Raw genomic sequence first — 121,896 nt, 5'->3', positions numbered from 1 at the left:
AGTCCAAGGGCAGATGAAGAAGGAAGAGGCAGTAATTACTCCTCAAACAACACAAAAGGAGGGATTCAAAGTCCTGCAGGAACAAAAGTTACTGCGCTGGAAGATTGAACTTGGAGAGTGCTGGGATGGGTTTGAAGTAAATGAAGCTCTCAACTCTAGAGGGACTATGAAACAGGTGAATAACTATCTTTTGGAGAAATATTTTTTGGACTACAAAGATGACAGGGAGTGGGACTGGGGGGAAGGGGCCAGTCTGACAGAGGAAAAGGGAAACTATTACTGGATGGAAACCTCCGGAGACCCACTCCCTAAGAAATCAACAACAGACAAAGAAGTGTGTAAGCGCAAACAAGGACAAGAAATCGTGCAGAAGGGGCCTAGAAGAGACTTAAGGGCCTCGGATATTAGAACACCAGATTGATGGACTGGAAGTAATGGACTGAAAGGACTGACATGACCCGAAACCAGGAAGAAGGGACGTTGGATAAAAATTAGAGATATCAAGGAAAATTCTTTTGTTAATTTTGGAATCAGTGTAACATTAATGAAACACCAAATATGCCGGAAAGGAATTAAATTGGCTTTAGTAGAAATCATTTAAGGAGATGTGAATGAATATGACGTAAACTTTGAAATTTTAAGATTTTTAAGATAAGATAAGGTTAAAGAGATTAAGGTAAATTGAACTACAGATTAAATTAAAAGAAGGAAAGGTTATGTTAAATTAATAAACAAGATAGATCGTGAAGATTAATTATTTAAATTAAAATTGAGAAACATGGGAAGAATTTGCTGGAATAATGAATTAAACTAGAATACAAAAAGGGAGGTGTGAGGAAGTTCAAGAAATAAGCAAATGAAAAGTTGTAAATTTGAGATTTGTATTTTTCTTTTTTCTTTTTTGGTTTTTTTTCTTTTTGTTTTATTTTTTGCTTTTTTAAAAAAAAAAGATATTTATTGGGATTTTACAAAAAACAAAAATTTACAAAATGAAAAAACCAACAGAGAAAAGTAAAAAATAGGAAAGGAATACAAAAAATACAAAAATTCATAGAAGAATAAGCAAGAAAAAGAAAAATACAAAATACAGAAAACAAGTAGATAGGAAAAAATTAAAAAGCAAATCCATTTTTTGATATCTTTAAGTTCATTTGCTTGTTTCCTTGACCTCCTCACACCTCCCCCTTTTGTATTCCCATTTACATAATCAATTCAGCAAATCCTTACCCTTTTTCATTTATCTTAACTCTATATCATAGCATATTATAACTCAATATTTTCGTCCATTTGTCAGTTCATTTTTTACATATTCTTATTAACTTTTGTTGCTAATTACCACTTATTGCCAATCCAAACATAATTTTAACATTCATTAATTTTACAATATTTCTGAAGATAAACTTTAAATTTCTTCCAGTCTTCCTCCACCGCCTCTTCTCCCAGGTCTCGGATTCTGCCAGTCATTTCCGCCAGTTCCATATAGTCCATCGTCTTCATCTGCCACTCTTCCAGGGTGGGTAGCTCTTGTGTCTTCCAGTACTTTGCAATAAGTATTCTTGCTGCTGTTGTTGCGTACATAAAGAAAGTTCTGTCCTTCTTTAGTACCAATTGGCCGACTATGCCCAAGAGAAAGGCCTCCGGCTTCTTCAGGAAGGTATATTTAAATACTTTTTTTCATTTCATTATATATCATTTCCCAGAAAGCCTTAATCTTTGGGCATTTTTTGCTGTATTTTTCTGTTTTTCTTGTTTTTGTTTATGTATTGATGAAATTTTGAATAAATATCCTTTTAAAAAAAACAACAACAAAGGGGAGGGGTTAACCTTGGCAAAGATGTCCAGACAAGTCCTTGGTATAAGATTAGCATAAGGAAACATGTCAGGGCAAGACTCAGGTATAAGATGAGCATAGGCAAAGACCTCTGAAGTCCCAGCACACAAAGTACAACAGAACTTCCTTTGCATGTCTGGACCTCTAGGCAAGTCTGGGGATGGGATGAGGCTTTCCAATAATCAGCTCAGCAATTGTCACCTCTGGGTACTTTCTGGAGTCCCTATTCCAAGGGCAAAATAGCATTGGAATGGAGGAAACTGGCAAAGGAGTTGATCTGATGATTTATAAAGTTAGATATCTTCCCTGAGCTGTCAAGGCAAAAGGATACATTCAGGCATAATATTTGTAACATTTAACAATTTAAAGGTGTGCCCCCCCCGGTCATTTCTGTAACAGCTCCCCCCTTTGGAGATAAATTTGCTTAGGTTCCGTAGGAACCGCAAATATTTTCTCCACATTTAACTACAGTTCACACAGAGACATATTTCCCACCCCCATTTGGTCCTGTATGTTATATAGATATGCACTAAATAATAACCTGCTATTCCCCTCCCAGATGTGTGGGTTTTTGTAATCGGAAAGGGACTTGCATGTCACGCCTCTTAAGGCCATTTGCAAGTGTAGCAGTGCACATAGTTGGACATCATTCTGCCCGGACGCTGAGGTCCAGCGCCGAGGGCCTTCTGGTGGTTCCCTCATTGCGAGAAGCAAAGCTACAGGGAACCAGGCAGAGGGCCTTCTCGGTAGTGGCGCCCGCCCTGTGGAACGCCCTCCCAGCAGATGTCAAAGCGATAAACAACTACCTGACATTCAGAAGACATCTTAAGGCAGCCCTGTTCAGGGAAGTTTTTAACATGTGATATTTTACTGTATTTTTGGTTTTTATGGAAGCCGCCCAGAGTGGCTGGGGAGGCCCAGCCAGATGGGCGGGGTATAAATAATAAATTATTATTATTATTATTATTATTATTATTATTATTACCGCTCTTAACCACCACACCACACTGATATCACTTCGCCTGTCTTCCCAAGTGATGTATAAAAATTCTTCAGAGACACCAATGATGGAATCTTTCGAGGAGTTGGAGATGGCGGTTCTAAGTGGTCCATGTTTCACAAGCGTACAGTAAGGTTGGTAGTACAGTAGCTTTGTAAACAAACATTTTGGTTTCCCTGCCAATCTCCCAGTCCTCAAACACTCTGCACTTCAACTGGGAGAAAGCCACACTCTCAGAGCTCAGGTGACGCTGGATTTCGGCATCATTGTTGACCCTTGTGGAAAGATAACTGCCCAGGTAGAGGTGATTGACATTTTCCACTGTTACACCATTGAGTTGGATTTGTGGTATTGCAGAGGGGTTATTTTGTACTTGGTGCAGCACTTTGTTTTTTTGGATGTTGAGTGATAGGCCAAGCTTCTCGTAAGCTTCTGTGAAGATATTTAGGATGGTCTGGAGGTCATCCTCTGAGCGTGCGCACACTACGTTGTCATCAGCATACTGAAGCTCTAGGACGGAAGTTACGGTAACCTTACTCTTTGCTTTCAGCCTGCTCAGATTGAAGAGCTTTCCTTCTGTTCGATATATGATTTTTACTCCGGTGGTGAGTTTCCCTTCGACAACGTGTAGGATCATGGCAATGAAAACAATGAATAGAGCTGGGGCAATAACACAACCCTGTTTAACACCTGAAGGGGTAAAAAGCCAAAGAGGGGAGAATATCATAAGGGAAGCTGTAAACGATTAAAAAAAACCTTAGAGTTCAGCATTTTATTCATTTAAATATTATCACCTTTACATATAATTACTACTGTTATTTTCTGCTCAGTCTAATTTCCTTCACTTAGTTTGGCTGTGGTAGAAATGAAGGGACAAAACCTTTGTTAATTTGGACACAGTCAACAAATTATTAAACATTTTCCTTATGTGGGTTTTGAGTTCTCTTAGAGGTTCACGTATCCTGTTTGAAAGGGAAAATTACCGTATTTTTCGCACGATAAGACACACTTTTTTCCTCTCAAAAGAAAGGGGAAATGTCTGTGTGTCTTACTGAGTGAACATGTGGTCCCTGGAGCCGCCTGGCCCAAGCGCAGGGGCGAGAATCAGATCGCGTGTCAAGGAGGAGGGAAGGCTGCAGGGAGGAGGCTGCTGGGGTTCCTGTATCGGGCATATTTTGTTTTTTTTTTATAATAATTTTTATTACAGATTTTTATAACAACACAAACATATAACAAATACATAAACAAACAAAAAACAAAAACAGAACAAAAAACATGTACCATTTCATATCTTATTTTCTTATACCTTTCTTCCCCGACTTCCTCATGCCTCCCTTTTCTGTATTCCAAGTTCTTATCAATTACTCAGCAAATCTTTCCTTATTTTAATTACAATTAAAACTAATCTTCCTTATTCTCCTTGTCTTAACCATTACTGATAGTAACCATATACTTTCCAGTCCAACATCATTCTAACTTTCATTAATTTTGTAATATTTCTTTAAATAGTCCTTGAACTTTTTCCATTCTTCTTGCGCTGCTTCTCTTCCCTGGTTTCGGATTCTGCTCGTCATTTCTGCCAAGCCCATGTAGTCCATCACCTTCATCTGCCATTCTTCCAGTGTGGGTAGATCTTGCGTCTTCCAGTACTTCGCAATGAGTATTCTAGCTGCTGTTGTAGCATACATAAAGAAAGTTATATCCGTCTTTAACACCCCTTGGCCGACAATACCCAAGAGAAAGGCCTCTGGTTTCTTGGGGAAAGTATATTTAAATACCTTTTTAAGTTCATTATAGATCATTTCCCAGAATGCCTTAATCTTCGGGCACGTCCACCAAAGGTGAAAAAAAGTACCTTCCTTTTCTTTACATTTCCAACATTTATTGTCAGGCAAATGGTAAATCTTTGCAAGCTTGACTGGGGTTATGTACCACCTATATATCATTTTCATAATATTTTCTCTTAAGGCATTACATGCCGTGAATTTCATCCCGGTGGTCCACAACTTTTCCCAATCAGCAAACAAAATATTATGACCAATGTCCTGAGCCCATTTAATCATAGCTGATTTAACCGTTTCATCTTGTGTATTCCATTTCAGCAGCAAGTTATACATTTTTGACAAATTCTTTGTACTGGGTTCTAACAATTCTATCTCCAATTTTGATTTTTCCACCTGGAAGCCAATTTTACTGTCTAATTTAAACGCTTCATTTATTTGATGATAGTGTAGCCAATCTCTCACCTTCCCTTTTAATTTCTCAAAACTCTGCAATCTCAATTTGTCCCCTTCCTTTTCTTCAATTCGAAGAGTTGTTTGGTAATGCAGGTTCAATATTTTATCTCGCTCCTCCTTTGATCTTAGGGTTATTAAACAATCTCTGGGTCGATTCTTCCTCTGCCTTGTTCCCAATCTGAATGCACTTTCTATCTTGAATTCTTCTTTATCCGGCTCCTGCTTCCAAAAGTCAGAAAATTCTTTTGTCAGGTAATCCACCAGGTTGTCTCCTTCCTTTTCCGGCACAAGTCTGATCCTTAAGTTCCTCTCCTTACGTTGCATATCCTGCATAGAGAGTGCCAGCTCATACTCATCTAATTTCTTGTACACTGGTGGAAACTTTTCCTCGGCAGCAGTCGCAATTTCCTTAGCTTCCTCGGCTATCTTTCGTGTTGTTGATGAATCTTCCAATAATTTCCCAATTGCTTCTGCATTTGAGTTCACTTTGTTCCCAAGGTCAGTTATACTTTTTGTGTTTAAGTCAATTTTCCCAGAGATTTCTTCAATTTTTTTATTTGTTTCAGCAACTTGTACTTTGGTTTCTGCGCCTTGCTTTTTTAGTTCCTCCAAAGATTCATTTATCTTCTCCAATACCTTAGCAAATGATTCTTCTGTAGACATTGTTTTCACTTTTGGCTTTGGGACAACTGTAGTTCCAGAGGCTCCTGATACAGAAGCCCTTCTTTGCATGGAGAAGTCAATTTTATATTGTCTGCCAGATCTCAAGGTTGTTTCTTGTGAATCCCCTTTCTCTTTACCATCTGCCATAACAAAGTCTATTGCTCAAGGTCATTCCCACACTCTTGAGCTGACAGACAAGAGTTCTCAAATTTTAAACTCCACTTGTTGCTGAAACAATTTATAAGTCCTCTAGAGGGCGTAAAGTCAATTCTTTACTTTTCAAAATAGTCCCACACTCTCCAAAAGGTAAACAAAAGTTTTCCTAGTCCCTTCCAATTATTCTTTTCTCTTTCTGAGGGATCCCAATCAATAATATCCTGTAAGTAACTTTACTGTGCAACAAAATAAATGTTTCAAGTTGAGAGTAGCCAAAGTCAATTAAAGATACTTTTTTACCTTCTTATAGCAACAGTCCTTAGCCGGTTCCTTTTCTCCGGCAGTCTGATCCCCAGGTATAAGAGCAGCGGTAATTAACTCAATTCTTTTCACTTGGCAGGAAAACACTTTAAAATCTTCTTCCCCCCCCCCTCCTGCCTTCAGGGGAGGAGGTTCTTTGCTTGGTGGTGGATTTCTTAATTCCCACAAGTTTCTTTTCAAGCAGTTACAGCTTAAATGTCTTTCGCTTTGATCTTGCTACAGAACGGAAAGCAGACTTCCTTTTTAGTGCTTGTCCGTCTCGGTGCCCAAATTCTTTACTTTTAATGTCCAATTGTATTTTAGAAGTCAATCCTACTCACGGATAGTTGTTCTTTTTAGTCCAAATTCACCGGAAGAAATCAGCGCTCTCCGCTAATGGCGACGCGGCTTCGCTTCACAGGCTGGGTGAAGACGACTCTCAGCACCGCTCCACACACCCTCCGCTGATCCGCAGCCTTTAAAAAGGCTATTTCACAGCGAAGGGGGGGCGCAAAGGTGCCCACCGAGTCTCCAGTTCACAGGCAACGCGCCTGTGATTTTTAAGGGTGTATCGGGCATATTTTGATGTGTGTGTGGAGGCGTGTGAGTCGTGTTGCTGCACGGGAGAGCGCGTGGTTAAAGGGGGCGTTGGAGTGACCTTGTGTGTGGAGTCTCTCGATCTGTATGGCATCCCAAGACTACCGTCTGTTCATCAGCCCTGTTCCCCTTGCCTAGTTATTGTGGCGCCTTCCTAAGGATTCAGTTGCGACTCCTGCTGCGTATGGTTTTAACTGGGTAGTAAAAGTCAGCTGCTGCTCCCCTCTTCTTGTTCTTGTCCCTTTCTGGCAGGGAGTGCACAGCTGCAGTGAATTCCTTTCCTGCCCTCTGTCTCAGGGTCTTACTGCCCACCCTCTTCTGCTTTCGGTTGCTGTGTTTGCTCAGATCGGGCCAGCAATGGCCCGTTCCCCTTGCTCAGCGTGTCTGCTTGGTGCGAGGTGACGCAGCTAGGAAGGAATCAGCAGGCAGACACGATCCTTTCTCCTTCCGTTGCTCAGCGCAGGCTGCAGCAGCGTCACCTCGCAGCAAGCAGACGTGCTAAGCAAGGAGATTGGTGGCAGACAAACGCAACCAAGAGCAGGGAAATCCCGCGCCCTCCTGGCAAGCAGAGCGGAAAGGATCGCGTCCCTCCTGCTAATTCCTTCCTAGTCACACTGTGCGCAGGCTCCAGCCCACCCAGCTCAGCTTCCGGCGGCTAGGAGCGCAACCAACAGCTGCCTCCTCCTCCTCCTCTCTCTGCTCCGGACACCTGCTGCGTCCAGGGAAGCATTCTAGGGACCCGCAGGCAGCCAGAAAACATGCAGGTGGGGGAGGGGGGCCAGCAGGGGAAGTAGAGGGGCAAATGAATCCCCTGGCAAGGTTGTCATCTAAGTACTCTCGGAGGGCCCCAAGTTCAGGGGCCGACAAGGAATCTCTTCTCCTGGCTGCAGGTCAATAGGACAATCGTAAGTCCGATGGGGTGGCAAAGCCTCAGCCCCCTTTTTCTCAAACACGTCCACCAAATCCTGGTAGGGCTCCAGGATTAGGCCGACATCCGGTAACCCTGCCCCGCCTGGGGCAGTCCCCTGCAAAGCGGAAGAACTGAGGGCCGGCTGGTGAGGCTTCCCAGGTGCCAGCGGCAACACGGGGGTTGGGCACAGACGTCGTGGCAGAAAGACGATGAAAAACACAACATCCGCTGCACCCAGGAAATGGCGGGGCCGAGTTTGTGGGGATGGGGGCACTAGGCACAAAGCCCTCCTGTGGGATTTCAGCACTCCTGGACGCTGTCCCTGATTCGCGCCACTAGTTGCAAGAACTTCAAAAGAAACAATTTGGATGAAGCGAATGCACATATTTCAAGGAAGAAGGGGGAGTAAAGACTGGTAATAGAAGAGATCTCTGACAAAACAAGATAAGAATAAAACATGAGAAGATACGCCAAGACACGGTACGGCAAATGACTGATGGGGGATGGGGAAAAAACTTTCCCTTCTTTTCTTATGTGATTAAACAAGAATCCCCTCCCCTCACGAGTCAGAAATGTCGTTTTAAGGACTTAAGCTGTGGATTTAAGGCTGTGTGGAGATAAACTTTCGAACCAAAGCATGTTTTAAGAAGAGCGTGGAATGTATAAGAGCTCTGGAATGACGCAGTTAAAAATGCCGTCGCCATATTGGGAAGTTCTGTCGGAGGTCTTGAGTCTGGGAGGAGAAAGAGAGAAATAGAGCTGTTTATATATTGTGGGTTAAACTCCTCAGTGGGACTTCAGAGCGACAGTTTTACGAGACTATGATGGAAAGAGTGATGTTATCTATGAAGGAGAAGATATATGGAAACCATCTCGATTTGAGGATTGGAAGAACGGAAAATTCACACAGGATTATTATTATTATTGGTGTTTATCGGCTTAAGGAGACTATCAGAAGAGATCATAAAGAAAAAAGAGAAAATATATGAACAAGATGTGATGTGGAAACAGCAAGATAAGATGGGATAGAATTATGAACTCTGTTTGGACTGATTTGGACTGATCTGGACATTAACGCAGCAGCAAGAAGATGACCAGAATTCCCCTTCAGATCTTGAAATATGGGTCCCCCCAACAAAATTTAAAATTCGGCTTTGTAATTCGGAATTTATGTGATGTGATTTAATTTGGTGTGATTGGCCAGTTAATAAAAATTATTTTTTAAAAAAGGAAGTGGAACCGTCAGGCAGCTGCATAGAGGGTGTCCACAGCCCACCAACGGAGCTCTGTGGCGGACTCGGTAACTGGGCGAGTCCCCTGCCGGAGGTTCTGCAGGGCCATCTCAGCCGCCAGGGCGCGATTCAGCTCCCCAAAGATGCCCTCCAGGGTCGCAAAGAAGTCGTCCAAATTCCCCAGCAGATGGTCGCTGGCCTCAAGGTACGGAGAGACCCAAGAAAGTGCCGGGCCCACGAAGAGGCTGACCATAAAGCACACGCGGCTCCGTGGGGTGGGGAAGTCTGTCTCACAAGTGGGGAACATCAGCCAACACTGGCTGACAAAGCCTTGAAGGGCCCCATGTGTTGGTTTCTATTTCCCTCACTGAGCAGCAACTGCATGTCACAAGACATTGTTTACATTCCACAGTCCAAGTTACTGTTGGGTTCCCATGGGAATGGGAGACTGGATGTGACATACACTGGTTTCCTGTTTTTCAGTGTTCTCTCGGTTTCTTTGTGTCGAGAGTAAGTTTATTCTCTGCTCTCACAGAGGCAAGATGTATGTTTGTGTGTTCTCGGTATAGTTGAGAGATATAGATTAGCATGTAGCACATACTGCTTTATCCTTTCGTCTGCGGACTACGCTCTGCTGGGCTAAAGATAAGACGAGCCAGTACCAGCTCCAGATGGGCCAGAGCTGGACAAATTCCAACACCATGCTCCCCCCTGAACTTCTCTGGGTATGGGACAGGGGAGCACGTCAGGCTGGGGCCGCAGCAGGGGCCGCTCAAAGTGCTTGAGCCTCCCCCTAGAACATAGCTCCCTGGGTGTAGAGGTTCTGCAGCACCGTGGTGAGATCTATAGGCTGGGCTCCGTCCATCTTACACCCTGGCCGGGACATAAGTTGGCCACAGCAAAGTTTTACGGTTTGTGGGCGGTCAAAGTCCTGGTGAAGGACATCAGGACCCGGGGGCAAGACGGTGGGGTGGGAGCAGGAATGGGAATCCGAAAGCCAGGAGTCAAGAAGCCCAAGGAAGGAAACGCTTTGCTGTGGCAAAGAGCCAAAGGGAAATGCTGACCTTATATCCCTTTCCGGCTCTTGCCACCAGGTGCTGTGAGTTACCAAGTGGCTTCCCCTGTGCAGCCGTGTCTTGCCTCTTCAGAACAAACTTAGGAAAGCCCAGTCCTGCAAAGCCCAGGGCCTGGCTCCGGCATGCACTCCTGACAATAACACTACTTCTTTTGGAGTAATATCCTAAAATTATGTATCAATGGAAAGATAATATAATCAAGAATGCAATTACCTGTATTCTATCAAAATTTATAGCCAAATAACTAAAATAAGGAAGCACAACTTGCTTAGGTTGACTTGTTATGTGATTCCTAACAAGTTGGTTGGTTTTTTTGTCTTCTTTCATTTCGTGAGTTTGAAGACCATAATAGAAGAAAAGAAAAATATGTGAGAAGAAGAATCGGAGAAGATTTACATCCCACTTGCATTACACCTACCTTGAAGCACCCAGTTAGTGTGATGATCCGGGGTTGTATGACAGCAAAAGGTGTGGGCAGAATTTGCTGCATTAATGGGCATGTAAAATCCCCAAATACATACATCAAATACTTGAGCCCAAACTGAAGCCTTCCGCATGTGATCTCTTCCGAGATACTGAAGCATTATTTATTTATTTATTTATTCATTTATTTTATATTTCAGCAGGATTCAGCTCCATGTCATGTTGCTCCTTTGTGCAAAAGGCGGTTTCAATATAATCATATTCCATTGCTGGAATGGCCTGGTGGGTTCTGTCCCAGCCGTTCTGTTGGCTGGGACCCCCTCCCCGGCAGCCCTGGCCCTCTCCCCTTGAGAACCAAATACAAACTATACAATAATCCCAGGCCCTGGGAACAGAAGGGGAACAAGGTGGGGGCGGTGGGGTTGAACCACCCCGTGTGCCATCCTGAGGGGGCTGACATTCGTCGTGCCGCCCGCCCGGCACCCTCAACTCCAAGCGTACCCCGAGCCTTCGAGGGAAGGGGGAGCTGCGCTGATTTGTCGCTTTGCCCTCTCCCCTGCCTGCCTGGCTGGCTCTGCGCCATTCAAAGGGAATAAATGCAATTTAGTTACCCTCCGTTGAAAAGAAAACAATAGAGGACACGCAGCAAGCTTTAATTATGATTGCAAGTGAGTAGCAGCAGCAGCAGCAGCAGCCCAGAGCTGGACGGACCCTCGGAGAGGCCAGGGCTGTCTTTACCTGGGGGGTGCAAGGGGTGGGGGCCAGGGGCTGCTACTGAAGCCGCCTAAGCTCTTAACCATCTACCTCTTATGAAGTAATAAATAATTTTGATCGAGCTAAAAAAAAAAATACATATATACCCAGGTATTACTGAAATGTATACCTACTTTTTCTCTAAAGGACTTGAGACTGCGTGTGCTCATTTACCAGCGGCGGCGCTTGTCAAACTGTTGCAGGAATTTATATATAGGCTGGGGGGGTTGCCCCTCCAGCAGACATCATGCACATGCAGCCCACCACCAAAATCAGCACCATCACTTTTGTGAATTGTCCCCACAAAACACTTCCTCACAGTTTCTTCCTATCTGTTCAAAGGGCCTCTGCTGCACGATACCAAATGTAAGAATTCACTGATCAATGTATCTATGTACTGGCTCAGTGGGGAAACTTCAGAAATTCATCTAGACCTGTGAGCTCAGCTACTCAGCAGCCCCTCTGCCTGAGTGATAATCCCTGGCATCCTGATACCTGAGTGCCAGACAGGTAGCCATTCCAGAAATAACAAACCCAGAGGAAGACAAAAGGGTGTGATGAACTTGGCTGGGAAACAGGGAAATGTAAAGATCTCTTTTGTGACACTCGATGGGTGTTTGGTGGAGGGCAAGGGGAACCATGGGGCAGGGTCCAGGGTGCTCAGATTACTGCCACCAGAGCTCCCCTTTCATGATGTAACCATGATGTATTAGTGATGTAGTTGGGGGGGCATTAGCAGCAGCTAATAAAAGTTTGGGTTCTCTTGTTCCACCTGGTGGCAGGTGGGAGTCCTGTCGCCAGAGTCTTCAATCAAGACCAAGCTGTTTTGCTCTGCTATTCCTGGCTGGGCAGATCTTTGCACCCCGGTAGCGCATATGCTAAAGACAGCCCTGGAGGGGGCTTTGACTCCCGAGCGCAGCCAAGCATAGGATCGGGTCTGCACAGAAAGTGAGGGGTGGTGACACCTGCGGGCAAGGAAAGGCAACCAGCGCTGGGCTTCCCTGGGCTTCCCGGCAGCGAGACAACGTCCCCTTGACAAGCGCCTGTGACGAGGCCTCTCCCCGGGAGGAGGGGCGCCATGCAGCGGAGCGGGGGGGGTCGGCAGTCACCCCTCCAGTCCAGCCCTGGGGGTGTTAACGGAAAAATCCGAGGGCTCCCTTGGACAAAAGCAAAGACACCAACCAGGATTACTTGGAGCAAAACAGCAGCCTGTGGGCTTGGCCTTTCTTGAACTGTTGCAACAGGGTGCTCCCCTCACTTGCAGGAGACAGGAGGGACCCAGAAAAATGGTGTGCAAGGCCTTATAAAGACTTTTGAAATTCCCATCCTGTAGATCAAGACCACCCCCAGAAACATCATACATACCTCACAGAAGAGCTGTAACCTAAGACCATCCCTCAGATACATCACACCTACATCACAAAAAAGGCGGTCTTAAAACAGAAATTTGAATGTTGTTTTTCTCCTGTCCTTGTTTATCTCCTGTCTGGCAGGTTACCGTATTTTTCGTCCCATAGGATGCTCCTAGTTTTTTTGGGGGGAAATAATGGAAATTCCCCCCCCTTTATTTCCCCCCCAAAAGCAGGTCGGGGAAACCGAACCAGGTCAAGGAACAGCGGGATGGCGGCGCTGCGCCTCCCTGCTATCCCCCGAGCTTGTGGGGCTGGCCGATGTCTGCCCGGCACAAGGGACGCTCTGCTTCAGGGCGCCCCGCCCGCTGGGTGGCAGTCTGCTATCCGCAGGGTGGGGAGCCCTGCGGGGAACTCCTGCAGGGCTCCCCACGCTGCGGATGTCTGCCCGGCGCGAGGGACGCTCTGCTTCAGGGTGCTATGCATGCCGGGCGGCAGGCTGCTATCCGCAGTGTGGGGAGCCCTGCAGGGAACTCCCGGGGGGGAGGGGGAGGAGGGCCAGGCTGCTCTGTCGCCTTCACACGTGTCCTTTGGGGTGCCCTTTGCTTAGCACTGTTACGGAAATTACGGGGGGGGGCACATCTTTAAAGTTGTTAAAATGTTACAAATATCACGCATAAATGTATCCTTTCGACTTGACAGCTCAGGGAAGTTACCTAGCTTTAAAAATCATATAAAATCATCTCCTTTCCCAGTTTCCTCCACCTCAACACTATTTTGCCCTTGGAAAAAGGACTCTTTTCTCTGCCACCTCCCCAAGCGTGAATACATGTAGACACACCTCCCACCCCAGGAAGTGCCCAGAGGTGACAAGTGCTGAGCTGATTGTTGGCCAAGGAAAGCCTAATCCCATCACCAGACTTGCCAAGGGGTCCAGACACGCAAAGGTAGTTCTATTGTGCTTTGGGTGCTGGGACTTCAGAGGTCTTTGCTAATCTTATACCTGAGTCTTGCCCTGCCATGTCTGCTTATGCTAATCTTGTACCAAGGACTTGTCTGGACATCTTTGCCAAGGCTAACCCCTCCCCTTTGGTGACATGTCAGTGATGGAGCAACGATGCTGTACGAACTGGATTCTGGAATATGGTGGGAAAGTTTTAAAAGTCCTTGTCGCCCCATCCTCGGGGTTCAAAATTCCTCTTTGAACCTGTTGCACCATAAACTTTGGTCTACAGCTATTTCCTCCGGTTGGTGGCTGGACTCCTTCCTTTATTTCGCAGGGACCCGCGGGCTCCGCTCAACCAGCTGGGGGACTGAGCAGCCTCACACCTAGATTTTTCCGTAACAGCAGGAACACCAGCCTGAATGCCAACCCAGCAGAACCCGAGCAATCAATATGTGTGTGTGTGGGGGGGGGGGTGACAAACAAATTCGCACCAGGTACCACCTGACCTTGCTACGCCTCTGCAGGGGAAAGGTCTCCCTTGGGAGGTGGTGGGCTCTCCTTCCTTGGAGGTTTCTCAGCAGAGATCGGAGGGCCATCTGCCATGGATGCTTTCGCTGAGATTCCTGCATTGCAGGGGGTTGGACTAGATGACCCTGGGACCCCATTCTACCCTCCCATTGCTGAATTCTAGGGTGAGTTTCCTTACTTCCTGCAAAGCCCTTTTCCCTGCAAACTGTTCCTCCGGTTTCTGGCCAAGGGAAGGAGATGCTCAGAGCCCAACCGATAGCCTCACCCCCAAAAGGATATCTGGGCATTGAGGTAGCCAGGGGGACAGCTGCCCCCTAAATCCATAGAAAAATAATAATCTGAGGTTTTGCCAAGCAAGAGAGGGCTGAGCTGGGGGATTTGGCTTTGCAAGGGTTAAAGGGATCTGAGCTGCCTTCCTAGAGAGGACAGGAAGGGGGGGCAGGTCCTCCAGAGCCAAGGCCCCTCCCTCCCCAGTCCTTTCCTGCTTGGGTGTCTCTCCTGCAAGGCCTGCCTTGCTGTCCCCTCCTGGGATCTGGTGAGTCTCCTCTCTCTCTGGGATCTGGTGGGGGTCCCAGGGCTGCAGCAGGGGAGGGGGCCTGGGGGGCCTGATCTGCTCCTGCAGGGGGGGACCCCAAGTCAGGGAGGAGAGGGTCCTGCCAGGGAGGGGCCAGGTCTGCCACGCTCTCCTTCCTGGAGATCAGAGGGTCCCAAACTCATTTGGCCTTCCGCCCCCCCCCTTCAGAAAAAATATCCCTTCTTTAAACAAGGAGTCCCTGGGACTTTAACTCTGCGTGACGTCGCTCAGCGTCACTGCAGAACAGAGGGAACATCTGCAAATGGTTTTTGAAAGCTGGACGAGGAGGTGGAGGAAGGAAAAAAAGTTGGGAAAGAGAGGCCAGGAGTAAAGAGAGGGATCCCAGCCCAGAGTCTGGCTGCTGCATTGGGGACCAGTTTCCCATTGTCTCCCAGGGCAGCTCCCCACGGAGGCCACTGCAGCAATCCCCTCGCACCCAGAGCAGGGCATCCCAGGACCACATCCTCTCTGTCCCAAAGGGATTGGTGCTGGCAAAGCAGCCGGAAATGGGCGCTGCTACTCACCGAGCCTCCAGGGACCTGGGAATCAATGGCCCTGCGTGTGTTAAGCCATCTAAGAGAATAATAATAATAAATTTGCTGCCTAAATTCCAAAGGAGATGTATTTGGCCCCACCCACTTGGCCCTCAGGGGGTTGACTAGATACATACCTGGCCCTCAGAGCAAAGAAAAAGGGACCCCACCCCAGGAGTCTGTCTTGAGAGCAGCAGAGAGTCCAAGTGCAAGAAAAGGAGACAGAAGGAGGGGAGAAATGTGCCCTGAAGTGGGGGTGGGGGGAGTGCAACTCCTGAGGACCCCCAGGTGAGGACCCCCACTAGAGCCAAGCATCCATTTTTCAAATGACTCCCTTGTCAGTCAGTTCTGACTTCATGCATTGATTGGAAGGCAGGAGCAACCAGGCTGATTCATCTCCCAGAAACCCCTTCAGTTGCCTCCACATTCTGCATCGCTAGAGGGCTGGAGACTTACCTTCTTCTCCCCTTCCTCCTCCTCTTTCTTTCCAAAAAGGTATCTCATGGTTTGGGCTCTGGTGCCGTCCAGTCCTGATTCCTGGCAAGTCTCATCCATGCTTGTTCAGGGATCTGTTTCTTCTCCTGACCTACAAATTCTGTAACAGAACAATGTATTTGCTTTGTAGGATTTGCTAGAGCTTCTCATTAAGACGGGACAGAACTTGGCAGAAGACCAAAGGGTACCTTCCGATCTCTGAGAGGCTTCCTGAGAGCACAGATGGATGAGCAAGACCCAGCTGGCCCTGAAGAAGGAAGAGGCCATGCTAACCAAACTGGGAGCAGTGGGGGATTCTGGGAAAACTCTGTGCTGAAGATCCTGGGTGAGGAGGACACCCTCCGCTCAGAGGTGCAGAGCCAGCAGGTGAGGCAGTTCTGCTGCCAGGAGGCCAAAGGACCCCGAGAGGTTTGCAGCCGACTCTACCACCTTGACCATCAGTGGCTGAAACCAGAAAGGCACACGAAAGCTGAGATGCTGGACATGGTGATCTTGGAGCAGTTCCTGGCTGTCCTTCCCCCGGAGATGGAGAGCTGGGTGAGGGAGTGTGGAGCGGAGACCAGTTCCCAGGCGGTGGCCCTGGCCGAAGGTTTCCTCCTGAGTCAGGCAGAGGAGAGAAAGCAGGTGAGGGAGACTTTCCTCTGGATACTATCTTGACCAGAGCCAGGGCCTTTTCGGATGTGGCTCCGTCCTGGTGGAACGCTCTCTCACAAGAGACCAGGGCACTGCGGGATTTGACATCTTTCCTCAGAGCATGCAAGACAGTGCTGTTCCGCCAGGCCTTCAGGGTTCAGGGTTCAGTCTGATTCTTTTCTTTCAGTACAAGAATAAGCAATAAAGAGGCTTCCTAGCCCGCTCACACCTCCTTTATAAGGCCGGTGGTAACAGTAGTTGGCCCTAGCGAATATTAAAGGTAAAGGTACCCCTGCCCGTTCGGGCCAGTCTTGCCAGACTCTAGGGTTGTGCGCTCATCTCACTCTATAGGCCGGGAGCCAGCGCTGTCCGCAGACACTTCCGGGTCACGTGGCCAGCGTGACAAGCTGCATCTGGAGAGCCAGCGCAGCACACGGAACGCCATATACCTTCCCGCTGGTAAGGGGTCCCTATTTATCTACTTGCACCCGGGGGTGCTTTCGAACTGCTAGGTTGGCAGGCGCTGGGACCGAACGACGGGAGCGCACCCCGCCGCGGGGATTCGAACCGCCGACAATGCGATCGGCAAGTCCTAGGCGCTGAGGTTTTAACCACTCTCAATTTTACTTGACTTGATCATGGATGGAGGATTTGACCTGGCATGTGTAACAGAGCCTTGGTTGGATGAAGCAGATGGGCCTGTCCTTGCCGCTGCTTGTCCACCAGGTTTCTCTTACGCACAGCAACCCAGGCCTTGTGGGCGGGGGGGGAGGTTGCAGTGATTTTTAGGAAGTCATTAGTTTGCACCAGGCGTCCTATTGGGAAGACCCAGTTTTCCGAGTGCATGTTCTGGAAGTTGGGCAATAGAGTACAGGATTCCTTTTGGTGTACCGACCTCCCCGCTGCACCAAGGATTCCCTGCCCGAGCTGCTTCAGGTCGTGGCGGATGTTCTCCTGGAGATACCTAGTTTGGTTGTCCTAGGGGATTTTAATATTCATGCCGACACGACCTTACAAGGGGCCGCTCGGGACTTCATGGAAAGCATGGCCTCCATGGGGCTGTCCCTGAATAAGTCTGGCCCAACCCATAGCCGCGGACATGCCATGGACCTGGTGTTTACCTCTATGGATGTTGGTGATCTGACACTAAGTAAAAGCGAAACGAAAGAAGTGCCATGGTCAGACCACTTCCTGGTGCAACTGGACTTCTCTGCGACCCATCCCCTCTGCAGCGAGGTGGGACCAATTCAGATGGTCCGCCCCCGCCACTTAATGGATCCAAATGGTTTCCAGAGTGTGGTAGGGGATGCTTTATCCCATGTTGATGGCCTTTCAGCTGATTCCCTGGTGGCCCGCTGGAATGTGGAGTTAACCAGGGCTATTGACTGTTTGGCTCCAAAGCGCCCTCTCCGATTACATGGAGCCCGGACAGCCCCGTGGTTTTCCACGGATCTGAGGGCAATGAAACAATCGTTGAGATGGCTAGAGCGCCGGTGGCGGATGACCCATTCTGAAGCTGACCAGACACAGGTTAGAGCTCAATGTCGAGCCTACCAAGTGGCGGTAGCGACGGCGAAGAAGACTTTCTTCACCGCCTCTATTGCATCTGCAGAAAACAGCAGCAGGAGACTTTTTCAGGTGGTCTGCAATTTAGCGGAACCACCTGCTACATCGGGGCACAGTACGGGCCACATGATCTCCTGCAATGATTTTGCAAAGTTTTTTGCAGATAAAGTCGCTCAGATTCGGGAAGAGGTAGACGCCACCGTGGGATCAGGGCCGGGGTGGGAGAGTGCTAGAGTCCTGTCTAGTCAAATTGCGTGGGATCAATTCCAATCTGTTACCTCCGAGGATGTGGACAGGCTGCTTGGACGAGTGAAACCAACCACCTGTCTCCTTGATCCTTGCCCATCCTGGCTTATAAAAGCTAGCCTGGAAGGGCTGGGCGATGGGCTTCGTGGGGTGGTGAATGCTTCCCTCCGTGAGGGAGCCTTTCCAGACCCGCTGAAAGAGGCGGTTATTAAACCGCTTCTTAAAAAACCATCTTTACATATCTTATATTTCAATTACTCGTTTCCTGACCTCCTCACACCTCCCTTTTTTGTATTCCAGTTCACATAGTTAATTTAGCAAATCCTTTATTATAAATCTTAACATATTGAACATCATATTTTCATCTAATTATCAATCCTTTTTTGCATATTCTTTTAACTTTGTTACTAAAACCATCTCATTTCAATCCTGCATCATTGTAACATTCATTAATTTTACAGTATTTCTGTAGATAGTCTTTAAATTTCTTCCAATTTTCTTCCACCAACTCTTCTCCCTGGTCGCGGATTCTGCCAGTCATTTCCGCCAATTCCATGTAGTCCATCACTTTCATCTGCCATTCTTCCAAGGTGGGTAGATCTTGTGTCTTCCAATACTTCGCGATGAGTATTCTTGCTGCTGTCGTAGCATACATAAAAAAAGTTCTGTCCTTCTTTGGCACCAATTGGCCGACCATGCCCAGGAGAAAGGCCTCTGGTTTCTTCAGGAAGGTATATTTAAATACCTTTTTCATTTCATTATAGATCATTTCCCAGAAAGCCTTAATCTTTGGGCACGTCCACCAAAGGTGAAAGAATGTACCTTCATTTCCCTTACATTTCCAACACTTATTATCGGGCAAGTGATATATTTTTGCAAGCTTGACTGGTGTCATGTACCACCTGTATATCATTTTCATAATATTCTCTCTTAGGGCATTACATGCCGTAAATTTCATACCTGTGGTCCACAACTGCTCCCAGTCAGCAAACATTATGTTATGTCCAACATCTTGTGCCCATTTAATCATAGCAGATTTGACCGTTTTATCCTGTGTGTTCCATTTCAACAGCAAGTTATACATTCTTGATAGTATCTTAGTTTTGGGATCTAGCAGTTCTGTTTCCAATTTTGATTTTTCCACCTGGAAACCAATTTTTTTATCCATATTATAAGCCTCCCTTATTTGATAATAATGAAGCCAGTCTCGCACTTTATCTTTTAATTTCTCAAAACTCTGCAATTTCAATTTGTCACCTTCTTGTTCCAAAATCTCCCAATATTTTGGCCATTTGGCCTCCATATTGAGCTTTTTCTGAGCCTTCGCTTCCATCAGTGATAACCACCTTGGGGTTTTATTTTCAAGTAAATCTTTATATCTTGTCCAGACATTAAACAATGCTCTTCTGACAATATGGTTTTTAAATGCTTTATGAGCTTTAACCTTGTCATACCACAGATATGCATGCCACCCAAAAACATTGTTAAAACCTTCTAGATCCAAAATGTCTGTGTTCTCAAGAAGCAGCCATTCTTTCAACCAGCAAAATGCTGCTGATTCATAGTAAAGTTTAAGGTCTGGCAGGGCAAATCCACCTCTATCCTTGGCATCAGTTAATATTTTAAATTTTATTCTGGGCTTCTTGCCCTGCCAGACAAATCTAGAAATCTCTTTCTGCCACTTCTTGAAACAATCCATTTTGTCCAAAATTTGCAATGATTGAAATAAAAATAACATTCTTGGCAATACATTCATCTTTATAACTGCGATTCGACCCAACAAGGAAAGCTTCAAATTTGACCATATTTCAAGATCCTTTTTCACTTCTGACCAACATTTCTCGTAATTATCTTTGAACAAATTTACCGTATTTTTCGCTCTATAACACGCACCCGACCATAACACGCACGTAGTTTCTAGAGGAGGAAAATCCGTAGGCATGCCACCCGTAGGCATTCCCTCCATAACACGCACAGACATTTCCCCTTACTTTTTAGGAGGAAAAAAGTGAGTGTTATGGTGCAAAAAATACGGTAAGTTCTTAGCAGTCATGTTAACCCCCAGGTATTTTACTTTCTTAACCAATGTTAATCCCGTCTCCTTCTGAAACCTCTCTTTCTCTTTTTTTTTTAAAAAAATGATATTTATTCAGAATTTCATCAATACAAAACAAAAACAAAACAGAAAAAATCAGAAAAATACAACACAAAATAAAACAAAAAGAAAAAACCAAAAAAGGAAAAAGAAAAATACAAATCTCAAATTTACAACTTTCCATTTGCTTATTTCTTGAACCTCCTCACACCTCCCTTTTTGTATTCTAGTTTAATTCGTTATTTCAGCAAATTCTTCCCATGTTTCTCAATTTTAATTTAAATTATTAATCTTCCCAATCTATCTTATCAATTAATTCAACATTGCCCTTCCATCTTTTAATATAATCTGTTATTCAATTTACCTTAATCTTTTTACCCTTATCTTATCTTAAAAATCTTAAAATTTCAAAATTTACATCACATGCATTCATATCTCCTTAAATCTTTTCTGCTAAAGCCAGTTTAGTTCCTTTCCAGCATGTTTCCTAATATTTCATTAATGTTACACTAATTCCAAAATTAACAAAATAATTTCCCTTGATATCTCTAGTTTTTATCCAACGTCCCTTCTTCCTGGTCTCTGGTCATGTCGAGTCCATCAATCTGGTGTTCTTATGTCCGAGGCCCTTAAGTCTCTTCTTGGCCCCCTCTGCACATTTTCTTGTCCTTGTTTGTGCTTGCGCACTTCTTTGTCTATTGTTAGCTTCTTGGGGAGTGGGTCTCCGGAGGGTTCCATCCAGTAATAATTTCCATTTTCCTTCATCAGGCAAGTCCCTTCCCCCCAGTCCCACTCCCTGTTGTCATCTTTGTAATCCAAAAAGTATTTATCCAAAAGATAGTTGTTCGCCTGTTTCATAGTCCCACTAGAGTTAAGAACTTCCTTAACTTCAAACACTTCCCAACACACTCCAAGTTCAATCAGTAACTTTTGTTCCTGCCGGACTCTGGATCTCTCCATTCGTGTTGTTTGAAGGAGAATCACTGCCTCATCCTTCTTCATCTGCCCTTGGACCTGCCTTATCAAACCAGATTCTTGAGTTGGTCGCTGTATGATTTCTTTATCCTTGTTCCCTGTTAAATCATATTCACTAGCCACAGCGCTCATCAAATCCAATTTTTCATGCATCAAATTCATTTTTTCATGCAGCTGCTCCAGCAAGCCAAGGGCAGACACTAAGCCTTCCTTCCAACACATTTCTGCTCAAGGTCAAACGGCAGGTCCCACGATCCAAATCTTGCAGCTGTGAGCTACAACAACAAGCTGACAAGCTCCCTCTAGGGGACACAGTTTCTTTTTGTATCCATTTTTAAAATGTATCCAACAAAAGAAATTACTTTCGATTTCAAATCCTTTCGATTTTCAAATACTTTGTATCTTTAAAATACAGAAATGCAGAAGGTGGCATTGAAGTTAATTTGTTTCTCTTCTTTTTTAATACTATCTGTCAAAGCACTCCACTTTCAATCAATGGACGTCTCAAACAATTTCTGTCCCGACACCCCATCCCCAGGTTTGGGACGATGGAAACTTAAATTCCTTTACTCTCCTCCTGCAGGATTAACCAGTCAAATCCCCCCCCCTTTTCTCCTGCTTTCAAGGGGGGTTTTATTAGTTGTAGATGCAGGAAATTTCCAACTTTAAAGCAGTTTTCCAGGCTATTAGTTTGCAAGGTCTTTGCTTCAGTCTATATACAAAAAACGGGAGGCGGACTTCCTGTTTAAACCTTCCCGCTTGTGCCTAATTCATAAATTTTCTTGATCCAATTCTCCGTTTTTACTCACGGGTACTTGATTTAGAGTCCAAATCTCATCAGGAAAAAGTCAGCGCTCTCCGGAGTTGGCTTCGCGGCTTCCCTCCATGGAAATAGCAATCGGTTCGCAGCACCGCGCTGCTCACCCCACTTCACTCCGGAGCCCCGAAAAGGGGTTTCCTCATGAGTAGGGGAGGCGCTCTTGGTGCTCTGCCGAACCCCACGTTCCCAGGCTTCTCCACCTGGGATTTCTAGCGGGCCCCCGCCTTCGCCGCGGCGGGAAGACCCAATTTCCACGGAGCCCGTTCCTCCAATCGGAGGAACTCCGCCATTCGTCGTTTGCGCTGACCCGGAAGTCCCTGAAACCTCTCTTTCTCAACCGGTGTTAAATTTTTCTCAAGAACCTTAGTCTTTGACTTGTTCAATTTAAATCCTGCCACTTGACCAAATTCCTGAATTAATTCTAATACTCTTTTAGTACTAGATTCTGGCTCCTGTAATGTCAATACTAAGTCATCTGCAAACGCTTTAAGTTTATACTGTTTAGCTCCGACCTGAATACCTTTAATCAAATGGTCCCTTCTAATCATGTTTAGCAAGACTGATTTTTTTTATTTTTTTTTTATTTTTCACATATTCTGTTTTTTTTGTATTTTTGTATCTTTTTTATTTTTATTTTTCTTTTTTTATGTTGTAATTTTCTTTGTAAAATCTCAATAAATATCATTAAAAAATAAAAAAATAAAAACCATCTTTAGATGCGGCCACGATGGCCAACTATCGCCCAGTCTCAAATCTTCCATTCTTGGGCAAGGTGATTGAGCGAGTGGTTGCTGAACAACTCCAGGCACGCCTGGAAGAAGCGGACCATTTGGATCCCTTCTAGTCGGGATTCAGGCCTCATCACGGGACTGAAACTGCCTTGGTCGCACTGGTTGATGATCTCCGGCGGGCTAGGGACAAAGGTGAGAGCTGTTTCCTAGTTCTGCTGGATCTCTCAGTGGTGTTTGATACCATCGACCATAACATCCTTTTGGACCGTCTTGAGGGGCTGGGAGCTGGGGGCACTGTCATACAGTGGTTCCGCTCCTTCCTCCTGGGCAGTGTTCAGAAAGTGGTGGTGGGGGATGAGTGTTCAGACCCCTGGGCTCTCACTTGTGGGGTGCCTCAGGGTTCTGTCCTCTCCCCCATGCTTTTCAACATCTACATGCAGCCGCTGGGAGAGATCATCAGGGGGTTTGGGCTGGGTGTTCATCAGTATGCGGATGATACCCAGCTCTACCTCTCTTTCAAATCAGAACCAGTGAAGGCGGTGACGGTCCTGTGTGAGTGTCTGGAGGCAGTTGGTTGGTGGATGGATGGTGGCTAACAGATTGAGATTGAATCCTGACAAGACAGAAGTACTGTTTTTGGGGGACAGGAGGCGGGCAGGTGTGGAGGATTCCCTGGTCCTGAATGGGGTAACTGTGCCCCTGAAGGACCAGGTGCGCAGCCTGGGAGTCATTTTGAACTCACAGCTGTCCATTGAGGCACAGGTTAAATCCGTGTCCAGGGCAGCTGTGTACCAGCTCCATCTGGTACGCAGGCTGAGACCCTATCTGCCCGCGGACTGTCTCACCAGAGTGGTGCATGCTCTGGTTATCTCCCGCTTGGACTACTGCAATGCACTCTACGTGGGGCTACCTTTGAAGGTGACCCGGAAACTACAACTAATCCAGAATGCAGCAGCCAACTTCCGGTCAGCGCCAGCGGTTTAATGGCGGATTCCCTTCGAGCTGCGGAGGGAATCGGCTCAGCGAGGACAGGGTCTGGCCGCTACGGCGAAGCGGAGACCCGGAAAAATCACAGGCAGTGAAGCCTGTGAGCTCGGAGGCTCGGCGGGCTCCATTTGCGCCCCCCCGCTGCGAAAGAGCCTTTTTAAAGGCTCCGGACCGGAAAGGGGGTGAGCGGCGCGGAGCTGAGAGCCATCTACCTTCTTCGCGGAGCGAAGCCGCAAGCCATAGCCGGAGAGCGCTGATTCCTTCCTGGACAATTGGGAGCTAAAACAACTACCTGTGAGTAGGACTAAGCAAATATTTGAAGAAATTTTTTTAAAATTCGGCCGGATCGGGAAAGGTATAAACAGGAAGTCTGCCTTTCCGGTCTTGTAAATAGATCAAAGCAAAGAGACTGCAAAGCTGTAACTTTGAAAGACGTTATCAAAGACTTAAAATCCAGCACCAAAAAGGAGATCCCCCCCCCTGTTTGCAGTGACAGAGGGGTGAAATTGAGTAACATTTATCCTGCAAGGGGAAAAAAAGGAGAAAAGGTATATCTGCTGTCTTTAAAACCTAGGAACAGACTGCCTATGAGAGGGAAGTCGTTTATTGGGATGAACTGTCAACACTTTAAGGCTAAAAAAATCTGACTTAACTCTGAAAGAAAGTTACAGTGTCTCCAGTACTGAAAGTAACATATTTAGGACATTGAAAGTGTGACTTTTAAGAGATTTTGGAGACTTATAAGGATTATTTGTTTTGAAAGTTACAAAGTGAAATTGGAAGTGTATCCCCCTAGAGGAGACTATGTTGCAATAACAACTAAGCCAACAGTAACTAAGCTGTGGAAAATTCCTCTTCTTGGGCTGTGCTTGAGAGTGTTATGGCAGATGGAAAAGGGAAGATAGAGCTGACACAGGAAAAGATCACCAGGTCCAGTAGACAATACAAGACGGATACTACACATCAGAGAAGGCCTTCAATATCCGGAGCAGCAGGTACAGCTGGAGCTGCTGTTTTGCAAGTAAGGCCAAAAGCTATGTCATCTGAAGAGTTATTAGCTCAAGCACTTGGCAAGATTGATGCATCTTTGGAAAAATTAGCTAATCAGGTTGCAGAGACAAATAAACAAGTAGCTGAGACAAATAAACAAGTAGCTGAGGCCTCAGCAAAAATTGATTTGAACACTACAAGTATTAATGAACTGGGAAAGAAGGTAAATTCCAATACACAATCTATCAAAAAATTACTGGAGGAATCGGCCTCGACTCGAAAGATAGCAGAGGAAGCCAAGGAAATTGCAGTTGTTGTCCAAGAAAAGATACCACCAGTATATAAGAAATTGGAAGAACACGACCTGACATTGTCTATGGTAGAATTACAGAGACGGGAGAGAAATTTGAGAATCAGGGGAGCATCTGAAAGTGAGAAAGACAACCTGATAGATTTCCTTACAAAGGAACTAACAGACTTTTGGCAACAGGACCTGGGGAAAGAAGAATTTAAGATAGTGAGTGCATTTAGACTTGGTAAAAGACAAGGAAAGAATAAGGCAAGAGACTGTTTGATTACCTTAAGAACAAAAGAAGAAAGAGACAAAATTTTAAATCTGCACTACCAAAGAACGCTGGAAATTGAAGGAACATTTGTGGAGATCTTCAAGGATATACCTAAATATATTTTGGATGCAAGGGCCTACTACAGAGACTTGGTGGCTCTATTGAGAAGAAACAAAATACTCTTCAGGTGGGAATTTCCCCAAGGTTTGTCTTTTAAATACAGAGGAAAGAAAATAAGAATAAGGACAGTAAACAATAAAGACAAGTTTTTGAAAGACCACGAGGAAGACCTACAGAAGAAAGTGGAGTCTGGTGAGGAGCTATACGCATCAGGAAAGGGAATTTTAGATATAGCAAACTTATCATTTGGACTCTCTAGTCCAGGGAGAGACAAACCACCAACAGAAGAAGAACAACAACTTGGAGCAGTTGGAGGGAAAACTAAGTAATTTACAACGGCGTTGCAACTCTTAAGTTGGAATTGTAATGGACTTAACTCCCCTTGAAAAAGAAAAAGTGTTTTTCACATTTTAAGAAAAGAGCAATTGGACTTGATATGTTTACAGGAAACACATGTAATGAGGCTTCACAGGAAAATACTTATCAACAAAAGATTGGGACAAGAGTTTATTTCGTCTGACAAGGTAAAAAAGAGAGGAGTGGTGATTTATGCAAAGGAGAAATTTTCACCGAAATCAATCTTTAAAGATGAACAAGGAAGATATTTGGCAATTGAAATTCAACATCAAGGAGAGAAATTTTTGATTGTAGGGGTATATGCACCGAATGAGGGGAAATCTGATTTTTTTAAGAAGTTGCATGAGACTCTTTTGGACTATATGGACTACAATGTAATCCTGATGGGGGATATGAATGGAGTTGTATCTACAAACATGGACAAGGCACAAAAACAGGTAGTTACTAAAGATGGTAGACTACCAAAAACTTTTTTCGAAATGACTGACAATATGGACTTGATTGACATTTGGAGAACCAAGAACCCCCTGGAGAGAGAGGGAACTTTTTTCTCTGAAGCCAAGTTGACATGGACTAGAATTGACCAAATTTGGATTACTAGAGGAATGGCACCAAAGATAAAAAAAAGTGGAAATCTGCCCTAAAACTTGCTCAGACCATAATGCTGTAAAGATGGAGATGAAGCAAACAACAACCGGCACCTTTAGATGGAGGATGAATGACGCTTTGTTTAGAGATGAAGAAGTATACAGGAAGGCCCAAAAAACTTTGAAAGACTATTTTGAAATAAATATGTCAACAGGGACTTCCGGTCGGCGCCAGCGCTCAATGGCGGTCTCCCGCTGAGCTCCGCTCAGGGAGACTACTCCACGAGTTCGGGTCTGACCGCTACGGCGAAGCGGGGACCCCTAAAATCACAGGCGCGGAAGCCTGTGAACACGGAGACTCGGTGGGCACCTTAAGCGCCCCCCTTACTGCAAAGGAGCCTTTTTAAAGGCTCCGGAGTGGCATCGGGTGTGAGCGCGGTGCTGAGAGTCGCTACCCAGCCCGTGGAGTGAAGCCGCATCGCCATGGACGGAGAGCGCCGATTCCTTCCTGACATTTGGAATTTAATCTGATTACCCGTGAGTAGGACTGAACAACAACTTTAAAACAACTTTAGAAATTTGGCCGAAAACGGGGAAGGTAAAAAGTAAGGAAGTCTGCCTTTCCCGGACTGCATGACAGCCAAAGCAACGAAATACAAAGCTGCAATTTGACGGAAAATAATTTTAAAACTGCTTAACTCGGACATTGAACTTGAACCTCCCCCCTAGCAGGCAGGAGCAGGGGGGGAGATTTAACTTGTATTACCTGCATGAAAGAAGTAAAGAAGGGAAACTTTCTGCCATTTTGAATCCTTGGAAAGGACTGCCTTGAAAGTAAGTCACCGAGACTGAGAACTGTCATTTGAGACTTGTTACAAAGTTGGCGCTTTGCCTATTTATTATAAAGTGGGGACTTTATTTGTTACAAGTTTGGGACTTTGCTGAAGTTACTAATTGACAGCTTTACCATCGGAAATATATTGGAAGATTTGTTGCCATTTTTGAGGGGAATCCTTGTTTCTTTGTATTTTGGACTTTGGACTGCTCCCTCTAGAGGGCTGAAGGGAAACAGTTACAAATTAGATTGTAAAGAGCAGGCCTGTGGAGTTTTCCATCTAAAAGCAATTCCCGTGGGAATGACCTTGGGACATGAGTGGCCCAGCAGAAGACATAACAACAAGAGCTAGAAGTAAAATTGCACAAAAGAAAAGGGGCTCTATATCAGGCTCAGTTCCAGCAGGCGCAGCTGGGCAGGAAAAAGTGACAACTATACCTATGGATCCAGTGACACAGGCATTAGTCAAAATAAATGAGGCCCTGGAAGCTTTGACTAAGCAGAGCACAGAAAATTCCAAACAGCTGACAGAACTGTCAACAAAATTAGATTTAAACACCAAAAGTGTCACATCCAATACAGAGACAATAAATAAATTAATTGAAGAAAATGCTACAATTCGAAAGATTGCTGAAGAGGCAAAAATTTCTGCAGAAACTACACAGGAAAAGCTAGTACCAGTCTGCAAAAAGCTGGATGAGCATGAGGCGGCCCTGTCCTTACTGGAACTACAGAGAAAGGAGAGAAATCTGAGACTGAGACTGGTTCCAGAAAGTGAAAAAGATAATCTGGTAGACTTTCTCACAAAAGAGTTTTCGGAATTTTGGCAGGTAAATTTGAAGGAGGAGGAATTCAAGATAGTAACTGCTTTCAGACTGGGCAGGAGACAAAATAGAAAGAATCCGAGGGATTGTCTGATAACTTTAAGATCTAAAGAGGAGAGAGATAGAATACTAAACCTACAATTTCAAAGAACTTTGGAGATTGAAGATTCTTTTGTGCAGATATATAAAGACATCCCTAAATACATCTTGGAGGTGAGAGCTTACTACAAGGACTTGGTCACTCTGCTGAAAAAGAACAATATATTATTTAGATGGGAGTTTCCACAAGGCTTGTCTTTTAACTACAAAGGAAAGAAAATCAAAATAAAAACAGTGCAAGACAAAGAACAATTTCTGGAAAGAAACGAGGAGGACCTCCTGAAGGAAGTGGTGGAACAAACTACAAAAGCAAAGGAAGCAACAGACATTTTGAATTTAACATTCGGGCTCAAAGCACCGACAGAGGAAGAACAACTGCTTGGGGCAGTTGGAGGAACAACCAAGTAAATAACAAGATGGCTCTGCAATTTCTAAGTTGGAATTGTAATGGACTGAATCTTCCCAGAAAAAGACGTGAGGTTTTTCATATTTTAAAAAGAGAACAATTGGACTTGATTTGTTTTTTTTTTTGAAATATATTTTATTAATTTTCCATACATTCATACCACATTAACAATTTACAATAAATTTTTCGATTTTTTGACTTCCTTCAGCTTCTCTGCCAATCATTCAAATTCTAATTTTTTAAATACACATTTCCAAATTTTAATATTGCCTTTATGCTTACCCCCTCTTATATTTTGCTTTTTTGCAATATTTCTTATTCTGTTACAGAGCTTCTTTAAATGCCACTAACGTTATTTCGTTATCACTTATACATTCCCAGTATTCTGCTAATTTTCTCCAGTCCTCGATGAATCTTTGATCTCGTTGATATCTAATCTTCCCAGTCAGTTTGTCAAGTTCTGCATAGTCCATCAGCTTCGTTCTCCATTCCTCCAACGTTGGTATTTGTTCTTGTTTCCAATTCTGAGCCAGTAATATTCTTGCCACTGTCACTGCATATTGGAAAATTTTATAATCCTTTCTATTTATTTCATTACCAACAATTCCTAAGAGAAAGGCCTCTGGTTTCTTAACAAATGTATATTTCAACATTTTTTTCAGCTCATTATATATCAACTCCCAGAAGCTTTTCACTTTCTTACATTCCCACCACATATGAAAAAATGTACCATCTTTTTCTTTACATTTCCAACACTTCTTACATGTTTTGTACATTTTTGCTAGTTTTACTGGTGTGATATACCATCTATATATAATTTTCATAACATTTTCCTTTAATGCAGTGCATGCAGTAAATTTAATACTTTCATTCCATAGTTTTATCCAATCATCAAATTGTATGTTATGACCAATATCTCTGGCCCATTTTATCATAACTGATTTAACTTCTTCATCCTTTGTGTGCCATTCCAACAGTATTTTATACATAGAATCATAGAATCATAGAATCATAGAGTTGGAAGAGACCACAAGGGCCATCGAGTCCAACCCCCTGCCAAGCAGGAAACACCATCAGAGCACTCCTGACATATGGTTGTCAAGCCTCTGCTTAAAGACCTCCAAAGAAGGAGACTCCACCACACTCCTCGGCAGCAAATTCCACTGTCGAACAGCTCTTACTGTCAGGAAGTTCTTCCTAATGTTTAGGTGGAATCTTCTTTCTTGTAGTTTGGATCCATTGCTCCGTGTCCGCTTCTCTGGAGCAGCAGAAAACAACCTTTCTCCCTCCTCTATGTGACATCCTTTTATATATTTGAACATGGCTATCATATCACCCCTTAACCTCCTCTTCTCCAGGCTAAACATGCCCAGCTCCCTTAGCCGTTCCTCATAAGGCATCGTTTCCAGGCCTTTGACCATTTTGGTTGCCCTCCTCTGGACACGTTCCAGTTTGTCAGTGTCCTTCTTGAACTGTGGTGCCCAGAACTGGACACAGTACTCCAGGTGAGGTCTGACCAGAGCAGAATACAGTGGCACTATTACTTCCCTTGATCTAGATGCTATACTCCTATTGATGCAGCCCAGAATTGCATTGGCTTTTTTAGCTGCCGCGTCACACTGTTGGCTCATGTCAAGTTTGTGGTCCACCAAGACTCCTAGATCCTTTTCACATGTAGTGCTCTCAAGCCAGGTGTCACCCATCTTGTATTTGTGCCTCTCATTTTTTTTGCCCAAGTGCAATACTTTACATTTCTCCCTGTTAAAATTCATCTTGTTTGTTTTGGCCCAGTTCTCTAATCTGTCAAGGTCGTTTTGAAGTGTGACCCTGTCCTCTGGGGTGTTAGCCACCCCTCCCAGTTTGGTGTCATCTGAAAATTTGATCAGGATGCCCTTGAGTCCATCATCCAAGTCGTTGATAAAGATGTTGAATAAGACCGGGCCCAAGACAGAACCCTGTGGCACCCCACTAGTCACTTTTCTCCAGGATGAAGAGGAACCATTGATGAGCACCCTTTGGGTTCGGTCAGTCAGCCAGTTACAAATCCACTGAGTGGTAGCATAGTCAAGATACATTCAGGCATAATATTTGTAACATTTAACAATTTAAAGGTGTGCCCCCCGTCATTTCTGTAACAGCTCCCCCCTTTGGAGATAAATTTGCTTAGGTTCCGTAGGAACCGCAAATATTTTCTCCACATTTAACTACAGTTCACACACAGACATATTTCCCACCCCCCTTTGGTCCTGTATGTGATATAGATATGCACTAAATAATAACCTGCTATTCCCCTCCCAGATGTGTGGGTTTTTGTAATCAGAAAGGGACTTGCATGTCACGCCTCTTAAGGCCATTTGCAAGTGTAGCAGTGCACATAGTTGGACATAGGATATCACATAAAAAGAACACATGTTGTGTTTTGTTACTAAATTACTTGTGGCATTCTAGTACTTTGGGAGAAGTAGTGGTCACTAGTGGTCTGTGTTTTACACTTAGTATGAAGTTCTAATAGTGACTGGAAAGTGCAGTTTGTTTGGTTTTGCCTTTTTGTGATCTCAGGTGTCAGCCTCCTGGTCCCGTGGCCTTCAGCATCCCACAGCAACACTCCTCAACATGCTCCCTTGGTATAAGGGCTTGCGCTGAATGACCTAAAGCACTACCCCATGTAGCTAGGTGGTGATGCGAAGCCGGTTCACCAGATTACGAGTCTACCGTAAGGAGGCGGTTGGAGGATGGATGGCGGCCAACAGATTGAGGTTGAATCCTGACAAGACAGAAGTACTGTTTTTGGGGGACAGGAGGCGGGCAGGTGTGGAGGATTCCCTAGTCCTGAATGGGGTAACTGTGCCCCTGAAGGACCAGGTGCGCAGCCTGGGAGTCATTTTGGACTCACAGATGTCCATGGAGGCACAGGTCAAATCTGTGTCCAGGGCAGCTGTTTACCAGCTCCATCTGGTACGTAGGCTGAGACCCTATCTGCCTGCGGACTGTCTCGCCAGAGTGGTGCATGCTCTGGTTATCTCCCGCTTGGACTACTGCAATGCACTCTACGTGGGGCTACCTTTGAAGGTGACTCGGAAACTACAACTAAACCAGAATGCGGCAGCTAGACTGGTGACTGGGGGCGGCCGCCGAGACCATATAACACCAGTCTTGAAAGACCTACATTGGCTCCCAGTACGTTTCCGAGCACAATTCAAAGTGTTGGTGCTGACCTTTAAAGCCCTAAACGGCCTCAGTCCAGTATACCTGAAGGAGCGTCTCCACTGAGTGGTAGCATAGTCAAGACCGCATTTTACCAGCTTCTTTACAAGAATATCATGGAGCACCTTGTCAAATGCCTTGCTGAAATCAAGGTAGGCTACATCCACTGCGTTCCCTTCATCTACCAGGCTTGTAATTCTGTCAAAAAACGAGATCAGGTTAGTCTGACATGACTTATTTTTCAGAAATCCATGCTGACTATTGGTGATCACAGCATTCCTTTCTAGGTGCTCACAGACTGTTTGCTTAATGATCTGCTCCAGAATCTTCCCTGGTATTGATGTCAGACTGACTGGGCGGTAATTATTTGGGTCCTCTCTTTTCCCCTTTTTGAAAATAGGGACAACATTTGCCCTCCTCCAGTCTGCCGGGACTTCGCCTGTTCTCCAGGAATTCTCAAAGATGACTGCTTGACAATTATTTTAGTCTTTTTCTTATTCAATATAAATCCTGCCACTTGACCAAATCTCTCTACCTCCATAAGTATGTTTTTCATACTTTCCAAAGGATCTTCCACCGTTATGACCAGATCATCGGCAAAGGCTTTCACCTTATATTCATTCCGGCCTACTGCAACCCCTTTTATTGCCTCATTTTCTCTTAATGATTTTAGAAAGACCTCTAGTACCATGATGAATAACAATGGTGAGAGTGGACACCCTTGTCGTGTACCTTTAGATATCCCTATTTCCTCTGTAATCACATTATTTACAATTAATTTAGCTTTCTGCTCCGTGTAGATTGCTTTTATTCCATTGAGAAATTCCTTCCCTACCTCCATATGTTCTAAACTTTTTAACATGAAATCCCAAGATATGTTGTTAAAGGCCTTTTCTGCATCAACAAATATTAACATAGCTTGTTTCTCATTTCTGGCAGTCAGATATTCCAAAATATTAATTATATTCCTTACATTGTCTCTCATCTGTCTGCCAGGTAGGAAACCCGCTTGATCCTTGTGTATGATATCCTGCAATATTTTCTTTATCCTTTTCGCCAAAATACTTGCAAAAATTTTATAGTCTGTATTAAGTAGTGAAATAGGCCTATAGTTCTTTACTTGTGTTAAGTCAGAATCTTGTTTCGGAATGAATGTGATAAATGCTTCCTTCCATGTTTCCGGGATTTCTCTTTCTTTAAGAATATTGTCCATAACTTCTTTCAGAGGCAACAACAGGATGTGTTTCATCTCTTTATAATATCTTGCTGTAAATCCATCCGGTCCTGGAGCTTTCCCTTTTTTAAGTTCTTTTATAACTTCTTTTATTTCATCTAATTCAATTGGGGTGTTCAGCCTGTCTCTTTTTTCTGTCGGGATCTTCTGCACCATTTTTTCTTTTAAATATCTTTCTATTTTTCTTATTATTCTTCTCTGTTCTTTTATATAAATGTCTGTAAAAGTCCAAGAATCCTTTTCTGATGCCTTTTGGGCTATCTATTTCTTCTCCCTCCACGATGATTTTGTTAACTGTACTCTGTTCTTTTCTTTTTTTGATTTGCCTAGCTAGCCATTTTCCTGATTTATTCGCCGATTCAAAATTCCTTTGTCTCATTCTTTTTATATTCCATTCAACCTCTTTGTTGATTATCATCGCAAATTGTGTTTGCAACGCCTTTATATTCTGTTTTACTTTCTCATTGTTCGGTTTTTTAACCAGTTTTTGTTCATTGTCCATTATTTGTCTTAAAATTTCCTTCTTTCCTTTCTCTCTATTGTTGTTTTTGATTGAATTCTGCTGGATAAAGAATCCTCTCATGACCGCCTTGCTAGCATCCCAAACCGTATTGATTTTTGTACCTTTATTATAATTATTTGTAAAGTAGTCCATCAGAGATTTTTGAGCTTTCTCCGCAATTTTTTGATCATCTAGGAGGTAATCATTCATTCTCCATCTAAATGTTCTCTCTTCATATCCTTGTAATTCCAATTTTATTGGACTATGATCTGAAATTACTCTTGGTTGGATTTCTATTAGTTTGATTCTTGGAGTTAGCTCATTTGAGACCCAAATTTGATCAATTCTCGACATTGACTGGTTCGGATCCGAATAGAATGTGAATTGTTTTTCCAGTGGATGTCTCAATCTCCAAATATCAATTAAGTTGCAGCTTTTTATCATTGAAAAAAATGTTTTTGGAAGTTTCCCTTCTTTACTAATTCCTGCTGCTCTTAATCTGTCCATTTCCAATGACACCACACCATTCATATCCCCCAATATTATTATCTTTTGGTCTACATATTCGAACAGCTTTTCTATCAAATTTCTAAAAAAGTCAGTCTTGTTTCCATTTGGTGCATAGATCCCGACAATTATTATTTTTTCGCCTTGCCATTTGATCTGGACCGCAATAATTCTTCCTTCTTCATCTTTAAAAATTTGTTGGGCATCAATTTTATTCCTCACGTATATTACCACTCCTCTCTTCTTACTTTTGTCAGAAGAAGTAAATTCGTTCCCTAATCTTCTGTTAATCAAGACTTTTCTATGTTTCTTTGCCACATGAGTTTCTTGTAGGCAGATTATGTCCAAATTTTTCTTTTTTAAACATTGTTCGATTTTATTCCTTTTTCCCCTATCATTCATTCCATTAATATTCCAATTCCAAATTTTTAATGCCATTGTTGCCTCTTAGATTGAATATGATCTTTTTTTTCTTTAAATTTATTGTCCCTTTGCTTTTCCTTCTTCTTCTTCTTCTTCTTCTTCTTCTTCTTCTTCTTCTTCTTCTTCTTCTTCTTCCTCCTCTTCCTCTTCTTCTTCTGGTCCCTTTCCTCTCTCCTCTTTTTCTTCGCCTACCCTTAGGCCCAGTCCTCCTACTCCTGCTCCTCCTACAGCTCCTTTTTCTTCATCTTCTTCTGTTCTTAGTTCTTTATATTTTCTCTGGAACTTGCTTGTCTCTTCTGGGCTGGTCAGTCTGTGTTTCTTGCTTTTATAGAAGAATGAGATTCCTTCAGGGAATTCCCATCTGAATTCTATGTTGTTTCTCTTGAGAATTTGTACAAATGCTTTATATGGTTCTCTTCGTTTCAATAATCTTATTGGAATATCTTTGAAAATGATGATGTAGTTCCCATCGATGTTTAATCTTTTTTCTCTATTCTTTTGTAATATCTGATTCCTCATGTCTCTGTCTTTGAATGTAATTAAACAGTCTCCTGGTACTTTCCGTGTTTTAACTGATTTTACTCTCAATCTGAATGCACTTTGAACTGTCTTTGCAAACTCTTCCTGCTCTATCTCCAACCATTGTGCCAATTCCTTTATCAATTTCTCTTTAATGTTCTCTCCCTGTGTTTCCGGTATTGCTCTCAACCTCAAATTGCCTTCTCTCTGTCTTAATTCATTCATTGCAATCGAATCCAAAACTTCCTCCTGGGTCTTGTTCATCTCTGACATACCTGTTTTCATCTTCTCTTCCTCTCTTTTCATATCTTTCATTTCTAATTTTGTTCTTTTCCACCCTTCCTCTAATTTTTGTGTTCTTTTAGTTACCTCTTTTATTTGCCCTTTAAGTTCATTCACTGTTTCATCGATTTTTTTATCCATTTTACCAATTCTATTGTCCACCTGTTCTAATTTAGTTTCCAATTTTTTTTCACTTTCTTTAATTTCTGCAAACATCCTCAAAATTTCCGCTCTAAATTCTGACTCTTGTTTCGACCCTTTCCTGTCCCCTGGGGTTCCTTCGCCCGATTTCTTTATCTTCTCCTAATAACAATTTATAGCCACTTATAATATACCAAATAAGATGTTCAAATTATTGCAATCAGCCTTTAACTAAAATCACATCAATTATTACAAATAGGTCCTTCCCCCCTGAGAATCGGAAAGGGTATAGTCTGTAAATCCAATTGTTGTTAATAGAGGTAGGATGGTATAACCCTTCTCTTCTCGCCACCACTTAGGCTAATCCTTCTTCCGCCACCAATTAGGCTATTTCCAGTTAGCTAAGAGCAGTAGAGACCAAAATTCAAAGTCCGCAATGTTCCAAACAGAAAAATCAATGAATAAGAAGGTTTAATCAATTGTAGAAATTTTGTAATCCAATTGTAAAAATTTTGTAATCCAATTATGATAATTCCCCTCCGGAGATGATCCAAAAATCCAAAATTTTAAATTAGTCCAAAAATTAAGTCCAAATATACTCAGTAATACTTCTCAAATTGGAGATAGAAACATACCAAAGTCACAATTTCAGGAAAAAAGAAAATTTGAAGTTGCCAGAACAGCAACAAAAATAAAAAAGAGTCAAATAAACAAGAGTCCGATGCCAATAATCAAAAAGAAAAATCTTAATCCAATTCTAAATAGATTCCAGAGTAAGGTAGTTCCAAATAAAGTATTTTAACCAGTTTCTAAGCTTGGGGGAAAATCGTCCCATTTGTTTCCATAAATCCTAAAGCAATCTCTGAATGTAACAAAGCCTAAAAAATGTGAAAAGAAGAATCGAAAGTAGCCAGTTCAGAAAAAAACAAGTTGTAGTTTCCTGTTTGTCCACAGGGTTTCAAACAGCGATTTTTTGGCCAATTTTTACTCAATTTTCCCCCAATACTTAAGAAATAAATAAAAAAACCCCAAATTTATGCTCCTTCCAAAAGAGAAAATACGACAGCAGAAATCCGCAAAAACTGGCAAAACCCGTAGGAACAGCGTTCAGATCTTTCCCTCTTTCTCTGCATTCCCGACAAGAGACATTGTTCTATAAATAGTAACAATGGAGTCTTGAGCTCTGTTGCGCAGATATTAAAAAAAAAAAAAAACAGATCCTAATTATCACAAACACCTCCTGACTCCGTACTTTATTTCTTCGAGGGCTTAAAAGTTCCACCTCCTTCCCCCTTTTTAACTTTGTTATTTTTCACTACTGCTGAAATAGTTACTTTAAAAAGTTTCAAAAGGGGCAAAGAGATCAAAGCCGCTAGCGGCAACTCACTTTCCGTTTCCAGCTCTGCTTGCAGTCCTGCGTCTGAGCTGATTTCAGAGAAAGCCGACCTCCATTGTTTTAACTTTTGGTTCCGAATCCTTCCTTAGACCAAATCAGTCCTTTTTTGTTATAATTGGGTCCGAATTTCTTATAATTTGAGAATTGAGCACTTCCCCTGCGAACTCGGGGCTTCGTTTTCTGAAGGCAGCAATGGCTTCCCTTCAGCCCGCTTCCCTGCCCGCCGTTCTCTTCACCCCGAATAGGAGTTACCTGACGGCCGGCGATTAGCGTTTCGGCATCAGCGGGAACCAGAACTCCTGAACCTCCTCCAGAGAGTATTTTCGGGGGCTACTGTGCCCTGTAGCACCCCTTTTTCCTTCGGAAAACCCGGGATTCTCCCAGCGGAAAAAATCCCCGTTCGCGCTGGTGTCGGGCTCAACCGGAAGTGGACTTGATTTGTTTGCAAGAAACCCACGTGACCAGAGTACATAGAAAACTACTTATTAATAAAAGATTAGGACAGGAATTTATTTCATCAGATAAAGTGAAGAAAAGAGGAGTGGTGATCTACGCAAAGGAAAAGTTGGCCCCTAAGTTAATTTTTAAAGATGAACAAGGAAGATATTTGGCAATTGAAATACAAGTCCAAGGAGAAAAACTATTGATAATAGGGATATATGCTCCAAATGAAGGGAAGTCAGAATTCTTCAAGAAATTGCATGAGACATTAATGGACTATCTGGATTACAATGTAATCATGATGGGAGATATGAATGGAGTGGTCTCTACAAATATGGATAAAGCACAAAGACAGGTGGTTTCCAAGGATGGGAGACTACCAAAGACTTTTTTTGAAATGACAGATAATATGGACTTGATTGACATTTGGAGAACAAGGAACCCTCTTGAGAGGGAGGGAACTTTCTTCTCTGAAGCAAAAATGACCTGGACTAGAATTGACCAAATTTGGGTAACTAGTGGGATGGCACCAAAGATAAAGAAAGTGGAAATCTGCCCAAAGACTTGTTCCGACCATAATGCCGTAAAGATGGAGATGAACTTAACAACAGCTGGTTCCTTCAGATGGAGGATGAATGACTCCCTATTTAGAGATGAAGAGGTGTACAAAAAGGCCCAGAAAACGGTGAAAGATTATTTTGGGATAAATCTGAGGTGGAGAAAAGAGTAATTTGGGACGCAAGCAAAGCCGTCATGCGAGGATTTTTAATACAACAGAATGCCATAAAAAGGAAGAGACAGAATGAGAAGAAGGATAAGATCTTGGAAAAGATAAAAGAAGGAGAAAAAAGATTGAGATCTAAACCAAAGTCACATGAAATTTTGAGAGAAATTAAGTTCTACCAGAGACAATATATGGAACTGATGAATCAAGAGATAGAATGGAAAATAAAACAAATGAGACAAAAGACATTTGAATCGGCAGACAAATGTGGGAAACTTCTGGCATGGCAATTGAAGAAGAGACAAAAACTGAATATGGTTACAAGCTTAGAAGTTGAAGGAAGGAATATTTATAGACCAAATGAGATTAGAAACTGTTTTCAGAGTTATTTCAGGAGACTTTATGCACAAGGGCCGGTGAATGAAAAAGAGAAGAATTTCTTAAAAAACATGGATTACAAAAAATTTCTGAACAAAGCAAAGTGATTTTGAACCAGAAGATAACTGAGCAAGAAATAGAGGGAGCCATTCAAAATATGCAATTGGGAAAACCTCCAGGACCAGATGGATTGACTTCCAGATACTACAAAGCTCTGAATGAATGGTTGGTACAACCGCTGAAGGAAGTCTGCAATGAAATTCTAGAGGGGAAGAAGGCACCCGAATCGTGGAAAGAAGCGTATATTACACTTATACCAAAATCTGAGACTGAGAAGAACCAGATTAAGAACTACCGCCCTATATCATTACTTAATGTGGATTACAAAATTTTTGCAGACATTTTGGCAAAAAGACTGAAGACAGTTTTGGTGGAAGAGATTCACAAAGACCAGGCTGGCTTTCTTCCAGGAAGACATTTATCTGACAATGTGAGAAACATAATAGATATTATGGAATTATTAGAAGCCAATATTAATACTAAGGCAGTATTAATATTTGTGGACGCGGAGAAAGCCTTTGACAATATCTCTTGGAGCTTTATGAAAAAGAATCTTGAAGGGATGGGGGTAGGCCAAGGTTTTGAGAATGGTATAGGTGCAATTTATTCTGAACAAAAAGCAAAATTAATTGTAAATAATGTGGTTACTGAAGAATTTGCTATTGAAAAAGGGACACGACGGGTGCCCAATATCCCCATTACTTTTTATATCTGTCTTGGAGGTTTTATTAAACATGATCAGAGGGGACCAGCTGGTCAAAGGGATTCAGGTCGGAGCTAAACAATATAAACTGAGAGCGTTTGCAGATGACCTAGTATTAACTTTACAAGAGCCAGACACTAGTACGAAAAGAGTTTTAGAGCTAATACAAGTATTTGGTCAAGTAGCAGGTTTTAAGCTGAATAAACAGAAAACGAAAGTACTGGAGAAAAATCTAACAGTTGCTGAAAGAGAGAGGTTTCATAGTGAAACCAGATTAATGGTAGCAAAGAAAGTGAAATACCTGGGGATTATTTTGACATCTAAGAATGTGAACTTATTTAAAGACAATTATGAGAAATGTTGGACAGAAGTTAAGAAAGACTTAGAAATATGGTCAAATTTGAGACTCTCCTTGTTAGGCCGAATTGCTGTTATTAAGATGAATGTTTTGCCGAGAATGTTGTTTTTGTTTCAAACATTGCAGATTGTGGATAAAATGGACTGTTTCAAGAGGTGGCAGAAAGATATATCTAGATTTGTCTGGCAGGGCAAAAAGCCCAGAATAAAATTTAAGATATTAACTGATGCAAAAGAAAGAGGGGGGTTTGCCCTGCCAGACTTAAAACTGTATTATGAATCAGCGGCTTTTTGCTGGCTGAAAAACTGGCTACTTCTTGAGAACACAGACATTTTGGATCTGGAAGGGTTTAATAACAGGTTTGGTTGGCATGCATATATATGGTATGACAAGGTAAAAATTCACAAAGGTTTCAAAAACCATATTGTTAGGAAAGCACTATATAATGTTTGGATTCGGTATAAAGATCTGTTGGAAAACAAAACCCCTAGGTGGCTGTCACCAATGGAAGCTAAGGAAGTGAAAAAACTTAATATGGAATCTAAATGGCCAAAATACTGGGAAATTATAGAACAAGAGGAGGGAAAAGTGAAACTACAGAGTTATGAGAAATTGAAGTCTAAAGTAAGAGACTGGCTTCATTATTACCAGATAAATGAAGTATTCAAACAGGACAGGAAAATTGGTTTTCAGGTGGAGAGATCAAAACTAGAAACAGAATTGTTAGAACCCAATACTAAGAATTTGTCAAGAATGTACAACTTGCTGTTGAAATGGAATACACAGGATGAGACAGTTAAATCAGCTATGATTAAATGGGCACAAGACATTGGTCATGACATCATGTTTGCTGACTGGGAACAGTTATGGACCACCGGTATAAAGTTTACGGCATGTAATGCCTTAAGAGAGAATATTATGAAAATGATTTATAGGTGGTACATGACCCCAGTCAAGCTTGCAAAAATCTATCATTTGCCCTATAATAAATGCTGGAAATGTAATGAAACCGAAGGTACTTTCTACCACCTTTGGTGGACGTGCCCAAGGATTAAGGTCTTCTGGGAAATGATCTATAATGAAATTAAGAAGGTCCTTAAGTGTACCTTTCATAAGAAACCAGAGGCCTTTCTCCTGGGCATGGTAGGCCAATTGGTGTCAAGGAAAGATAGGACGTTCTTTATGTATGCTACAACAGCAGCAAGAGTTCTTTTAGCAAAGTATTGGAAGACACAAGAACTACCCACGCTGGAAGAGTGGCAGACAAAGGTGATAGACTATATGGGACTGGCTGAGATGACTGGCAGAATCCGCGACCAAGGAAAAGAGACGGTGGAAGAAGATTGGAAAAAAATTAAAGTTTATCTTAAGAACTGTTGTAAAATCAATGAGTGCTAAAATGTTATGGGTAATGTAAAACAGAATTGCAGCGATAAATGATTGGGTAAGAGAAAAAGGATTAAAGAAAGTGAATCATAAGTAATTGAAATTAGGGGTTGCTGAAAAAGTCTAAAACAGGGATGCAGAAAAGGGAGGTATGGGGAAGTCGTTGAAATAAGGTTTAAGAAAAAGAGGTTATGAAATTATACGTGTTTATATGTTTGTTTGTCTGTGTATTGTTAGTTGTAATGTGTTTTATTTCATGTTGGAAAATCAATAAAAATTTATAAAAAAAATAAATAAATATGTCAACAGATGTTGAAAAAAGAGTAATCTGGGATGCAAGTAAAGCTGTGATGAGAGGGTTTTTGATACAACAGAATGCAATAAAGAAGAGAAGTCGAAATGAGAAAAAAGATAAAATTCTGGAAAAAAATAAAAGAAGGGGAGAAAAAATTGAGAGTAAAGCCAAAGTCGCAGGAGATTTTGAGAGAAATAAAACTTTACCAAGTACAATATATGGAATTAATGAACCAGGAAATAGAATGGAAAATTAAACAAATGAAACAGAAGACATTTGAATCAGCGAACAAATGTGGGAAACTTTTGGCCTGGCAACTGAAAAAAAGACAAAAACTAAACACCATCATAAATTTGGAAGTAGAAGGAAAAGATATACATAATCCAAATGAGATTAATAATTGCTTCCAGAAGTACCTCAAACAACTATATGCACAAGGGCCACAGAATGAAATGGACATTGACTGTTTTTTGAAAACAAATGGATTACAAAAAATTTCGCAAGAAAGTAAAATAATGTTGAACTGTAAAATATCAGACCAGGAGATAGAAGGCACCATTCAAAATATGCAACTAGGCAAGTCTCCAGGGCCGGATGGGCTGACCTCCAGATACTATAGATCTTTGAAAGAGTGGCTATTGCAACCATTGAAGGAAGTCTGTAATGAGATTTTGGAAGGAAAAAGGGCACCAGAATCGTGGAAAGAGGCTTATATTACACTAATACCGAAAACAGAAACTGAAAAGACTCAGCTTAAGAACTACCGTCCGATATCTTTATTAAATGTGGATTACAAAATTTTTGCTGATATTTTGGCCAAGAGATTGAAAAAAGTTTTGATGAAAGAGATTCACAAGGACAAAGCGGGCTTTCTCCCAGGAAGACACTTGTCAGACAACTTGAGGAACGTTATTGATATTTTGGAAAAATTAGAAGTGAATATAAACACCCAAGCAGTTCTGATATTTGTGGATGCGGAGAAAGCCTTTGACAATATTTCTTGGAGTTTTATGAAAAACAATTTACAGGGTATGGGGGTAGGCCAAGGTTTTGAGAATGGTATAGGTGCAATATATTCTGAACAAAAGGCTAAACTAATTGTAAATAATGTGGTTACGGAACAATTTAAGATAGAGAAAGGGACCCGACAGGGATGCCCAATTTCCCCATTGCTTTTTATTTCGGTCCTGGAGGTCCTGCTGAACATGATTAGAAGGGACCGGTTGGTTAAAGGTATACAGGTCGGAGCTAAACAGTGTAAGCTGAGAGCATTTGCAGATGACCTAGTTTTGACCTTACAGGAGCCTGAATCTAATACGAAAAGAATTTTGGAACTAACTCAAGAATTTGGCCAAGTGGCAGGATTTAAATTGAATAAGTCAAAAACTAAGGTTTTAGAGAAAAACCTAACACCGATTGAAAGAGAGAAGTATCAGAATGAAACAGGTTTAACAGTTGTGAATAAAGTGAAATACCTGGGGATTAATATGACAGCTAAAAATGGGAATTTATTTAAAGATAATTATGAAAAATGTTGGATGGAAGTGAAAAAAGATGTAGAAATTTGGTCAAATTTGAAGCTTTCCTTGTTGAGTCGAATTGCAGTTATAAAGATGAATGTATTGCCTAGAATGTTATTTTTGTTTCAAACATTGCAAATTGTGGACAAGATGGATTGTTTCAAGAAGTGGCAGAGAGACATTTCTAAATTTGTCTGGCAGGGCAAGAAACCAAGAATAAAATTTAAGATATTAACTGATGCAAAAGAAAGGGGTGGATTTGCCCTGCCAGACCTCAAACTTTATTATGAAGCAGCAGCTTTTTGCTGGCTGAAAGATTGGCTACTTCTTGAGAACACAGACACCTTGGATTTAGAAGGTTTTAACAATGTCTTTGGGTGGCATGCATATTTGTGGTATGACAAGGTTAAAGCACATAAAGCATTTAAAAACCATATCGTCAGGAGAGCATTGTTCAATGTTTGGATAAGATACAAAGATTTACTGGAAAATAAAACCCCAAGGTGGTTGTCGCCAATGGAAGCGAAAGCTCAGAAAAAGCTCAATATGGAGGCCAAATGGCTGAAATATTGGGAGATTTTGGAACAAGAAGGAGATAGATGGAAACTTCAGAGATTTGAGAAATTAAAAAATAAAGTGCGAGACTGGTTACATTATTTTCAGATAATGGAGGCTTTTAATTTTGACAAGAAAATTGGCTTCCAGGTGGAAAAATCAAAATTAGAAACAGAACTGTTAGAACCCAAAACTAAGATTATGTCAAAGATGTATAACTTGCTGTTGAAATGGAATACTCAGGATGAAACGGTGAAATCTGCTATGATTAAATGGGCACAAGATGTTGGACATAACATTATGTTTGCTGACTGGGAACAGTTGTGGACCACAGGTATGAAATTTATGGCATGTAATGCCTTAAGAGAAAATATTATGAAAATGATATACAGGTGGTACATGACCCCAGTCAAGCTTGCAAAAATCTATCATTTGCCCGATAACAAATGTTGGAAATGTAAAGAAAATGAAGGCACATTTTTTCACCTTTGGTGGACGTGCCCTAGGATTAAGGCTTTCTGGGAAATGATTTATAATGAATTGAAAAAGGTGTTTAAATATACCTTTGTGAAGAAACCAGAGGCCTTTCTCCTGGGCATGGTCGGCCAATTGGTGTTAAAAAAGGATAGAACTTTCTTTATGTACGCTACAACAGCAGCAAGAATACACATCGCAAAGTATTGGAAGACGCAAGATCTACCCACTCTGGAAGAATGGCAAACGAAGTTGATTGACTTTATGGGATTGGCAGAAATGACTGGCAGAATCCGTGACCAGGGAAAAGAGTCGGCAGAAGAAGAATGGAAGAAATTCAAGGACTATTTACAAAAATATTGCAATATTAATGAATGTTGAATGATGCAGGATTGAAATTAATTGGTTTCTAGCTGTAATGGCACACAAGACTATGAAAAAATGGTCCCTTTTTTCTTTGTATATAACTAAGTGTTTAAGTTACAATAATATAAGAAGATGGATAGAAAATAAGGGGTTTAATTGTAATGCTGGGAGATAAGGATTTGCTGGATAAACAATTCGAAATAGAATACAAGAAGGGGAGGTATGAGGAGGTCAGTGAAATATGTTATTGAAAAATAAGCTTTGAACTTTATGTGTTTTTATTATTTTTTCTTTTTAATCTTTTTTTGGTGTTTGTATAAAATGGAAAATGCTAATAAATATCTTATAAAAAACACACACAAAAAACCAGAATGCAGCAGCCAGACTGGTGACTGGGAGCGGCCGCCGAGACCATATAACACTGGTCTTGAAAGACCTACATTGGCTCCCAGTACGTTTCCGAGCACAATTCAAAGTGTTGGTGCTGACCTTTAAAACCCTAAAGGGCCTCGGTCCAGTATACCTGAAGGAGCGTCTCCACCCCCATCGTTCTACCCGGACACTGAGGTCCAGCACCGAGGGCCTTCTGGCGGTTCCCTCACTGCGAGAAGCCAAGTTACAGGGAACCAGGCAGAGGGCCTTCTCAGTAGTGGTGCCCTCCCTGTGGAACGCCCTCCCACCAGATGTCAAAGAGAACAACAACTACCAGACTTTTAGAAGACATCTGAAGGCAGCCCTGTTTAGGGAAGTTTTTAATGTTTGATGTATCACAGTATTTTAATATTCTTTTGGAAGCCGCCCAGAGTGGCTGGGGAAACCCAGCCAGATGGGCGGGGTATAAATCATAAATTATTATTATTATTATTATTATTATTATTATTATTATTATACCAGTGGACTGCCGTCTGTCCAGATTTTAATTTGTTTTGAACTAATTTTAAGAAGTATTTTAATTAATCAATTGCCTGTTCTTATGTTCTTTGTATACTGTGTTAGATTTATGATGTTAGCCGCCAAAAGATTGGCTCCGGCCAGGGAGGGTGGGGTACAAATAAAAAATTATTATTATTATTAGGGGCTCCAAAGAGGATGGAGAACATCCCATAATGCTCTACTGATGGCCCATCCTTTTTCTGGGAAGGCATCCATGGAATGAGATCTCACACCATTAAAGTTTTTTACTTTTCCATTATCTTTCTGCTATTTCTTGTCATTCATTTTCTGTTTTGAATCCTTGTTTCTTTTTCAGGAAAAGGATCGTTTTGCAGAAATGGACCTGGATTCCTGTGAGGCAGAGAGGCCTCCGCTGGACACCAGAGAGAGGCCACTGGGTAAGGAGAAAGGCGGTTTTTCTCCATTTGGTCTCATTCTGTTGGTTTCCCATATAATCTCTGGGTTCTTTTCATCAAGTTTTTTTTTGGGGGGGGGAGTTGGGAGGAAGGGTCCAGCGGAGGGGAGATGTATTTTTGCACAACTAACATATGAAATGGGCACAAATGTCCAAATGCACTCAGCAGGTAAGGCTTTCTGAAAGGGCCATCTGTAGATAGAGATGCCCTGTTTCACCTGTGAGAGACATGGGCACGCCTGGCATCTTGCTTACCTGTTTTCTCTTTCAGGAGACAGAATGATGGTGGCAAGACCTCCTGATCCATCTTTTCATGGGGGCAGAAGGGAAGCAGCGGCTGTGGAACCAGATCAGGTCAGGGGAAGCTGCCTTGTGGGGACAGAGGCCGAGGGATGGAGCAATGTCATGGACTGGTTGGGCACAGAGGAATGGTGGGAGGAAGCAGCCAGGGAACCAGGAAACGAAGACGCCTCAGAGTCCAAGGAGTGGAGGTGGAGGAAGGATGGGCGGTCAGAGGGAGAAGAGGGAGAAGCCTGGGAAGAGGAGGTGTCAAAAACTGATACGGTAACACGGCTTAGTGAGCTGGGAGATTCTGTGGCAGAATGCAGTGCAGAATCAGAGGCAGAAGAGGAAGGAGACGAGTGGGAGAGGAAGGTTGAGAGGCAGAGGTGAGTCAGTAGAAGGAGGAGCCACCGGGGGCTCCCTCTCCTTCTGCCAGAAGCCCCCCTCCCTGCTTGTCTCTCAGAGCCAGGAGACGTCTGACAATGGAGGAGCAAAGGCAGGCTGCACACTTGCGCACTGTTGCATCGCTTGCCAGAAACCCCAGAGAGGAGGGGACTTGGAAAGCTGTGGGGAGCTGGGGGCCTTCTCTTTTGGCAGCTGATTTCATGGAGGAAGACCCTGTCATGGAATTCTACTCAGTATTGATCCAGGCAGAACTCCAATGTATAGTTACCAGAGTGAAAACGTAAAGACGTTGCATGATTCCCCAAAATAGACCAGAGGCAATTGTATTTCATGCAGCAGAGCTTTACTGCTACTGAAGACAAATGAGCATAATGGTCCCAAATCCAAAACCTTCAGGATTGGCCCTGTCCATAAGAAATCCAGTTGCAGCAGACTTAACTGAAATTTCCCACAACTTATAATAAGTTTAAACCTCAACACTCAGCATACTATGTACAGAACACCAGAAGGAAGAGAGAGAGAGAGAGAAAGAGAAACACAGGCTCCTTCTGGACTCTTCTTATAGTCAGCATGACCTTGACAGAAGACATAACAGAACCACTTTAACCCAGCTGTACTCAGGCTGTGAGGCCTGGGTCCTTGTGCCAAAGGCCAAGCACAGAAAGGGTGGCCCTAGGTCCCAAAAGATGATTTTCTGTGGGTATGAGCCAGGAACCAAGGGGTGGAGATTTGCCTATCCAACAGGCAATCAGTCCAGGATTCTGCTCAGCAGCAGTGCTGAGTTCTGTGAGTAGAATGGATGGACACGCATACATGGGAACCCTGATGTTCTTTCAGAGAGTCTGCAAGACTCTGCTGCTGAGGAAGAGGTAGAGGTTGAACCTGCTGCTGAGGCACAGAGTCCTGACCCAGAGCAGGTAGAGGGAAGAACTTCTCCTAAAGCTGTGAAGCTTGAGCATAGAAGTGCTCCTTCCTCACCCACAGGTTCAGCTGAGAAGCCTAAATGGTGCAGTAAGTCAGAGGGGGAGCTCTCGGAGGCCAAGGATGTTCTAGCTGGTCCTAGTGGGTCTGAGGGGGTACCTGAAACTGGGTTGAGATGTTCAGCTCGCACAATGAAAGGTAAACCTCCTGACAGGTTTGCAGTCACAAGTGTGTGGGTTGGCATGGCACAGTGTGAAGCCGAGAGTTTTGAGGATGTTCAGAAACTGCCTCAGGAAGAAGCCAGGAAATGGCATGAGGCAATGCAGAAGGAGATGAGCTCAATGGAGTCTCTAGGTGTGTTCTCCCTCACAACGTTGCCAGTGGGCAAACAGGCCATGAGCAGCCGCTGGGTTTACCGTCTTAAACCTACAGCAACAGGCTAGGCCAGTAGCCAGAGGGTTCACGCAGCAAAAGGGGCTGCATTATACTGAGGTATATGCTCCCACTTCCAGAAGTGAAACTCTGCACATGCTCTTAGCGATTGCTGCACAAAGAGTTTTTCAGGTGAATCACTTTGATGTGGATGTGGCCTATTTGAACTCAGACCTCCAGGAGGATCTGTACATGCTTCCTCCTCCAGCGTTTGAGGGCAATGAGCCGAATACTGTATGGAAGTTTCACAAGTCCATTTATGGCTTAAAGCAATCGGCCAGAAATTGAAACTTGTACCTGATTGAAGCCTTAGAGAAGCTAGGTATCAGGAAGAGTTTTGCTGACAGCTGCCTGTACCTTAAAGGGTCAGGAGTCACAGGAAATGGTGTTGATCTTTGTTGATGACATCATTCACATCTCGGGCAAACAAACAGGTGCAGAAGTTTGCCAAAGAACTTGGAAAACGGTTTCAGCTCAAGAACCTGGGTGCAGTAAGGATCTACTTAGGTGTTCAGATAGACAGGACTGAAGATGGAAGCTTCTTGCTCAGTCAGAAAGGCAAGATTGAGCAGTTGCTTGAGAAGTTCAGAATGTCTGATTGTGCAGGGGTTAGGGCACCCATGGAGACAAGCTACGTGAAAGACAGTTGGCTAGCAGAACGCGTTGAGTTTGAGAACGCTGAGCTCTTCCAGTCCGCTCTGGGTAGTCTGTTGGATCTGTCCCAATGGAGCAGGCCGGACATTGCTTTTGCTACCAATCTGCTCAGTAGGGAAGCATCAAAGCCCAGTGTAAATGCCTGGCATGGTATCAAGCGGGTGCTGCGTTACCTGCAGGATACCAAGGACTTCAGTCTCAAGCTGTCAGCTGCAGGTGAGACGGCGCTTACTTGCTGGGCAGATAGCGACGGGGCGAATCTGGATGACAGGAAGTCTGTATCTGGGATGGTAATAAAGTTTGGGGAATCTCTAGTTGGGTGGAAGTCCCGGAAGCAAAGTCTCATTGCGCTGTCCTCTACTGAGGCTGAGTTCATTGCACTGTCGGAATTGTGCAGGGAACTGGAGTTCTATAGATGCCTGGTGCAAGAGATCTATGGGGATTATTGCCTGCCCATCACTGTTTGGGAAGACAATCAACTCTGTCTGAAGTTGGCAGAATCTGGGCAGTTGAAGGCCAGAACCAAGTATCTAGACATACGTTTCCAGAATGCGTGTCAAAGTGTCAATCCCATTCAGGCCCATTCAGGACCAGGGAGTCCCCCACACCTGCCCACCCTCTGTCCCCCAAAAGAGTACTTTCTGTCTTGTCAGGATTCGACCTCAATCTGTTATAAAAGAGCATTGTGTAGCAGATCATATTGATCCTGTCTCAGAGGAGGACATTTCCCTTTTCTTTTAGGGTCCAGTGTGCTTTGAAGATGTCGCTGTTCGTTTCACAGATGAGGAGTGGGCGTTGCTGGATCCTGACCAGAGAGCTCTGCATAAGGACGTCATGGAGGAGAATCATGGGATTGTGGCCTCTCTTGGTAAGGCTCCCTGTGGGATCCTCCTATCTGCCTGGAAATTCAAAAAATACCTCTATGTAACAAACCTCATACATTTCCACAGAGCTCAACAGCGCCCAATACAACACCTGGAACCTAACACCCCCACAAGAAACCTTGAACAGCAAATTCCAGTTTTTTCTGTGAACCATCTTCCTCCAGTTCTGCCTTTTTATACCATGGTTAGGCTTGTCTGAACTGCCCAGGCATCTTAAATGTCAGCTTCAGTGTTGGTATCTGAAGAAGTGTGCATGCACACGAAAGCTCATACTAATAACAAACTCAGTTGGTCTCTAAGGTGCTACTGGAAGGAATGTTTTTTATTTAGCTTCAGAGTTGTGCGGAAAGATAAGTAGCTTCTGTCAAGTTTTCTGTTTTTGTTTTTGCTGCTGTCAGTCTTGGGTTGACCAGAGAGATGAGTGACATTGGAGATGGAGGGGATGCCATGACTGGGCCAAACAAAATCCATCCCAGAGAAGAGCCAGGCTTATTGAATCTCAGGTAGTAGTAGCAGTGATAATAATAATAATAATAATAATAATAATAATAATAATAGTAATTTTTATTTTTACTCTGCCCCCCTGGCTGGGTTGCCCCAGCTGCTCTGGGGGGCTTCCAACACTTATAAAAACCAGAAACATTAATCATAACAATCTGTCCCTATATAAAAAGTACATTAACTTTAAAATGAACAACTTACACTAGTGGCCAAAATTGTGGAAACCTTTTAGAGAAAGTGTATTTCAGAGCTCTGATACCTCACAACACCACTTTTTTTGGAGTAATAGCATAAAACTATAAATCAATGGAAAAACATTTTAATGAAGAATGTAATGATTTTCTTCTGTCATGCAGGCACAGTCTCTCCATTCTTCGATCATCACTTGCTCTTGTGCACCTTTAACTTCCTTTAGTAGTCTGATTTTGGAGTGACTGAGTCTCTTATACCTCTTTGTGATGGGATGTTGAGCTGCTTGTGCGTAAAGTTCCTAGTCCCTCAGTGTTTGGCTAAGTCCACAAACCACTGTCTGTAACGGAGCTCCATAAGCATGGCTCCGTCAGTCGCTGGCAGAATCCGACAGTGGGTGTTTACGGAATTTCTTCCAGCATAAAAGCTCCTTAACGGAAACACGTCTTCTGGACTCTCTGCGTGACAGTTTCCGGCGAGGAGTGGGTGTCCCTATAGGAGGTCCTGAAACCTCCCCGCTGTTCTCACTGGAATTGTCTCTGAGCCATCCTTCCGACTCACTTTCCCTTGGAGCTCTTTCTCTCCCCCTGCTGGTTCCCTCCTCCGCTGATAAGTCTCTCTCAACCTCTGGGAGCCCTTGCACCACCGGTTCTTCCGATGACAGTTCCCTGACATCCACCTCCCCTCCAGGGCCCCCTCCACCCCCTCCCCTCCCTTCCTCTGCTGGAGGCGAGGGAGCAAAACCCCTGAAAGAACTTCCCTCATCTTCTGAAGTCTCGAACATTTTCCTCCACCGGTTGCTGTTTCGGGTTTCTAAGTACTCATCCTCATCGGAATCTATTCCTTCTTCCAACTCAGACCCCGTGAATCCTTCCAATTCCTCCTCCTCGTCGGTGGTGCCAAAGTACTCCCTCCGGAACCTCGCTACTGACTGAGGTTTCCTGGGGAACCTTTGATGGAACGCTTCGATCAAGACCTCGTCATTGACTTCCTCTGCCGTTACCCAGGTGTTTTCTGACTCCGGTTCCCCTTCCCATGCTACCAAATACTCCACCTGATTACCCTTCCACCTGGAGTCGAGGATTTCCGCCACATGGTTGCTGCTTTCCCTCTCTTCTAAGACTGGTCCCTGTGGGGAAACCCCTTCATTTTCCCCCCTATACGGTGACAGTAATGACCTGTGGAATACTGGGTGCAGTTTCATGTGGTTCGGTAACCGGAGTCTGAAAGCCACGGGGTTAACCTGTTGAATGACCTCAAATGGTCCCAATCTTTTGGGTCTCAATTTCTTGCAACCCCCCTTGAACGGCAATCCTTGGGTTGACAGCCACACCTGATCCCCCACCCTTATGGTTTCACCTTCCCTTCTGTTCTTGTCTGCCTGCTTCTTATATTGTTCTTTGGCCCTTTCTAAGTTGAGTTGGAGTTGACGATGGATCGCTTCCATTTCTTCTACAAAATGTTCGGCGGCTGGGACGCTCCATCTCTCCCCTCCTCCCCCTGGAAATGCCCTGGGGTGGCACCCATAATTAGCCAAAAAGGGGCTCATCCCGGTGGACACATTCTCCGCATTATTGTAGGCAAATTCCGCCAGCGCCAACTTTTCCACCCAATCGTTCTCTCTGTCATTGACATAACACCTCAGGTATTGTTGGGGGATACCGTTTGCTCTTTCCGCCTGCCCGTTGGTTTCAGGGTGCCGGGCAGTCGAAAAATTGACCTCTACGTGCAGTAAGCTCATGAGCTTCCTCCAGAACCTGGACGTGAATTGTTTGCCCCGGTCTGAGACCACCCTCAAGGGGGCGCCATGCAGTCTAAAAATATGTTCTACAAACAATTTAGCTGTCTCTTCCGCCGTGACTGCATGTGAGCAAGCTACAAAGTGGCCCATCTTAGTTAACAGGTCTACTACGACCAGTATGGCGGTTTTCCCCTTGGATTTCGGCAGATCAGTCATAAAATCTATCGATACCGCCTCCCATGGCCTTTCTGGTGTGGGCAACGGTTCTAATAACCCCGCCGGCGCCCGCCTTTCTCCCTTGGCTCGCTGGCATTGGTCACACCCTCTTACATACTCCCTTACATCTTCCCTCACCCTGGGCCACCAAAATTCCCTGGTAACCAACCACATGGTTTTGTGTTGCCCAAAATGCCCTGCTGTAGGGCTGTCGTGCAGCTGTTTGAGTACTCTCCCTCTCAATTCCCCTTCGGGTATATATAGTGCCCCTTTGTAATACAATGCCCCGTTTCTTTCTTCAAAACCTCCCGAGTTTTCTCCCTCCCTCCTTAGACCTCGGAGCTTATTCTGGGCGTATTCATCATTCTGCGTCTCCTCTACCAGTTCCCTTTGCCCCACCAATGCCGCCCCACACACCCAGCGGTCCTCTGGGATGATATGTCTCTCTTCGGGTGCTCCCTCCCCCTCCAAATACTCTGGTTTGCGTGAGAGAGCGTCCGCCCTGACGTTTTCTGGGCCTGGCACATAGCAAATTTCAAAATAAAATTTGGAGAACTCCTGTGCCCATCTCACTTGCCGTTGGTTGAGCACTCGTGCCGTTTTCCAGTACTCTAAATTCTTGTGGTCCGTGCATACTTGCACCTTGTGTTGTGCACCAATTAGTAAGTGTCTCCATTTCCGGAACGCTTCGTGAATGGCGAGTAGTTCTCGGTCATATACCATGTAGTTCCTCTCGGATTTGTTTAACTTCCGCGAGAAGAAGGCACACGGTCTCCACTCCGACTTATCCTTCCCCGGCTGAAGAAGCACCGCCCCCACCGCCCGGTCTGATGCGTCAGTTTCCACTCTCATGGGTTTTTGTAAATCCACATGCAGGAGCTGTTCTTCCGAAGGCCTTCTTGCGAAGGCCTTTTTCAATTCTTCGAATGCTTGCTCCGCTTCCGCCGTCCAAACAAATTTCTTCTTGCTGCTGAGACAGTCCGTGATGGGAGCCGTTAAGTGGGCAAAGTTCTTGATGAACTTCCGATAAAAGTTCCCAAACCCTAAGAATCTTTGCACATCTTTTTTCGTTTTCGGTGTCTTCCATTCCAGTACCGCCTGGACCTTGCCTGGATCCATGGCTAATCCCTTGTCTGACAAGCGGTACCCCAGGAATTCCACCTCCTTGGTGTGAAACTGACACTTCTCTAATTTCACCCACAGTTGGTTTGCTTGCAGTCGGCTCAACACTTCTCTGACGTCCTTTACATGCTGCTCCTCATTCTCTGAATAGACTAATACATCATCTAGGAAGGCCACACAATTCTTGTAGAGCAGAGGTCCCAGGACGTGGTTCATGAACGATTGAAAACATGCTGAGCCTGCTTGTAATCCAAAGGGTATAACGAGATTTTCGAAAGCCCCTAGAGGGGTGAACATTGTTGTCTTCCATTCATCCCCCTTCCTTATCCGTATCAGGTTGTATGCCCCCCTTAGGTCCAGTTTAGTGAAAATTTTTCCCTTCCTCACCCGGGTCAAAATGTCATCAATCCTGGGCATGGGGAAAGCCACTGGTTCCGACACTGCATTTATGACCCGGAAGTCCACTACAAGCCTAGGTTTATCCGTGGTTTTTTTTGTCCACAAAAAACACTGTGCTGCCCCCCACCGCTCTGGACTCTCTGATGAAACCTCTCTTCAGGTTTTTGTCAATAAACTCCCTTAACTCCTGCATTTCCCTGTCTGACATGGCATACAGCTTGCCCACAGGGAGCTGGGCCCCAGGGACTAGATTGATCTGGCAGTCAAAGGGTCTATGCGGTGGTAGTTTGTCTGCTTCCCTTTCGCTGAAGACATTGCTCAGGTCAGCGTATTGTTTGGGCACCTTTCCTTTGTCCGTTACTTCTGTTCCTGCTAGAAAGGCCTTTGCCCCTTCCGGAGCCTTGCCCTCTTTGCAATGTTCTAGGCAATGTGCTGACCCAAAGGAGACCACTCTCTGATGCCAGCCCACTAGCGGATCATGCAACGCTAGCCAGCTCATCCCCAAAATAATGGGAGCCCCTCCCAAGGTGGCCACATTGAACGCTATTCTTTCGGTGTGCCTGGCCACCCTCATTACCATTGGGACGGTCTGTAAGCTGACTTCTCCTCCCAACAGCTCTCTCCCATCGATCGTGGTCACCTGCAAGGGGTTGCTTAAAGGGATTGTCTGTATCTGGTGTTCTGCTGCAAACTCCTTGCTCATAAAATTACAGGAGCTGCCTGAGTCCAACAGCGCGCTTATCTTTAAGGGATGTCCGTTTGGCAGCTCTAGCAACACCTCTATCACTAGGGCTGGTCTCGGAGGTTCCGGCGTGGGCACTTTTACTGCTCCTTGGCCTGACTGCTGTGCCCTGAAGGTGGCAGTCAGGCGTTGGCTTTTACTTGGTCCTGCCCTTCCTCCTCCTTCCCCCCAACAGCTCCTGCCATCCCTTGCCATTCCTTTCTTTGTGGACAGACTCTGGCAAAATGACCTGGCTGCTGGCAGAGATAACATTTCTTGGGGCTCTTCCCCTCCTTCTTCCGCCCTTCACTGGGATTTGAAACTGCGCGCGCGCGCGCTGTTCCAACTTCCATCGGCTCTCCAGGCGGGAAGGTTGGCTCCGGAATCTCTGGAATGCGGAAATCCCTCCAACGCTCCCCTTTCCCTTCCCGCTTCTCCAAGGCTCTAGCCTCCTGGCGTGCTCCAATGGTCAGCGCTGATTTGGTCAGCTGGTCCATAGACTCCGCCCTGGGCGCCCGGGAAAGTTCATCTTTCACAGCCGAAGAAAGTCCCTCTTCGAAAAGCATTTGAATGGGTTCCGCTGATAGATCCCACCCCAATTTGTGTATCAACATAGTAAACTCAGTCCAGTACTCACGGACAGATCGGCTCCCCTGTTTACAAGCCATCAACTGTCTGCGCACCACTCCCTGTTCAATGTCGCTGGAAAACATCAGGTCCATGGCGCAAAAAAACTTCCGTGCGTCTTTCAAGACTTCATTATGCCCTGCCATCAGGGGTCTAACCCAGTCTCTCGCCCCACCTTCGAGATGGCTAACCACAAACGCCACTCGCGATTCCTCGTCGGGAAAGTAATCAAACTGCAGATTAACAGCATACTGCATCTCTGTCCTAAAGGCTTGATAGTTCCTGGGATTCCCCCCAAACTTCTGCACCAATCCTGGCATCTTTCTTGCTTGTGGGGGGGCCTTTGCCTTTTCTGCATCCTGAGCCCTCCTCTCCTCGAGCCTCGCCGTTTGCAGCACTAGCTGGACCTCCAACACCCGGTACCTTTCTTCCAGGCTTGGACCCGCTCCAGCTCCTCCTGCTTCTCTGGTTCCGGCTGGGTTGCTCATGATGCCTCTCTGCACAAGCTGCTTTCAGGGACTGTCGGATTGCTGTGATGGGATGTTGAGCTGCTTGTGCGTAAAGTTCCTAGTCCCTCAGTGTTTGGCTAAGTCCACAAACCACTGTCTGTAACGGAGCTCCATAAGCATGGCTCCGTCAGTCGCTGGCAGAATCCGACAGTGGGCGTTTACGGAATTTCTTCCAGCATAAAAGCTCCTTAACGGAAACACGTCTTCTGGACACGTCTTCATCATAGATGAAGCCTTCCTGGAACAGATGGCCAAGCATGCAAAAGGAAGGGAGATAGTAGTAATGGGGGACTTCAATTACCCGGATATTTGTTGGATGTCAAACTCAGCCAAGAGCATAAGGTCAAACAGATTCCTCACTGGCCTTGCAGACAACTTCATTGTCCAGAAAGTGGGAGAAGCAACAAGAGGAACAGCCATTTTAGATCTGGTCCTAACCAATGTTGATGACCTAGTTAGTGGGGTAGAAGTGGAAGGATCATTAGGCGCGAGTGATCATGCTCTTCTGAAGTTTACTATACAGCGGAAAGGAGCGGCCAAGCATACTAGGACTCAGTTTCTTGACTTTAAGAAAGCCGACTTCATAAAACTTAGGGAAGTGCTTGGTGAGATCCCATGGACAGTAATACTAAAAGGAAAGGGAGTTCATGATGGCTGGGAGTTTGTTAAGAGGGAGATAGTAAAAGCACAACTTCAGGCAATACCAATGAGACGGAAACATGGAAGGTGCCTAAAGAAGCCAGGGTGGCTATCTAAAGAACTTTTAACTGAGTTAAGATTAAAAAAGGATGTGTACAAAAAATGGAAAAGGGGGGAAACCACCAAAGAGGAATTCAAACAAATAGCCAGCACGTGTAGACACAAAGTCAGAAAAGCTAAAGCACAGAATGAACTCAGGCTTGCTAGAGAGGTTAAAAGCAACAAAAAAGGCTTTTATGGGTATGTTCGTAGCAAAAGGAAGAACAAAGAAACAGTGGGGTCACTCAGAGGAGAAGATGGTGAAATGCAAACAGGGGACACAGAAAGGGCTGAACTCCTCAATGCCTTCTTTGCCTCAGTCTTCTCCGATAAAGAAAACAATGCCCGACCTGAAGAATTTGGAGCAAATGATTCAGCAGAGGAAACACAGCCCAGAATAACTAAGGAGATAGTACAAGAATACTTGGCTAGTCTAGATGTATTCAAGTCTCCAGGGCCAGATGAACTGCATCCAAGAGTATTAAAAGAACTGGCAGATGTGATCTCAGAACCACTGGCAGTCATCTTTGAGAATTCCTGGAGAACAGGCGAAGTCCCGGCAGACTGGAGGAGGGCAAATGTTGTCCCTATTTTCAAAAAGGGGAAAAGAGAGGACCCAAATAATTACCGCCCAGTCAGTCTGACATCAATACCAGGGAAGATTCTGGAGCAGATCATTAAGCAAACAGTCTGTGAGCACCTAGAAAGGAATGCTGTGATCACCAATAGTCAGCATGGATTTCTGAAAAATAAGTCATGTCAGACTAACCTGATCTCGTTTTTTGACAGAATTACAAGCCTGGTAGATGAAGGGAACGCAGTGGATGTAGCCTACCTTGATTTCAGCAAGGCATTTGACAAGGTGCCCCATGATATTCTTGTAAAGAAGCTGGTAAAATGCGGTCTTGACTATGCTACCACTCAGTGGATTTGTAACTGGCTGACTGACCGAACCCAAAGGGTGCTCATCAATGGTTCCTCTTCATCCTGGAGAAGAGTGACTAGTGGGGTGCCACAGGGTTCTGTCTTGGGCCCGGTCTTATTCAACATCTTTATCAACGACTTGGATGATGGACTCAAGGGCATCCTGATCAAATTTGCAGATGACACCAAACTGGGAGGGGTGGCTAACACCCCAGAGGACAGGATCACACTTCAAAACGACCTTGACAGATTAGAGAACTGGGCCAAAACAAACAAGATGAATTTTAACAGGGAGAAATGTAAAGTATTGCACTTGGGCAAAAAAAATGAGAGGCACAAATACAAGATGGGTGACACCTGGCTTGAGAGCACTACATGTGAAAAGGATCTAGGAGTCTTGGTTGACCACAAACTTGACATGAGCCAACAGTGTGACGCGGCAGCTAAAAAAGCCAATGCAATTCTGGGCTGCATCAATAGGAGTATAGCATCTAGATCAAGGGAAGTAATAGTGCCACTGTATTCTGCTCTGGTCAGACCTCACCTGGAGTACTGTGTCCAGTTCTGGGCACCACAGTTCAAGAAGGACATTGACAAACTGGAACGTGTCCAGAGGAGGGCAACCAAAATGGTCAAAGGCCTGGAAACGATGCCTTATGAGGAACGGCTAAGGGAGCTGGGCATGTTTAGCCTGGAGAAGAGGAGGTTAAGGGGTGATATGATAGCCATGTTCAAATATATAAAAGGATGTCACATAGAGGAGGGAGAAAGGTTGTTTTCTGCTGCTCCAGAGAAGCGGACACGGAGCAATGGATCCAAACTACAAGAAAGAAGATTCCACCTAAACATTAGGAAGAACTTCCTGACAGTAAGAGCTGTTCGACAGTGGAATTTGCTGCCAAGGAGTGTGGTGGAGTCTCCTTCTTTGGAGGTCTTTAAGCAGAGGCTTGACAACCATATGTCAGGAGTGCTCTGATGGTGTTTCCTGCTTGGCAGGGGGTTGGACTCGATGGCCCTTGTGGTCTCTTCCAACTCTATGATTCTATGATTCTATGATTCTATGACTCTCTGCGTGACAGTTTCCGGCAAGGAGTGGGTGTCCCTATAGGAGGTCCTGAAACCTCCCCGCTGTTCTCGCTGGAATTGTCTCTGAGCCATCCTTCCGCCTCACTTTCCCTTGGAGCTCTTTCTCTCCCCCTGCTGGTTCCCTCCTCCGCTGATAAGTCTCTCTCAACCTCTGGGAGCCCTTGCACAACCGGTTCTTCCGATGACAGTTCCCTGACACTCTTCAAAAATATTGTCCAGCTTTGGTTAAGTTTTCCCCAATCTTTCTTCTAATTTCTTCATACCTGTAGCCTTGTTCACTTAATTTTACATCTCTTTCTGGGTAACTAGTCAACTCTTTGTACCATTTTTTTATTTTATTAAGTTTTACAAACTCACCAAATGAAAGAACCAAGAAACCAACCAAATTGATAGCAATCACATAATACCCTGACAAAAGTCAACCTAAGCAAGTTGTGCTTCCCTTTTCTGGTTATATGTCTATAACCTTTGATAGAATACAGATAATTGAACAAATTTGTTGCACTACATTCTTGATTAAATTATCTTTCCATTGCTATATAATATTATGGTATTGCAGTCATACCTCAGGTTACAGTCGCTTAAGGTTGCGTGTTTTCGGGTTGCGCACTGAGCCGAACCTGGAATTACCAGAATGGGTTACTTCCAGGTTTCAGTGCTTGCACATGCACAGAACCACCAAATTACGACCCACGCATGCGCAGATGCAACGCTGCAGGTTGCGAACGTTGCGGGTTGCGAACATGTCTCCCACAAGGATCATGTTTGCAACCCGAGCATCCACTGTACTCTAAAAGAAGTGGTGTTATGAGCCATCAAACATCTGAAATGCACTTTTTTCTAAAAGGCTTTCACAATTTTACCACTACAGTATATCAAAGAAAGCAACATTTAACAACCCATCAGAATCTAATAATAAATATGTTGGTTAATGACAAACCACAAAGGTAATGAACACACACCCAACTTCCTTGAGTTCTTCTTCATTTGTTCCTGAGGCTCTAATCCCTTTTTGTCTCCATTGCAGATTGTGATGAACTGGAAATCGAGAACAAAGGTGAACAAGACAAAATCCCCAGAGAGGAGAAGCCATGCAAAAATTTGGAGTATGGAGAGAGCTGCAGTCAGAGCTCCCATTCCACTTCCCAACAAAGAATTCTCATAGGAAAGAAACCCTATCAGTGTGTGGAATGTGGAAAGAGCTTCATTAAGAGCTCCAATCTCACTTGCCATCAGAGAATTCATACAGGGGAGAAACCATATCAGTGTGTGGAATGTGGAAAGAACTTCAGTCAGAGCCACCATCTCAGTAACCATCAGAGAATTCATACAGGGGAGAAACCCTATCAGTGTGTGGAATGTGGAAAGAGCTTCAGTCAGAGCTCCAGTCTCAGTAACCATCAGATAATTCATACAGGGGAGAAACCCTATCATTGTGTGGAATGTGGAAAGAGCTTCACTGATAGATCCTCTCTCACTTCCCATCAAAGAATTCATACAGGGGAGAAACCCTATCAGTGCATGGAATGTGGAAAGAGCTTCAGTCAGAGCTCATCTCTCACTTCCCATCAGAGAATTCATACAGGGGAGAAACCCTATCATTGTGTGGAATGTGGAAAGAACTTCACTAATGACTCCTATCTCACTTCCCATCAAAGAATTCATACAGGGGAGAAACCCTATCAGTGTGGGGAATGTGGAAAGAGCTTCAGTCATAAGAGTGATCTCACTTCCCATCGAAGAATTCATACAGGGGAGAAACCCTATCAGTGCATGGAATGTGGAAAGAGCTTCAGGAATAGATCCTCTCTCACTTCCCATCAGAGAATTCATACAGGGGAGAAACCCTATCAGTGCATGGAATGTGGAAAGAGCTTCAGGAAGAGATCCTCTCTCACTTCTCATCAGAAAATTCATGCAGAGGAGAAAGCCTATCAGTGCATGGAATGTGGAAAGAGCTTCAGGAATAGATCCTCTCTCACTTCCCATCAGAGAATTCATACAGGGGAGAAACCATATCAGTGTGTGGAATGTGGAAAGATATTCAGTCGCAACTCCTTTCTCACTTCCCATCAAAGAATTCATACAAAGGTCGGAAAAATCTTTCATTCTGTAGCTTTAGGAGCCATGCAAATCCGCACCTTTTTAACCAGGCCTTTGGCTGATTGACATCTAAGGCCCTTTTAAGATGTGGTGGGGAGTTGAGTTACTGATGTGTATTTTGTGTTTTTATGTTGTTTTTATGTTGTAACTGTCCTGAGACATGTGGGAACAGGAGTCAGCACTTAGAGACCAAGGGGTTTTTGCCCCCCAGTGATATATTTGAGGGGGCCACCCCCCAGTTGATAGGCATTGCCATTCCAATGGCCTGCATGCATCATGTGATTGATTGTGCAAGTAGGGCCTTACCTGGCCCCCCACCAATATTTTATTCAAGTTGGCACCACTGGGTCGGGTGGTATATAAATTAAATAAATACATTAATCGCCTTCGTTTGCACATGTTCCAGTTGCCAATATCCTTATTTATTATCATTTTTAATATTTAATATTTGTGTCTTTCATCTGAAGATTTCACAACAGAAACATACAGGATAAAAGCATGGCTTTCTCAAAAACAAGAAAAGCCAGAGAAATCTCTCCTCCCCTTTTTTTGGATGGAGTTACAAACTTTGTTGACCAGGGAGTAGCTGTGGAAATAGTGCATCTTGATTTCAGTAAGGCTTTTGACAAAGTACCCCATAATATTTTTGCGATTAAGCTTCTAAAATGTGGGCTGAATGAGGAAACTGTTAGTTGGACTTGACTAACCGAACCCAAAAAGTCCTCCTCCATGGTTCCTCATCATCCTGGGGAAAAGTGACAAGAGGAGTGCTGCAGGGTTCTGTCCTGGGCCCGTTGTTGTTCAACGTCTTTATGAACGACTTGGATGAAGGAACTGAGGGGGTGCTCATCCCATTTGCCGATGACACCAAACGGGGAGCGGAGGCCAATGTGGCAGAAGGCAGAATGAAGCAACCAGAAGTCACCTCAACCCGATGGACTGGTGACCCCCTCCTCCTTTTCCTCTCCCCCCAAGCCATCAATATTCCCCCCAGCCTCACACCTCCACAGAGATCCCCACCCAACACCAGTCCAGGTGACATAAAAAGACACACCCCATTACCCAACAATCTACAACTCACTCTCAGCACCCCTCCCCACGCCTTACTAAGTAAAATAATTGCCCTTGTTGCAAGGATTTTTAAGGTACCAGTGACCCACTCAAATTGTGTCCCAGAATTGACAGACGCAGCAGTGGAGAAAAAGAAAGTGATATTTATTGCTGAGCAATAAGTGACCCAGTGGAATCCTTTCCAAAAGACTGGGCCCCGGGCTCCAGCGCCCTGAGGCTTTATACCTGAGTACATACATGACATAATCAGATACAATCACACACGGCAGCAAAAATAAGACCAATGGGCGCATTCAAGCCTTGCCCCCTGATCATGTAAAGAGTTCCCTCCCAACTTCTGCTTTTTCAGTCTGAACATGCAGTATAACCTTTCCCCTGATTTATGGTAAGGAGGAAGAAAAAGGAACTTCGGCCCTTACGCTCCTACGCGGCCATCTGCTATACCGGGACATTCTGCGGTTAGCATCTTCCTGTTTGAGCTACTCGGGACCCTGTCTGGACAGGGGGGAAAGTGCCAGCACAGCAGATTTATTGCTTCCCCCTTATGTTAGCGAGACATTGAGAAGAACAAGGAAGGGAACTGGGGCAGAGTTCATTTCGGATTTTTTCGATCTAAGCAATTTGCTATAAGCTTTTGCAGAAGCCGTCATGATTCAAACATGGATTATATAAAAATCATTATAAGGATATATGGTTATATGGCTAACTGATTATATGAAAAGCATAAGGGTGAAATTCCTCCAGGTGGTCCTGCTTCACCCTAACCTCAATAAAACAATCCACAAACAGGCTGAAATCTGACAAACAAGCAGCACATTGGGGCTGCCAGAGCATATCAACACCCTCATCTCTACCCCAACATACCAGTGATGTTAATAACATTAGCAACATTGCTTATGGACCCTATATCCAAGATAGGCGTCACAAAGACGGTTGGAGGATGGATGGCGGCCAACAGATTGAGGTTGAATCCTGACAAGACAGAAGTACTGTTTTGGGGGGACAGGAGGCGGGCGGGTGTGGAGGACTCCCTGGTCCTGAATGGGGTAACTGTGCCCCTGAAGGACCAGGTGCAAAGCCTGGTAGTCATTTTGGACTCACAGCTGTCCATGGAGGCGCAGGTCAATTTGTGTCCAGGGCAGCTGTTTACCAGCTCCATCTAGTACGCAGGCTGAGACCCTACCTGCCCACGGACTGTCTCGCCAGAGTGGTGCATGCTCTGGCTATCTCCTGCTTGGACTACTGCAATATGCTCTACGTGGGGCTATCTTTGAAGCTGACCCGGAAACTACAACTAATCCAGAATGCGGCAGCTAGACTGGTGATTGGGAGCGGCTGCCGAAACCATGTAACACCGGTCTTGAAAGACCTACATTGGCTCTCAGTGTGTTTCCGAGCACAATTCAGTGTTGGTGCTGACCTTTAAAGCTCTAAACTGCCTCGGTCTAGTATATCTGAAGGAACGTCTCCACCCCCGTTGTTCTGCCTGGACACTGAGATCCAGCTCCGAGGGCCTTCTGGCGGTTCCCTCATTGCGAGAAGCCCAGTTACAGGAAACCAGGCAGAGGGCCTTCTCGGTAGTGGCGCCCGCCCTGTGGAATGCCCTCCCACCAAATGTCAAAGACATCTGAAGGCAGCCCTGTTTAGGGAAGCTTTTAATGTTTGATGCATTATGATATTTTAATATTTTGTTGGAAGCCACCCAAAGTGGCTGGGGAAGCCCAGCCAGATGGGCGGGGTATAAATAATAAATTATTATTATTATTAAGACACTTAACACCGTTTCACTGACCACTTCCTATCGCAAACAACAGGGAGGATGGCCTGACCTTGAACAAAGAACTCCATGCCAGCTGAGACCTAGGACCAACTGGCTAAATGCCAGATGGCCCATGATACCCCAAATAAACACCTATATGACTACATAGGGGATACTTTCTGCAACCCACCGCCCACTCTTTTACCCAAATCTTATTTTAACCTCTAGGTCAGCGCAATTTCACTGGTTTGATAGACAATGTCAGGGAACTGACATCGGAGCCAGGAGTGGAGGCAAGGCTCCCAAGCGATGCCGGAGAAGGGCCCAGCAGGGAGTGAGGGAACTCATCGGCTGGGGAAGGAAATCAGCATAACACCAGGGATAAAGGGGGGTGGATGGGGGAATCGGCGAAGGGACTCCAGGACTCTTCGCCGGAGACCAGCGGGGAAAGCACAGGTCCTCCGCTACCCACACCCACCCTGTGCAGAAGACTTCAGCGCAGGGAAAGTAGGCGTAGACTTGGCGTCAAAGAACTTCTTTGCTGGAAGAAGTTCAAGAAACGCCCACTGACGGATTCTGCTAGCGACTGAAACAGCCACAAAGTGAAGGGCTGTCCAGCCAGGAAAAGGTTTAACCAGGCAACCTAGCCAGGAGTGGCGGCAACTTACGCATGAGCAACCCCATATAACCCTTACAGCAATCCATCAGTCACTGACGTTGCTTGTGCACAGCGACAGGCAGGCAGCACCATGAGCCAAACCGGAGGAGCCGGCGCCACGGAGCAAGCAGCTGGAGTGCAAAATCTGGTGGAGAGGAACCGAGATTTGGAACAGCATGTGGCTCTGCTGATGGCGCGGCTAGACGAAAGGCGGACTCAGGATGCACAGGTCAGACCCACCCCCGTCGCAAGGAAGGTACCGGGACTGGTACACAAGTTTGAGGGGAAGCCCCAAGACTATAATGCGTTCCGAACGGAAATAGAGTACGCTTTGGAACTGCAGCATAATGACTTTGCTGATGATGGGGAAAGGGTGGCCTATATTGTCGGGCATCTACAGGATGGGGCCCGGGAATGGATCAGGCCCCTAATGGCGACGCAAAATGCTGCCTTGAAGGACCTTAGGAAATTCTTCAGAGCAATGGATGCAATGTATTCCAGTGAAGTGGAGCAAAATGTGACTCGACGGGAATTGATGGGGTGCAAGCAGGGGAGCCAATCAGTTAGAGACTACTGGTCGCGTTTTGCGATGCTGATCCACCGGCTCGGGTGGGATCTGGACTCGGAACCCATTCAAATGTTATTTGAGGAGGGGTTGTCCCCAACGGTGAAGGACGAGCTTTCCCACGCGCCCCGCCCACAGTCGATGGATCAGCTGACCAAGGCTGTGCTTGCGATTGGAGTAAGACAGGAAGCGCGGGCTCAGGAGAAGCGCGAAGGGAGAGGGGAACGTTGCCATGACTACCACATTCCTGAAATGCCGAGGCAGCCTTCCTAGCCGGCTGAGCCAATGGAAATAGATGGCGCGCGCGCGAGAGAGGTTTCAAACTCCAGTGAAGGTCGCAAGAAGGAGGGAAAGGATTGGAAAACCACCAAGAAGTGTTTCCTCTGCCAACGGCCAGGACATTTTGCCAGGGTCTGCCCTCAAAGAAAGGCCTGGCAAAGGATGGTGGGAGCCGCTGGCTGTGAGGAGGAGGGGGAAAAGGGGCAGGCGCAGGGAAACGCCAACGCTTGGCTGCCAATCAGCGGGCACAGCAGCCAGGCCAGCAACCAATAGAAGTGCCCCAGCCAGACCCCCCCCCAAGGCAGCTATAGCCATAGAAGTGGTGCTAGAACTCCCGAATGGGCACCCAGTCAAGGTGAAGGGGCAGCTGGATTCAGGCAGCTCCTGCAATTTCTTCAGCAAAGACTTTGCTCTGGAGCACCAACTTCACCTGCTGCCCCTGGATTTTCCCTTGCAAGTGACCACCATCGATGGCAGGGAACTTCTGGGAGGGGAAGTGACACACCAGACCCCGCCAATGAGAATGAGGGTTTCCAGGCACACGGAGACCATTGCCTTTCACGTAGCCACACTGGCAGGACCCCCAATAATATTAGGGATGAGCTGGCTGGCACTACATGATCCAGTAGTGGCATGGCATCAGCGGACGGTCACCTTTGGGTCAGCTCACTGCTTGGAACACTGTCTGGGGGGGGACCCAAGGATGACCGTGGCCAGGGTGGCTGTGATGGCTGTGGAGCCAAAAGGGGAGGTGCCACCACAATATGCTGACCTGCAGGAGGTCTTCAGCGAGAAGGAGGCGGATAGACTACCCCCCATAGGCCCTTTGACTGCCAAATCAACTTACTCCCAGGGGCTCAGCTGCCGGTGGGTAAACTGTATGCCATGTCGGACCGGGAAATGCAGGAGTTGCGGGAATTTATTGACAAGAACCTGAAAAGAGGTTTCATAAGAGAATCAAAGGCGGTGGGGGGCAGTCCGGTGTTCTTTGTGGACAAAAAAGATACTAATCGGCCCAGGCTCATTGTGGACTACCGGGCTGTCAACCTGGTGTCAGAACCCGTGACCTTCCCAATGCCCAGGATTGACGACATTTTAACACGGGTGAGGCAGGGGAAAATTTTTACCAAGCTGGACCTCAGGGGAGCGTACAATTTGATTAGGATGAGGGAGGGGGACAAATGGAAAACCACCATGTTCACCCCCCGGGGGCCTTTGAGTACTTAGTTATGCCATTTGGATTACAGTCAGGCTCCGCCTGTTTTCAAGCTTTCATGCACCACGTGTTGGGGTCCCTGCTGTACAAGAACTGCGTAGCCTTTTTGGACGACGTCTTAATGTATTCGGACAATGAGAAGCAACATGTCAAAGACGTCAGGGAAGTGCTAAAGAGACTGCAGAAGCACCAGTTGTGGGTCAAGCTGGAAAAATGCCAATTTCACGCCAGAGAGGTCGAGTTTCTGGGGTACAAGTTGTCAGACAAGGGCCTAGCTATGGACCCAAGCAAGGTGCAGGCGGTGCTGGAATGGAAGGCCCCCAAAACCCGGAAGGACGTGCAGAGGTTCCTAGGGTTCAGCAACTTCTACCGGAAGTTCATCAAGAACTTCGCCCACTTGACAGCGCCCATCACAGATTGTCTCAGTAGCAAAAAGAAGTTCGTCTGGACAGAAAGTGCCCAGCAATCCTTTGAAAGGCTGAAGAAGGCGTTCGCTTTGGAAGAGCAGCTCCTGCACGTTGATCTGCAGAAGCCAATGAGGCTGGAGACCGATGCATCAGACCGGGCCATTGGAGCGGTACTGTTGCAGGCAGGGGCCCAGCAGAGCTGGAGGCCGTGCGCCTTTTTCTAGAGGAAGCTGAGCAAGTCGGAGCAAAACTACACGGCGTATGACCGCGAACTGCTTGCAGTTTATGCAGCATTTCGACGATGGAGACATCTGCTAATAGGGGCGCAGCACAAGATCCAGGTGTGTACGGATCACAAGAACTTGGAATACTGGAGGACTGCGCGAGTACTCAACCAGAGACAGATTCGATGGGCACAGGAGTTCTCCAAGTTTTCCTTCGAGATCCGGTACGTGCCGGGAGAGGAAAACGTAAGAGCAGATGCTCTCTCCCGGAAGCCGGAGTACATGGAAGGAGAGGGACCGCCGGAAGTCAGACACGTGTTCCCCGAGAACCGATGGGTGTGGGGGGGAGTGTTGGTTGGGAAACGAGAACTAGCCGGGCTTACTAGAAACGACGAATTCGCTCAAACAAAAATCGGGGAACTCCGGGACGGAAGGGAAAACCATGGAGGGTTTGAGGAAAAGGAAGGGGTACTGTACTACAAGGGAGCGCTGTACGTACCGGGGGAGACCTTGAGGGGAAGGGTACTCAAACAACTCCACGACAACCCAACAGCGGGGCATTTTGGTCAACACAAAACCATGTTGCTTGTCACCAGGCAGTTCTGGTGGCCAAGGGTAAGGGAAGATGTACGGGAATATGTACGGGGGTGCGACCGCTGCCAGAGGGCAAAGGGGGAGAGGGCTGCATCCGCAGGGTTACTGGAACCCTCACCCACGCCGGGAAGACCCTGGGAGGTGGTATCCATAGATTTTATGACAGATTTGCCCAAGTCAAGGGGGAAGACATCAGTCATGGTAGTAGTCGATCGGCTAACAAAAATGTGCCATTTCATAGCTTGCTCGCATGCGGTAACGGCAGAGGAAACAGCCAGGTTGTTTGTAGATCACATCTTCAGGCTGCATGGGGCTCCCTCGAGGGTTATCTCGGATCACGGGAAACAATTTACTTCCCGGTTCTGGAGGAGGCTCATGAGCTTGCTGCAGGTTGAGGTGGGCTTCTCGACGGCGAGACACCCGGAAACCAACGGGCAAGCAGAAAGAGCAAACAGTATACTCCAGCAATACCTACGCTGCTACGTCAGCGAGAGACAGAACGATTGGGTAGAGAAACTAGCGCTGGCCGAATTAGCGTACAATAACGCTGAACATGTGTCCACGGGAATGAGCCCGTTCATGGCCAATTATGGGTGTCACCCCAGGGCCTTCCTGGGGAGGGGGGAGGAAGGGTGGAGCGTACCTGCGGCAGAGCAGTTTGTGGAAGAAATGGAGGCCTTGCACCAGCAACTTAAGATGAACTTGGAACGGGCCAAGGAAATGTACAAGAGGCAGGCAGACAAGCACCGTTGGGAAGGGGAGACCATATGGGTGGGAGACCGGGTGTGGTTGTCAACCCAAGGGTTACCTTTTAAGGGAGGGTGCAAGAAGTTGCGGCCAAGGCGGCTGGGACCTTTTGAGGTAACACAGCAGGTGAACCCCGTGGCATTCCAGCTCAAGTTGCCTGACAGCATGAAGATACACCCGGTGTTTCATAGGTCCCTCCTCTCACCATACAGGGAGGGGCGGGAATTTCCGGGGCGAGAGGGGGAAGTCACCACACACCCGCAGGTAGAGGAGAGGGAACACCACAACCAAGCCATGGAAATACTCGATTCAAGGTGGCGAGGGCGCCAGGTGGAGTATTTGGTAGCTTGGGAGGGAGAACCCGAGTCAGAAAACACGTGGGTTCCCGCAGAGGCTATCAATGATGGGTATCTTGTGGAGGAGTTCCACAGCCTGTTCCCAGATAAACCTAAACCACTAGCGAGATTCTGGGAGGAGCAATTTGGAACCACAGATGATGAAGAGGATTTTGTGGGTTTTCCTGCCTCCGAAGAGGAGGGAGGAGAGGCGTCAGAGGAAGAGGAATCGGACTGGGAGGGCCACCCCGCGGGAAGAGATCGGAGCGGGTGGGAAGCTGAGTTTGAATCCTCAGAGGATGGCAAAGACAAAAGAGGCAGACTCATTTTTGCTAAAGGGACACTAGATGGCAAAACTAAACTGACAGTTGGCTCCATAGATGCCCCAGACTTGAAACAGCTAGAGTTCATACAAAAAACATTAAACAAGTTCCTCTCCTCCGAAAGGGAAGCAATTCTGGGGGGGTGACCTCAACCTAAATATGAAAAGCATATCCATGAAAGACACCCACCCTACAACCCCCTGGGCAACCTTCCTCCGAAGGAAACCCCCAACAATTAGGGACTCTTAGAAGTTGCTAAAAATGCTAAAAACAGGGGTCTCTGACATTTGGGGTGAAGAAAACCCAGGAGACACCAGCCACACATTCTTGTCTGGGCGCCATGGCACAGTGTCCCTCTGGACAGCATTCTGCTCACACAAGGTCTGATCCCCTCAGTAGAATCAATCAACGTAGGTAACATTAAAATCACAGATCACGCCCCAGCAGAAGTTACCCTCAAAATAGGAGGGGGGGACACAAGCCACCCCATCATGGTCCTTCAGTCCCATCCTAACCACGAATAAACAGAGAGAGTCTCACAAAACTCTCCCAAACTACTTCAAGGAAAACAATGTAGACAACAAACAACCCCGCTCCTATGGGATGCAATGAAAGCGGTCACCAGAGGAGCTTGTATAAAATAGAAAGCATCCCTTAAAAAACAAACCTCCATAAAAGTTAGCAAGACAGAACAGGACATCACAGCCCTCTCATCATGCTACAAACAAACAGGATCTAAAAAAGTCCTTAAAGCTATAGAACAAAAACGGAGAGAACTAGATTCCCTAGAAATCAACAAAACAATGATCAACATTCTATGCTCTAAACAATGCTTCTCCAAGTATGGAGGGGATAGCTCCAGATTATTAGCAAACAGGTGTAGGAAAAAAGCACTCAAAACAAGAATACATTGCATCACCAAAAAGATCCCAGCTCGTCAGGGTGCAAGTCCCCCGTGGGTCCGTGCGGTCAGTAAAAGAAGGAGATTCCAGCCAAGCAATTTGGAGCAAAACAGCAGCCAGTAGACTGAGATCCTTGATTGTTGCGCAAGAGGTTCAACAGCAGCGAGGGAACCCAGAGCCATGGGGTGACACTGACTTTTAAAACTTCCCACCATATCCCAGAATGCAGTTCGTACAGCATCATCAATACGTCATTGCTACACCACTAAAACGTCAAAAAGGGGAGGGTTACACAAGATTAACATAAGGAAAATGAGTCAGTGCAAGACCCAAGGATAGGATTAGCATAGGCAAACAAGTCTCAAGTACCCACCACCCAAAAGTACAACAGAACTTCCTTTGCATGTCTGGACCTCTAGGCAAGTCTGGGGATGGGATTAGGCTTTCCAATAATCAGCTCAGCAATTGTCACCTCTGGGTACTTTCTGGAGTCCCTTTTCCAAGGGCAAAATAGCATTGGAATGGAGGAAACTGGCAAAGGAGTTGATTTGATATGATTTATAAAGTTAGATATCTTCCCTGAGCTGTCAAGGCAAAAGGATACATTCAGGCATAATATTTGTAACATTTAACAATTTAAAGGTGTGCCCCCCCCCCGTCATTTCTGTAACAGCTCCCCCCTTTGGAGATAAATTTGCTTAGGTTCCGTAGGAACCGCAAATATTTTCTCCACATTTAACTACAGTTCACACAGAGACATATTTCCCACCCCCATTTGGTCCTGTATGTTATATAGATATGCACTAAATAATAACCTGCTATTCCCCTCCCAGATGTGTGGGTTTTTGTAATCGGAAAGGGACTTGCATGTCACGCCTCTTAAGGCCATTTGCAAGTGTAGCAGTGCACATAGTTGGACATCATTCTGCCCGGACGCTGAGGTCCAGCGCCAAGGGCCTTCTGGCGGTTCCCTCATTGCGAGAAGCAAAGCTACAGGGAACCAGGCAGAGGGCCTTCTCGGTAGTGGCGCCCGCCCTGTGGAACACACTCCCAGCAGATGTCAAAGCGATAAACAACTACCTGACATTCAGAAGACATCTTAAGGCAGCCCTGTTCAGGGAAGTTTTTAATGTGTGATATTTTACTGTATTTTTGGTTTTTATGGAAGCCGCCCAGAGTGGCTGGGGAGGCCCAGCCAGATGGGCGGGGTATAAATAATAAATTATTATTATTATTATTATTATTATTATTATTATTATTATTACCGCTCTTAACCACCACACCACACTGATATCACTTCGCCTGTCTTCCCAAGTGATGTATAAAAATTTTTCAGAGACACCAATGATGGAATCTTTCGAGGAGTTGGAGATGGCGGTTCTAAGTGGTCCATGTTTCACAAGCGTACAGTAAGGTTGGTAGTACAGTAGCTTTGTAAACAAACATTTTGGTTTCCCTGCCAATCTCCCAGTCCTCAAACACTCTGCACTTCAACTGGGAGAAAGCCACACTCTCAGAGCTCAGGTGACGCTGGATTTCGGCATCATTGTTGACCCTTGTGGAAAGATAACTGCCCAGGTAGAGGTGATTGACATTTTCCACTGTTACACCATTGAGTTGGATTTGTGGTATTGCAGAGGGGTTATTTTGTACTTGGTGCAGCACTTTGTTTTTTGGGATGTTGAGTGATAGGCCAAGCTTCTCGTAAGCTTCTGTGAAGATATTTAGGATGGTCTGGAGGTCATCCTCTGAGCGTGCGCACACTACGTTGTCATCAGCATACTGAAGCTCTAGGACGGAAGTTACGGTAACCTTACTCTTTGCTTTCAGCCTGCTCAGATTGAAGAGCTTTCCTTCTGTTCGATATATGATTTCTACTCCGGTGGTGAGTTTCCCTTCGACAACGTGTAGGATCATGGCAATGAAAACAATGAATAGAGCTGGGGCAATAACACAACCCTGTTTAACACCTGAAGGGGTAAAAAGCCAAAGAGGGGAGACTATCATAAGGGAAGCTGTAAACGATTAAAAAAACCTTAGAGTTCAGCATTTTATTCATTTAAATATTATCACCTTTACATATAATTACTACTGTTATTTTCTGCTCAGTCTAATTTCCTTCACTTAGTTTGGCTGTGGTAGAAATGAAGGGACAAAACCTTTGTTAATTTGGACACAGTCAACAAATTATTAAACATTTTCCTTATGTGGGTTTTGAGTTCTCTTAGAGGTTCACGTATCCTGTTTGAAAGGGAAAATTACCGTATTTTTCGCACGATAAGACACACTTTTTTCCTCTCAAAAGTAAGGGGAAATGTCTATGTGTCTTACTGAGTGAACATGTGGTCCCTGGAGCCGCCTGGCCCAAGCGCAGGGGCGAGAATCAGATCGCGTGTCAAGGAGGAGGGAAGGCTGCAGGGAGGAGGCTGCTGGGGTTCCTGTATCGGGCATATTTTGATGTGTGTGTGGAGGCGTGTGAGTCGTGTTGCTGCACGGGAGAGCGCGTGGTTAAAGGGGGCGTTGGAGTGACCTTGTGTGTGGAGTCTCTCGATCTGTATGGCATCCCAAGACTACCGTCTGTTCATCAGCCCTGTTCCCCTTGCCTAGTTATTGTGGCGCCTTCCTAAGGATTCAGTTGCGACTCCTGCTGCGTATGGTTTTAACTGGGTAGTAAAAGTCAGCTGCTGCTCCCCTCTTCTTGTTCTTGTCCCTTTCTGGCAGGGAGTGCACAGCTGCAGTGAATTCCTTTCCTGCCCTCTGCCTCAGGGTCTTACTGCCCACCCTTTTCTGCTTTCGGTTGCTGTGTTTGCTCAGATCGGGCCAGCAATGGCCCATTCCCCTTGCTCAGCGTGTCTGCTTGGTGCGAGGTGACGCAGCTAGGAAGGAATCAGCAGGCAGACACGATCCTTTCCTCTTCCGTTGCTCAGCGCAGGCTGCAGCAGCGTCACCTCGCAGCAAGCAGACGTGCTAAGCAAGGAGACTGGTTGCAGACGAACGCAACCAAGAGCAGGGAAATCCCGTGCCCTCCTGCCAAGCAGAGCGGAAAGGATCACGTCCCTCCTGCTAATTCCTTCCTAGTCACACTGTGTGCAGGCTCCAGCCCACCCAGCTCAGCTTCCGGCGGCTAGGAGCGCAACCAACAGCTGCCTCCTCCTCCTCCTCTCTCTGCTCCGGACACCTGCTGCGTCCAGGGAAGCATTCTAGGGACCCGCAGGCAGCCAGAAAACATGCAGGTGGGGGGCCAGGAGGGGAAGTAGAGGGGCAAATGAATCCCCTGGCAAGGTTGTCATCTAAGTACTCTCGGAGGGCCCCAAGTTCAGGGGCCGACAAGGAATCTCTTCTCCTGGCTGCAGGTCAATAGGACAATCGTAAGTCCGATGGGGTGGCAAAGCCTCAGCCCCCTTTTTCTCAGACACGCCCACCAAATCCTGGTAGGGCTCCAGGATTAGGCCGACATCCGGTAACCCTGCCCCGCCTGGGGCAGTCTCCTGCAAAGCGGAAGAACTGAGGGCCGGCTGGTGAGGCTTCCCAGGTGCCAGCGGCAACACGGGGCTTGGGCACAGACGTCGTGGCAGAAAGACGATGAGAAACACAACATCCGCTGCACCCAGGAAATGGCGGGGTCATGTCGGACCAAGCGGAGGCTTCCAAGGACCACAGGGAAATGTGGCGTCTGGACTAGTTGAAACGTTAACAGTTCCTGGTGCAGGGGTGCCACTAACCTGGCCAGTGGACAGGTCTCACGGGCAATGGGTCCTGATGCGAGGGGGGTCCCCTCCAGACCCACCACTGAAATGGGCGAGGCTTTCACCACTGATGGTACTTGATACTTCTCAGTGAATGGTGTTTCCTGCTTGGCAGGGGGTTGGACTCGATGGTCCTTGTGGTCTCTTCCAACTCTATGACTCTATGAAACTGATGTCCATGAAGACGCCAGAGGCCCCCGAGTCAATCATTGCCTCCAGGGCCAGCATGCCCCCCTGGGGTAAGAGAATATGGATAGGGAGAAGGAAATGGGGTGCACAGGGATTGAGCCTCAGCTGAGCCCCTCCTAGCATAGCTGGGGCTTGGCGTTTCCCAACCTCTTCGCCGGACACTCTGCTGCGAAATGCCCCCCCCCGCAATACAAGCCCAGTCCCAGGGCCCGCATCAGACTCTTCTCTTGGCTAGAGAGAGCGGCGGGCCACACCTACTTGCATGGCTCCACTTCCAGCCCCACTGCAGCGCTGGAACCCGGGGACTCCCTCGACCGGAGCTCGGAATCTCTCTTGGAAACGTGATAAAGTCTGTCAGGGCTGCTGGGGGGGGGGGGGGTCACCCACGCCAGTTCATCCTTAAGGCAGGGATGAAGGCCCTGATGGAAGTGGAACCGTCAGGCAGCTACATAGCAGGGTGTCCGCAGCCCACCAATGGAGCTCTGCGGCGGACTCGGTAACTGGGCGAGTCCCCTGCCGGAGGTTCTGCAGGGCCATCTCAGCCGCCAGGGTGCGATTCAGCTCCCCGAACGTGCCCGCCAGGGTGGCAAAGAAGTCGTCCAAATTCCCCAGCAGATGGTCGCTGGCCTCAAGGTACGGAGAGACCCAAGAAAGTGCCGGGCCCACGAAGAGGCTGACCATAAAGCACACGCGGCTCCGTGGGGTGGGAATGTCTGCTGCACACGTGGCAAACATCAGCCAACACTGGCTGACAAAGCCCTGAATGGCCCCATGCTCCCCCCTGAACCTCTCTGGTTATGGGACAGGGGAGCACGTCAGGCTGGGGCCGCAGCAGGGGCCGCTCAAAGTGCTTGAGCCTCCCCCTAGAACATAGCTCCCTGGGTGTAGAGGTTCTGCAGCACCGTGGTGAGATCTATAGGCTGGGCTCCGTCCATCTTACACCCTGGCCGGGACATAGGTTGGCCACAGCAAACTTTTACGGTTTATGGGCAGTCAAAGTCCTGGTGGAGGACATCAGGACCCGGGGGCAAGACGGTGGGGTGGGAGCAGGAATGGGAATCCGAAAGCCAGGAGTCAAGAAGCCAAGGGTCTGAGGGTCAGGAAACCAGGAGTGAGGAAGGAAACGTTTTGCAGTGGCAAAGAGCCAAAGGGAAATGCTGACCTTATATCCCTTTCCAGCTCTTGTCACCAGGTGCTGTGAGTTACCAATCGGCCTCACCTGTGCAGCCCTGCCTTGCCTCTTCAGAACAAACTTAGGAAAGCCCAGTCCTGCAAAGCCCAGGGCCTGGCTCCGGCATGCACTCCTGACAATAACACTACTTCTTTTGGAGTAATATCCTAAAATTATGTATCAATGGAAAGATAATATAATCAAGAATGCAATTACCTGTATTCTATCAAAATTTATAGCCAAATAACTAAAATAAGGAAGCACAACTTGCTTAGGTTGACTTGTTATGTGATTCCTAACAAGTTGGTTGGTTTTTTTGTCTTCTTTCATTTCGTGAGCTTGAAGAACATAATAGAAGAAAAGAAAAATATGTGAGAAGAAGAATCGGAGAAGATTTACATCCCACTTGCATTACACCTACCTTGAAGCACCCAGTTAGTGTGATGATCCGGGGTTGTATGACAGCAAAAGGTGTGGGCAGAATTTGCTGCATTAATGGGCTTGTAAAACCACCAAATACATAAATCAAATACTTGAGCCCAAACTGAAGCGTTCTGCATGTGATCTTTTCCCAGATACTGAAGCATTATTCATTCATTCATTCATTCATTCATTTATTTTCTATTTCAGCAGGATTCAGCTCCATGTCATGTTGCTCCTTTGTGCAAAAGGCGGTTTCAATATAATCATATTCCATTGCTGGAATGGCCTGGTGGGTTCTGTCCCAGCCGTTCTGTTGGCTGGGACCCCCTCCCCGGCAGCCCTGGCCCTCTCCCCTTGAGAACCAAATACAAACTATACAATAATCCCAGGCCAGGGGATTGTATCCCTCAGATACATCACACCTACATCACAAAAAAGGCGGTCTTAAAACAGAAATTTGAATGTTGTCTTTCTCCTGTCCTTGTTTATCTCCTGTCTGGCAGGTTACCGTATTTTTTGTCCCATAGGATGCTCCATCCCATAGGACGCACCTAGTTTTTTTGGAGGGAAATAATGGAAATTTCCCCCCCTTTATTTCCCCCCCAAAAGCAGGTCAGGGAAACCGAACCAGGTCAAGGAACAGCGGGATGGTGGCGCTGCGCCTCCCTGCTGTCCCCCAAGCTTGTGGGGCTGGCCGATGTCTGCCCGGCGCAAGGGACGCTCTGCTTCAGGGCGCTCCGCCCGCCGGGTGGCAGGCTGCTATCCGCAGAGTGGGGAGCCCTGCAGGGAACTCCCGCAGGGCTGCCTAGGCTGCGGATGTGTTCCCGAAGCGCTGGGCGCTCTGAAAGCAGAGCGCCCGACGCTCCGGGAAGCAGGCTACTATCTGCAGCCTAGACAGCCCTGCGGATGTCTTCCTGAAGCCTGGAGAGCGAGAGGGGTCGGTGCGCACCGACCCCTCTCGCTCTCCAAGCTTCAGCGAAAGCCTGCATTTGCTCCATAGGATGCACCCAGATTTCCCCTTCATTTTTGGAGGGGGAAAAGTGCGTCCTATAGGGCGAAAAATACGGTACTTGATTGGATTGCCTGGGTAGCCTGGCCAGTCTTTTGTAATGATAAATACTTAGTTCCTGGGTCAGGTCACAGGCTCACACCCTATTCAAACACAGACATACCCTTAAGACAGGATTTGTGAAGGAAAAGACAATGGGGAGGCTTTTCCATTTTGACCTTGCAGTGAAAACATTTGCTCAGTTTAGGAATCGAAATGGTTCCAGGTTGGCCTTCCTGTGCTGATCTATGTATGTGCTTGGTTGGTACACTTATGAACATTACCATATATCTAAGACCATAAAATCCCTATCACAGGGGGCAGTCGGAGGAGGGGGGGAGGGGGAGGAGGGCCAGGCTGCTCTGTCGCCTTCACACGTGTCCTTTGGGGTGCCCTTTGCTTAGCACTGTTACGGAAATTACGGGGGGGGGCACATCTTTAAAGTTGTTAAAATGTTACAAATATCACGCATAAATGTATCCTTTCGACTTGACAGCTCAGGGAAGTTACCTACCTTTAAAAATCATATAAAATCATCTCCTTTCCCAGTTTCCTCCACCTCAACACTATTTTGCCCTTGGAAAAAGGACTCTTTTCTCTGCCACCTCCCCAAGCGTGAAGACATGTAGACACACCTCCCACCCCAGGAAGTGCCCAGAGGTGACAAGTGCTGAGCTGATTGTTGGCCAAGGAAAGCCTAATCCCATCACCAGACTTGCCAAGGGGTCCAGACACGCAGTGGCGTAGCGTGGGGGGTGCAGGGGGGGCGGGCCGCACCGGGCGCAACATCTGGGGTTAGGGCAAATCCATGGGTTAGGGGGCGCAAATCCACGGGTTGCCTTGCCCCGGGTGCTGACAACCCACGCTACGCCACTGCAGACACGCAAAGGTAGTTCTATTGTGCTTTGGGCGCTGGGACTTCAGAGGTCTTTGCTAATCTTATACCTGAGTCTTGCCCTGCCATGTCTGCTTATGCTAATCTTGTACCAAGGACTTGTCTGGACATCTTTGCCAAGGCTAACCCCTCCCCTTTGGTGACATGTCAGTGATGGAGCAACGATGCTGTACGAACTGGATTCTGGAATATGGTGGGAAAGTTTTAAAAGTCCTTGTCGCCCCATCCTCGGGGTTCAAAATTCCTCTTTGAACCTGTTGCGCAATAAACTTTGGTCTACAGCTATTTCCTCCGGTTGGTGGCTGGACTCCTTCCTTTATTTCGCAGGGACCCGCGGGCTCCGCTCAACCAGCTGGGGGACTGAGCAGCCTCACACCTAGATTTTTCCGTAACAGCAGGAACACCAGCCTGAATGCCAACCCAGCAGAACCCGAGCAATCAATATGTGTGGGTGGGGGGGGGGGGTGACAAACAAATTCGCACCAGGTACCACCTGACCTTGCTACGCCTCTGCAGGGGAAAGGTCTCCCTTGGGAGGTGGTGGGCTCTCCTTCCTTGGAGGTTTCTCAGCAGAGATCGGAGGGCCATCTGCCATGGATGCTTTCGCTGAGATTCCTGCATTGCAGGGGGTTGGACTAGATGACCCTGGGACCCCATTCTACCCTCCCATTGCTGAATTCTAGGGTGAGTTTCCTTACTTCCTGCAAAGCCCTTTTCCCTGCAAACTGTTCCTCCGGTTTCTGGCCAAGGGAAGGAGATGCTCAGAGCCCAACCGATAGCCTCACCCCCAAAAGGATATCTGGGCATTGAGGTAGCCAGGGGGGCAGCTGCCCCCTAAATCCATAGAAAAATAATAATCTGAGGTTTTGCCAAGCAAGAGAGGGCTGAGCTGGGGGACTCGGCTTTGCAAGGGTTAAAGGGATCTGAGCTGCCTTCCTAGAGAGGACAGGAAGGGGGGGCAGGTCCTCCAGAGCCAAGGCCCCTCCCTCCCCAGTGTCTCTCCTGCAAGGGCTGCCTCTCTGTCCCCCTCCTGGGATCTGGTGAGTCTCCTCTCTCTCTGGGATCTGGTGGGGGTCCCAGGGCTGCAGCAGGGGAGGGGGCCGGGGGGGCCTGATCTGCTCCTGCAGGGGGGGGGGACAAGTCAGGGAGGAGAGGGTCCTGCCAGGGAGGGGCCAGGTCTGCAACGCTCTCCTTCCTGCACATCAGAGGATCCCAAACTCATCTGGCCTTCCGCCCCCCCTTCAGAAAAAATATCCCTTCTTCAAAAAAGGAGTCCCTGGGACTTTAACTCAGTGTGACGTCGCTCAGCGTCACTGCAGAACAGAGGAAACATTTGCAAATGGTTTTCGAAAGCTGGACGAGAAGGTGGACTAGACACCCCACCCCCCAGAAAACCCCAATGGGAGGGAGGAAGAAAATGTGGGAGAGAAAGGAGAGGAGTAAAGAGAGGGATCCCAGCCCATAGTCTGGCTGCTGCATTGGGGACCAGTTTCCCAGTGTCTCCCAGGGCAGCTCCCCATGGAGGCCACTGCAGCAATCCCCTCGCACCCAGAGCACGGCATCCCAGAACCACATCCTCTCTCTCCCAAAGGGATTGTTGCTGGCAAAGCAGCCGGAAATGGGCGCTGCTACTCACCGAGCCTCCAGGGACCTAGGCATCAATGGCTGTGTGTGGGGGTTAAGCCATCTAAGAGAATAATAATAAAAAATTTGCTGCCTAAATTCCAAAGGAGATGTATTTGGCCCCACCCACTTGGCCCTCAGGGGGTTGACTAGATACATACCTGGCCCTCAGAGCAAAGAAAAAGGGACCCCACCCCAGGAGTCTGTCTTGAGAGCAGCAGAGAGTCCTAGTGCAAGAAAAGGAGACAGAAGCAGGGGAGAAATGTGCCCTGAAGTGGGCGTTGGGGGAGAACAACTCATGAGGACCCCCGGATGAGGACCCCCTCTAGAGCTAAGCATCCATTTTTCAAATGACTCCCTTGTCAGTCAGTTCTGACTTCATGCATTGACTGGAAGGCAGGAGCAACCAGGCTGATTCATCTCCCAGAAACCCCTTCAGTTGCCTCCACATTTTGCATTGCTAGAGGGCTAGAGACTTACTTCTTCTCCCCTTCCTCCTCCTCTTTCTTTTCAAAAAGGTATCTCATGGTTTGGGCTCTGGTGCCGTCCAGTCCTGATTCCTGGCAAGTCTCATCCGTGCTTGTTCAGGGATCTGTTTCTTCTCCTGACCTACAAATTCTGTAACAGAACAATGTATTTGCTTTCTAGGATTTGCTAGAGCTTCTCATTAAGACGGGACAGAACTTGGCAGAAGACCAAAGGGTACCTTCTGATCTCTCAGAGGCTTCCTGAGAGCACAGATGGATGAGCAAGACTCAGCTGGCCCTGGAGCAGGAAGGGGCCATGCCATCCAAACTGGGAGCAGTGGGGGGTTCTGGGAAAACTCTGTGCTGAAGATCCTGGGTGAGGAGGACACCCTCCGCTCAGAGGTGCAGAGCCAGCAGGTGAGGCAGTTCTGCTGCCAGGAGGCCAAAGGACCCCGAGAGGTTTGCCACCGGTTCCTCCACCTTGACTGTCAGTGGCTGAAGCCAGAAAGGCACACGAAAGCTGAGATGCTGGACCTGGTGATCTTGGAGCAGTTCCTGGCTGTCCTTCCCCCGGAGATGGAGAGCTGGGTGAGGGACTGTGGAGCGGAGACCAGTTCCCAGGCGGTGGCCCTGGCCGAAGGTTTCCTCCTGAGTCAGGCAGAGGAGAAAAAGCAGGTGAGAGAGACTTTCCTCTGGATACTATCTTGACCAGAGCCAGGGCCTTTTCGGATGTGGCTCCGTCCTGGTGGAACGCTCTCTCACAAGAGACCAGGGCACTGCGGGATTTGACATCTTTCCTCAGAGCATGCAGGACAGAGCTGTTCCGCCAGGCCTTCAGGGTTCAGGGTTCAGCCTGATTCTTTTCTTTCAGTACAAGAATAAGCAATAAAGAGGCTTCCTAGCCCGCTCACACCTCCTTTATAAGGCCGGTGGTAACAGTAGTTGGCCCTAGCGAATATTAAAGGTAAAGGTACCCCTGCCCGTTTGGGCCAGTCTTGCCAGACTCTAGGGTTGTGCGCTCATCTCACTCTATAGGCCGGGAGCCAGCGCTGTCCGCAGACACTTCCGGGTCACGTGGCCAGCGTGACAAGCTGCATCTGGAGAGCCAGCGCAGCACACGGAACGCCGTATACCTTCCCGCTGGTAAGGGGTCCCTATTTATCTACTTGCACCCGGGGGTGCTTTCGAACTGCTAGGTTGGCAGGCGCTGGGACCGAACGACGGGAGCGCACCCCGCCGCGGGGATTCGAACCGCCGACAATGCGATCGGCAAGTCCTAGGCGCTGAGGTTTTAACCACTCTCAATTTTACTTGACTTGATCATGGATGGAGGATTTGACCTGGCATGTGTAACAGAGCCTTGGTTGGATGAAGCAGATGGGCCTGTCCTTGCCGCTGCTTGTCCACCAGGTTTCTCTTACACACAGCAACCCAGGTCATGTGGGCGGGGAGTGGGGGTTGCAGTGATTTTTAGGAAGTCATTAGTTTGCACCAGGCATCCTATTGGGAAGACCCAGTTTTCCGAGTGCATGTTCTGGAAGTTGGGCAATAGAGTACAGGATTCCTTTTGGTGTACCGACCTCCCCGCTGCACCAAGGATTCCCTGCCCGAGCTGCTTCAGGTCGTGGCGGATGTTCTCCTGGAGATACCTAGTTTGGTTGTCCTAGGGGATTTTAATATTCATGCCGACACGACCTTAAAAGGGGCCGCTCGGGACTTCATGGAAAGCATGGCCTCCATGGGGCTGTCCCTGAATAAGTCTGGCCCAACCCATAGCCGCGGACATGCCATGGACCTGGTGTTTACCTCTATGGATGTTGGTGATCTGACACTAAGTAAAAGCGAAACGAAAGAAGTGCCATGGTCAGACCACTTCTGGGTGCAACTTGACTTCTCCGCGACCCTTCCCCTCTGCAGGGAGGTGGGACCGATTCAGATGGTCTGCCCCTTGATGGATCCAAATGGTTTCCAGAGAGCGGTAGGGGATGCTTTATCCCATGTTGATGGCCTTTCAGCTGATTCCCTGGTGGCCCGCTGGAATGTGGAGTTAACCAGGGCTATTGACTGTTTGGCTCCAAAGCGCCCTCTCCGATTACATGGAGCCTGGACAGCCCCGTGGTTTTCAACGGATCTGAGGGCAATGAAACAATCATTGAGACGGCTAGAGCGCCGGTGGCGGATGACCCATTCTGAAGCTGACCGGACACAGGTTAGAGCTCAATGTCGAGCCTACCAAGTGGCGGTAACGACGGCGAAGAAGACTTTCTTCACCGCCTCTATTGCATCTGCAGAAAACAGCAGCAGGAGACTTTTTCAGGTGGTCCGCAATTTACCGGAACCACCTGCTACATCAGGGCCCAGTACGGGCCACATGATCTCCTGCAATGATTTTGCAAAGTTTTTTGCAGATAAAGTCGCTCAGATTCGGGAAGAGGTAGACGCCACCGTGGGATCAGGGCCGGGGCGGGAGAGTGCTAGAGTCCTGTCTAGTCAAATTGAGTGGGATCAATTCCAATCTGTTACCTCCGAGGATGTGGACAGGCTGCTTGGACGAGTGAAACCAACCACCTGTCTCCTTGATCCTTGCCCATCCTGGCTTATAAAAGCTAGCCTGGAAGGGCTGGGCGATGGGCTTCGTGGGGTGGTGAATGCTTCCCTCCATGAGGGAGCCTTCCTAGACCCGCTGAAAGAGGCGGTTATTAAACCGCTTCTTTAAAAACCATCTTTAGATGCGGTCACGATGGCCAACTATCGCCCAGTCTCAAATCTTTCATTCTTGGGCAAGGTGATTGAGCGAGTGGTTGCTGAACAACTCCAGGCACGCCTGGAAGAAGCGGACCATTTGGATCCCTTCCAGTTGGGATTCAGGCCTCATCATGGGACTGAAACTGCCTTGGTCGCACTGGTTGATGATCTCCAGCGGGCCAGGGACAAAGGTGAGAGCTGTTTCCTAGTTCTGCTGGATCTCTCAGTGGTGTTTGATACCATCGACCATAACATCCTTCTGGACCGTCTTGAGGGGCTGGGAGCTGGGGGCACCGTCATACAGTGGTTCCGCTCCTTCCTCCTGGGCAGTGTTCAGAAAGTGGTGGTGGGGGATGAGTGTTCAGACCACTGGGCTCTCACTTGTGGGGTGCCTCAGGGTTCTGTCCTCTCCCCCATGCTTTTCAACATCTACATGCAGCCGCTGGGAGAGATCATCAGGGGGTTTGGGCTGGGTGTTCATCAGTATGCGGATGATACCCAGCTCTACTTCTCTTTCAAATCAGAACCAGTGAAGGCAGTGACAGTCCTGTGTGAGTGTCTGGAGGCAGTTGGTTGGTGGATGGATAGTGGCTAACAGATTGACATTGAATCCTGACAAGACATAAGTACTGTTTCTGGGGGACAGGAGGCGGGCAGGTGTGGAGGATTCCCTGATCCTGAATGGGGTAACTGTGCCCCTGAAGGACCAGGTGCGCAGCCTGGGAGTCATTTTGAACTCACAGCTGTCCATGAAGGCACAGGTTAAATTCGTGTCCAGGGCAGCTGTGTACCAGCTCCATCTGGTACGTAGTCTGAGACCCTATCTGCCCGCGGACTGTCTCGCCAGAGTGGTGCATGCTCTGGTTATCTCCCGCTTGGACTACTGCAATGCGCTCTACGTGGGGCTACCTTTGAAGGTGACTCGGAAACTACAACTAATCCAGAATGCGGCAGCTAGACTGGTGACTGGGGGCGGCCGCCGAGACCATATAACACTGGTCTTGAAAGACCTACATTGGCTCCCAGTACGTTTCCGAGCACAATTCAAAGTGTTGGTGCTGACCTTTAAAGCCCTAAACGGCCTCGGTCCAGTATACCTGAAGGAGCGTCTCCACCCCCATTGTTCTGCCCAGACACTGAGGTCCAGCTCCGAGGGCCTTCTGGCAGTTACCTCATTGCGAGAACTGAGGCTACAGGGAACAAGACAGAGGGCCTTCTCGGTAGTGGTGCCCTCCCTGTGGAACGCCCTCCCACCAGATTTCAGAGAACAACAACTACCAGACTTTTAGAAGACATCTGAAGGCAGCCCTGTTTAGGGAAGTTTTTAATGTTTGATGTATCACAGTGTTTTAATATTCTTTTGGAAGCCGCCCAGAGTGGCTGGGGAAACCCAGCCAGATGGGCGGGGTATAATAAATTATTATTATTATTATTATACCTGTGGACTGCCGTCTGTCCAGATTTTAATTTGTTTTGAACTAATTTTGCCTGTTCTTATGTTCTTTGTATACTGTGTTAGATTTATGATGTTAGCCGCCAAAAGATTGGCTCCGGCCAGGGATGGTTGGGTACAAATGAAAAATTATTATTATTATTATTATTATTAGGGGCTCCAAAGAGGATAGAGAACATCCCATAATGCTCTACTGATGGCCCATCCTTTTTCTGGGAAGGCATCCATGGAATGAGATCTCACACCATTAAAGTTTTTTACTTTTCCATTATCTTTCTGCTATTTCTTGTCATTCATTTTCTGTTTTGAATCCTTGTTTCTTTTTCAGGAAAAGGATCGTTTTGCAGAAATGGACCTGGATTCCTGTGAGGCAGAGAGGCCTCCGCTGGACACCAGAGAGAGGCCACTGGGTAAGGAGGAAGGCGGTTTTTCTCCATTTGGTCTCATTCTATTGGTTTCCCATATAATCTCTGGGTTCTTTTCATCAAGTTTTTTTGGGGGGGGGAGTTGGGAGGAAGGGTCCAGCGGAGGGGAGATGTATTTTTGCACAACTAACATATGAAATGGGCACAAATGTCCAAATGCACTCAGCAGGTAAGGCTTTCTGAAAGGGCCATCTGTAGATAGAGATGCCCTGTTTCACCTGTGAGAGACATGGGCACGCCTGGCATCCTGCTTACCTGTTTTCTCTTTCAGGAGACAGAATGATGGCGGCAAGACCTCCTGATCCATCTTTTCATGGGGGCAGAAGGGAAGCAGCGGCTGTGGAACCAGATCAGGTCAGGGGAAGCTGCCTTGTGGGGACAGAGGCTGAGGGATGGAGCAATGTCATGGACTGGTTGGGCACAGAGGAATGGTGGGAGGAAGCAGCCGGGGAACCAGGAAGGGAAGACGGCTCAGAGCCGAAGGAGTGGAGGTGGAGGAAGGATGAGTGGTCAGATGGAGAAGAGGGAGAAGCCTGGGAAGAGGAGGTGTCAGAAACTGAAATGGTAACAGGGCTTAGTGAGCTGGGAGACTCTGTGGCAGAATGCAGTGCAGAATCAGAGGCAGAAGAGGAAGGAGGCAAGTGGGAGAGGAAGGTTGAGAGGCAGAGGTGAGTCAGGAGGAGGAGCCACTGGGGGCTCCCTCTCCTTCTGCCAGAAGCCACCCTCCCTGCTTGTCTCTCAGAGCCAGGAGACGTCTGACAATGGAGGAGCAAAGGCAGGCTGCACACTTGCGCACTGTTGCATCGCTTGCCAGAAACCCCAGAGAGGAGGGGACTTGGAAAGCTGTGGGAGCTGGGGGCCTTCTCTTTTGGCAGCTGATTTCATGGAGGAAGACCCTGTCATGGAATTCTACTCAGTATTGATCCAGGCAGAACTCCAATGTATAGTTACCAGAGTGAAAACGTAAAGACGTTGCAGGATTCCCCAAAATAGACCAGAGGCAATTGTATTTCATGCAGCAGAGCTTTACTGCTACTGAAGACAAATGAGGATACTGGTCCCAAATCCAAAACATTCAGGATTGGCCCTGTCCATAAGAAATCCAGTTGCAGCAAACTTAACTGAAATTTCCCACAACTTATAATAAGTTTAAACCTCAACACTCAGCATACTATGTACAGAACACCAGAAGGAAGAGAGAGAGAGAGAGAGAGAGAGAGAGAGAGAGAGAGAGAGAGAGAGAGACCCAGGCTCCTTCTGGCCTCTTCTTATAGTCAGCATGACCTTGACAGAAGACATAACAGAACCACTTTAACCCAGCTGTACTCAGGCTGTGAGGCCTGGGTCCTTGTGCCAAAGGCCAAGCTCAGAAAGGGTGGCCCTAGGTCCCAAAAGATGATTTTCTGTGGGTATGAGCCAGGGACCAAGGGGTGGAGATTTGCCTACCCAACAGGCAATCAGTCCAGGATTCTGCTCAGCAGCAGTGCTGAGTTCTGTGAGTAGAATGGATGGACACGCATACATGGGAACCCTGATGTTCTTTCAGAGAGTCTGCAAGACTCTGCTGCTGAGGAAGAGGTAGAGGTTGAACCTGCTGCTGAGGCACAGAGTCCTGACCCAGAGCAGGTAGAGGGAAGAACTTCTCCTAAAGCTGTGAAGCTTGAGCATAGAAGTGCTCCTTCCTCACCCACAGGTTCAGCTGAGAAGCCTAAATGGTGCAGTAAGTCAGAGGGGGAGGTTTTGGAGGCCAAGGACGTTCTAGTCGGTCCTAGTGAGTCTGAGGGGGTACCTGAAACTGGGTTGAGATGTTCAGCTCCCACAACGAAAGGTAAACCTCCTGACAGGTTTGCAGTCACAAGTGTGTGGGTTGGCATGGCACAGTGTGAAGCCGAGAGTTTTGAGGATGTTCAGAAACTGCCTCAGGAAGAAGCCAGGAAATGGCATGAGGCAATGCAGAAGGAGATGAGCTCAATGGAGTCTCTAGGTGTGTTCTCCCTCACAACGTTGCCAGTGGGCAAACAGGCCGTGAGCAGCCGCTGGGTTTACCGTCTTAAACCTACAGCAACAGGCTAGGCCAGTAGCCAGAGGGTTCACGCAGCAAAAGGGGCTGCATTATACTGAGGTATATGCTCCCACTTCCAGAAGTGAAACTCTGCACATGCTCTTAGCGATTGCTGCACAAAGAGTTTTTCAGGTGAATCACTTTGATGTGGATGTGGCCTATTTGAACTCAGACCTCCAGGAGGATCTGTACATGCTTCCTCCTCCAGCGTTTGAGGGCAATGAGCCGAATACTGTATGGAAGTTTCACAAGTCCATTTATGGCTTAAAGAATCGGCCAGAAATTGAAACTTGTACCTGATTGAAGCCTTAGAGAAGCTAGGTATCAGGAAGAGTTTTGCTGACAGCTGCCTGTACCTTAAAGGGTCAGGAGTCACAGGAAATGGTGTTGATCTTTGTTGATGACATCATTCACATCTCGGGCAAACAAACAGGTGCAGAAGTTTGCCAAAGAGCTTGGAAAACGGTTTCAGCTCAAGAACCTGGGTGCAGTAAAGATCTACTTAGGTGTTCAGATAGACCGGACTGAAGATGGAAGCTTCTTGCTCAGTCAGAAAGGCAAGATTGAGCAGTTGCTTGAGAAGTTCAGAATGTCTGATTGTGCAGGGGTTAGGGCACCCATGGAGACAAGCTATGTGGAAGACAGTCGGCTAGCAGAACGCGTTGAGTGCGAGAACGCTGAGCTCTTCCAGTCCGCTCTGGGTAGTCTGTTGTATCTGTCCCAATGGAGCATGCCGGACATTGCTTTTGCTACCAATCTGCTCAGTAGGGAAGCATCAAAGCCCAGTGTAAATGCCTGGCATGGTATCAAGCGGGTGCTGCGTTACCTGCAGGATACCAAGGACTTCAGTCTCAAGCTGTCAGCTGCAGGTGAGACGGTGCTTACTTGCTGGGCAGATAGCGACGGGGCGAATCTGGATGACAGGAAGTCTGTATCTGGGATAGTACTAAACCTTGGGGAATCTCTAGTTGGGTGGAAGTCCCGGAAGCAAAGTCTCATTGCGCTGTCCTCTACTGAGGCTGAGTTCATTGCACTGTCGGAATTGTGCAGGGAACTGGAGTTCTATAGATGCCTGGTGCAAGAGATCTATGGGGATTGTTGCCTGCCCATCCCTGTTTGGGAAGACAATCAACTCTGTCTGAAGTTGGCAGAATCTGGGCAGTTGAAGGCCAGAACCAAGTATCTAGACATACGTTTCCAGAATGCGTGTCAAAGTGTCAATCCTATTGAAAGCAATCCTAGCGAAACAACACAGCAATTAAGAGGAAGGAAAGAACAGAGCATTGTGTAGCAGATCATATTTCTGCTGTCTCAGAGGAGGACATTTCCCTTTTCTTTTAGGGTCCAGTGTGCTTTGAAGATGTCGCTGTTCGTTTCACAGATGAGGAGTGGGCGTTGCTGGATCCTGACCAGAGAGTTCTGCATAAGGACGTCATGGAGGAGAATCGTAGGATCGTGGCCTCTCTTGGTAAGGCTCCCTGTGGGATCGTCCTATCTGCCTGGAAATTCAAAAAATACCTCTATGTGACAAACCTCATACATTTCCACAGAGCTCAACAGCGCCCAATACAACACCTGGAACCTAACACCCCCACAATAAACCTTGAACAGCAAATTCCAGTTTTTTCTGTGAACCATCTTCCTCCAGTTCTGCCTTTTTATACCATGATTCGGCTGGTCTGAACTGCCCAGGCATCTTAAATGTCAGCTTCAGTGTTGGTATCTGAAGGTGCTACTGGAAGGAATTTTTTTTATTTAGCTTCAGAGTTGTTCGGAAAGATAAGTAGCTTCTGTCAAGTTTTCTGTTTTTGTTTTTGCTGCTGTCAGTCTTGGGTTGACCAGAGAGACGACTGACATTGGAGATGGAGGGGATGCCATGATTGGGCCAAACAAAATCCATCCCAGAGAAGAGCCAGGCTTATTGAATCTCAGGTAGTAGTAGCAGTGATAATAATAATAATAATAATAATAATAATAATAATAATAATAATAATAGTAATTTTTATTTCTACTCTGCCCACCTGGCTGGGTTGCCCCAGCTGCTCTGGGGGGCTTTCAACACTTATAAAAACCAGAAACATTAATCATAACAATCTGTCCCCATATAAAAAGTACATTAACTTTAAAATGAACAACTTACACTAGTGGCCAAAATTGTGGAAACCTTTTGGAGAAAGTGTATTTCAGAGCTTTGATACCTCACAACACCACTTTTTTGGGAGTAATAGCATAAAACTATATATCTTTTTTTAAAATTTTTTTTATTGATTTTCTAACATGAATTAAGACACACTACAACTAACAATACATGAACAAACAAACATATAAACTCGTATAATTTCATAACCTCTTTTTCTTAAACCTTATTTCAACGACTTCCCCATACCTCCCTTTTCTGCATCCCTGTTTTTAGACTTTTTCAGCAACCCCTAATTTCAATTACTTATGATTCACTTTCTTTATCCTTTTTCTCTTACCCAATCATTTATCACAGCAATTCTGTTTTACATTACCCATGACATTTTAGCACTCATTAATTTTACAACAGTTCTTAAGATAAACTCTAAATTTCTTCCAATCTTCTTCCACCGTCTCTTTTTCTTGGTCGCGGATTCTGCCAGTCATCTCAGCCAGTCCCATGTAGTCTATCACCTTTGTCTGCCATTCTTCCAGCGTGGGTAGTTCTTGTGTCTTCCAATACTTTGCTAAAAGAACTCTTGCTGCTGTTGTAGCATACATAAAAAACGTCCTATCTTTCCTTGACACCAATTGGCCTACCATGCCCAGGAGAAAGGCCTCTGGTTTCTTCACGAAAGTGCATTTAAGCACCTTTTTCATTTCATTATAGATCATTTCCCAGAAGGCCTTAATCCTTGGGCACGTCCACCAAAGGTGGTAGAAAGTACCTTCAGTTTCATTACATTTCCAGCATTTATTATTGGGCAAATGATAGATTTTTGCAAGCTTGACTGGGGTCATGTACCACCTATAAATCATTTTCATAATATTCTCTCTTAAGGCATTACATGCCGTAAACTTTATACCGGTAGTCCATAACTGTTCCCAGTCAGCAAACATGATGTCATGACCAATGTCTTGTGCCCATTTAATCATAGCTGATTTAACTGTCTCATCCTGTGTATTCCATTTCAACAGCAAGTTGTACATTCTTGACAAATTCTTAGTATTGGGTTCTAACAATTCTGTTTCTAGTTTTGATCTCTCCACCTGAAAGCCAATTTTCCTGTCCTGTTTGAATACTTCATTTATCTGGTAATAATGAAGCCAGTCTCTTACTTTAGACTTCAATTTCTCATAACTCTGTAGTTTCACTTTTCCCTCCTCTTGTTCTATAATTTCCCAGTATTTTGGCCATTTAGATTCCATATTAAGTTTTTTCACTTCCTTAGCTTCCATTGGTGACAGCCACCTAGGGGTTCTGTTTTCCAACAGATCTTTATACCGAATCCAAACATTATATAGTGCTTTCCTAACAATATGGTTTTTGAAACCTTTGTGAATTTTTACCTTGTCATACCATATATATGCATGCCAACCAAATCTGTTATTAAACCCTTCCAGATCCAAAATGTCTGTGTTCTCAAGAAGTAGCCAGTTTTTCAGCCAGCAAAAAGCCGCTGATTCATAATACAGTTTTAAGTCTGGCAGGGCAAACCCCCCTCTTTCTTTTGCATCAGTTAATATCTTAAATTTTATTCTGGGCTTTTTGCCCTGCCAGACAAATCTAGATATATCTTTCTGCCACCTCTTGAAACAGTCCATTTTATCCACAATCTGCAATGTTTGAAACAAAAACAACATTCTCGGCAAAACATTCATCTTAAATTTGACCATATTTCTAAATCTTTCTTAACTTCTGTCCAACATTTCTCATAATTGTCTTTAAATAAGTTCACATTCTTAGATGTCAAATTAATCCCCAGGTATTTCACTTTCTTTGCTACCATTAATCCGGTTTCACTGTGGAACCTCTCTCTTTCAGCAACTGTTAGATTTTTCTCCAGTACTTTCGTTTTCTGTTTATTCAGCTTAAAACCTGCTACTTGACCAAATACTTGTATTAGCTCTAAAACTCTTTTCGTACTAGTGTCTGGCTCTTGTAAAGTTAATACTAGATCATCTGCAAACGCTCTCAGTTTATATTGTTTAGCTCCGACCTGAATCCCTTTAACCAGCTGGTCCCCTCTGATCATATTTAATAAAACCTCCAAGACAGATATAAAAAGTAATGGGGATATTGGGCACCCCTGTCGTGTCCCTTTTTCAATAGCAAATTCTTCAGTAACCACATTATTTACAATTAATTTTGCTTTTTGTTCAGAATAAATTGCACCTATACCATTCTCAAAACCTTGGCCTACCCCCATCCCTTCAAGATTATTTTTCATAAAGCTCCAAGAGATATTGTCAAAGGCTTTCTCTGCGTCCACAAATATTAATACTGCCTTAGTATTAATATTAGCTTCTAATAATTCCATAATATCTATTATGTTTCTCACATTGTCAGATAAATGTCTTCCTGGAAGAAAGCCAGCCTGGTCTTTATGAATCTCTCCCACCAAAACTCTCTTCAATCTTTTTGCCAAAATGTCTGCAAAAATTTTGTAATCCACATTAAGTAATGATATAGGGCGGTAGTTCTTAATCTGGTTCTTCTCAGTCTCAGATTTTGGTATAAGTGTAATATACGCTTCTTTCCACAATTCAGGTGCCTTCTTCCCCTCTAAAATTTCATTACAGACTTCCTTCAAAGGTTGTACCAACCATTCTTTCAGAGCTTTGTAATATTTGGAAGTCAATCCATCTGGTCCTGGAGATTTTCCCAATTGCATATTTTGAATGGCTCCCTCTATTTCTTGCTCGGTTATCTTCTGGTTCAAAGTCACTTTACTTTGTTCAGAAATTTTTTGTAATCCATGATTTTTAAGAAATTCTTCTATCTCTTTTTCGTTCACCGGCCCTTGCATAAAACTATATATCAATGGGAAAATAATTTAATGAAGAATGTAATGATTTTCTTCTGTCATGCAGGCACAGTCTCTCCAGTCTTCGATCATCACTTGCTCTTGTGCACCTTTTCCTGCCTTTACCAGTCTGATTTTGGAGTGACTGAGTCTCTTTTTTTTTTTTTTTTTTTATAATATATTTATTAAAGTTTTCAAATAAAACATATATCAAATAAGCACTTATCGTTGTCCATTTAACATCTTTCAATTGTTACATGGGACTCCCCCACACCTCCCGCATACACTTACATCATTATTAAATTATTTTCAAGCAAATTATCATTTAACTCATCTTAATTAATAATCTTAATTTGGTTTGACATATAATTCGACTTTAAATCTATTTTAATGGTAGACAATTGTCTGCACTGGCATCCTATTCAGCACTCAGCCAGATTACAATATTTTTGTAAATAAGTCTTAAATTTCCTCCAGTCTTCTTCCGTCCTTTCTTCTCCCTGGTCTCGAATTCTGCCGGTCATCTCGGCTAGTTGCATATAGTCCATCAGTTGCATCTGCCATTCTTCCACAGTGGGTAGCTCCTGAGTTTTCCAATTCTTGGCAATTAATATTCTTGCTGCTGTTGTTGCGTACAAAAAGAATGTTCTGTCCTCTTTTAACACACTCTGGCCGACAATACCCAGGAGAAAGGCCTCTGCTTTCTTAGTAAAGGTGTATTTAAACACCTTTTTTAATTCATTATATATTTTCTCCCAAAAGGCCTTCACTCTAGGGCAGGTCCACCAGAGGTGAAAAAATGTTCCTTCATTTTCCTTACACTTCCAACATTTGCTATCAGACGAATGGTATATTTTAGCCAGTTTGACAGGGGTCATGTACCATCTATACATCATTTTCATCACATTTTCCTTCAACGCATTACATGCAGTGAAGTTCAGCCCAGAGGTCCACAACCTTTCCCAATCTTCAAACATAATATTATACCCAATATCCTGCGCCCATTTTATCATTGTTGATTTTACCATTTCGTCATGTGTGTTCCATTTCAGCAGCAAGTTATACATTCTTGAAAGTACCTTAGTCTTAGGTTCTAACAGTTCAGTTTCTAACTTTGACTTTTCCACTTGGAATCCTAACTTTTTGTCGTTTTTAAACACTTCTTTAATCTGAGCATAGTGTAACCAGTCTCGCACTTTGTCTCTCATCTTTTCTAAACTCTGCAATTTCCAGTTGTCACCATCCTTTTCTATTATCTCCCAATATTTTGGCCAATTGGCCTCCATATTGGCTCTTTTCCGAGCCTTAGCCTCCAGGGGTGACAGCCACCTCGGAGTTTTATTCTCCAGTAAGTCTTTATATTTTGTCCAGACATTAAAAACTGATTTTCTGACAATATGGTTCTTGAAGGCCTTATTTATCTTAGCTTTATCATACCATAAATATGCATGCCATCCAAACGCATTATTAAAACCTTCCAAATCCAAGACATCCGTATCTTCAAGAAGTAACCAATCTTTTAACCAGCAGAAAGCTGCAGCTTCATAATACAACTTTAAGTCTGGCAGGGCAAAGCCCCCTCTTTCTTTCGCATCTGTTAATATTTTAAATTTGATTCTGGGCTTTTTGCCCTGCCAGACAAATTTAGAGATATCTTTCTGCCACTTCCGGAAGCACTCTGTCTTGTCTACAATCTGCAGTGTCTGAAACAAAAATAACATTTTTGGCAATACATTCATCTTGATGGCAGCTATTCGGCCTAGCAATGAAAGTTTTAATCTTGACCAACTATCCAAGTCTCTCTTAATCTCTGACCAACATTTTTCATAATTATCTTTAAATAAACTCAGATTTTTTGCTGTTATGTTTACCCCTAGGTATTTAACTTTTTTAACCACATTTAGTTCTGTCTCTTTCTGAAGCTGTTCCAACTCAATATCTGTCATGTTTTTCCCCAGAACTTTAGTTTTTTGCTTATTTAACTTAAATCCTGCCACTCGACCAAAGTTTTGAATCAGTTGTAGTACTCTTTTCAAACTAGACTCCGGCTCCTGTAATGTCAGAACTAGGTCATCTGCAAAAGCTTTAAGTTTATATTGTTTCGCTCCGACCTGAATCCCTTCCACCAACCGGTCCCCCCTAATCATATTCAGGAGCACTTCCAGAACCGAAATAAACAGTAATGGGGAAATCGGGCAGCCTTGTCGTGTACCTTTTTCAATTTTAAACTCTTCTGTAACCACATTGTTAACTATCAGTTTAGCCTTTTGTTCTGAATATATTGCCTCAATCCCGTTCTCAAACCCCCGTCCCACTCCCATTTCTTTTAAGTTCCCCTTCATAAATTTCCAAGAAATGTTGTCAAAGGCTTTCTCCGCGTCTATAAAAATTAAAGCTGCTTTGGTGTTTATGTTTGTTTGTAAAAGTTCCAATATGTCTATAATGTTCCTTGTGTTAGTAAACATATGTCTGCCCGGGAGAAAGCCTGCCTGGTCTTTATGGATTATCTCACTTAAAACTTTCTTAAATCTTCGTGCCAAAACATCTGCAAATATTTTGTAATCCACATTTAAAAGGGAGATGGGACGGTAATTCTTAAGTTGTGTCTTTTCAGTTTCTGACTTTGGAATCAATGTGATAAATGCTTCTTTCCACGATTCAGGCGCCTTCTTCCCCTCCATTATTTCATTACTGACCTCCAACAAAGGTTGTATCAAATAATCCTTCAATGTCTTATAGTAGTTAGAGGTCAGTCCATCTGGCCCTGGTGATTTGCCCTGTTTCAGACTCAGGATGGCCTGTTCAATCTCTTGTTGTGTTATTTTGCCATTTAAAATTGTTCTGTTTTCTTCTGACAGCTTTGCTAATCCATTTCTCTCCAAAAATTGTGTAATCTCTATTTCATCTTGTGGCCCTTGAGTATATAACTTTTTAAAATACCTCTGGAAGCACTTTCTAATCTCTCCCGGGTTCTGAATGTTCCTTCCTTCAACCTCTAAGTTTGTTACTGTATTTAATCTTTGTCTCCTTTTCAACTGCCAAGCTAGCAGTTTCCCACATTTATTTGCCGATTCAAAAGTTTTTTGTTTCATTGTTTTAATCTTCCATTCTATTTCCTGATTTATCAGCTTGGAATATTGCGCCTGATAAAGTTTAATTTCTCTCAGAATCGGTTGGGACTTCGGGTTAGATCTTAACTTCTTCTCCAACTCTTTGATACTTTCCAGGATTTTATCTTTCTTTTCATTTTGCAGTCTTTTCTTTAAGGAATTCTGTTGGATCAAGAACCCTCTCATCACAGCTTTACTTGCATCCCAGATAGTTCTTTTTTCCACCGTAGTGTTCAAATTAATCTCAAAATAGTCCTTTAAGGTTTTTTGGGCCTTCTTTACAATTCTTTGATCTCTAAACAGGCCATCATTCATCTTCCATCTAAAGGAGCCGATTGGGATCAATGTCATATCCATTCTCAAGGCGTTATGGTCGGAGCATGTTTTGGGGCAGATTTCCACCTTCCTCACCTTAGGTGCCAGACTTCTAGTTATCCATATTTGGTCGATTCGTGTCCAAGTCAGTTGAGCTTCAGAAAAGAATGTTCCTTCTCTTCCCAAGGGGTTTCTAACTCTCCAGATGTCAACCCAGTCCATATTGTCAGTCATTTCAAAAAAGGTCTTAGGTAGTCTTCCCTCTTTAGTAATGTTCTGGTTCTGTGACTTATCCATATTTGTTGATACGACCCCATTCATGTCCCCCATCATGATGACGTTGTTGTAATCCAGATAGTCCAGCATGATCTCGTGCAACTTCTTATAAAAATCCGATTTTCCTTCATTTGGAGCATAAATTCCTAATATCAAAATTTTTTCTCCTTGATACTGTATTTCTATTGCGAGGATTCTTCCACTTTCGTCTTTAAAGAGAAATTTTGGTGAAAGGCTCTCTTTTGCATAGATCACTACACCTCTCTTTTTAACTGTATCCGATGATATAAATTCTTGACCAAGCCTTTTATTTATTAACACCTTTCTATGGAGCCTAATCACATGCGTTTCTTGTAAGCATATAATGTCCAATTGTTCCTTTTTTAAAATATGAAAAATTTTAGACCTTTTTTCGGGACTGTTACAGCCATTTATGTTCCAACTCAAAAGCTGCAGAGACATCCTGGATAGATCTGGTTATTCTTTCTGGGGTGGTACCTTGTTCTCCGGTCCTTGAGGATCCGAGGGGGCGGGCTCCCCTGGAGGTTCTGGCGCTGGCAATCCAAGTCCTTTGTGGAGGTCTTCTCCGTGTGCTCCCAAAAACTTGTCTCTATCTTCCACTGTTTTGATTTTGATCTTTCTCCCTCTGTAGGTAAAGGATAATCCTTGTGGAAACTCCCACCTGAAGATAATTGCGTTGCTTCTCAACAGTCTTGCCAATTCCGTGTAATTAGATCTAAGGTCCAGCAACTGCTTAGGAATGTCCTTGTAGATTTCAATTCTCTTGCCCAAGATGTCTAGTGACTTTTCGTAGTGCAGGCCCAAAATCTTGTCCCTTTCCTCCTTTGATCTCAATGTTATCAAACAATCTCTGGGCTTCTCTGTCCTTCTGACTCTGCCAAGCCTGAAAGCAGATGCAATTTTAAAGTCTTTTTCCTCTAACTCCCAAAACTTGGCAAATTCCTTAGTTAGAAATTCAATAAGATTATCTTCTTCCACCTCTGGTATTGACCGTATCCTCAAGTTGGTCTCCCTGTTTCGCAGTTCTGTCATCAAAAAGTAAATCTGATGTTCTCCAACTTGTTTGCTGAGTGGTCTTACTTCTTTCTCAAGTTCTTCCAATCTTTGACTAGTATCTTCAGCCAGTTTACGATTTTCACCTACAGCCTCCTTTAATTCTCCAATGGATTGGGCATTCTGTGCAACTTGTCCAGTCAGCTTATTCAAACTTTCTGTGTTCTGTTCAATTTTAGCTGTATGCAAATCAGCCTTCTTGTCCAGAGCCTCCAGTTTCTCCAAAATTTTCTCCAAGACAGAGCTACTTGTCCCTGAAGCCATATCTCCCAGGTGCAGCTCCTCTGTCTCACCCTCCCCTGCCTGTATTAGGGAGGCCGCCTCTATGTCTGGAGGCAAAGTGGAAGGCAAGGCCGGCACAGAAGATCTACGCTGTGAGGCTGCAGATAAAGTTAAAGTTGTTTGTTTAGTCCTTCCTCTTCTCCTTGCGCCACTCATTCCAAAGTTATCTGTAATCCAAGGTCAATCCAAGTTGTTCCCATGAGAAAGCAGAGTCCCAGATGCAATAGTCAAACAGAGGCCGGGAAAGGGAAAGTAAAACAAAGTCACTGCTGTAAGCCCAAAATCCTCTAGAGGGAGCTTAATACGTCTTCAGGGAAAAGATCAAATCCAAGTTAAACTTATAAATTTAAATCCATGTCTATCGCCTCCACAGTGTGTTATTTTTAGCAGAGTAAAACTTAAAGCAAAACAGTGTTTCTTACAGTGCCTTGACTGCAACAGTTTCAAAGTATCCAGTTCCAGCTCAGAATGTTTCAAAACCTGAATTCAATATATCCAAAGTTGCAAACTGGTGCTCATTCAGGCAGCTCCAGCACCAGAGATTCTTATTTATTTTATAATCCACTGGTACCACAGAAGAAGAATATCAGTGCATCCCACATATGACCAGCAAAAGTCAATAGCTCAAAGTCTTTCTCTCAGAAAACTGCTTTAACAGGGTGCCAGCATTTAGTTAAAGCATAACTTTTTGTCTCCACTCCTCCTGCTCTTTGCTTAAAGTTCAGTATCGCGGGAGATGGGCTTCCTGCTTATTCTCACTCCGTTTTCAGCCAAATTTCAACTTTTTTTTTAAAAAGTTTTAAAAGTTCCATAAAGTTCTCAAAAAGTTTCAGAAAGTTGACGAAAGTTTCAGAAAGTTTTCAATGTCCAAATTTACTCACGGGTTGTAGTTTCCAAAGTTCAGAAAAGTTGCAGGAAGAAAGGACAGCGCTGACCGGCAACAGCAATGCGGCTTCACTTCGCTGTTTGCGCAACGACCCACAGCGCCGCTACCCCCTCCGCGATCCGGAGCCCCTTACGGGGTCCCTTCAACGTTTTGGGGGCTGCTTCTGGCGCCCGCCGGGTCCCGAGACCACAGGCTTCTGCCACCTGTGGTTTTCCTGGATGGGTCTCCGCTTCGCCGTAGCGGACGACCCGTTTACAGCGGAGCTCCCTTCTCCTTACTCGGAGAAGGCAGCCATTACCGGTCGCGCCGCCTCCGGAAGTCCGGAGTGACTGAGTCTCTTATACCTCTTCAAAAATATAGACCAGCTTTGGTTAAGTTTTCCCCAATCTTTCTTCTAATTTCTTCATACCTGTAGCCTTGTTCACTTAATAGTACGATTTTACATCTCTTTCTGGGTAACTACCAACCAAATTGATAGCAATCACATAATACACTGCCAAACGTCAACCTAAGCAAGTTGTGCTTCCCTTTTCTGGTCATATGTCTATAACCTTTGATAGAATACAGATAATTGAACAAACTTTGTTGCACTACATTCTTGATTAAATTATCTTTCCATTGCTATATAATATTGTGGTATTACAGTCATACCTCGGGTTACAGTCACTTTAGGTTGCGTGTTTTCGGGTTGCGCACTGAGCCGAACCTGAAAGTACAGGAATGGTTTGCTTCCAGGTTTCAGTGCTCGCACATGTGCAGAACGACCAAATTACGACCCACGAATGCGCAGATGCAACGCTGCAGGTTGCGAATGCTGCGGATTGCGAACATGTCTCCCACACAGATCATGTTTGCAACCCGAGCATCCACTGTACTCCAAAAGAAGTGGTGTTATGAGCCATCAAACATCTGAAATGCACTTTTTTCTAAGAGGCTTTCACAATTTTACCACTACAGTATATCAAAAAAATCAACATTCAACAACCCATCAGAATCTAATAAGAAATATGTTGGTTAATGACAAAACACAAAGGTAACGAACACACACACAACTCCCTTCAGTTCTTCTTCATTTGTTCCTGAGGCTCTAATCCCTTTTTGTCTCCATTGCAGATTGTGATGAATTGGAAATCGAGAACAAAGGTGAACACGACAAAATCCCCAGAGAGGAGAAGCCATGCAAAAATTTGGAGTGTGGAGACAGCTGCACTCAGAGCTCCAATCTCACTAAGCATCAGAGAATTCATACAGGAGACAAACCCTATCAGTGCATGGAATGTGGGAAGAGCTTTAGTTGGAGCTCCCATCTCACTAACCATCAGAGAATTCATACAGGTGAGAAACCCTATCAGTGTGTGGAATGTGGAAAGAGCTTCAGTCACAGCCATGATCTCACTTCCCATCAAAGAATTCATACAGGGGAGAAACCCTATCAGTGTGGGGAATGTGGAAAGAGCTTCACTAATAGCTCATCTCTCACTTCCCATCAAAGAATTCATACAGGGGAGAAACCCTATCAGTGTGGGGAATGTGGAAAGAGCTTCAGTCACAGCCAAAGTCTGAATTCCCATCAAAGAATTCATACAGGGGAGAAACCCTATCAGTGTGGGGAATGTGGAAAGAAATTCATTACAAGCTCCAGTCTCACTTCCCATCAGAGAATTCATACAGGAGAGAAACCCTATCAGTGTGGGGAATGTGGAAAGAGCTTCAGGAAGAGCTCGGATCTCACTTCCCATCAGAGAATTCATACAGGGGAGAAACCCTATCAGTGTGGGGAATGTGGAAAGAGCTTCAGGAAGAGCTCAGATCTCACTTCCCATCTAAGAATTCATACAGGGGAGAAACCCTATCAGTGTGGGGAATGTGGAAAGAAATTCATTACAAGCTCCAGTCTAACTTCCCATCAGAGAATTCATACAGGAGAGAAACCCTATCAGTGTGGGGAATGTGGAAAGAAATTCATTACAAGCTCCAGTCTCACTTCCCATCAGAGAATTCATACAGGGGAGAAACCCTATCAGTGTGGGGAATGTGGAAAGAAATTCATTACAAGCTCCAATCTCACTTCCCATCAGAGAATTCGTACAGGAGAGAAACCCTATCAGTGTGGGGAATGTGAAAAGAGCTTCTGGGTGAGCTCTGATCTCACTAAGCATCAGAAACTTCATACAGGGGAGAAACCCTATCAGTGTGTGGAATGTGGAAGGAGCTTCAGTTGGAGCTCCCATCTCACTTACCATCAGAGAAGTCATACAGGTGAGAAACCCTATCAGTGTGGGGAATGTGGAAAGAGCTTCAGTCAGAGCTCCTCTCTCACTTCCCATCTAAGAATTCATACAGGGGAGAAACCATATCAGTGCGTGGAATGTGGAAAGAGCTTCAGTCAGAGCTCCCATCTCACTTCTCATCAAAGAATTCATACAGGGGAGAAACCCTTCATTCTATTGCTTTAGAAGCCAGGCAAATCTGCACCTTTTTAACCAGGCCTTTGGCTGATTGACATCTAAGGCCCTTTTGAAATGTGGTGGGGAGTTGAGTTACAGATGTGTATTTTGTGTTTTTATATTGTGTTTTTATGTTGTAACTGTCCTGAGACATGTGGGAACAGGAGTCAACAACTAGAGGCCAAGGGGTTTTTGCCCCCCAATGATATATTTGAGGGGGCCACCCCCCAGTTGATAGGCATTGCCATTCCAATGCCCTGCATGCGTCATGTGATTGATTGTGCAAGGCACGCCTTACCTGGCCCCTCCCACCAATATTTTATGCAAGTTGGCACCACTGGGTCGGGTGGTATACAAATTAAATAAATACATAAATCACCTTCCTTTGCACATGTTTCAGCCTGTCAATATCCTTATTTATTATCATTTTTAATATTTATGTGCCTTTCATCTGAAGATTTCACAACAGAAACATACAGGATAAAAGCATGGCTTTCTCAAAAACAAGAAAAGCCAGAGAAATCTCTCCTCCCCTTTTTTTGGATGGAGTTACAAACTTTGTTGATCAGGGAACAGCTGTGGAAATAGTGCATCTTGATTTCAGTAAGGCTTTTGACAAAGTACCCCATAATATTTTTGCCTTTAAGCTTCTAAAATGTGGGCTGAATGAGGAAACTGTTAGGTGGACTTGACTAACCGAACCCAAACAGTCCTCCTCCATGGTTCCTCATCATCCTGGGGAAAAGTGACAAGAGGGGTGCTGCAGGGTTCTGTCCTGGGCCCCTTGTTGTTCAACGTCTTTATGAACGACTTGGATGAAGGAACTGAGGGGGTGCTCATCCCATTTGCCGATGACACCAAACGGGGAGCGGAGGCCAATGTGGCAGAAGGCAGAATGAAGCAACCAGAAGTCACCTCAACCCGATGGACAGGTGACCCCTCCTCCTTTTCCTCTCCCCCCAAGCCATCAATATTCCCCCCCAGCCTCACACCTCCACAGAGATCCCCACCCAACACCAGTCCAGGTGACATAGAAAGACACTCCCCATTATCCAACAATCTACAACTCACTCTCAGCACCCCTCCCCACGCCTTACTAAGTAAAATAATTGCCCTTGTTGCAAGGATTTTTAAGGTACCAGTGACCCACTCAAATTGTGTCCCAGAATTGACAGACGCAGCAGTGGAGAAAAAGAAAGTGATATTTATTGCTGAGCAATAAGTGACCCAGTGGAATCCTTTCCCAAAGACTGGGCCCCGGGCTCCAGCGCCCTGAGGCTTTATACCTGAGTACATACATGACATAATCAGATACAATCACACACGACAGCAAAAATAAGACCAATGGGCGCATTCAAGCCTTGCCCCCTGATCATGTAAAGAGTTCCCTCCCAACTTCTGCTTTTTCAGTCTGAACATGCAGTATAACCTTTCCCCTGATTTATGGTAAGGAGGAAGAAAAAGCAACTTCGGCCCTTACGCTCCTACGCGGCCATCTGCTATACCGGGACATTCTGCGGTTAGCATCTTCCTGTTTGAGCTACTCGGGACCCTGTCTGGACAGGGGGGAAAGTGCCAGCACAGCAGATTTATTGCTTCCCCCTTATGTTAGCGAGACATTGAGAAGAACAAGGGAAGCTGTCAGGGAATCAGGAGCAGGAGCACTGGGGAGAGAGGAATTGGAGAGCGAAGGGGAAGAATCCGAGGGCAGCGTAGGGGAATATGACAGTGGCCGGAGAGATTCCATGAGCTTCTCCAGCGAATCAGAAGATTCCCAAAAGGGGGCGCCCATGGTCAGGGCAAGGGGGGTCCCAGGGGGGACGCACCAGAAACAAGGAGCCAGAGGGGAACCCCAAAGCATCAGTGGAGGATCGGGACCAGTTTCCCCACCAGAGCGTAGTGGGGGGGAAGAGTCACATGTGTCAGGGCCAGCGTCTCCTCCATTGGGGAGAGAGAGTGAGTCAGGGCTGACCACGCCTCCATCGGAGAGTGGGGGAATGGAGGGGAGGTCAGTTGCAGCTAGCCCCCCCGAAGGGGGAAGCAGTGACAGCAGCAGTGAAACGGTCAGGAGGAAAGCTGCTGGCTGGGCGCGCGCACCAAGTTCAAATGTGCAGGCGCGGGGGACAGCAGGAGACCCGGATGGGGAACCAGCTCCTAAAGCCCGGCGGAGGGAGGGAGAAGGCTCAGGGGAATCAGCGTCAGAAGAGGCTAGAAAGGGTGAGACCCCAGCGGGCAGGAGGACCCAGAGGAGGAAAGAGCAGCGGAAAAGGTGGAGCAAGGCTAGGGTCTTAAATTGGTGTACAGGGGGAGGAGATTCAGACGGATCATCAGTGGTCTGACAGTTGAGACGTAGAGCTGCGCGCTGCGGCTCTGGAAGTGAAACTGAACTTCAATAAAGACTTTTATACTTAACAACGAAGCAGCGTTGGTCCTTTGTGAGCTGGGACCTTGGGCATCTCTGACAGTATGATCCGTCTCTATTAAAACCTCGCAGCATGAGTTGGTGCAGCGAGGGGCAAGACTTGGCGTTTTGCGAGCTCACGAAGATAGGCAAAGATGACTACAGAGAGCCAGGTGAAAGAACTGCAGGAAGCAGTCACGGCGCTTTATGCAGAAGTAGCAGCATCCAGGAAAAGAGAAGAAGAAGCAGTAGCGCTCTGCCGGGATCTGCAGGCCAGGTGGGACCGTTGGGGGAAAGAGGGGCTGCCAGGACCCAAGCCGGAGGGAGTTGGCCTCAGGAAGAGGGGGGGCAGCCTAGTAGCCCACTTCGACGGGAACCTGCAGCAATACCCTAACTTCAGAGCCGACGTAGTTTACGCGCCCAATTTGCTTCGGAAAGACTTTAGAGATGAGGAAGAGAAAGTGGGATTCATAATTACTCATTTGCATGGGGAAGCTAAAGCCCTCCAAGATTCCGATGCATTTATCAAAGCTATGGACGCTTGCTTTAAATCAACGGTAGATGTAGATGTGGCTCGGAGGGAAATGCATGGGCTGCAGCAAGGGAAAGCCACGGTAAGGCAATATCACTCACGCTTTTTTGCCTTACTGAACGTGCTGGGCTGGGAGAAGGACTCTATTGCCGTCAGAGACCTGTTCTGGGAGGGGCTAAATGGGGCCGTGAAAGATGAGCTGGCAAGAGGGGAAAGACCCAAAAGCACCCAAGAAGTGGCCCAAAGAGCGTTGGCGATTGGTGTGTGCCTGGAAGGACGCCCTTGGAGCAGGGAGGAAGGACGTAAGGCAAGCACCCCAGCCAGGACAACCCCCTTCCTATCCAGAGAGACAGGGCGGGCGCTATCCATGCCTCCATTGGGAAGGGGAGAAGAGCCGATGGAGATAGGTGGTGCCAGGGCTCAGACTGCCAGCAGAGCCCAAATACCGGGAGCAGTCAAGGCGAAGGCTCCTAGAGGGACCAGGAAGTGCTACATCTGCGACAGTGCACAGCACATGGCCAAAGAGTGTCCCCAGAGGCTCCAGAAGCACACTGCAGCCTCAGCAACAGTAAAGGGAACAGGTCAGCAGCCAGAACAGCTGCAGGGGGAAGAAGAAGCCTGGTTGGAAGGGGAAGGACTAGGGCCCAACCAGGCGAGTCAGTGAAGCAGTCCCCAGAGATTTTACAGCCCACAGACCCCCTCCCACCCAAACCAGTGGTGCAACTCACCGCATCGCTCCAGCTGCCCAATGGGCACACCCTGCAAGTACCAATAACCATTGACTCTGGGAGCAACACAGACTTTGTAGGAGTGGACTTTATCAAGCAACATCGCATAGCACTCATGCCAGCCACGATGCCCCTAAACGTCGTCACGGTCGACGGCAGGAAGCTACTGGGAGGAGAGGTGGTACAGCAAACACCACCGATGGTGATGCAAATTGGAAACCACCGTGAAGTCATCAGCTTCAACGTCACCCACCTGTCAGACACGCCCATAGTGTTGGGTATGAGTTGGCTGGATAGGCACAGCCCGGCATTAGCATGGTACCAGTGGCAATTGACCTTCTGCTCCTCCTATTGCGCAGAACACTGCATCCAGACCCGCCAGGAGGAGGAGGGGCGAGAGGATGAACCGCAGTTACACCTAGGCATGGTGCAAGCGGTACCCAACAAGTACAAGGAGTTTTTGGAGGTCTTCTGCGAGAGGGAAGCGGATAAGCTGCCTCCCCACAGGCCTTACGACTGCAAGATTGACCTCCTGCCGGGAGCGACGCTGCCGACTGGGAAACTGTATTCCATGTCTGAAGACGAACTGCAAGAACTCAGGGAGTTCATAGATCACAACTTGAAGCGGGGGTTCATCCAAGAATCTAAAGCAGTGGGGGGCAGTCCCGTGTTTTTCGTGAAGAAGAAGGACACGCCCCAACGCAGACTCATAGTTGATTATAGGATCATCAATTCCAGGACAAAGCCCACAGCGTTCCCCATGCCCAAGATCGACGACCTGCTCGCGACGGTGAGGAAGGGACGCCTATTCACCAAGTTGGATCTACGAGGGGCGTACAACCTTATACGCATGCGGGAGGGCGATGAGTGGAAGACAGCCATGTTTACACCTTTAGGCACCTATGAATATCGCGTAATGCCTTTTGGTCTGCAAAATGGCTCCCATACCTTCCAAGCTTTCATGCATCACGTGTTAGCGGGACTCCTCTACAAGAAGTGCGTCTGCTTCCTGGACGACATCCTGATCTTCTCGGAATCGCAGGAGGCTCACGAGAGGGACGTCAAGGAGGTCCTGCAGAGGTTACGGGAGCACAGACTTTACGCCAAACTAGAGAAGTGCCAGTTCGACATGACGGAGGTGGATTTCCTGGGCTACAAGCTGTCCGACAAGGGACTCGCCATGGACAGCGCCAAGGTCCGCACGGTGTTGGACTGGAAGAGCCCGCGCAATCGGAAGGAGGTCCAGAAGTTCGTCGGCTTCGCCAACTTTTATCGCAAGTTCATCAAAGGGTTCGCGAAGGAGACGGCGGCCATCACGGACACTCTCAGCTCCAAGAAGAAGAAGTTCACCTGGACGGACCAGGCGGAGCAGTCCTTTCGGAGACTCAAGCGTCTCTTCGCGTCCGAAGAACAGCTGCTACATGTAAACCCCAGCAGACCAATGAGGGTTGAGACGGACGCCTCGGACAGAGCAGTGGGGGCAGTCCTGTTGCAGCAAGATCCGCAAGGGGAATGGAGGCCGTGCGCATTCTACTCCAGGAAACTCAGCAAGGCGGAACAGAACTACACCATCTGGGACAGGGAGTTGCTGGCCATTCATGCAGCTTTCAAGGCGTGGCGGCACTTCCTCGTCGGAGCCAGACACACAGTGCAAGTCCGCACGGACCATAAGAACCTGGAGTACTGGCGCACGGCGCGGTTCCTGAACCAGAGACACATCCGATGGGCGGAGTTCTTTGCGGATTTCGATTTCCGGATAGAATACATCCCGGGAGACAACAACGTCATGGCAGATGCACTATCCAGGAAGCCGCAGTATCTTGAGGAAGCGGCACCGGTGGCGGCCAAGCACATTTTCGCACCGAAAGCATGGGCGTGCGCTTCAGCTGCCGTGGACCTGGACGTGGTGCGTCGAGCGCTGCAGACGGATTCGTTCGCACAATCCAAGATGGAGGAGGTGCGAAGAGGCACAGCGAAGGACGACGAGTTCCAGATACGAGACGGACTGCTCATCCGCAAAGGGGCTCTCTACGTACCCGGAGACGACCTCCGCGCGAAAGTCTTGCAGCAGTTACACGACGCGCCCAGCGCTGGGCACTTCGGCAAGGACAAGACGGCGGAATTAGTAACCAGAGACTTTTGGTGGCCCAAGGTGAGGGGAGAAGTCGCGGATTACGTCTCCAGGTGTGACACCTGCCAAAGGGCCAAGCCAGTACACAGGAAGCCGGCGGGTCTACTAGAACCCCTACAGACGCCGCTCGAACCGTGGGAGAAAGTGGCCCTGGACTTCGTCACAGATCTGCCCAGCTCGCGAGGCAAAACAGCGGTACTCGTGGTCGTAGACATGTTCACCAAGATGGCGCACTTTATTCCTTGCGCGAAGGTGGCCACAGCGGAACAGACCGCCAAGCTGTTCATAGACCACGTGTTCAAAGCTCACGGCTTGCCGCGGTCCATCCTGTCCGACCGGGGTCGCCAATTTAACCTCATTAAAAGGTTCTTTAATTCCTCCTCACTTTCTGCCATCAAGGTTGTGTCATCTGCATATATGAGGTTGATATTTCTTCCGACAATCTTAATTCCGGCTTCGGATTCATCCAGCCCAGCCTTTCGCATGATGAATTCTGCATATAAGTTAAATAAGCAGGGAGATAATATACAGCCTTGCCGTACTCCTTTCCCAATTTTGAACCAATCAGTTGTTCCATATCCAGTTCTAACTGTAGCTTCTTGTCCCACATAGAGATTTCTCAGGAGACAGATGAGGTGATCAAGCACTCCCATTTCTTTAAGAACTTGCCATAGTTTGCTGTGGTCGACACAGTCAAAGGCTTTTGCGTAGTCAATGAAGCAGAAGTAGATGTCTTTCTGGAACTCTCTAGCTTTCTCCATAATCCAGCGCATGTTTGCAATTTGGTCTCTGGTTCCTCTGCCTCTTCAAAATCCAGCTTGCACTTCTGGGAGTTCTCGGTCCACATACTGCTTAAGCCTGCCTTGTAGAATTTTAAGCATAACCTTGCTAGCGTGTGAAATTAGTGCAATTGTGCGGTAGTTGGAGCATTCTTTGGCACTTCCCTTCTTTGGGATTGGGATGTAGACTGATCTTCTCCAATCCTCTGGCCACTGCTGAGTTTTCCAAATTTGCTGGCATATTGAGTGTAGCACCTAAACAGCATCATCTTTTAAAATTTTAAATAGTTCAGCTGGAATATCATCACTTCCACTGGCCTTGTTATTAGCAATGCTTTCTAAAGCCCATTTGACTTCACTCTCCAGGATGTCTGGCTCAAGGTCAGCAACCACACTACCTGGGGTGTACGAGCCATCCATTTCTTTCTGGTATAGTTCCTCTGTGTATAATTAGTACTGTTATTTTTTGCTCAGTCTAATTTCCTTCACTTAGTTTGGCTGTGGTAGAAATGAAGGGACAAAACCTTTGTTAATTTGGACACAGTCAACAAATTATTAAACATTTTCCTTATGTGGGTTTTGAGTTCTCTTAGAGGTTCACGTATCCTGTTTGAAAGGGAAAATTACCATATTTTTCGCTCGACAAGACACACTTTTTTCCTCCTCAAAAGTAAGGGGAAATGTCTGTGTGTCTTACTGAGTGAACATGTGGTCCCTGGAGCCGCCTGGCCCAAGTGCAGGGGCGAGAATCAGATCGCGTGTCAAGGAGGAGGGAAGGCTGCAGGGAGGAGGCTGCTGGGGTTCCTGTATCGGGCATATTTTGATGTGTGTGTGGAGGCGTGTGAGTCGTGTTGCTGCACGGGAGAGCGCGTGGTTAAAGGGGGCGTTGGAGTGACCTTGTGTGTGGAGTCTCTCGATCTGTATGGCATCCCAAGACTACCGTCTGTTCATCAGCCCTGTTCCCCTTGCCTAGTTATTGTGGCGCCTTCCTAAGGATTCAGTTGCGACTCCTGCTGCGTATGGTTTTAACTGGGTAGTAAAAGTCAGCTGCTGCTCCCCTCTTCTTGTTCTTGTCCCTTTCTGGCAGGGAGTGCACAGCTGCAGTGAATTCCTTTCCTGCCCTCTGCCTCAGGGTCTTACTGTCCACCCTCTTCTGTTTTCGGTTGCTGTGTTTGCTCGGATCAGGCCAGCAATGGCCCATTCCCCTTGCTCAGCGTGTCTGCTTGGTGCGAGGTGACGCAGCTAGGAAGGAATCAGCAGGCAGACACGATCCTTTCCCCTTCTGTTGCTCAGCGCAGGCTGCAGCAGCGTCACCTCGCAGCAAGCAGACGTGCTAAGCAAGGAGACTGGTTGCAGACGAACGCAACCAAGAGCAGGGAAATCCCGCGCCCTCCTGCCAAGCAGAGCGGAAAGGATCGCGTCCCTCCTGCTAATTCCTTCCTAGTCACACTGCGTGCAGGCTCCAGCCCACCCAGCTCAGCTTCCGGCGGCTAGGAGCGCAACCAACAGCTGCCTCCTCCTCCTCCTCTCTCTGCTCTGGACACCTGCTGCGTCCAGGGAAGCATTCTAGGGACCCGCAGGCAGCCAGAAAACATGCAGGTGGGGGAGGGGGGCCAGCAGGGGAAGTAGAGGGGCAAATGAATCCCCTGGCAAGGTTGTCATCTAAGTACTCTTGGAGGGCCCCAAGTTCAGGGGCCGACAAGGAATCTCTTCTCCTGGCTGCAGGTCAATAGGACAATCGTAAGTCCGATGGGGTGGCAAAGCCTCAGCCCCCTTTTTCTCAGACACGTCCACCAAATCCTGGTAGGGCTCCAGGATTAGGCCGACATCCGGTAACCCTGCCCAGTCTGGGGCAGTCCCCTGCAAAGCGGAAGAACTGAGGGCCGGCTGGTGAGGCTTCCCAGGTGCCAGCGGCAACACGGGGGCTGGGCACAGACGTCGTGGCAGAAAGACGATGAGAAACACAACATCCGCTGCACCCAGGAAATGGCGGGGTCATGTCGGACCAAGCAGAGGCCTCCAAGGACCACAGAGAAATGTGGCGTCTGGACTAGTTGAAACGTTAACAGTTCCTGGTGCAGGGGTGCCACTAACCTGGCCAGTGGACAGGTCTCATGGGCAATGGGTCCTGATGCGAGGGGGGTCCCCTCCAGACCCACCACTGAAATGTGCGAGGCTTTCACCACTGATGGTACTTGATACTTCTCAGTGAAACTGATGTCCATGAAGACGCCAGAGGCCCCAGCGTCAATCATTGCCTCCAGGGCCAGCATGCCCCCCTGGGGAAAGAGAATATGGATAGGGAGAAGGAAATGGGGTGCACAGGGATTGAGCCTCAGCTGAGCCCCTCCTAGCACAGCTGGGGCTTGGCATTTCCCAACCTCTTCGCCGGACACTCTGCTGCGAAATGCCCCCCCCCCCCCCCGCAATACAAGCCCAGTCCCAGGGCCTGCATCAGACTCATAGAATCATAGAGTTGGAAGAGACCACAAGGGCCATCGAGTCCAACCCCCTGCCAAGCAGGAAACACCATCAGAGCACACCATCAGAGCACTCCTCTTCTCTTGGCTAGAGAGAGCGGCAGGCCACACCTACTTGCATGGCTCCACTTCCAGCCCCACTGCAGCGCTGGACCCCGGGGACTCCCTCGATCGGAAGATGACTGACAATAACATCTCTCCGACCCACACGAGGTAATTTGGAGGCTATGATGGGGGTAATTAGCCTCCTTAACCCCCCCAGGATGGTGGGGGGGACGGCCCTTGCCTGCTGTGCCCTATACCACCCCCGAGTTTGTGGGGATAGGGGCACTAGGCACAAAGCCCTCCTGTGGGATTTCGGCACTCCTGGACGCTGTCCCTGATTCGCGCCACTAGTTGCAAGAACTTCAAAAGAAACAATTTGGATGCAGCGAATGCACATATTTCAAGGAAGAAGGGGGAGTAAAGACTGCTAATAGAAGAGATCTCTGACAAAACAAGATAAGAATAAAACATGAGAAGATACGCCAAGACACGGTACGGCAAATGACTGATGGGGGATGGGGAAAAAACTTTCCCTTCTTTTCTTATGTGATTAAACAAGAATCCCCTCCCCTCACGAGTCAGAAATGTCGTTTTAAGGACTTAAGCTGTGGATTTAAGGCTATGTGGAGATAAACTTTCGAACCAAAGCATGTTTTAAGAAGAGCGCAGAATGTATAAGAGCTCTGGAATGACGCAGTTAAAAATGCCGTCGCCATATTGGGAAGTTCTGTCGGAGGTCTTGAGTCTGGGAGGAGAAAGAGAGAAATAGAGCTGTTTATATATTGTGGGTTAAACTCCTCAGTGGGACTTCAGAGCGACAGTTTTACGAGACTATGATGGAAAGAGTGATGTTATCTATGAAGGAGAAGATATATGGAAACCATCTCGATTTGAGGATTGGAAGAATGGAAAATTCACACAGGATTATTATTATTATTGGTGTTTATCGGCTTAAGGAGACTATCAGAAGAGATCATAAAGAAAAAAGAGAAAATATATGAACAAGATGTGATGTGGAAACAGCAAGATAAGATGGGATAGAATTATGAACTCTGTTTGGACTGATTTGGACTGATCTGGACATTAACGCAGCAGCAAGAAGATGACCAGAATTTCCCTTCAGATCTTGAAATATGGGTCCCCCCAAAAAAATTTAAAATTCGGCTTTGTAATTCGGCATTTATGTGATGTGATTTAATTTGGTGTGATTGGCCAGTTAATAAAATTATTTTTTAAAAAAGGAAGTGGAACCGTCAGGCAGCTGCATAGAGGGTGTCCACAGCCCACCAACGGAGCTCTGTGGCGGACTTGGTAACTGGGTGAGCCCCCTGCCGGAGGTTCTGCAGGGCCATCTCAGCCGCCAGGGCGCGATTCAGCTCCCCGAACGTGCCCTCCAGGGTGGCAATGAAGTCGTCCAAATTCCCCAGCAGATGGTCGCTGGCCTCAAGGTACGGAGAGACCCAAGAAAGTGCCGGGCCCACGAAGAGGCTGACCATAAAGCACACGCGGCTCCGTGGGGTGGGGAAGTCTGTCTCACAAGTGGGGAACATCAGCCAACACTGGCTGACAAAGCCTCGAAGGGCCCCGTGTGTTGGTTTCTATTTCCCTCACTGAGCAGCAACTGCATGTCACAATACATTGTTTACATTCCACAGTCCAAGTTACTGTTGGGTTCCCACGGGAATGGGAGACTGGATGTGGCATACACTGGTTTCCTGTTTTTCAGTGTTCTCTCGGTTTCTTTGTGTCGAGAGTAAGTTTATTCTCTGCTCTCACAGATGCAAGATGTATGTTTGTGTGTTCTCGGTATAGTTGAGAGATATAGATTAGCATGTAGCACATACTGCTTTATCCTTTCGTCTGCAGACTACGCTCTGCTGGGCTAAAGATAAGACGAGCCAGTACCAGCTCCAGATGGGCCAGAGCTGGACAAATTCCAACACCATGCCCCCCCCTGAACCTCTCTGGTTATGGGACAGGGGAGCACGTCAGGCTGGGGCCGCAGCAGGGGCCGCTCAAAGTGCTTGAGCCTCCCCCTAGAACATAGCTCCCTGGGTGTAGAGGTTCTGCAGCACCGTGGTGAGATCTATAGGCTGGGCTCCGTCCATCTTACACCCTGGCCGGGACATAGGTTGGCCACAGCAAACTTTTACGGTTTATGGGCAGTCAAAGTCCTGGTGGAGGACATCAGGACCCGGGGGCAAGACGGTGGGGTGGGAGCAGGAATGGGAATCCGAAAGCCAGGAGTCAAGAAGCCAAGGGTCTGAGGGTCAGGAAACCAGGAGTGAGGAAGGAAATGTTTTGCAGTGGCAAAGAGCCAAAGGCAAATGCTGACCTTATATCCCTTTCCGGCTCTTTCTTGCCACCAGGTGCTGTGAGTTACCAATCGGCCTCACCTGTGCAGCCCTGCCTTGCCTCTTCAGAAGAAACTTAGGAAAGCCCAGTCCTGCAAAGCCCAGGGCCTGGCTCCGGCATGCACTCCTGACAATAACACTACTTCTTTTGGAGTAATATCATAAAATTATGTATCAATAGAAAGATAATATAATCAAGAATGCAATTACCTGTATTCTATCAAAATTTATAGCCAAATAACTAAAATAAGGAAGCACAACTTGCTTAGGTTGACTTGTTATGTGATTCCTAACAAGTTGGTTGGTTTTTTTGTCTTCTTTCATTTCGTGAGTTTGAAGAACATAATAGAAGAAAAGAAAAATATGTGAGAAGAAGAATCGGAGAAGATTTATATCCCACTTGCATTACACCTACCTTGAAGCACCCAGTTAGTGTGATGATCCGGGGTTGTATGATAGCAAAAGGTGTGGGCAGAATTTGCTGCATTAATGGGCATGTAAAACCACCAAATACATAAATCAAATACTTGAGCCCAAACTGAAGCGTTCTGCATGTGATCTTTTCCCAGATACTGAAACATTATTTATTCATTCATTCATTCATTTATTTTCTATTTCAGCAGGATTCAGCTCCATGTCATGTTGCTCCTTTGTGCAAAAGGCGGTTTCAATATAATCATATTCCACTGCTGGAATGGCCTGGTGGGTTCTGTCCCAGCCGTTCTGTTGGCTGGGACCCCCTCCCCGGCAGCCCTGGCCCTCTCCCCTTGAGAACCAAATACAAACTATACAATAATCCCAGGCCCTGGGAGCAGAGGGGGAACAAGGTGGGGGCGGTGGGGTTGAACCACCCCGTGTGCCATCCTGAGGGGGCTGACATTCGTCCTGCCGCCCGCCCGGCACCCTCAACTCCAAGCGTACCCCGAGCCTTCGAGGGAAGGGGGAGCTGCGCTGATTTGTCGCTTTGCCCTCTCCCCTGCCTGCCTGGCTGGCTCTGCGCCATTCAAAGGGAATAAATGCAATTTTGTTACCCTCCGTTGAAAAGAAAACAATAGAGGACACGCAGCAAGCTTTAATTATGATTGCAAGTGAGTAGCAGCAGCAGCAGCAGCCCAGAGCTGGACGGACCCTCGGAGAGGCCAGGGCTGTCTTTACCTGGGGGGTGCAAGGGGTGGGGGCCAGGGGCTGCTACTGAAGCCGCCTAAGCTCTTAACCATCTACCTCTTATGAAGTAATAAATAATTTTGATCAAGCTAGAAAAACAAAATACATATATACCCAGGTATTACTGAAATGTATACCTACTTTTTCTCTAAAGGACTTGAGACTGCGTGTGCTCATTTACCAGCGGCGGCGCTTGTCAAACTGTTGCAGGAATTTATGTATAGGCTGGGGGGGGTTGCCCCTCCAGCAGACATCATGCACATGCAGCCCACCACCAAAATCAGCACCGTCACTTTTGTGAATTGTCCCCACAAAACACTTCCTCACAGTTTCTTCCTATCTGTTCAAAGGGCCTCTGCTGCACGATACCAAATGTAAGAATTCACTGATAAATGCATCTATGTACTGGCTCAGTGGGGAAACTTCAGAAATTCATCTAGACCTGTGAGCTCAGCTACTCAGCAGCCCCTCTGCCTGAGTGATAATCCCTGGCATCCTGATACCTGAGTGCCAGACAGGTAGCCATTCCAGAAAGAACAAACCCAGAGGAAGACAAAAGGGTGTGATGAACTTGGCTGGGAAACAGGGAAATGTAAAGATCTCTTTTGTGACACTCGATGGGTGTTTGGTGGAGGGCAAGGGGAACCATGGGGCAGGGTCCAGGGTGCTCAGATTACTGCCACCAGAGCTCCCCTTTCATGATGTAACCATGATGTATTAGTGATGTAGTTGGGGGGGCATTAGCAGCAGCTAATAAAAGTTTCGGTTCTCTTGTTCCACCTGGTGGCAGGTGGGAGTCCTGTCGCCAGAGTCTTCAATCAAGACCAAGCTGTTTTGCTCTGCTATTCCTGGCTGGGCAGATCTTTGCACCCCGGTAGCGCATATGCTAAAGACAGCCCTGGAGGGGGCTTTGACTCCCGAGCGCAGCCAAGCATAGGATCGGGTCTGCACAGAAACTGAGGGGTGGTGACACCTGCGGGCAAGGAAAGGCAACCAGCGCTGGGCTTCCCTGGGCTTCCCGGCAGCGAGGCCACGTCCCCTTGACCAGCGCCTGTGACGAGGCCTCTCCCCGGGAGGAGGGGCGCCATGCAGCGGAGCGGGGGGGGTCGGCAGTCACCCCTCCAGTCCAGCCCTGGGGGTGTTAACGGAAAAATCCGAGGGCTCCCTTGGACAAAAGCAAAGACACCAACCAGGATTACTTGGAGCAAAACAGCAGCCTGTGGGCTTGGCCTTTCTTGAACTGTTGCAACAGGGTGCTCCCCTCACTTGCAAGAGAGAGGAAAGACCCAGAAAAATAGTGTGCAAGGTCTTATAAAGACTTTTGAAATTGCCACCCTGTAGATCAAGACCACCCCCATTCCTCCCATTTCTGAATTCTAGGGTGAGTTTCCTTACTTCCTGCAAAGCCCTTTTCCCTGCAAACTGTTCCTCCGGTTTCTGGCCAAGGGAAGGAGATGCTCAGAGCCCAACCGATAGCCTCACCCCCAAAAGGATATCTGGGCATTGAGGTAGCCAGGGGGGCAGCTGCCCCCTAAATCCATAGAAAAATAATAATCTGAGGTTTTGCCAAGCAAGAGAGGGCTGGGGGTTGGACTGGATGACCCTGGGATCAGGGCCGTATCTAGCGGGGGGCGAGGAAGTCCCCCCCCCCAGGGGCATAGGCGCCCCCCCCCGCAAAATCGGCTTTAAAACGGTGCCATGAATATGTCAATTTATGGGTGGGGGGGAGAGGGGGCGTGGCCCCCGGAAGAGAAGCTGCTCTGGTCCAGCCAGGAGGGAAAGTAAGGGGGGGGAGGGAGTTGCACAGGCTCCACATTCCCCCCAGTTGCGCCCCTCTTTGGCCAAGCCCTCCACTCCCCCCCCCCTTCTGCGCTTCAGCGATGGATTAGAGAGAGCCTTCGCGAGCCGGGAGGAAGGGCTGAGCTGGGGGACTCGGCTTTGCAAGGGTTAAAGGGAACCGAGCTGCCTTCCTAGAGAGGCCAGGAAGCAAGGGGGGCCGGGTCCTCCAGAGCCAAGGCCCCTCCCTCCCCAGTGTCTCTCCTGCAAGGGCTGCCTCGCTGCCCCCTCCTGGGATCTGGTGAGTCTCCTCTCCCTCTGGGATCTGGTGGGGGTCCCAGGGCTGCAGCAGGGGAGGGGCCTGGGGGGCCTGATCTGCTCCTGCAGGGGGGGGGACCCCAAGTCAGGGAGGAGAGGGTCCTGCCAGGGAGGGGCCAGGTCTGCAACGCTCTCCTTCCTGCACATCAGAGGATCCCAAACTCATCTGGCCTTCCGCCCCCCCTTCAGAAAAAATATCCCTTCTTCAAAAAAGGAGTCCCTGGGACTTTAACTCTGCGTGACGTCGCTCAGCGTCACTGCAGAACAGAGGGAACATCTGCAAATGGTTTTTGAAAGCTGGACGAGGAGGTGGACTAGACACCCCACCCCCCAGAAAACCCCAATGGGAGGGAGGAAGAAAATGTGGGAGAGAAAGGAGAGGAGTAAAGAGAGGGATCCCAGCCCAGAGTCTGGCTGCTGCATTGGGGACCAGTTTCCCAGTGTCTCCCAGGGCAGTTCCCCACGGAGGCCACTGCAGCCATCCCCTCGCACCCAGAGCAGGGCATCCCAGGACCACATCCTCTCTGTCCCAAAGGGATTGTTGCTGGCAAAGCAGCCGGAAATGGGCGCTGCTACTCACTGAGCCTCCAGGGACCTTGGCATCAATGGCTGTGGGGGGGGGTTAAGCTCTCTAATAAAATAATAATAATAATAATAATAATAATAATAATAATAATAATAATAATAAAAAATAACCTGCCAAAGGAGATGTATTTGGCCCTGTCCACTTGGCCCTCAGGGGGTTGGTCAGATGCATTCTTGGCCCTCAGAGCAAATCATCAAAATATTTATTCGGCTTTACGCCCATCATGAAACACAACACAACAAATCAAATCAAAACAAATCAAATCAAATAAAACAGCGGACTCGTACAAGCCACAAGTAGTATAACATAGTTCACAACTCACAAGGACAGATATTAGCCATTCATAAGAAAAGTTTAAGATTAAGATTAAAAATTTTAGGCACTACACTAAAATCAATATCTGATGTCATTATAGAAAATTCTTATAACTATCAATAATCAACTAACATTCCATTCCGTCTCTTGTACGAGAGGACGGCTGTTAGGAATTTAGCAACCTGTAGGGTAATATAAGGATCCACATCTTGAAGAACCCAGGCAAGCTGTAGGTCTACTGATTTGACAGCCATAGGCTGGATTATGGAGTTTAGCATACTAGCACGGCCTGAACTGTACAAAGGGCAGATAAACATAACATGATGTAGAGATTCAGATGTTTTCATTTCACACGCACACATTGAAGGGACTTGGCCCTTAGTGAATCTATGTCTCAGCACGTTTGTTGGAAAGACATTAAACCTAGCTTTAATGAAGGCATATCGGTGAGACGCGGCCATAAGCGGCCATAAGCGCTGTTACGGAGCACGGTAGATAGGGGTTATGCCGAAATTTAACGGCGAGCAGACTCCACCACCAGCTACGAAATTTTGGTATAGCTCCGCATTATCCAGCCTTTGATTTATACACCTTTTTGCCACATTTAGATCCAGTTTGAGCAGTTCAGTGGGCGAGATCTCATAGGACAGCAATTTGGCATGGATTTTTCCTGACCATAAATTTGTGAAGTCATCTCGCCACATGCATTGAATGAGACAGTGGTTCGGGAGTTTATGACATAGGGATATCCAATAAATCAAAACTCTCCTCCATATAACTAACTCCACTGAGGGGATCTTCATTTCTAAGCGGATAGCCGCATTACTTACGCATGTTGGTAATTTTAGAAGTCGGCGTAAGAATTGGCTTTGAAGTGACTCTAAAGGTGAGAGATTTGCAAAGGCAGCCCATAAAGGTGCAGCATAGGCCATTGTGGCCATCACTTTGATGCTATACACTTTCAAGGCCGCAGGGATGAATAAGGCCCCCTCAGAGTAGAAAAAAACGGAGGAGGGAGTGTGATAGGGCTTTTGTCTTGTTTTGAAGATATTCAACGTGCGCTTTCCACCCTAAATTATATTGAAAATAAATTCCTAAATATTTAAATTTATGTACTTGTTCGATTTTCGTGCCCTCCAGTTTCCATGAATAAAGTTTTCGACTCCTTGAAAATATCAGTACTTTGGACGTGGTGTGGTTGATAGACAGATGATTAGAATGGCAATATGTCGCAAAAATCTTTAGTGCCCTCCTTAAACCCACTCTGGAGTAAGAGAGTAGTACCGCATCATCTGCGTAGAGAAGTAAAGGACAGTGGTAATCTGCTATACGAGGGGAGTGGATAAATTTTTGTGAGACGGCTAATGGGTTCCTCATATCACTGATAAATAAGTTAAAAAGAAGAGGTGCTAAAATACAACCCTGGCGTACACCCTTATTTACTGGCACTGGGTTAGTCAGGTCTCCCGCAGGGGATAATCTCACCCTGGCCACGGACCCGGCATGAAGTTGGGAGATAAGCCGCAATAGCCTTCTATCTATTCCCCAACAGGCAAGTTTATCCCATAGTAATTTCCTCGGAATACTATCAAACGCAGCTTTCAGATCTATGAAAGCTGCGCAAAGTTGGCCCCGTCGAGGTTTCCGGGCTAAGTGATAAAGAATAATTGCCTGGTCTGTTGTGGATCGGTTTAATCTAAATCCAGCTTGCTCTTGTCCAATCAGGTCAGCCTCAACTGACCACTTCATCAGCCTTGCCAGCAAAAAACGGGCATATATTTTCCCAATGGACGATAGCAGACTGATATTCTGATAATTCCCTGGGTCACCGGGAGGGCCTTTTTTGTAGATAGGAATTATAATGGCCTCCTTCCACATTCCTGGTATTAAGCCCGTGGCATTTATTGCGTCGAACGTTTTAGCTAAAATCCCTGCCCACCATGCAGAATGAAGCTTTATAGCCTCAACAGGGACCAAATCTGGCCCAGGGGTCTTACCAGTTTTCAGCTCAGCTATCAATTCTAGGATTTCAGCAGGGTCGGTATTAGGCCAGACGGGAAGGGGATTAGTAGGTCTCCAATGAGTGGCCGGAGCTTCTGCCACTGAGAAATATTTTCTCAGGAACTGCTCCCATGAGGGGGCCGGGATCATCATTAAGGGATATTTCGTGTTTCTTCCCTTTATTAAGGACCAAAATTTCCGGGAGTTATGAGATTTTGAGGCAGAAATTATAGTCTGCCAACGATTTGAGTGCCACTCCCGTTTGGCCGATTTCTGGCTCAGAGCAAAGAAAAAGGGATCCCACCCCAGGAGTCTGTCTTGAGAGCGGCAGAGAGTCCAAGTGCAAGAAAAGGAGACAGAAGCAGGGGAGAAATGTGCCCTGAAGTGGGGGTGGGGGGAGAGCAACTCCTGAGGACCCCCAGGTGAGGACCCCCACCAGAGCCAAGCATCCATTTTCCACAAGATACAAATGACTCCCTTGTCAGTCAGTTCTGACTTCTTGCATTGACTGGAAGGCAGGAGAAACCAGGCTGATTCATCTCCCAGAAACCCCTTCAGTTGCCTCACATTTTGCATTGCTAGAGGGCTAGAGACTTACTTCTCCCCTTCCTCCTCCTCTTTCTTTTCAAAAAGGTATCTCATGGTTCGGGCTCTGGTGCCGTCCAGTCCTGATTCCTGGCAAGTCTCATCCATGCTTGTTCAGGGATCCGTTTCTTCTCCTGAGCTACAAATTCTGTAACAGAACAATGTATTTGCTTTCTAGGATTTGTTAGAGCTTCTCATTAAGACGGACAGAACTTGACAGAAGACCAAAGGGTACCTTCTGATCTCTCAGAGGCTTCCTGAGAGCACAGATGGATGAGCAAGACACAGCTGGCCCTAGAGCAGGAAGAGGCCATGCAATCCAAACTGGGAGCAGTGGGGGATTCTGGGAAAACTCTGGGCAGAAGATCCTGGGTGAGGAGGACACCCTCCGCTCAGAGGTGCAGAGCCAGCAGGTGAGGCAGTTCTGCGTCCAGGAGGCCAAAGGACCCCGAGAGGTTTGTAGCCGACTCTACCACCTTGACCTTCAGTGGCTGAAGCCAGAAAGGCACACGAAAGCTGAGATGCTGGACCTGGTGATTTTGGAACAGTTCCTGGCTGTCCTTCCACTGGAGATGGAGAGCTGGGTGAGGGACTGTGGAGCGGAGACCAGTTCCCAGGCTGTGGCCCTGGCCGAAGGTTTCCTCCTGAGTCAGGCAGAGGAGAGGAAGCAGGCAGAGAGAAAGCAGGTGAGGGAGACTTTCCTCTGGATACTACCTTGACCAGAGCCAGGGCCTTTTCGGATGTGGCTCCGGCCTGGTGGAACACTCTCTCACAAGAGACCAGGGCACTGCGGGATTTGACATGCGCCAGGCCTTTGTTCAGGGTTCAGTCTGATTCTTTTCTTTCAGTACAAGAATAAGCATTAAAGAGGCTTCCTAGCCCGCTCACACCTCCTTTATAAGACCAGTGGTAACAGTAGTTGGCCCTAGCGAATATTAACCACTCTCAGTTTTACCAGTGGACTGCCGTCTGTCCAGATTTTTATTTGTTTTGAACTAATTTTAAGAAGTATTTTAATTAATCGATTGCCTGTTCTTATGTTCTTTGTATATGATGTTAGCCGCCGAAAGATTGGCTCTGGCCAGGGAGGGTGGGGTACAAATAAAAAATTATTATTATTATTCTTATTAGGGGCTCGAAAGAGGATAGAGAACATCCCATAATGCTCTCCTGATGGCCCATCCTTTTTCTGGGAAGGCATCCATGGAATGAAATCTCACACCCTTAAAGATTTTTACTTTTCCATTTTCTTTCTGCTATTTCTTGTCATTCATTTTCTGTTTTGAATCCTTGCTGGGATGCTGGATGCTATAATCCTATACACGACTGTGGCCTGATGGGAAGTCTTGCTCTTAAGTTTCGCTCCTGCACATAATGCTGCACAAACCGTACTAAGACATTCACTCACCACCTTAGAATGTTCAGTTCACATTGAGTTCAGGAAAACATTGTACTTTGACCCATTCTTAATGCATAGTTGATCACATCTACGGAACGTGGTTACTATGCTCTTTTAAGTTTCCTATATCAATCATTAGTAATTGTTTTAAGTCTTATTATATTAATCATTGGTTATAATTTAATTAGGAGGTCTTCATGCCTGTCTAGTTCTGTGCACCCTTTCCCAGTCTTTAATCTATTGGTGATTAATACAACCTTTGCTTTGTACTTGTGTTAACCAATCAGCAATAAGCACATATGTGGCAATGTTGTAATATTCAATAAAAGAGGCTCCTTGAGACTTGCTCAGGAGATGCCTCCCAGATGACACTCGCTACCTGTCTGTCGTTATTTCAACCCAACATCTGGTGACCCCGATGTGATTGCCAGATCCCTTACGCGGCCAAGCCCCTGTACTTCACTCGACTGGAAAACTCTCAGCGCGCTACTTCATGAGTATGGGGGGGGGGAACTGACTAGGTTCCAGCAGGAGCATGCCAAGGAATTGCTCCATCTCGTTAGACAGCTGGTGGCGGGCGCTCATATTTCTTTGAAAGAAATTGAACAATTGTTATGTGAGATTGCTTGTCAATGTCCCTGGTACCCAGAATTGGGGTCTTTAGGGTCAGAGGCTTGGCAAAAGATCGGAAAAACCCTTTTTGCAGAACCGAGTGCTCCGATTCATTGTCTGCTTATTTGGCAGAAGTGTGCAGATGCCGTCGCTAGATTAGGACCTCAGGCATCTCCGACGGCACCTGCTCTTTTGTCAGTTGCAGACAATCCCCCACCTTACCCCAAGATTTTACCTCCATCGCAACCTTGCCAGCCCCTCCCTATGCCTCAGCCCACATCCACCCCCCCATCCCTCCTTCGCCTGCCCCAGCCCCTGCGTGCTCTCCTACAGGAGCTGTGCGCGCCGCGCTTTCTATAGCTAGGCAGAAAGGGCTCCTGTCCTTAGAGGAAGAGTCTGAATGGGCTGGGGAAATGCCATCTGCTTTCCCTATCTCCTATACCAACCCAGGAACTGCTCAACAACAGGTGTTGTACGAGGCACTTCCTTATTCTGTTATGAGGGAACTAAGGAGAGCCATTGCTGATTCTGGTTTAAAATCCTCCTATGTGATAGGGATGCTGGAGGGGATAGCAAGTGGTTACACAATGCTACCCCAAGATTGGAAAGATTTAATGCGCATGCTTTTATCTCCAGCGCAATATGTAGTTTTTGAAAGTGAATTTAAGCATAATGCAGCAGCCCTGGCTGATCCACAGCATTTTTGTTGTTGTTGTTTAGTCGTTTAGTCGTGTCCGACTCTTCGTGACCCCATGGACCAGAGCACGCCAGGCACTTCTGTCTTCCACTGCCTCCCGCAGTTTAGTCAGACTCATGTTTGTAGCTTCGAAGACACTATCCAACCATCTCGTCCTCTGTCGTCCCCTTCTCCTTGTGCCCTCCATCTTTCCCAACATCAGGGTCTTTTCCAGGGAGTCTTCTCTTCTCATGAGGTGGCCAAAGTATTGGAGCCTCAGCTTCACGATCTGTCCTTCCAGTGAGCACTCAGGGCTGATTTCCTTAAGAATGGATAGGTTTGATCTTCTTGCAGTCCATGGGACTCTTAAGAGTCTCCTCCAGCACCATAATTCAAAAGCATCAATTCTTCGACGATCAGCCTTCTTTATGGTCCAGCTCTCACTTCCATACATCACTACTGGGAAAACCATAGCTTTTACAATACGGACCTTTGTTGGCAAGGTGATGTCTCTACTTTTTAAGATGCTGTCTAGGTTGGTCATTGCTTTCCTCCCAAGAAGCAGGCGTCTCTTAATTTCGTGGCTGCTGTCACCATCTGCAGTGATCATGGAGCCCAAGAAAGTAAAATCTCTCACTGCCTCCATTTCTTCTCCTTCTATTTGCCAGGAGGTGATGGGACCAGTAGCCATGATCTTCGTTTTTTTGATGTTGAGCTTCAGACCATATTTTGCGCTCTCCTCTTTTACCCTCAATGAAAGGTTCTTTAATTCCTCCTCACTTTCTGCCATCAAGGTTGTGTCATCTGCATATCTGAGGTTGTTGATATTTCTTCCAGCAATCTTAATTCCGGCTAGGGATTCATCCAGCCCAGCCTTTCGCATGATGAATTCTGCATATAAGTTAAATAACCAGGGAGACAATATCCACAGCATACAGCCAGTCAACTTTATGGCGCTGGTCCGTATGATAATATAACAGCCCAGGCGACACTAACACCTTTGCATTTTAGTCACACCGCGACCTGTGTGCAACGCGCCTTTCGGAAAGTCCCTGTCTCAGGGCAACCACTGAGCTCCTTTGTTAATATTAAGCAACAACATTCGGAGCCCTACCATCAATTTATAGATAGGTTGAAAGAATCAGTCACTAGGCAGGTTGATAACACTACAGCCCAAAATGAATTGATGAAAAAATTGGCTTTTGAAAATGCAAACACCGACTGCAAAAAGGCATTGCAGTCAATTATACATCGCCCTAAATATGACCTGGCCGATATGATTCAAACTTGTGCAGAAATTGGAAGCCAGAGTCATGCGATGTCCTTGCTTGCCGGTGCCATCCAAGCTGGCAATAAGCCAACAGGCAATTGCTTCAACTGCACGCGCCCAGGTCATTTTGCTAAACAATGCAGAGCCCCTGGCGGAGGAGCAAATAGGAATGGTGATGGCAATAAGGCTAAACCTTCCAAAAAATGCCCCAAATGTGGTAAAGGCTATCATTGGGCAAATCAGTGCCGGAGTTCAGGAAACTCCATGGTGGCCCCACTCTCGGGCCACGAGAAATAGAGAGAAAAACAGAAATAGAGAGCCCTTTGCCATCAGTTTCCGCTATTGAAAATTTTCCTAAGGAAACACCTTCTGATTTCACCATTGATTTAATTAATCAGGAAACCAAAGACGCTGTTTTACCTGGTGAAATCGTGCTCATGCCCACCCAACTGGCAGGCCCACTACCTCCTAAGGTCGCAGGCTTGATTTTACCCAAATTCTCTGCAGCCAAAGAAGGAATCATGATTATTCCGGGAGTCCTAGATCCTGCCTATGTGGGCACAATCATGGTTCAACTTTGGAACCATCTGCCCATGCAGTTTAAAAAGGGTGAGTCTTGGGCACATTTGGTAGTGCTCCCTTCTCATCCTACTGCTTCTATTATGGATAGTAATTTGCACCAGCTCTCTCCTCTCTCTCCACAGCTATTAGTTGTAATCCAGAGGATCGGTGAACAGAAACTTCTACGCAAGTACAAAATCAATGGCAAAGTTCTGGAAGGCTTGATTGACACAGGCGCAGACATTTCTGTCATATCTAGTACTTGCTGGGACCCCACGTGGCTCCTTGAGTCTGCCTCTGCAGTTTGGGGTGTGGGTGGACCTCAAACCTCTTCTAAAAGCATACAGTGGCTGCCTGTTTCTCTGCCTGATAGCTCTGAAACCATTGCATACATCCAGCCCTGTGTGCTGAAAATCCACCTCAGTCTGTGGGGCAGAGATTTGCTACAACAATTGCAAGCTACCATTCAATTTAATGAGTAAGCTTGCACTCCCCCATACTATGTGAATCAAGCCCTCCAGCCTTTCCGTCTTCAGTGGCCAAATAAAATCGCTCTCACTTCAAGCTGAACAGTTTAGAAAGGAACAGCAGCTGGAAGCAAGCCCTGATAATTTGCTTCTGTGCCTCATTTCGTGCCTTAATATAAATTCCATGATAGTGCTCATTTTCAGTGTTTTGTTTTTGCCCCTTTCTGCTTCCGCTCCTAATAGCGGTGATTCCACACCAATTAATGTGTGGGAATCTTTTGCAAAAACCCTCAATGTTTCATCC

The 121,896-nt window shown here is 46.3% G+C and overlaps 4 protein-coding genes across 7 annotated transcripts in view; all 4 read left to right on the top strand.

Annotated features, from left to right (window-relative positions):
- Positions 1–14,421: 14,421 nt before the first annotated feature.
- Positions 14,422–61,470, top strand: LOC310760766 (uncharacterized protein). The gene is made up of 7 exons (XM_083609918.1): positions 14,422–14,563; positions 15,604–16,227; positions 45,158–45,239; positions 45,528–45,610; positions 48,692–48,818; positions 58,635–61,010; positions 61,175–61,470. The coding sequence occupies exons 2-6, from the start codon at positions 15,826–15,828 to the stop codon at positions 59,774–59,776; spliced, it is 1,836 nt and encodes a 611-aa protein (XP_083466044.1). The 5' UTR covers positions 14,422–14,563; positions 15,604–15,825; the 3' UTR covers positions 59,777–61,010; positions 61,175–61,470.
- Positions 61,471–77,980: 16,510 nt separating this feature from the next.
- The window catches only part of LOC310760695 (uncharacterized protein), a 67,828-nt gene continuing 23,912 nt past the window's right edge, over positions 77,981–121,896 (top strand). The window contains exons 1-2 of one of the 3 annotated variants that reach the window (XM_083609683.1): positions 113,081–113,150; positions 116,786–117,293. In XM_083609683.1, coding sequence (XP_083465809.1) covers positions 116,877–117,293 — 417 coding nt within the window. In that variant the 5' untranslated portion in view covers positions 113,081–113,150; positions 116,786–116,876. Of the gene's footprint in view, positions 79,028–113,080; positions 113,151–116,785; positions 117,294–121,896 lie in introns of those variants that run through there. The other 2 variants (XM_083609685.1, XM_083609684.1) reach the window with 2 other exon arrangements.
- The window catches only part of LOC310760704 (uncharacterized protein), a 395,412-nt gene continuing 356,571 nt past the window's right edge, over positions 83,056–121,896 (top strand). The window contains exon 1 of one of the 2 annotated variants that reach the window (XM_083609739.1): positions 83,056–83,329. In XM_083609739.1, the coding sequence (XP_083465865.1) occupies positions 83,180–83,329 (150 nt within the window). In that variant the 5' untranslated portion in view covers positions 83,056–83,179. Of the gene's footprint in view, positions 83,330–113,046; positions 113,104–121,896 lie in introns of those variants that run through there. The other variant, XM_083609737.1, reaches the window with a different exon arrangement.
- Positions 83,810–98,795, top strand: LOC310760807 (uncharacterized protein). Its single transcript, XM_083609984.1, has 2 exons — positions 83,810–86,505; positions 97,079–98,795. The coding sequence occupies exons 1-2, from the start codon at positions 86,472–86,474 to the stop codon at positions 98,419–98,421; spliced, it is 1,377 nt and encodes a 458-aa protein (XP_083466110.1). The 5' UTR covers positions 83,810–86,471; the 3' UTR covers positions 98,422–98,795.

Source organism: Podarcis filfolensis (genome assembly GCF_964270895.1).
Source record: "Podarcis filfolensis genome assembly, chromosome: 4".
In the NCBI taxonomy this organism is placed as follows: Eukaryota; Metazoa; Chordata; class Lepidosauria; order Squamata; family Lacertidae; genus Podarcis; species Podarcis filfolensis.
This window is presented reverse-complemented; position numbering and strand designations above follow the sequence as displayed.

Excerpts from the sequence above, each read along its gene's own strand:
- LOC310760766 (XM_083609918.1), top strand. The coding sequence starts at position 15,826 with ATGGATGAGCAAGACCCAGCTGGCCCTGAAGAAGGAAGAGGCCATGCT. Across the intron at positions 45,240-45,527 it reads CACCAGAGAGAGGCCACTGG|GAGACAGAATGATGGTGGCA; the intron begins GTAAGGAGAAAG and ends TTTCTCTTTCAG. Across the intron at positions 48,819-58,634 it reads TGGGATTGTGGCCTCTCTTG|ATTGTGATGAACTGGAAATC; the intron begins GTAAGGCTCCCT and ends TCTCCATTGCAG.
- LOC310760807 (XM_083609984.1), top strand. The coding sequence starts at position 86,472 with ATGGAGGAGAATCGTAGGATCGTGGCCTCTCTTG. Across the intron at positions 86,506-97,078 it reads TAGGATCGTGGCCTCTCTTG|ATTGTGATGAATTGGAAATC; the intron begins GTAAGGCTCCCT and ends TCTCCATTGCAG.